At 34.6% G+C, this 119,899-nt stretch overlaps 3 protein-coding genes and 1 long non-coding RNA gene across 8 annotated transcripts; 2 read left to right on the forward strand and 2 right to left on the reverse strand.

The window, feature by feature from the left end:
* The first annotated feature begins 2,921 nt into the window (after nucleotides 1-2,921).
* LOC136030548 (transmembrane protein 62-like) lies at nucleotides 2,922-103,810 on the forward strand. The gene is made up of 15 exons (XM_065709599.1): nucleotides 2,922-2,970; nucleotides 7,347-7,572; nucleotides 15,397-15,508; nucleotides 19,308-19,442; nucleotides 22,482-22,781; nucleotides 36,969-37,110; nucleotides 41,439-41,594; nucleotides 47,308-47,455; nucleotides 52,432-52,554; nucleotides 68,146-68,227; nucleotides 73,047-73,175; nucleotides 74,988-75,106; nucleotides 77,931-78,086; nucleotides 95,922-96,046; nucleotides 98,279-103,810. Exons 2-15 carry the CDS (start codon nucleotides 7,408-7,410, stop codon nucleotides 98,352-98,354), a joined length of 1,968 nt encoding a protein of 655 aa, XP_065565671.1. The 5' UTR covers nucleotides 2,922-2,970; nucleotides 7,347-7,407; the 3' UTR covers nucleotides 98,355-103,810.
* On the reverse strand, nucleotides 80,146-91,860 carry LOC136030549 (vacuolar protein sorting-associated protein 45-like). Of its 4 annotated transcripts, none has more exons than XM_065709603.1 (2): nucleotides 91,797-91,860; nucleotides 80,146-81,972 (listed from the first exon to the last, which is right to left on the reverse strand). In XM_065709603.1, exon 2 carries the CDS (start codon nucleotides 81,969-81,971, stop codon nucleotides 80,277-80,279), a length of 1,695 nt encoding a protein of 564 aa, XP_065565675.1. In that variant the 5' UTR covers nucleotide 81,972; nucleotides 91,797-91,860; the 3' UTR covers nucleotides 80,146-80,276. The 4 variants fall into 4 exon arrangements, with proteins under 4 accessions (XP_065565675.1, XP_065565672.1, XP_065565674.1 ...); XM_065709600.1 differs by having other exon boundaries at nucleotides 91,723-91,854; XM_065709602.1 differs by having other exon boundaries at nucleotides 91,701-91,847.
* Nucleotides 103,811-110,951: 7,141 nt separating the features above from the next.
* Nucleotides 110,952-113,887, reverse strand: LOC136030550 (uncharacterized). 2 transcript variants are annotated; one of them, XR_010618339.1, is made up of 2 exons: nucleotides 113,792-113,887; nucleotides 110,952-111,224 (listed from the first exon to the last, which is right to left on the reverse strand). It is a non-coding gene; the product is annotated as an uncharacterized LOC136030550 (long non-coding RNA). The 2 variants fall into 2 exon arrangements; XR_010618338.1 differs by lacking the exon at nucleotides 113,792-113,887 and adding an exon at nucleotides 112,033-112,117.
* A 1,764-nt stretch (nucleotides 113,888-115,651) lies between these two features.
* Nucleotides 115,652-119,197, forward strand: LOC136030714 (serine/threonine-protein phosphatase 6 regulatory ankyrin repeat subunit A-like). Its single transcript, XM_065709786.1, has 2 exons — nucleotides 115,652-115,667; nucleotides 117,939-119,197. The coding sequence occupies exons 1-2, from the start codon at nucleotides 115,652-115,654 to the stop codon at nucleotides 119,195-119,197; spliced, it is 1,275 nt and encodes a 424-aa protein (XP_065565858.1).
* The last annotated feature ends 702 nt before the right edge of the window (nucleotides 119,198-119,899 follow it).

Below are 119,899 nucleotides of genomic sequence, written 5' to 3' on the forward strand. Positions count from 1 at the left end.
CTCTCCCAAAAAAGTTCTTAGTCACCTTAGATCTTGTAATGATTATTAAAAGTTTTAAGGTAATTGAAAAAAATATTTTCGCACCCCATTTCGAGGCCCCATATTAGAAGGGTCTGTGGCCAACTAAAAGCAAACTTTGGTCTATTATCGCGGGAACCAGTTCCTATTTTTCAATTTTCCTTCTGCACCAGGTTCCAATAGCCCAAGGACTTCAAGATATAAGTTTCAAGCCCTTTATTTAAAAAATGCCCTTTTTGTGGCCCGTGTTCCCAAACTAAAATTGGTTTTCATTTGACCCCGGTACTTACGGCTGTAAGGTTCAAACTGATCAGGGACAACAAATTTTTTTACCCAATTCATATTCATCATTCACCCTACTCCATACAAGCCAAATTGTGTGGCCCTCTTTGTCCAGGCTGCGGCCCTTAAAAGTTTTAAGCCAATAATCAAAATGGCATTTTTTAGTCCGCAATTTTGAGGGGGCGTAAACCAAGTTTTTTCTTATAGGCTACATTAAGGTCTATGTGGTCCAAGAATTCATGGCCTTAAATCTCAAGCTATCCAGAAGAAAAAAAATGGCCTTTTTTTGCTCGTTTTTTGGGTCCTGTGCCCCGAATATAAAATTGGTTTGTATTGTAGGGTCCCCTTTGTTGAGGCACTAACGGTTTTAAGGTTCAAGTAACTCAGAAACAGAAGTTTTTAGTTTTTTTTCTATTTTTGTCACCTTGACCAAAGGCTTAAATATATAGGTTTTGAGTTTATTAAAAAATAGTTTATTGGACCTTTATCGACACAAATACGAAGGGGTTGTGCTTCCCCAGACATTTTTTTTAACATAGTTTTTTTGGGGGCCAGTGATTTATGGTTATATATATTTCAAACTAATCAGGTGACCAAGGACCAAGTTTCTCTTGGTCCAAGGAATAATTCAAAAAAATTTTGAGTCTGTTGGAAATTCAAAATCAAGTATAGTCCCTTTTTGATCCTACAACGTACCTGTAATCAATTGCCGATTTGCAAAATTTATAGCCTTGCCCTAGGAGCTGTGGTGACCTTGTTAGAGGCACACGGTGTTAGACCTTTCGTCGATTACGAGCAAAATGGCTTACTCACAGTTCATATCCGACAAGGGTGGGGATGGGGGGGGATAACAAAAAGGGAATGTGAGGGGGTGAATGCACACCAATTACGTTGACCCTTAAAAACGCACTGGAACTTTCAATTTTCGACGAATTAAGCTGTTCCAAGATTTCTTGACTACACTTTTGATATAAAGTGGCCGGGAAAAAAGGAATCCTACATTGAAGGCTCATAGCTCTCTACTAAAAGCAATGCTAGTAAGTTGCCTCTTTTTACGTAAAGGAATAACAATAGACCTGTCGAAACTACTATTAAATGCACTCAATAGCAATTGGTTGGGCTTCGGGTGACAGGGAAATAAAATCAAGTTCAAAAATTCTATCAGAATTAAGAATCAGATTACGTAAAAGGTAATAAGCGTGCTCTCTGCTACATCCCATTTTGAAACCAACTCGGATATCACTAAGAAAACAAAGGCACTGTAATTGATAGGTTCGATGACAAGCAATTCTAAAATCACAGGCAGTGCAATAGTGCTGCCAAAGTAAGAGCGATGTGGGCACAATGTATTATTTGCTTAAGCCAGGGGACTTCGTATCAAAGGAGTTGTCGTAGAAACTTCGAAAAGGGCTAATTCGATTGGAAATTGAAAGGAAATTAATTCGATTGCCCTTTTTATCAGTCGAAAGGGATTGGAGGGCGATTAACCCCTCCCACGTCCACAATTTCCACAAGCACATTCAATCAAAATTTTGAGATAGTCGTTTTGTTCAACGTAACTGAAAGGACCAGAAATAATGTCATTGAGGATGACAACCCCCCCCCCCCTCAGCCCTCAGGACAAGTCTTGGGGCGTATATATAGAAATGGTGATCGTATAAACTTCGGAGGGAGGGTCTTTGGACTGGTAATCAGAATTTCCATTGCCCTTTTTAAAATTCAGAGTGATTGGAGGGCTGATACACCCCAAACCTCGAACTTTACCGTAATGCATCTGATAGAAATCTCGAGATGGCCATTTGTTGTCGCAGAAACTTCGAAAAGGGCTCATTCAATTGGTAATTAGAAGGGCTTGTACCCATTTATTAGTAAAAATAATTGGAAGGCAACAAGCCCCCCCCCAACAGGCCCATCATTACCAAAACACATCTAATCAAAATTTTAAGACTAAAACACAATTTGCGCTTTGCTGAAAACTAGATACTTTTGAATTGTTTTCACCTTTTTACTTTCATAAATGGAAAATTATCAAAATCTTAACACAAAATTATCAGTATATGTCAATTTTAACTGAAAATCGACGGTCATTTGTCTGTTGTTGTTTTTTTCTCAGTAAAGCCCAAATTGTGTTCTGGTCTCGAGAATGCATGAGGGTTATCAGCCCCACTATTATTAATTTTTGCTGGTCTTGAATTTGACTCGGCTATTTATTGTAATTTCTGTTCGGTTTAAGTTTCATTTATTTATTGATAGTGATTTATGGTAGTTTTACGCTTGGAAGATTATTTGACTTTATTTTTGCTAATTCTAGCGTTAATAGAGTTCTTTACTTTTCTTGTGGAAAAAGTTTTTTATATTAATCTTACAGAGAACAGGTATTCATGGTATGAGATACACTCTAAGGGAGCTTTGGTTTTGTATCCTTTTTTTAGTACAAGAGTAATGATGCCTACACAAAGCGTATCAGGCTCTAATTTACTCAGAAATATTATTTTTTGAGAAATAAAAGCAATAAATAAAAGTAAAATACAATATTAAACAAAATACAATACCTATTCTTTTTATAGCGAGAGCAGTACTAACTATAAATTCTTAAAATGATCCTACCTGTATAGAAATATTTTAATTATCAAAATCTGTAGGGAAATAAACCAAAAAATCTGGAATTAGGTAATTCTCTGAATAAACTTTTTGACAGCAATGAAAGTGAATTCATTGCACAAAAATTTATTTTTCAAATTTTGAAAAAATCTTAACCAATATAAAAAGAGAATTGGGATGAAGTTTAATTAAATAATCTGATATAGTAATTTTCTAAATAGGCTAGGCTAATGGGTGGATGTATACATATTTAAATAATTTAACTAGGAAGAAAGTGAACAGATTGAGGGCTAATACTTTCCCAGAATTATTCCCTACTGTTGGTGGCAACTCAAGAACTAGAGGTCATCAGCTGAAACTTGTCAAGCAGTCTACAATATCTAGAGTCTGCACTCAAAGCTTTTCATTATGTAATAACAAAAGTTGGAACAAACTATCTAATGAAATGGTGGTAAAATTTTTGTTGAGTGACTTCTTGCCATCTCAGAGAGGGGTTAGGTTAGGGAAATGAAGCTTTCAGGGATGGGTCTACAAGCTAAAGTATATCCTGGGAAGGTATTTTCAAGTACCCACTTCTACTCCTTCTCCTTCTAGAGGGCCCTGACCTCTGGTGACATCTAAAAATATTTGTGTTATAAAAGTGAAACCTTGCTAAATAGATCTTCTGCTTAATTGAAGTACAACAAAATTGTTTTCAGCTTCATAACTTTGCTCAATTCCATTTTATAAGGTTTTAAAGATATACAAATACATTTCCTAAATTTTGAAAAAAAACATTGATATGACTTAAAATTATACTCAAATAACAGGAATTGCATTTTCAGAACTAAAGGCAGAGAAAACACAGCTAGTAACTAAAAATTAAAGTAAAATGTTGTTTTGTCAAAATTTTAATAGGTATAGACCTATCATGTAGGCAAATTTTAGAGTCCTCTAGAGGGAGAAGGAGTGGAGGTGGGTACTTTAAAATACCTTCCCAGTACATACTTTAGCCTGTAGACCCATCTCTGAAAGTTTCATTTTCCTAACCTAAACCCTTTCCAAGATAGCAAGAAGTAAATTAACTAGAATTTTACCAATTTCACTTTTATAACAGACATATTTTTGAAGGTCATCAAAGGTCAAGGCCTCCTAGAGGAAGAAGGAGTAGAAGTGGGTACTTCAAAATACCTTCCCCAGGACATACTTCAGCCTGTAGACCCATCCCTGGAAGTTCCATTTTCCTAACCTAAACCCTTTCTGAGATAGCAAGAAGTCAATCAACTAGAATTTTACCAAAATAGCTACTGCTGAATCTGTTGATGTTTTCAAGCAAAGGCTAGATGTTTGTTGGTCCTCCAGAGAGTGTAAACTCAGTTACAATGCTACAGAACATGGTCACTAATGAACTTTATAACTCAAGTCTCCATTCTGGAGCTTGACAAAAAATAATTAGATTGCTTATAGCTGCACTTTAAGATAGCCTAATAACTTGAGGTGCTGTATGTTGTAACTTGAGTAACTTGCTGTACCTTGAGGTGCTGAGGTTTCATGTTGGCTTCTTACCAAATTCAGTAGTTGCTTCTTAGAGAAAATATATTCTGAGCTGTCAAAGGGCTTGAAACAGCCCTCAGTAGCCTAACCAGAAGTCAAAGAATGTGTTTTCAAAGAAAATATTTTCCAAATAAACTGTCTAATGATAAAAATATTGGTAAATTTTCAGTTTTCAACATAATTTGGCTAGGATTTAAGTGGGCACATCACTTGATGCCTTTTATTTATGCTCTTGCATGATTTAATGACTGCTTCTAGGGTTAAATTACATTTTGAGCCCATAATAAGGCCCTAAAAGTTAAAACTTTTCATTGTAACCAAGGGTTTAAGACATTTTTTTTAATGTCTAGTGAGAAAAATTGCCATTTGTAGATGATTCAGGAATGGTAAATATCATTTTTCTTAGTCTTAATAGTCACAAGTTATTCTGAAATCAAACTTGCTGGAGTTTTTAAAATAGCCCAAAACTCCTCAAAGATTAAATCACATCAAAAGTCATGTATTTTTGAAAATTTCTGCAAATTTGTTTTTATAATAATATTTTACTATTAAGACTAATGGAAATGAAGATTACCATACTGGATCAGCTACAAATAAAAAATTTTTCTCACTAGCCAGTTTTTTTATTTGAATTTTGTTTCTAAACTTTTGGCTATTATAGGCTGTAATGAGTCATTTTATTGCTTTATGGGTTTGAAATGTAATTTCCACCATAAGAAATTAATAAAATATAGAAGGATATAAAAAAGCATCTAGTGGTGCATTCACTTTCATTTTAGCTAAATTGTGTTGAAAACTATGTATTTTCAAGATTGTAATGGTAAAAGCCCTTTTCACCATTGTTAACTACAATTTTTCTGTATATTATGAAGTAAGAATTACAAAGTAAGGAATTGTCTCCTGTATAAAGCCCTTTCAATTTGATTAATTCTCCAAGACAGTAAGGCATAGTAAGAAGTTGTCTTAGAAGAGGGCTGATACCAGAGCCTGCAACCACTTCCTCTCCAAGAGAGCTATTTCCTATTGGAACAATCTTCTTGATACTGCTGTCATTCCTCCCTCTACTTATGTCTTTAAGATTGTTATTGACAACATTGGTCCATTAAACCATGGAAGACAGAATGGGATGCAATTGAGTCATTGGCTCCCCATCAACTCTACAAGATTTTTTCTTATTTTTCTAAGGTTAATTCTAGGCTAAGCCTAGAATTGAGGCTGTTGAGAAGGAAACATGTTAAGAAAATAATTTCTACTTTGTAATATACAGAAAAATTGTGTTTACAAATTTTGAAAGTAAGGTGAAAGCCAGTCATGATTGAGCCAAGGTGTGAGGCATAATACACATTCTTCATACCTCGTTTGTGTACAAGATCTATTTCTTAAGGTTACATGCCATTAGATCTATTTCTTGAGGTTACACTCTTGTAACATAAAGATTGCCAAAGGTGATTGCCCTTTTGAGAGGGAAAGGGAGGAGATATATACTCAAGAATGTCTTCTTAGGACATCATTGAGGCTCTGGATATGAACATGAAAGTTTCTTTGAGCTAACTCAACTAATTTCCAAGATAGACAAAAGCCCCTCATCGAGAATTTTACACTTCAGCCCCTCTAATAGGGCTGGACATAGTCTTAGGCTATATTGAAGTTATTTTTTGATTTTATGGGTTTGCATTACCTTTTATGCTTATCTCTGAACAATAATTGGTTTACAATGCTGAATTAAGTCAACTAAAAAAGTCATAAATTCAGCTAACTTTGTTCAAAGTTGTTTTTTTTTACTCCTGTTAGGGGCCTAGGAGGCCTTGCTCATTATAGAAATGGTACATCAAGTGATTAGACTCATAATATAGCTAGGAAATTAATTTAAACGTGGATAAATTTACTAAATAAACAAGCCTCTTGCCTAAATCTGTGTCTGATTCATTAGTTTTTTTTTATGGTAACACTCTTGTGCATGACATATTCTTAACTAAACATGATCAAACAGTTTGTGGTAACAATCTGTAAGCAAGGAGCAGCCTGGCTCAATAGCAGCCAAAACTCTAAAAAACGGTGTTTTGATACCAGTAGATATATCAAAGAATTGGCTTATTATACTGATTTAAAATATATAAGTTTCATTAAGTTTAGTTCTACCAATTAAGGGCTACTTGCCAGTTTTTTTTAGAAAAAGGGGAAACACTCCCTAAAAGTATCAGAACCTTGGCAAAAATTACACCATCAGATTCAGTATATCAGAATACCCTACTGTAGTAGTTTCAAGCTCCTATCTGCAAAAATATGGAATTTTTTATTTTTTTTGCCAGAAGAAAGATCACAAATGTGTGTTTATTTGTTTGTTGTTTTTTTTTCCTCAGAAGCGATTGTATCAACCCAGTGGTCCTAGAATATTGTGAAGGACTCATTCAAATAGAAATTAAAAGTTCTAGTACCCTTTCCGTTTTTTTTAGAGCTTTTTAGACATCAATTTACCAAATTCTTGGGGGAGGGGGATTTTTTTTTAATGAAGGTCCACAAAATTGTACTTTCAGTGAAAATACCTAAATTATATTTTACCAAATGGACTTTCTTGATTCTAAGAAATTAAGTGACATATTTGTTGCTCACTAATCTTTTTGTAGCCTATATTTGAAATACTCTAGGTAAAAAAGACTAAAATATGCAAGTAAAAATCCTTTTATTTTTTTTAGAAATTTCATTAATATTGCTAAACAATTTTCATGATTAGCAGGAAGCTGATAATTTGCATTCTTGTGTCTCCTCCTTTTTTTGGAGCCAATTTAATCAACTTGAATGTTGTTCCATGTATAAATACTCTATGATTTTTTTGTCCACGTTTTTGTAGGACCTAGTATTGGGTCCAATCCCTATTAGACACTATTTAGCTAAACCGTTATTTTTGTTTTCAGGAAAATAATAATTCAGATTGCTCAATTTAAGTAATTTCTCAAGAAAGGAGTCTCTGCAGATATGCAACTGCAGGTAGCATTTTGCTGCCTGTTAGCCATAGTTGGTATTCTTCTGGCCAGAATTATAGCTGCTTTGAAGGTTCACACTAATCCAATCCATGATAGAGAAGTCAAAGATGGTGAAATTCTGGGAAATAGAAAAGGGTCACTCTTTTACTTTGTTCAGGTAAACTTATCTGGAATTGGTATGTAACACTCTAGGTACACCCAGAAATCCACTTTAAGTATAGGCCAATGTCCGAAATACTTTCAATGTTACATTTTGCTGGCTCACGGATTATTCTAATGATAAAACTAATGTGTTTTTAGACCTCTTCCCCTAAGGCCAATATTTTGGGTATCGTTCTCTACAAATTGGATTTTCAAGGGCATTCATAGTGCTGTTAGTTAATATGGGTAATTTAATATGGTATTTTGCTGGCTTATGGATTTTTTCAAGTGCATTCATAGTGCTGTTAGTTAATATGGGTAATGGGTAATTTAATATGGTATTTTGCTGGCTTATGGATTTTTTCAAGTGCATTCATAGTGCTGTTAGTTAATATGGGTAATGGGTAATTTAATATGGTATTTTGCTGGCTTATGGATTTTTTCAAGTGCATTCATAGTGCTGTTAGTTAATATGGGTAATGGGTAATTTAATATGGTATTTTGCTGGCTTATGGATTTTTTCAAGTGCATTCATAGTGCTGTTAGTTAATATGGGTAATGGGTAATTTAATATGGTATTTTGCTGGCTTATGGATTTTTTCAAGTGCATTCATAGTGCTGTTAGTTAATATGGGTAATGGGTAATTTAATATGGTATTTTGCTGGCTTATGGATTTTTTCAAGTGCATTCATAGTGCTGTTAGTTAATATGGGTAATGGGTAATTTAATATGGTATTTTGCTGGCTTATGGATTTTTTCAAGTGCATTCATAGTGCTGTTAGTTAATATGGGTAATGGGTAATTTAATATGGTATTTTGCTGGCTTATGGATTTTTTCAAGTGCATTCATAGTGCTGTTAGTTAATATGGGTAATGGGTAATTTAATATGGTATTTTGCTGGCTTATGGATTTTTTCAAGTGCATTTTGCTGGCTTATGGATTTTTTCAAGTGCATTCATAGTGCTGTTAGTTAATATGGGTAATGGGTAATTTAATATGGTATTTTGCTGGCTTATGGATTTTTTCAAGTGCATTCATAGTGCTGTTAGTTAATATGGGTAATGGGTAATTTAATATGGTATTTTGCTGGCTTATGGATTTTTTCAAGTGCATTCATAGTGCTGTTAGTTAATATGGGTAATGGGTAATTTAATATGGTATTTTGCTGGCTTATGGATTTTTTCAAGTGTATTCATAGTGCTGTTAGTTAATATGGGTAATGGGTAATTTAATATGGTATTTTGCTGGCTTATGGATTTTTTCAAGTGCATTCATAGTGCTGTTAGTTAATATGGGTAATGGGTAATTTAATATGGTATTTTGCTGGCTTATGGATTTTTTCAAGTGCATTCATAGTGCTGTTAGTTAATATGGGTAATGGGTAATTTAATATGGTATTTTGCTGGCTTATGGATTTTTTCAAGTGCATTCATAGTGCTGTTAGTTAATATGGGTAATGGGTAATTTAATATGGTATTTTGCTGGCTTATGGATTTTTTCAAGTGCATTCATAGTGCTGTTAGTTAATATGGGTAATGGGTAATTTAATATGGTATTTTGCTGGCTTATGGATTTTTTCAAGTGCATTCATAGTGCTGTTAGTTAATATGGGTAATGGGTAATTTAATATGGTATTTTGCTGGCTTATGGATTTTTTCAAGTGCATTCATAGTGCTGTTAGTTAATATGGGTAATGGGTAATTTAATATGGTATTTTGCTGGCTTATGGATTTTTTCAAGTGCATTCATAGTGCTGTTAGTTAATATGGGTAATGGGTAATTTAATATGGTATTTTGCTGGCTTATGGATTTTTTCAAGTGCATTTTGCTGGCTTATGGATTTTTTCAAGTGCATTCATAGTGCTGTTAGTTAATATGGGTAATGGGTAATTTAATATGGTATTTTGCTGGCTTATGGATTTTTTCAAGTGCATTCATAGTGCTGTTAGTTAATATGGGTAATGGGTAATTTAATATGGTATTTTGCTGGCTTATGGATTTTTTCAAGTGCATTCATAGTGCTGTTAGTTAATATGGGTAATGGGTAATTTAATATGGTATTTTGCTGGCTTATGGATTTTTTCAAGTGTATTCATAGTGCTGTTAGTTAATATGGGTAATGGGTAATTTAATATGGTATTTTGCTGGCTTATGGATTTTTTCAAGTGCATTCATAGTGCTGTTAGTTAATATGGGTAATGGGTAATTTAATATGGTATTTTGCTGGCTTATGGATTTTTTCAAGGGTGAAAGTTATGTGCTCCTTGACCCCTTCCCCAAAGCTGAGATTTCTGGTACTATTCTCTCCCTAACTAGGTTTTCAAGTGCACCCATGATGCTGTGAGCTGATTTCAAAGCAATTGTAAAATCTTTCATATTGCCTAGGTGGCTTTTTTTTGTGTAAACTAGTCTTTAAAAGTCTCCAAATATTAACTAAAACCTATCTTGGTGTCAGTTTATCATCTTCTGAGCGGTGATCCTTACGTATGGTGTGATCAATTTAAAAAAAAATGGAAGGAGGAGGGTCAGCATGAGGTTTTGCAGGGCTGGGAATTAGGACGGGAGTAACAAGGAGTATTAGGGTTTTAAATGAAGGCAAACGGATATATAATCAGATGACTTGTAAATCGTCTGGCATTATGTCATTCGTATTTGACAATATTCCAGTAATTTTAAGATTGAATTTGTGTCTTTTAATTCAAATTTTTTGACTAACGGTTTAGGTGTTTAGCTTTTTGTTCACAAATCTTCTAGCCTATTTTATGAAGTCTATATGGATGTCATATTACAACCCATCAAATTGCACGATTTGTAGTGGACCATTCATTGTTGTTGTTGTCGTTTGAGGTTTGACGCGTTGGACCAGAGGATCACATGCGTTTGTATCACTGTATCTATAAGAGCTTTATATAAGTATCTATCTGAGCTTATATAAGTATAGATAAAAGTGTAAGTCGTGTGATCTATTAGTGCGAAGAGTTGAATGAATTGCGAAATAAAATGTATGGAGAGTGTAGATTCGGTAACAGATGCCCAATGAATATAATGAGTAATGGGTTTTTTGCCAACTTGGGACAATTTTTCAGACTGACAATGGAACCCAAAAGTAGGTTTTTGTGCTTTGCGTTTTTCTTTGCTTATGTAATATCAATTATTTAGAAGTGAATTTTATTTTTGTTTTTTATTGTCATAGCTCTTGGGCTCTCTCTGCAAGAAAACTTATTATCATTATAATCACTTGAGGACCGTTTAATTCTGAACTATGTCAGTATTCAACGTTACCACAACGTCTGAAAAGCATTATAAGGTTAAAGTCCACTGAATAAAAATAAAATTGTTTCGGTTTTGTGTTTTGCCTACAAAACCAGCAGAAAACAGCTAAGACAGGTAGCATTTTTATTTAGGATATTTTTATTTCTCTATTTGGCTTTTAGAAACAGAAAAGCAGAAAATAGCAAAGACACAAACAGATAACCTTTTTTTCATTTTTTTTGTGTTTGGTTTTTGAAAAACAGGAGCTTGAGAAAATAGCTCAGACACAAACAGATAACCTTTTTTTATTTATGCTTTTATGACACTTGGTAGGGTTGAATCGGAAAATTAGAAAAAAGGAGGTATTTTTAACTTACGAACAGGTGATCGGATCTTAATGAATTTGATGTTTGGAAGGACATCGTGTCTCAGAGCTCTTATTTTAAATCCCGACCGGATCAGGTGACATTAAGGGAAGTATGTTATGCTGTAGTCCAAAGCGCTAGTAACTTTCGTTCCTCACTAGAAACGTAAAAATATTGCACTATGGGTTACAAAGAAAAATAAACAACAAAAATAGCCTGTATATACACAACGACCCACAAAATTGTATTTAATACACGGTGATTCGGATCCAGAAACTCACGAAAAGGTATCAACCGTACGAATGTACGGAGACTGTTCAGGTAGTTCGATTACGGTATTCGTATTACGGTATTCGATTACGGTATTCGTAATCTATAAGTTCGCTTACGACTCCAAATTTGAATTCCTTGCAAAAACTTCTAGTACGTGTAAAAAAAACTACGAGTAATTTTATCTTTCTCTATAAACAGCCTCCAAAAAGGCAATGTGTGAAACCAAAAGCGTTATAAAGGCGACACGGCTATAGATGTTCCATACGGGCTTCTAATCGTGGAAATAAAAGATTTAAGAAGCGCTGCGTGAGCACTTTTTAATTCTGAGGATATCTGAGTACCTAAAAAACGATTAATAGGTACAGAATGATTAAATTATCACGTAGCACTAGACTTAGTGACCGATGATCAAATATTGCTGTAAAACTTTACCACTTCTTATGACTTCAGGCCTATACAGGCACATTTTTAACTCAAAAGTTTATAATTCTCTTCAATTTGAGGTAGCGACCTACTGAAATTTAGATCTTCCGCATAATTGAATAACGTGTGTCCTATATTTAATTAAATATAAAAAAATAAGTTTTTTTAACGGAAAGTAAGGAGCGACATTAAACCTTAAAACGAACAGAAATTACTTCGTATATGAAAGGGGCTGCTTCCTCATCAACGCCCCGGTCTTTACGCTAAAGTTTGACTCTTTCTCTTAACTCTACTTTTTAAAACAGTAAAAAACCTTAAAAGAGTACAAAACAGAAAAAAAGGAGCGGGGGAGGAGGCATAGTTGCCCTTCGATTTTTTGGTTACTTAAAAAGGCAATTATAACTTTTAATTTTTTACGAATGTTTTTTATTAGTAAAAGATATACGTAACTTACAAATTAGCTTACGTAACGAACTTCTGTATTCTCATGTTTTTATTACGTATATGAAGGGGTTTACCCCTATGCTCTTTACACTAAAGCGTAAATTTTGTCCCAATTTCTTAAGAATGACCCCTGAATCACAAAAACCGTAGAATAAATAGTTTAAATTACTAAGAATACTTTAGCGTAAAGAGCGAGGTATTAGGAGGAGGTGAGCCCATCATATGCGTAATAATTTCTGTTCTTTTTAAGTTTTAATGCTTCTCTTCACTTTGAGTTGAAAAAATCTTTTTCATATTTATTTTTTCATTTTTTTTTTTTTTAATAGTGCTAGAAGATCCTCCGCTCCCTTCATGAAAATTTTCTTCCCCTATGATAAATTCTTCCAAGGAAAGTTCCCCTAACATATCCCCCTCTTATCACCCCCCCACAACCTAAAAATCCCCCTGAAAACGTCTGTACACTTCCAAATAACCATCACTATATGTAAGCACTGGTCAAAGTTTGTAACTTGTGGCCCCTCGGGCTGTGAGGGAGTAAGTCGTCCCCAAAGACATAGTTATAAGGTTTTTTGACTACGCTGAATAAAATGGCTATCTCAGAATTTTGATTTGGTAACTTTGGGAAAATAATTAGCGTGGGAGGGGGCCTAGGTGCCCTCCAATTTTTTTGGTCACTTAAAAAGGGCACTAGAACTTTTCATTTCCGTTAGAATGAGCCCTCTTGCAAGATTCTAGGACCACTGGCTCGATACGATCACCCCTGGGAAAAAAAAAACAAAAAAAACAAACAAATAAACACGCATCCGTGATCTGCCTTCTGACAAAAAATACAAAATTCCTCATTTTTGTAGATAGGAGCTTGAAACTTCTTCAATTAGGTTCTCTGATACGTTGAATCTCATGGTGTGATTTTCGTCAAGATTCTGTGACTTTTAGGGGTTGTTTTCCCCTATTTTCTAAAATAAGGCAAATTTTTTCAGGCTCGTAACTTTTGATGGGTAAGACTAAACTTGATGAAACTTATATATTTGAAATCAGCATTAAAATGCGATTCTTTTGAGCCGGGTCGCTCCTTACTACAGTTCGTTACCACGAACTGTTTGATAACAATAACGATAATGTGTAACAGTATTATTTTAACAGTTGAATCCTATTTCTATTTCTTGTATAATACATACGAATTGGGTTTCTTTCCATTGTCACCTACGATTTCTGTTGATGGCTTTCCATTAATAGGTACTTAAAGAGTCTAAGTTCAATCTAATCCCGAATTTTCTAGTTTTGAGCTGGTTTTAGTTCAGAGATGAAGAAAGCTTTAGTTTTTGTTTAGTTGTATCAAATTATAATTTAGTACGATGTAGTAGCAAGGAGGATTACAAGACCACTTGTAAACTTACAATTACAGGATAACCATTATTCAGGATAATACCTTCGCACAAAAAATTCAAAATTGTTATATTCCCCAGCTCAACTTATTAAAAGTTACAAATTTAGAGGATAGTTTTTTCAGTTAAAAAAGCATTTTTCGAAGGCAGAAAAAATGGTGAAGATGGACAACGATAAGGAAGATCCTCAAATTCGAAAACCGGCGAAAACATCGAGCGGGTCAAAACCCTTGTGACATCAGACCGTCGTTTAACATTAAGAATGTTGAGTGAACAATTAAATTTGATTATAATCACAGTTCATCAAATTTCACCAATTCACCAACATAAAAATCTGTTGGAAAATGTTGACTGTTGAAAAAAATCATTTCATAAAAATGAATTGACATTTATTGCGGATAGATGATGTAATGTGCTAGTTTTTCAACCATTTGACAGCAAAATTAGACCTTGTTGCTATACTTCCTTTTTTGGTAGCTTGTCTTCGTTGGAAACAAAACTATATTGATATATATACAAATAAATTATCCCTGTATACAAGGTAAAACATAACATCACAAAAAAGCTGAGAGTAAACAAAAAAATTCTTAAACGCCATATAGATCACATATTTTTTTTTTATCCGTGCCTTTGAAATTAAACCAACGTGCATAGAATTATTTTAGCTCAAATGTTGAAGGGAGAACAGTTAAAACGAAAAAATAGTGCTAAAATTCAATACAGGCTAATGAGGGAGAAAAACCTAAAACCTAACCACTTTGGATTTACTTTAAAACAACAAATAGTTATATAAAGAATAACGAAAATCAGGAGGAAAGTAATAGATCATTTAATATCGGGGAGGGGGGGATTGATTTGATATTCGATTTGATCATTCGTGCTTTCTTTGGTCGAGGGGAGTTTGGAGTGTGCCACACCTTACTTTGTGTCATGGTCTCAGGGATGTATTCCAAAATCCATGTTACATCACCTGTGATCACACGATTAAAAAAAATCTTGCTCATTAGTTATTTTGTCCATAAGATCAAGACACATGCTTTTCACATGTCCTTCTGCCCAATTGAGAGGTTTTTTCGCAACATGTTGGCACATTATTTTTGCATATGCAAACGTTCACTCAAAATTTGATGAACTGTGAATATGTTCCAATTTAATTGTTTACTCAATACTCTTAATGTTAAACGACGGTCTGATGTCACAAGGGTTTTGACCCGTTCGATGTTTTCGCCGGTTATCGAATTTGAGGACCTTCCTTATCGTTGTTCATCTTCACAATTTATTCTACATTCGAAAAATGCTTTGTGTCAGTGAAAACTTGAGCTCGGGATAAAGGATTTTCCTCACAGTCCTGTTTTAACTTCTCAAACGTCACATTTACCGATTCTGCAAGCTTAATACAAACTTCTTTGGTACAAAATTACTCCAGTGTTAGATCTTGTGTGATGCATATCAGAAGTACAACTTCACTAACCATAGTCTCAATAATCATGTAGCTAACGGACGGAGTAGAAAATCGAACTGATTGGGTTCTGATACTCGTGTTCTCTCAAGGATAATATCACAGGGTTTTCAGTATATATATATATATATATATATATATATATATATATATATATATATATATATATATATATATATATATATATATATATATATGTGTGTATATACATTTATTATAACTCTACATTTTTTCTAGATAACTGACATTCACATTAGTATCTTCAGAGACCCAAATCGGATACCAGACCTGTGGACATTTTGCGATGAAAATTTGAAAGTTATTAAACCCCCTGTTGTTATAGCGTCTGGTAAGTTTAACTGCTTTTGGTAGTTTTTTTTTTTTTATTATTAAATCCAGAGTGGTTAGGCTGTAGGTTTTTCTCCCTCATTAACATATATTAAATTTTAGCCTATGTTTAAGAATTAGTAGAATGTTTTAGCTACTGTTTTTCTTTTTCTCCATCAAAGAAAATTTTACCACTTAGAATCCTCTTGGGTATCCACTTTTGAAAACGATAAGGGTATTGAAATTTGGCCGAAATATGTAAATAATTACCTTTTTGGAGCATTTTCAGTTGATTTTAAGCTTCTTTTTTCATTTGGAGTTAAATGTTTGAAGTGATAGGCAAATCAACCTATAGAAGCTCAAGAAAAATGTTTTTTCAATCAAAATCATTTTGCTAGCACTCTCATTGGCTAATTTGCTTCCTGCCTTGTTTGTAAAAGGTCAAGTGAAAACAAGGCTTTCTATGTAATCATTTCGTCTTAAAGTACCAAGAAAATCAAAACAAAATATTTTTTCTTCTTGAAGGGGCTTGAATTAGCGGGACGGGGGGCATTTTACCCTTCGATTCTGGCATATACATTTTTTTCTGTATTCTTTTTTAGAAATGCCCTTTTTGATGTTTTATTGAAGAAATTGAAATAAAAAAAAGAAGTAAGAAAATCACCCATCCTCGTAGATTCCGAAAAATACGTCTTGTTGTTCGTTGTCATGTTGTCATATATGTTTAGTTTGTTTTTGATGTTTTTTCATCCATATTTTTTTTCAATCCAGTGCCCGCCACTATTAGGAACTGCATATGGAGGTCTTTTTCATTAAAAATTGTATCCTTGTTTTTCCAAGTTTTTATTTTTAATACATATGAGCAATTCAGATAATCAGATTTCATTCTCTTTGTCCTTGGTGGTTTAAGATTCCACTAAACCCAGAAATACTGGCACTCAAGCCCCATCTGATGTCTTAGAAATCCCCGAAATTGTTTCAAACCAGTGAAGACAGGTATTATTACGCTAAAAAAAAAAAAAATCAGCAGCAGAGTGGAATGTTTAATCTATCAGAAATTCTGTCTAAATACTTGAAGAGGGTTTCCCGTTACAGTGAGTCATTAATTAAGTATAGATTAAGCATTGATAGATGATTTACTATTTAAGTCTAAAATTGATGATCAATTTCTGTGAGAATGTTTGCTGTTAGAAGCATTAAGGGATAGTTGATAATCAAAACTACCAAGACGCAATCTTTTTAATGTGTGATAGATGTATTAGTTCATCCAGTATACATACAGCTCTATTGCCCAATCTAGTGCTGCCAGTTCTACAAATTTAGGGGGAAGGGGCTAAAATGTATCAATTTTGTTGTTTTTTCATTCTATTTTCAATTAAAACACAAAGAGACATTTTCACATGTAAATACCAAAAACATATTTTTCAAAATCTAGGGGAAGGGGATAACCCCCCATCGAATTGACGTCAATGATGCAATCTTTAAATATATGAAAGGAAAAAACGTTTCTTGAAAAAAAAAAGATATATTGTCAAATATATTGAATCGTTCAATAAATCTTGGTGAAATATTTAAATTGAATTGGATTTCTCTTGGTTGACCCAATATGTTAAGAACTGCAATGGCTGGCTTTGACCTGATTTGACCTTACTTTGACCTGATTTTTACTATCTCCGTTGTTATCATTTAAATAAAGACTAGCACTGTCAGGTGTGTGTCAGGTATAATGTTGGGAGAGGGGACGGACAAAAATGTATTTTTTAAAATTTATGGGATAATTTCGGTGTTTTTTCAATTTTTTTTTGAAAATACAAAAAAAAACGTTTTCAATGAAAATACTAAATTTGTAAAAAATCTGTGGGAAAGGAAATAGTAATAAAATCTGATTATTTCAGATTCTCAACTGGCATATACGTTTCGTCGACGAAAGAGAATCGAAACTTTATTACACTAATGTTTTTCCCTATATTTTCATCATTGTTAAAGGTTTTCTTGACGTGAGGCCGAATTATTCGGATTTTTGTTATTAATTGTACAAAAAAGTACAAGAACTATTTTTCAAAGTTCAATAGCAAAAAAAAAAAACTGTGACCATCAATTTTTTTTTCAAATTGATAAAGGTCTCCTGATATGAGACCAAATTATTTGGGTTTTTATTATTATTTGCACAAGAAAGATTTTTTTGTTCAAAGTTCACTGTCTTTTTAAAGGTTTCGTCCGTTTTTCAATATTTTCATTTTATTTCGATTATGAAAACGTAAGAAACCCTGATCCTATATTATAGGCTATCAATAACAAAAACATCTGTAACCATCACTTTTTTTTCTTATTTTTTCTTCATTGTTAAAGTTTTTTTGATGTGACACCGATTTATTCGGGTTTTTATTATTATCTTTACCAGAAAGTTTTTTTTTGGTTCTAAGTTCACTGTCTTATTAAAAATTTCGTTGTTTGTAATATTTTCTTTTTATTTCGATTATGAAAACGTAAGAAACCCTCATTACAGGCTGTTTATAATAAAAAAAGCTATGACCATCATTCTTAGCATCCAAAGCTAGTTGAAAAGACCACATACTTTATTTCCTAATTATCATTGGAATTAAATTATAGTAATAATTGATTTAGTGAAATTTATTTTTTGTTCATTCCTACTTTCAACTTCAGGGTAATAAGGCATGCATCAAATATAAGTCAGGAACCCAAACATGATTGTCTCTTTCGGTGATTAATTATTGTATTATGTGGCACACAACAAGCCAAACTTCTCGGGTCTGTTAACTTTTCAGATTTCCTTTAGTGTTTTAGCATGAACAAAGTGATTGATTGGTTGGCTTAGTATTATTTTAGGAGTAGAAACATTAATTAGAAATATTTTAGAATTAAATTAATAGCTGCAAAACTAATTTCGGAACGGAATTGTTGTAATTCGTTTGATGATTTGATTTCCAAAGTATGTGATGTGTAAAAAAAATAAAGGCTGTTCAATGTTCTTAGATGTTAATGAGTTTCCTAATTCAGTGTCAAAGAATATTTCTTCGGAAATTATTCTCCATATTGATCTGAAGAACCTCCGCTTTAGATGAGGTTTCCGCATTGGAAACCTCCGCTTTAGAGTTCTCAGACTGGTTGATTTTGATTGAGGTATTTTTTTCAAAATCGTCCTTTTCGGTATTGTTTCCGCTCTTTTTTCTTACTGCGCAAAAATAGTAATCTTAATGAATTTCGCATGTTTGAAATTCATTTCTTTTTTTTATCCAGAATACTATTTTTAAAGTTGATTTAATTTAGTATGTAATGTGTACAAAAAAACTAAGCCTTTTCAATATCCTTAGATATAGATGGGTTTTCTAGTTCAGTGTCAAAGAGCATTTCTCCTGAAATTTCTCCCCATGTTGTTCTGAAGGACCTCGCCTGAAAACCTCCGCTATAAGAATCTCAGACATGTTAAATTTGATGGAAGTAATTCTTATCAAAATCGTCCTGGTAGTGTTTCCATTTTTTTCTATTTGTGCACATTTGTCTTGCTAAAAATTTTGAAGGGTAACTTTGATGTCAATAAATTTTGTATGTTTAGAATTGCTTCTTATCATGGACTTTTTTAAATCCAGAATATGATTTTTACATTTTTAATCTTCTGTTGGAAAGAGTCGCTGTGTACTCTTTTCTGATGGAATGATAATACCATCAATTACCATGAACGGTGTGAAAAAGGGAAAAGTTTTTTCTATACATGTTGGCATTATATGCTTATAACATTATGTTGTTGGAAGTGAACGTTTGATTTAAGTTTAACTTAATATTTAATAAGATTTTTCTTAAAGGTGATTTGACCGATGCAACAAGAGAACAACCGATGGGGTCCCAACAATATGAAGAAGAATGGCGCCAATATTCAAATAGTGTCAGAAAGTGTAAAAACCATACAAAAGCTTGGCTTGATATTAGAGGAAATCATGGTAAGTTTAATAGTATTTTTAACTTTGATATTGTTGACTGGTATGCGCATAGAACATGTAAATTCTGCTGTGTGTGGCCAAAATTAGATATTTTAATTTGTGAATTTTATTATTCTTTATTTATTTTATTTATTAATTAAAAGTTACATTGTTTATTTTATTTACTAATTATATAGACTAAATGTGTGTATAAATTATACAAAGCAGATAAAGCATGTAAAGCACATTTAAAAAGTATATAAAGCATCAAATAATTTTTTTTAAAGAATAAATTCCATTATTATTTATTTTTACATTAGCTCTGCTAGACTTAGACCTGATGAATAAATCAAAGCCCTGAAAGACAGTGAATGTGGTGAATATGTAAAAATTATAATAGCTGAGATGCAGGGCGTTTTTCTACAATTGAAAAAAGTTTGGAAGGATAGGAAGATAAGTTTCAAAGCTACGAGTCTATTTTCTTTTTACATTTTCATCCCATCCACAATGTTTATTAATAATACTACCCATAATTTATCTTCTTCTTGCCTAACAAGGTAACTTTAAGGAAATATACACATCCACCATCTTCATTAATAATACTACCCAGAATTGATCTTCTTATTGCCTAACAAGGTAACATTAAGGAAGTATACATAATCGGGAAATATTATTTCCCGATTATTTCCCGATTTTCGATTATTTTCCGGATATTACAAATCGGGAGAAAAGGGTGTTGTTTTCCAGTTTCTTCAACTAAAACATTAATAAAGTATTTCTTCACACAAATCTATAAAAAACCACTTAATGATATCTGGGGGGGGGGGTGAATATAATTTGATCGATTTTCTCATTACGTATATTACCTCTTCATCCCGATTTATTCCTAGCAACTTGGTCTTATCAACATCCGACTTTAAAGCACCCGAAATTCTCAAGACTTTGTTCTTTCGTTTTTGAATTTATTCATTTTTGTTCTTTCAATTCATTTATTTATTTGTTCACTTAATCAATGATTTTTGAAACACCCATATCTCAGAGCCATAATTGGCCGCTGTCATTATCGTGGCTTTTAATCTCAAAGACCAAGCTTTGCACCTTCAGAAAGGAACAGTGTCTTGTTAGAATAAAATGTAATTATCAATAATATTAATAATAAAAAATAAAATAATAAAAATATCAATAATGATATTTATTGGAACGTTCATTTACGTTATTTCTCTCATCATTACTGTAAGGTTGAAAATTAAAGGTTAAGTCAGGTTGCATCATGTGAGTCGATAGCAAGAATTATACCTAAGTGTCATCTTAGCTGAATGTATTGTGCTGTGAAATTATTTGTGCATTTCTGAAATTTTAAGGTATTTCTAACGTTAAGTGATGGTCTATCAAGTTAATCTATAGCTAGGTATCATCCTAGCTCATTGTGTTCTTCTGAAAAATCTAACTATGAAAAGATGACTGTGACAATAGAGAGAAATAGTGATTTTTTAGAATAGTATATAATTAGGATATTTATTGGAGTGTTCTTTTGTGTTAATTCTCTTATTACGTTAGCGTTGAAAAATCATTATTACAACGATTTTAAAGAAAATCATCATTACATTAACGTTGTTAAGTGATGGTTTATAAGTGAATTGATAGCAAGGCTAATGGCAAAAGGAATAAATACTTGCAAATACAAACATCTGAAATACGACCAAGGAACGAACTATATCTGCAAAACTTACTAGTTCGGAGTGTAAAGCTTTAAATATATTGGGGTTGAAGAGGAGCGTGCGCAGCTGTGATGGCCTCAGACAGCTTAATTTTCATGTGAGCTGTTAGTAGCTATCTGTTTTTACCATCGTCTTAAAATGGCTAATATCTGCGATTTAACTACTTATATGCTCGTAATAACGAAAAGAGGGTACCATTTTAGTTCTTTCTGCACTTGTAATACAAAAACTTGGCAAATTTTGTATTATGGGGTATTTTGGAACGCAAATAATAAATACTAATTAATCATAATTGACCATAATTGTATTCTGGAACTACGCTAGAGCTTGAACTAGACATAGCTGTGGCTTTAAAAGGGCAGCAAATATTTGTAGGACTAATTTGTAATAAAACCTTTACAAAATCAAATAAGTAAGTAATGCTAAGTGCAGTATAGATCAAAATGTGAATGCTAAGTCAAATAAGTACTTGATAATAACTCATTAGAAATCATGAACATGGAAAACTTTTTACCAGAACCTCCCTGAAGTATCTGTTTTTACCATCCACTACTTACATGCTCGTAATAACGAAAAGAGGGTACTATTTTAGTTCTTTCTGCACTTGTAATACAAAAAATTGGCAAATTTTGTATTATGGGGTATTTTGGAACGCAAATAATAAATACTAATTAATCATAATTGACCATAACTGTATTCTGGAACTACGCTAGAGCTTGAATTAGACATAGCTGTGGCTTTAAAAGGGCAGCAAATATCTGTAGGACTAATTTGCAATAAAACCTTTACAAAATCAAATAAGTGCAGTATAGATCAAAATGTGAATGCTAAGTCAAATAAGTACTAGATTGATTAGAAGTCAAATAAGTCAAATAAGTACTAGACTCATTAGAAATCATGAACATGGAAAACTTTTTACCAGAACCTCCCTGAAATAAATGCCTGGTGGACAAAAGAAGAATAAATTATCAGAATATGTGCAGTTGCCTGGTCAATTCCAACGGTAATGGACGGTAACGGTAAAAGTGTAAAACGGTAACGGTAAAACGGTAACGGTAAAAGTGTGAAAGGACAGCTCAGTATCTGTTTTCCTTCAAAATCAAGTAAGTATGTATTGCATATTCGGTATGCGCTACCTAAAAGCAGTTAAAAGTGACCATTCTTAAATGCAAAAGTTGTCATTTTTCTGACCAGTAAGTTAATTGATATCAGAAGTTGCGTAACCTTTATATTATGCATTCATCGTCCATTTTGTCAATCTTGTCTTCATCGCGTTGTTTAATTTATTTTATTAGCTATTCTAAATTTTTAACTACATTTCACTATTTTTCTTTGCTTTTAGATACATTCAATGTTCCAAGTAGCAACAGCTCCATCAACTACTTTCGTAACTACTCTGCTCAGGGGCGCCTCCACAGTTATTCATATATGTATACGACAAAAGAACAAGGTTATACTGTCAATTTCATTGCCGTAGATGGAACCACCGAACCTGGAACTATTAAGCCATACAATTTCTTTGGTATTATTAGTCCAGAAGGATTCGCTGTTTTAGAGAAGATGAAGAGGGATGCTGCAATTGGCAATGCTACATTTTGGTTTGGACACTACCCGACATCTACTTTACTATCTCCTAGTCCAGGTAAAAGGGATATAGGAAGCTGAAAAATAGACAAAGAATTAAAAATCAGTTCCCAATTGAACATTGTGTTACTTAGTATTAGTATTACTGAAAGAGGTAAAGGTAAAGGAAGCATTACTGAAAGTAATACTTTCAGTAATTACTGAAAAAGCAAAGAAACGACAAAACTCATCATTTCCCATAACTTCTCGAGCCTATTTTTCTGTTGTTAATATTAATACAATACCGGGGGACCGAATATCGCAAGGAGAAAAGATAGATAGTTTTTTTTTATTTCTTTCGTAAAATAACTTTTTTTTGAATTGAAGCTAGGGACCCCCCCCCCCCGAAATTTTTGTCCGACTCGTAAAAACGCAACAAAAATAAATGAAAAAAATTTTTGGATGCGTGTTTTAATTCTTTGTACCCCCTCCCCCCGAAAAAATCCTGGATATGGCCCTGTCTCTTGTATATAAATTATTGATGTAGTTTCTGCCGTAATAATGATGTAGTGTTTAATGTGAAGTAACTAACAATCCGAGACTCGTAAAAACGCAACAAAAATAAATATAAAAAATTTTTGGATGCGTGTTTTAATTCTTTGTACCCCCTCTCCCCGAAAAAATCTTGGATATGGCCCTGTCCCTTGTATATAAATTATTGATGTAGTTTCTGCCGTAATAATGATGTATTGTTTAATGTGAAGTAACTAACAATCCGAGACTCACTTCATTGGTGTCAAAGGAGAATGTCCTTCTCTAAAACCTCGACATTAACTGATTTTTCAACCTACAAATTGAGGTTTGAAATTTCCCCTACTTACGCTCAAGGCTTTAAACCTTCAGGGGCCTATAATTCCAATCAGTAGACGATTTGTGAAAAATATCAAGGGGCTGAGAACGGAAACCGAGTTTTCTCTAAATTGGGACCTACCTAGGTTAGAACGGTTGAAGTTATAAAATACTCATTTGAAAACTACCAAAGTTCAAAATAAATTTTTTTTGGTTAAAAAGTAAAAAAAAAACTAACCAAAGACTCTACCATCTTGCTTCTAATGAAATGATATCTCTCAATGTTTTATTATTATTGTTATTATTACTTTTCTAAAGGGTTCTTCATTGTCGGTTAGTGAGACTGGCCCTTATGTCAGATGTAACGCTTTAGAGTTGCCTTAGTAAAGAGCTATGTGCTCTTTGCTCTATATTAGGACTTTAATGTACAAGACAAAATAAAAATAGTAGTTTTTCCTAAAACTGGGCCAAAAAACTTTTAGCTGAATGGTTTAAAACTTATTGACTACATGTAACTTGAAACTTATGCTTGAAACTTATACGTTGTTGGTGGGAGGGGGAGTTTGTTAAAGGGCCCTGAAACGGGCCAAAACATTTGTTTTCTTTCATCAGTGTCAACCTTACGGCCGCTAGTCGTTGACCCAATTGGAACCAAAGGCCTTTTTTTGTGGAGATGGATTTGGAAATATACAGATTGGTGTTTTTCGCTCGGCTTTAAAGCTAAATGTAGACAGGTCCAGAAAACCTTAATGAAGATGAAAATCCTTTAAAAAAATTAGGTTGTATCGATTCAGAATGTATGAAAATAGATGCAATATTTTTCTGTGTCTCTCCCATGGTCTTTCACTCGACATAGAATATCAGAATGGTCAAATGTAACTGGTTTTTAAATATGTTTTTTGTTAACTTTGGTTAAATGAGGACATACAGTTCTTCGTCGGGGGAAAAAATAACTTTTTAATTCTAATTAATTAATTCATTTAATTCATTTAACGATGCGATGAATTTTTAATTCATTAACGATGCAAAGCTGAAATTATTCCTGACTGTCCAAAGTCTTAATTAATTATTCAAGTCTTATTAATTATTCAAATATTTTAAAAAATAATCATTATTCAATAGTGATTATATTTCAATAATGAAATATAAAATATTTTAATAAAAAAATCAGTAATATTTTAAAAATAATAACTATTCAATTATTTAAAAATAATCATTAATTAATTATTCAAAGTCTTAATTAATTAATTTGCAAGTAATTTTAATTCATTAACGATGCAAAGCTGAAATTATTCCTGACTATCCAAAGTCTTCACCAAAGTCTTAATTAATTATTCAAGTCTTATTAATTATTAAAATATTTTTAAAAATAATCATTATCCAATAGTGATTATATTTCAATAATGAAATATAAAATATTTTAATAAAATAAAATATTCAGTAATATTTTAAAAATAATAACTATTCAATTATTTAAAAATAATCATTAATTAATTATTCAAAGTCTTAATTAATTAATTTTCAAGTAATTTCAATTCACTAACGATGCAAAGCTGAAATTATTCCTGACTGCCCAAAGTCTTCACCAAGTCTTCATCAAAAAAGCTATGCAGTAAGTATTTGGGACAGAAGCCCGCAAGAGTTTATGAACTGGATGGTATTTGAAGATAATTTTGTATGATGATATGCTCGCTAGTTTAAGTAAGATAATAGGTAAATTATAATCCCATGATTGTCTGGTTATCAGTATTCCTAATTGCCGTTAGTTTTGCTATTTATATGCGTAAGTCGACTATATCTATTCTTGTATTACTGTACTATTCCATAAACCCTTCTTTAATTCATCGGGGATAGAATTCGATCGACAATTGTTCTATCGGGGATAGAACTATAGGGTAAAATTTTTAATGTGAGAATGGCTTATTGTCAGCTTCATCTTTTCATAATATAACAACTTTTGCCCTTTTTTTCCAGATTAGGGGTTCTTTCATTTAATTCTAAACTTATAGTTATTTTCATAGAGAGGAAAAAGTTTTTGCTGTTTATTTAAGGAAAGCAAATATAATTTATGAAGACATAAATTCGAGACTTCTTTTTTCTGTCTCGGTTCAGTATTTTCATTTGACCTCTAAAAATCTCATTTTTGATCATTATCTTTCTTTATGAGAATTTTTAATGAGAGCGTTGCTTATTGTCGGCTTCATCTTTCGGTAGTAAAGAAACTTCTTACCCCTTTTTTCCAGATTAGGGGGTTCTTTCATTTAATTCGAAACTTATAGTTATTTTCATAGAGAGGAAAAAGTTTTTGCTGTTTATTTAAGGAAAGCAAATATAATTTATGAAGACATAAATTCGAGACTTTTTTTCTGTCTCGGTTCAGTATTTTCCTTTGTCCTATAAAAATCTCATTTTTGATCGTTTTCTTTCTTTATGAGAATTTTTAATGAGAGCGTTGCTTATTGTCGGCTTCATCTTTCGGTAGTAAAGAAACTTCTTACCCCTTTTTCCAGATTAGGGGGTTCTTTCATTTAATTCGAAACTTATAGTTATTTTAATAGAGAGGAAAAAGTTTTTGCTGTTTATTTAAGGAAAGCAAATATGATTTATGAAGACATAAATTCGAGACTTTTTTTTTCTGTCTCGGTTCAGTATTTTCATTTGACCTCTAAAAATCTCATTTTTGATCGTTATCTTTCTTTATGAGAATTTTTAATGAGAGCGTTGCTTACTGTCGGCTTCATCTTTCGGTAGTAAAGAAACTTCTTACCCCTTTTTTCCAGATTAGGGGGTTCTTTCATTTAGTTCGAAACTTATAGTTATTTTCATAGAGAGGAAAAAGTTTTTGCTGTTTATTTAAGGAAAGCAAATATAATTTATGAAGACATAAATTCGAGACTATTTTTTTTTTCTATCTCGATTCAGTATTTTCATTTGACATCTAAAAATCTCATTGTTGATCGTTTTCTGTCTTTATGAGAATTTTTAATGAGAGCGTTGCTTATTGTCGGCTTCATCTTTCGGTAGTAAAGAAACTTCTTACCCCTTTTTTCCAGATCAGGGGGTTCTTTCATTTAATTCGAAACTTATAATTATTTTCATAGAGAGGAAAAAGTTTTTGCTGTTTATTTAAGGAAAGCAAATATAATTTATGAAGACATAAATTTGAGACTTTTTTTTTCTGTCTCGATTCAGTATTTTCATTTGACCTCTAAAAATCTCGTTTTTGATCGTTTTCTTTCTTTAAGAGAATTTTTAATGAGAGCGTTGCTTATTGTCGGCTTCATCTTTCGGTAGTAAAGAAACTTCTTACCCTTTTTTCCAGATTAGGGGGTTCTTTCATTTAATTCGAAACTTATAATTATTTTCATAGAGAGGAAAAAGTTTTTGCTGTTTATTTAAGGAAAGCAAATATAATTTGTGAAGACATAAATTTGAGACTTTTTTTTCTGTCTCGATTCAGTATTTTCATTTGATCTCTAAAAATCTCATTTTTGATCGTTTTCTTTCTTTATGAGAATTTTTAATGAGAGCGTTGCTTATTGTCGGCTTCATCTTTCGGTAGTAAAGAAACTTCTTACCCCTTTTTTCCAGATTAGGGGGTTCTTTCATTTAATTCGAAACTTATAGTTATTTTCATAGAGAGGAAAAAGTTTTTGTTGTTTATTTAAGGAAAGCAAATATAATTTATGAAGACATAAATTCGAGACTATTTTTTTTTCTGTCTCGGTTCAGTATTTTCATTTGACCTCTAAAAATCTCATTTTTGATCGTTTTCTTTCTTTATGAGAATTTTTAATGAGAGCGTTGCTTATTGTCGGCTTCATCTTTTTATTTAAGGAAAGCAAATATAATTTATGAAGACATAAATTTGAGACTTTTTTTTCTGTCTCGATTCAGTATTTTCATTTGACCTCTAAAAATCTCATTTTTGATCGTTTTCTTTCTTTATGAGAATTTTTAATGAGAGCGTTGCTTATTGTCGGCTTCATCTTTCGGTAGTAAAGAAACTTCTTACCCCTTTTTTCCAGATTAGGGGGGTTCTTTCATTTAATTCGAAACTTATAATTATTTTCATAGAGAGGAAAAAGTTTTTGCTGTTTATTTAAGGAAAGTAAATATAATTTATGAAGACATAAATTTGAGACTTTTTTTTCTGTCTCGATTCAGTATTTTCATTTGACCTCTAAAAATCTCATTTTTGATCGTTTTCTTTCTTTATGAGAATTTTTAATGAGAGATTTGCTTATTGTCGGCTTCATCTTTCGTTAGTAAAGAAACTTCTTACCCCTTTTTTCCGGATTAGGGGGTTCTTTCATTTAATTCGAAACTTATATTTATTATCATACAGAGGAAAAATCTTTTGCTGTTTATTTAAGGAAAGCAAATGTAATTTATGAAGATATAAATTTGAGACTATTTTTTCTGTCTCAGTTCTTAACGCAGGAAAATAGGCCCTGTTTAGTCTCTGTTAGGGATGAAGACTGGTGCGGGTAGGTTCCAATGAAGTCGAAACATTTGTAAAGTTTGTTTGTGTCGATATGTATTAACTGTAACCAGACCAAAAATTGTCGTTTAGGGTTGGCCTAAACAAATAAACCCAACTTAGAAACAATAGCGAAATTTACCCTATTGTTTCTAAGTTGTGTTTGCTTGTTATGGAAAGGCAGCATGGTCTTCGTCGCTATTTACGTTTGACTAAATGTACTGAGCATGTAGACAGGGATAAGGGTACCTTAATGAAGACAAAACCGTTGGAAGGAATTCGTTGTATTAATTTCTAACGCCCATGTCCTTTGTTTTCGATCGGCTTATAAATTAATGAGCATACACACTGGAAAAAGGAACCTAAGAGTACAAAATACTTTGAAAAAGCTGTATTGATACTAGACACCCCAAACTGGGCCAGAAATGGGTCTCCTCCATTCATTACGAAACATCCAGTGTAAGTAGAGTGGACCCACCGGGCCTTACTGAGGACATCATATTTTGGAACAAAAATTTCACAAATTCTGGTTGGCCCAATTCTTAGCGTAATTTTTTTTTCTTTTCTTGTAGATCTGCCTGAAAATTCAGGACATGTAGAAAGGGTCAAGGGAAGCTTTATTAAGACAAAAAAGTAAATAAATAAAGAAACAAATGGCATTGCAATGACTCTTGATGTCATATTCTTTTTTTAAGACAACTATACAGAAATCTTTTGTTTAAATGATATTGACTTGTATTTAATTAAACAAACAGTTAAGACAAAATAGAACATAAACGGATTATTTTACTGAAATGGTGGATTAAGGTGACGTATATACTCAAGGGTGTCTAAAAAATGGGGACAGAATGGCTTCGGCCGCAAATAAGATAAAATATTACTCAGATTGACGCTTACTAATGATAATTACAACCATAAATTACACTCTTTTCAAGTAGGATGCTTCAGAATCAAATAATCGGTTGGGTTTTAGACCCTTTTAAATTTTCATTTGTGCCAATTCTTGTAAAAATTTGTAGTTTCAAAACCGTTTTGTATTTCTGAGGGAAAATAATAAAAGAGAGACATATCTAATATGTAATACGTGTCTCACAGGGCTGGTAGGCAGAACTAGTTGGACTTATAAACGCATAAAACGGATAAACGCATTATAAACGCATAAAACGGTAAGCAATTTCATTATCAAACGCCTCAGACAAACTTGCCGACCAGCGGCAGTTCTTGTCATAATAAAATCGAGGCACTAAACATATCAAAATCACAACCATAGCCGTCGTCATTCAAATCTATAAGTTGATTCGAAATATTACGGAGTAAAATTAAAACCTAAAAATTAAAAACCTAATAATTAAATATCCAACTATCTGTAAAAAAAAACAACAACAAAAACTCCAAGTTCAAATTAAAAAAAAACTTTAAAAAGCAAAACGAATAAAAAAAATGAAATAAAGCAAATAAATACGTACAGTCATTGACGAGTGAGTGCATTATTAAAAATATTGACGAACGAGGGGGCAAAACTGCTTTCCTAACGCATATACCGGCTGAATTTTTGGCACCAGTTAAGCTACTTGTCACGAGAGCCGTTGGCACGAAGGGAGATACTCTTGGGGGTGGGGTTCATGAAGTCGCGGATTTACCAAAATACCGAGCCAACATTTGAAATCACGGCATGTCGGAAGAGTTGTAGGGGAAAATTGTTTTGACTTAGTTTCGAAATTAAGAGGAGCTTACTCTTAGAACCCTCCTCTTAAATTTAGTCTCATATTTCACGCTTTGTTTTTTTTTCTTTTTATGGCACTTGGTATTAACCAAGTGACATATAGCGATCGCAAATTCTGTCGGTCTCTCTGTCCCGGTTTTGCTACTAGGCACTTCCAGGTAAGCTAGGACGCTGAAATTTGGCAGGCGTATCAGGAACTAAACCAGATTAAATTAGAAATTGTCTTTTCCCCGATTCGACCTTCTGGGGGGGGGAGGGACTGTTAAATCGGAAAAATTAGAAAAAAGGAGGTATTTTTAACTTACGAACGGGTGACCGGATCTTAATGAAATTTGATGTTGGGAAGGAAATCGTGTCTCAGAGCTCTTATTTTAAATCCCGACCGGATTAGGTGACATTGAAGGGAGTTGGGGTGGGGAAACATAAAATCTTGAAAAATGCTTAGAGCCGAGGTATCGGGATGAAACTTGGCGGGAAAAATAATCACAAGCCCTAGATACGTGATTCACGTAACCAGAGTGAATCCGCTCTCTTTGAGGGAGTTGGGAGGGAGGTTAATTCTGAAAAATTAGAAAAAATGAGGTATTTTCAACTTAGACTTACTTAGACTTAGGTCCTCCCACGCCTGAGGGCACATAAGGCAGCAACAGTGGTTCGCCACGAACGACCTGTCCCGAGCCTTCGACCAAAGCTCCTCCATCGAAGACCTTGCCAGCTTCGCCTCCTTCTCTAACATCCTGCCAACGGTCATTTTGGGTCTCCCTGACTTGCGGAGGCCAGGGGGTATTCAACACCATATGTCATGAGGTAGCCTTCCATCACCCATTCGCACCATGTGCCCTCAATACATCCATCGTCGCTTTCTAATGGCATCAAGGATGGGGGTATGATTTGTCATGGTATAAATCTCATCATTTCTTATTCTCTCAGTCCAATGTATATTCAAAATATATCTTAGGCAGTTATTATCGAATGCCCATAGTCGTTTTCCTAGTTGCGCAGTGATACTCCAGGTTTCACTACCATATGTAAGGACGGAGAGGACATTGCTATTATAAATTCTGAGTTTTAGCTTCTGGGAATATTTGCCATTTCTCCAAACATTTCTGAGACAATTGAAGGCAGAGCCAGCCAATGCTATTCGGCACAAAATTTCTCTTTCAGGATTGGCATCTTGCGTAAGAATGCTGCCTAGATATTTGAACTCTCTCACTACTTCAATTTCCTCATTGTTGACCAAAAGTCCCTCAGCTAAGTCAGGAATGACTGTATTTGACATTGGTTTAGTCTTGTTAGCGTTTATGGAGAGTCCAACAGCATTTGCCACACGCTCAAGTTCATTTATATTATGTTGTATATCTTCTGATTCGTGAGCGAAGAGTGCAATATCGTCCGCAAAAACACCATCATGAAGGGTTCTTAGTGGGTTTAATTGTAGACCCCCTCTGAAGCTACATCCACGAAGCACAAAATCTATGACTATGGCAAATAATAGTGGCGATAGAATGCAGTCCTGCCTTACACCCGACTGAACGGTAAACCAGTCCGTTAGGCCACCCTCGGTTGTTACTGCACACATAATATCGAGGTATAGCGCTTTAATTATATTTACAATTTTACTCGGGATCCCGTAATGTATTAAAATTTTCCACATGGTCTCGCGGTGTATCGAGTCGAAGGCCTTGAGAAAGTCAATAAATACTGTGAGTAGTTGAACCTGCCATTCGTTAGATTCTTCGAGCAGGATTCTCAGGCTAAATATTAGGTCACAACACGATCTGTTTTGGCGGAATCCATGTTGTTCATCTCTCAGAACTTTCTCCACTTTACTTTGAATTCTACTGAGAATAATTTGGCACAAAACCTTGCTGCCAACTGATTGTAAAGCGATGCCTCTCCAATTATCACATTTAGTCTTTTGTCCTTTTTTGAAGAGTTTTACAATTACTGCCTTTGACCATTCACTCGGGACTTTTTCATCATCCCAAACACGTGACAAAAGTTTAAACATGGGCACTGCTAGGGCGCTTCTACCATATTTCGACATCGTGTCTCAGAGCTCTTATTTTGAATCCAGACTGGATCCGGTGACATTGGGTGGAGTTGGGGGGGGGGACCTAAAATTTTGGAAAACGCTTAGAGTGGAGGGATCGGGATGACACTTTGTGGAGAAAATAAGCACAAGTCCTAGATGCGTGACTGACATAACTGGAACGGATCCGCTCTCTTTGGGGGAGTTGGGGGGAGGGTTAATTCTAAAACATTAAAAAAATGAGGTATTTTTAACTTACGAAGAAATTTTCGGATCTTTATGAAATTTCATGTTTAGAATGATCTCGTAACTCAGATCTCTTATTTTAAATCTCGGCCGGATCCAGTGTCACGGGGGGGGGGGCGGAAATCTTGGAAAATGCTTAAAGCAGAGAGATCAGGAAAAACTTGGTGGGAAGAATAAGCACAAGTCCAAGATAAGTGACTGGCATAACCGGGCCATATCCGTTCTCTTTGGCTGAGTTGGAGCGGGGGGGGGGGGGGTAATTCGGAAAAATTAGAAAAAATGAGGTATTTGTAGCTTACCAACTGGTGATCACATATTAATGAAATTTGATATTTAGAAGGATATTGTGCTTTAAAGCTCTCATTTTAAATCCCGACCAGGTCCGGTGACATTGGGGAGAGTTTGAGGGGAAAACTGAAAATCTCAGAAAATGTGAAAATTGAGGTATCTTTATCGTACGAGTGGGTGATCGGATCTTAGTGAAACATGATATATAGAAAGATCTTATGTCTCAGATGCTCCATGTTCAATTAAAATTGGATCCAGGGACATAGGGGGTTGGAGGGGGGAAACAGAAATCTTGGAAAACGCTTAGAGTGGAGAGATCGGGATGAAACTCTATGGGAAGAATAAGCAAAGTTATTAATACGTAATTGACATAATTGGAACGGATCCGTTCTCTTTGGAGGAGCTGCGGGTTGTAAATTTAGAAAAATTAAGGTAATTTTAACTTAAGAACGGGTGACTGGATCTTAATGAAATTTGATATTTAGAAGGAACTCATATCTCAGAGCTCTTATTTCAAATCCCGACCAGATCTGTTGAGATTGGAGGGAGTTGGAGGGGAAAACCCGAAATCTTGAAAAATGCTTATAAATGTCGTAGATTCGTGATTGACGTAACCGGACTGGATTCGCTCTCTTTGCGTGAGTTAAGGAGTGGGATTCAGTGCTTTGGCGAGTTTGGTGCTTCTGGACGTGCTAGGACGATGAAAATTGGTAGGTGTGTCAGGGAGCTGCACAAATTGACTTTATAATACAGTTTTCCCTGATTCGACCACCTGGGGGGCTGAAGGGAGAGGAAAAATTAGAAAAATTGAGGTATTTTTAACTTACGAGTGGGTGATCGGATCTTAATGGATTTTGACATTTAGAAGGACCCCGTGACTCAGAGTCCTTATTTTTAAACCCGACCGGCATTAAGCCTCTGAATTTCCTTTTAAAGCAATCTACTGATTCTTAAAATTTTGCCAGAGCTCATGCCATAGGAGCTCTTGGCTCTTCCGACCTCGTCACAAGTGCCATATGAGCTCTTAGCTCTTGTTTTTCAGTTTTAAAAGGGATAAAAAAGATGACTTGGGTTTCTATATTTATGAAGAATAGCGTGCAACGACAAGGCAAGCCTCCAATGTTTGTGTGTGTGTAAAGGGTAGGGGGCTTCCATGGGCAGCCTTGGAAGCTGCTTTTATGTAAGTGCAATGTCCCTGTTACCTTATGCTTTGACGAGAATGTCCCCCTCCATCTCCATGCTGAGAGGCTTCTTTCCCGTTGAATCGAAAAAATTCTAATTTTGAATGGTTTTTAGTGAAAAACTTTTGCTTCTGGGCAGTGTTATTTTTATGGTACACTTCTAACACACTTGTCTTGAATTTAGTCTCATATTTCACGCTTTTTTTGTTTTGTTTTTTCAGCATTAAAAGGGATATAAAAGATAACTTGGGTTTCTATATTTATGAAGAATGTTATGCAGCGACAAGGTAAGCTTCCAGTGTGTGTGTGTGTGTAAGGGGTAGGGGGCTTCCATGGGTAGCCTTGAATCCTCAATATTCGTTATATGAGCTCCTTTCATGTAAATGCAATGTCCCTCTTACCTTATGCTTTAACGAACATTACCCCCTCCATCTCCATGCTGAGAGGCTTCTTTCCTGTTGAATCGAAAAATTTCTACTTTTGATTGGTTTTTAATGCAAAAGTTTTGCTTCTCGGCAATGTTATTTTTATGGACATTTTCACATTGTTTTTGACAATCTATATTGATAGTACTACATTGTAGAGTCTCAAATATGTTTCTATCAATTAATTATTCTGACTTTATTAAAAGCCATTTATTTGAATAAAAACCATTTAAGTTTAGTAAAAGTTGTTTATTTTGATAAGGCGATTTATTTCAGTAAAAGCAATTATTTGATTAAAAAGCCATTCTTTTTAGTAAAAGCCAATTATATCAGTAAAAGCAATTCATTTTGACAAAAGCCATTCATTTTTTATAAAGACCTTTTATCGCTCTATTTTATGAAGGCGATGTATTTTAATGAAAGTCATTGATCTTACCTGGCACTATTTATTTAAATAAAATCCATTTATAGCGATAAATATCATTAATTCAAACAAAAACTTCAATGTTAATGAATGTATCAATATGTTAGCAAGATTATGAAATCTTGATTACTACTATTTTCTCCAAGGTCAGCGATACCTATTTTTTGAAATGTAGATGGCACTCGAAAGAAGTTATTATCTTACTTGCATCTTCTTCCGGCACAACTTAAGGGCAATTTGCAATGGACTGAGGTAATGTTATGATGTAAGTCTAACAGAGTTTTAAATAACATTTAATATGCCACAAACAGAAATATCAAAGGAAATTCTAAAATTAAAAAAACATTTGAGTGTTAGTTCCATAATTCTGGTACATTTTCAGGTAAAACTGCGATTAAGATGGAAAATGCAAAGTTTGGAACTAAAAAGAATTCCAACAATTTTGTTTTAATTGAAAGCAAAGATGCTATTTTGCGAAGGCCGAAGGCCTAGTCTGCTTGTGGTTTAGCCGGACTAAAGCAATGGCTATCAAAATACCTACGGAGGGAACTTTTGGTAGACAGAGAGCCCGCCAAGCGGGCTCTTTTATCTATTTACATTATACATTTGTTGGGTGTCGTACTTGAATGTATAATAGGGTAAATGTGGCCGGAATCTTCCCCCCTGAGGCGAAATATTTATACAGCATGCAAAACCTCTATCAAATTATTTGTTTTCTTTCGTTTTTTGACATTTCTAAGAAAAATACTGTCTCCGCCCAGTACCCATAAAGTCGAAGTGTCTTGTTTTTTTTTCTATTTTGCAGATCCTATATTTTGGTACCATACTAGTATGTTTGAGGAATTTATTTTGGGGAGGGGCAAAGTTTGTCAAAGCCAGGAAATTATGTAAAATTAAAGGGACTTCACAAATCGTAGAAAGAAAGTTGTAGATTTTTCTTGCTTTTCCTCCAAGAATAATGCTTCTTCAGCCTTTCCTTATTAATTTCTTATTTCCCTTCCTTCTTAACCTTAGGCTTTTTCCGCTGTTTTTTTTATAACAAATAATCGTTCAAATGGGGATAAGTCCATTTATTAGACAATGAAAACAGGTACAAAAATCTGGATATTTTGACCACATATACAGCGATCGTAATCAGTAGAAACACTAAAGCATTGAAATTAAAACCAATTGAAACTAAAAATAAAACCGGAAGTATTTGTTTTGTTCAGTATAAAAAGTTTTAATATTAATTAAGGCCTGTTTTTTTACCTACATCTATCAATCATCTATCACCCATCGGAAAAACGACACCTATCCACATTAAGCTTTCTTTTGTTATCACACAATAAAGGGCGACCGAACCATTCTTCATATTTAGCTTAATGTTTAATTTACGTTGAGTTGAAAGAGTACCTAAAATTATCCTCAGACAATTCGTTAGGAAAATATTTAGCACATATTCCTCAACCTTTCGAAGTGCCAGCTATTCATAGCCATATTCGACCATCCTTACTCGATCACCCGCTGCTGTTGCCATGGCTTTCAGTTTTAGCTCGCAGAATTGTCTTCCTGTTCTTCCAAACTCTTTTCAACTAAAAAAAAATTGTCCTTTGATCATTTTATTTTTACATCTTGTCTTATCCATTTGATCAATATTCAAGTTGCCAAAAGTCACCCCTTCACCCTCGTTTGCTGATTGAGCAGATTAAAGAAGGTAAATTCTTTCTTGACTTTGGTGCTGAAAGTGACTTAGCTTTCTTGTAAATCGCCTGACAAATATTTCATGCCAACTCTCCCAAGATAATGCCTTAGTGCCAGCTTTGGCGGAAATAAACCTCATTTGGGGAAATATACATCTTTTATCTTAAAATTTATGACAGTTCATTCACATACATAACTATTTTACTAGTTGGTTATATGATTAATAGTTAGTTATTTTAGACAAGTCTCCAAAGCAATCCCTGAATGACCACAAGAGGTTTATATTCAAATTGTAGGATAGGTGTTGTCAGAGGTCAAATGGACACAAATGATCCAACCTCGTTTACTCCAACCATTTTATCATTGAGTTTCAGACCTGTTTTTGCTCCAAAAACCTCCGAAAAAAAATTATTTTGCTAACATTTTTATATAATGTATTGGGGTCATCTGCGTAATTCAAGCCTAGAGAGTTTACCCTCGTATTTTATTCTACAATGTCCTTTAGTTTTTCCTGGTTCCTCAGGACGAAGTCCGTCAAATAATCGATATAAACATGTATAGGGTATAACCCCCTCAGTCGCTCATGGTGCTAGTTTATGTATATAATAATCTAGTTTGTCTTGTTTCTTTTCGTTTTGTTTTCACGTTGCTTTTCCAAGTGTTTGTATTGCGTGTAACAATAAATTATCTTAATAAATATCAAATAAGTTTTATAAAATATTAATTATAAATTATTGATTTTTAATTATAATTATATAAAATATATCATCTTGATTATCGTATACATGTATGTATGTTTACATATACATGTATATATATATATATATATATATATATATATATATATATATATATATATATATATATATATATATATATATATATATATATATATATATATATAAATTTCTTATCCTTTGGTATTCTTATAGGAATGAGAGAACTAATGAATGATGGAATGGCTTACTTAAATGGGCATCTTCATACCTTTTTTATGATGGTTCCCAAGATGCATACCCTTCACCATTCTGGTCTTATCGAGCTTGAACTTGGAGACTGGAAAGATCATAGAATGTATGTTCTTGCTTCTTTTGAGACTTAGCAGTAACTTACTTTAAACCCTTTTGGAGCTAATTATGTGGAAAGCAAAAACTATAGATTAACATTGTATGGTGACTGATAAGATAAGAAACTTTCCATTATTTGACTGACTTAATATTTCACACAAAAGAACCCATCAGGCTTTAAAAAGGGAGTTCTCACCACTACAGGAATCTTGTTCTCGCTGCTGTTGCTGGTGCTGTGCCAGGGTACCTCACTTGAATCCATAAAGGGGAGAGGGGGAGGTTAAGGTAGACATAACCAAGCTACGTTTGTAAACTTAGGGAAAATGAATTGAAATTGAAATTAATTTATATATATATATATATATATATATATATATATATATATATATATATATATATATATATATATATATATATATATATATATATATATATATATATATATATATATATATATATATATATATATATATGCGCCTACGTAACTGAGTACGGTCATGTTTATTCATAGTGAAAAAATAATGTTACTACTGTTGGTTTTTCAACCAATGATAGACACCAACTTTTAAGGGGAATATTTGACTCCATTTTTGACAGAGGGGATTTAAGTAGGTGTGACGAAGCAGAATGTTAAGCCTTTGGAAGAATGCCCCTCCTGGTCTCCAGTACAGAAAATTTTAAATTGAAGAACTAAAAAATCCCTCAACTACCATCACTGTTGTCTCTCCTAAAACCGCTAGATACCAAAGGTTGAAGTTATGGACCCACTTTTGGCAGCCGTATTGAAGGAAGACTTCAAGTATGGGAAACCGAGTGGAAGTTGTCCCTGGGGGGGGGATTCTCCCCTCATCTCAAATTTGGATTCTTTGGTTACGAGGTCCTGCTAAATTTGAGGTTTCATGAAGATCCGAGCACTCTTTCGTAAGTTAAAAATAAGTCATTTTTTTCTAATTTTTCAGAATTAAACCTCCCCCCTCCCAGTTCCCCCAAATAGAGTGGATCTGTTCCAATTATGTCAATAATGTATCTAAGACTCTTGCTTTTTTTTCCCGATCTTCCACAAGTTTCATCCCGATCTCCCACTCTAAGCGTTTTCCATGATTTTAGGCCCCCCCAAACTCCCCCCAATGTCACCAGATCCGATCGGGACTTAAAATAAGAGCTTTGAGACACGATATCCTTCTAAATATCAAATTTCATTGAGATCCGATAACCCATTTGTAAGTTAAATATACCTCATTTTTTCTAATTATTCAGAATTATTTCCCTGCTGAAGAATATCAAGCCTTAAGTGGTAATTTCCCTTCAAAACAGACCGGTTGCTTATTTAAAGTATCTCTTCCCTATAAGCCCGAGCAACAACATTCAGACACGTATATTGAAAGACTTACATTTGATTTGTGACTACATTGTATAACAGTTAAGGGAGAACTCATTGAGCAGGAATTTAATGTGCTAATGTGAAAGCGTATTCGATACCCATTCGACACTCTTATCAATTTGTGAGCCTCAGCGTCGGCTGATAACCTCAAATGCGCAATTAATAAATTTTCCAGATTTTAAATCTGAATATTTCTATCTGCGGCACAAAACAGGAAAAGTTAAATGGTTTTTCTAAGATTTCCATAAAAGTAGGTGTCGGATTTTAGTTTTCTGTCATTTTTTGGGGTCTCTTATTGTTGCTCTGTATTAGTTAAACGATTTGTAAAAAGAGAGGGTATTTATCTCCCCGGAAACAAGGAAGAGTGTGATTGGAAAGCGAAAATACCTCACTGAAGTAAAGCAAGGCATATTTTTACCATAGAAATATTGGGCAGTAGCCTTGAAATTAGGGGCTAGGGGGGAAAAGAGAAAGGGTGCAAAGCAGAAGCCATGTATTAATGTCAAAGAGAAAAAGAAATATTGCTACCATTTACTTCCATGTCAAAAAGTGTACATTAATTCTATTTTTTTTGTGACGTATATTGTCACATTTTTTCTAGCAAATCATGTTATTCCTTAAGTGTGTATCTAGAATACACTTAAAAAATTTTAGCACTAGTCATCAACTCCAAGTCACAGCTGTTCATGGCTCTAAACACGCCTGTGGGTGAAGCTGCCAAGACATGACTATCCATTAACTGGAGAAAGAGGAAAGTTATGGTAGTGCAGCCAAAGTCAGACGCCGATAATTCTAATTACTTGGTCTCCGTAAATCTAATCGAAGTGGTTGACCACTTCACTTGTTTTGGTTCTCATCGACCATGAAGCTGCTGCTCGTGCAGCCAAGACCTCTGCCACCTTCGCCAGACTGAACCATATTTGGAAGAAGCAATGATCAAACGAGCCACCAAAATGAAGATCCTTGGGGGGGTCAGTCTATTCGATCCTGCTATACAGGGCTGAAACTTGGCCTACAAATGTAGCTGTCCAGCGCCGTGTCAACACTATTCATTTAAGTGGCTTCGGACAATTGAGAGAATCTGATTGTCACACATGGTTGGCGAGCGGACACTTCGTTGGTTTGGACATTTTTTGCGATTGCCTATTGACACTCCGGCTCAGATTCTTTACGACTTTAAACCAACTAGTAGTGGCTGGAAGTGTCCAAGAGGAAGACCCAAGTTCCGGTGGAGTCATAGTCTTGGAATATCCTAGACCAAGCTGGAATTTTGCTGTGTGATACAGAGGTTCTTGCTGCAGACCACCCCACGTGGAGAAGGCTGACAACGCTCTCAACGTCACACCAGCATGAGGATTAAGTAAGTAAAGCAAGTATGTCTTGAATGGAAACCAAGAAGCCACGCGTTTTTACCCCTTATGTTTTCAGCCAGAGTATTTTTTACCACTTTTTGAGCCGGTAAATAGAATTCGAAACCTGATTTTTGTATGAAATCTTAAACAATTAAAAAGACAGAGAGTTTGTGAGTTACAACATTTTTTACAGTTAAGCTCTTTCTTTCTCTGTGTTTATTTTGCAAGGTTACTATCAAGGCCTGTCATATATATATATATATATATATATATATATATATATATATATATATATATATATATATATATATATATATATATATATATATATATATATATATATATATATATATATATATATATATATATATATATATATATATATATATATATATATATATTGTTTCACCAGTTGACAGTAAGACCTAACTTAAATTGGCGTACTCCGTTTAGCGGGAACGCTAAGAACTGCATTTCTGGGAATTTTTTTCGGCGTTTTTCTTTCCCACCGTTTCGCGCGGGATTCAGCGTATTTAGAATCAGTATAAAAGACGGACTCATTAAGGATGAGTTGTTATCAAAAACTTTCTTTTTTTTAGAATTTTGATTTCTATTGACAAATGTCATTCTTGCCTTACCTACCGTTCCAGTTTGACTTTACCTTTCCCACCATAACCAGCATGACTTTAGATATAGAACGACGTATTCTGATGAAGTTGTGTCTTTTTGAACGTCTTTATTTGTAAACTTGTTCGAAAAAAATCTTATTCTGAATGCTTAAGGTATATGCTCCTCTCTGAAACAAGCAATGTCGTGACATCGCAATGTCGCGACAATGTCGCGTTATAGCCTGCTGCTATAAATTTCACCAAAAGGAGAAGATACTTTTATTATTTCACTGGATTCATTAGTCTCAAATCTATCCATTCGTCTAGGCAGAATTGCTATATTATTTCATCATTTTGTTAAAGAAGATTCTAAAGAAGTTCCAAATCTAGGGGGGCGATAGGGGGCAAGCACCCCGGGGGGGGGGGGTAAACAAGCTTAAATAGTAATATATTTGGGCAAACACTGTAATATTTGCAATATTGATGGTGCGGCAGGGGGCTGCAAAGTCTAAATTTGCCCCCTTCCCCTCCTGAGAAAAAACCTAACTCTGGCTCTGTTCTAAAATGGCTAATAAAATAAATAAAGCTTCAAATGGGGATAAGTCCTTTTATTAGACAGTGAAAAAAGATACGAAAAAATCTGAAAAAAAGAATAGAATTTTCTACTTTTCAACGATCTTCAGTCAATTTTAAACTTACTTTTTTATACAACCCTCTACACCAAAACGGTGCACACCGAGTCTCAAAATTTAATTTGGTAGATGGATAAAATCTCGGCAATGGAGTGATTGTTACAATATCGTATTTTAATGATCAATGAAAACTGCAGGAGAGCAGAAAATTTTAATACTGACACTTGCACAGATGTTATAAACATAGCAGTTCTTTTTAAAAATTTGCTCTTGAATATTTTTTCTCTTTTTGTTTATCTGTGAAATTATGCTTTTTAAATATTATTAGTTGTTCTAAACATGGGTCTTATTTTAAATTTTAGCTATAGAATTCTGGCAATAGACAATGGTCTGTTCAGTTTTGTTGATCTCCGGGTACATGATTGGCCAGCTATATTGATCACCAATCCCAAGGATTCAATGTATATGCAGCCAACAAAAGAACCCCTTTGGAAGATGGCCAAATCAACCCATATACGGTAAGCTGTTATTATAATCGTCCACAGCATCCCAATTTCTCTATTTGTCTAGAATTAATAACTCGAAAGCATGTTTCTTGTGCCACTTTAAGTTGCAGTGTCATTTTGATATTTCAACTTGATCTACTTGCTGTCTTAGGAAAATTGATTACTTTCTGGGATTTTTAGATTTGTTTGTAAAGATGAAATTGCATTCCATAATAATATTAACACTACTGCTACTCATTGTTCCAAGCTACGGAAGGCCGAAAAAGCAGCGCATGCCACCCCAGTATGTACAGAGCTTCACTCTTTAGTTTTTCCTATGAAGTACTATTCGAAAATGACTAGCTAATATGGATGGCAAAAGAGCGGGACCTTTGGCAATCTGGCTTACTTCATCCGTGGAATTCTACCTAGCCATCTTAGCATTTCTTTCATTATTGTAATAGGAATCAGGATAAACCACATATTTTGTACAGCATATCCCTGAAATGGGTTGGAGGGAGTTGTAAAGAAGAATTTAAGAGAAATTTGAACCTCTTGAGGGGGTGTAAAGAAGGATGCTTTGAATACATTGGGATTGAGGAGGAGCGTATTTATGCTATCCTCAGGCTTGGTGCTGCAGTGAGATGTTAATAGTAGTAGTTATGATTTGAAATATTTTAAATGCTTTGTATATTTAAATGCTTTCCAATATTTTAAGTAGTATTTTAATGTGAAATGCACTTTAAAATATTGATTGCTGTGCTTTTTTTTGTGTGTTTGTTCGCAAAGTTTCCATTGCGACATATTATGTTTTTTTCTTTTCTTTTTCTTGGTTTGACATTTTCGTGACGGTGATCCCTTTGAATAGTTTAATGTTTTATTCTTAGTATTGACAAGTCAAGGTCGAGGAAAAAATCTTGGGTCAATCGTCCCTATCAGCTTATGTATGTACAGGTATGTAGCATGTTTGACAAATAATGTCAAACAAGCAAATACATCATTATCCTTTTTTAAACTTCTGATTAAACTTAAACAAATGCATCACTAAACTTAAGCAAATGCATCACTATACCTGTTTTGAGCTTGAGCGAATGCATCACTATCCCGTGTTAAGCTTCCGAATAAGCTTAAGCCAATGCATCACAAAACTTAAGCAAATGCATCACTATGTTTTGAGCTTGAGCAAATGCATCACTATCCTGTTTTAAGCTTCTGAATGAGCTTAAGAAAATGTAACACTACCCTGTTTTAAGATTCCAGATACATTCCCTACATTTTTCGTCGGTGCAGAAGCGTCTGCTCAGGATCATTTACGAAGAGAGTAAAATCCTATAGGGTACTCCTTAATGGCGAACGCCTTCTTCAACTTCAAAGCTTCAACTAAGCTTTTAAACCAAATGCAGGCATGTCCATGTCTCCAAGTAAACTCAGGATCTGTGGCTGTTTTCAGAACTTTGGCGCTTCTATATGAAACATCTATAAACTATTGAAAATAATAAAATTCAACATAGTTTACACACTTCCACACTTGTCTATTCGCTTCTATACAAAGTCTCAAAATAGCGTTCATATCCATGTACAGGGTTTCAAATGTTCTGCATGAAGATAAAACAGCAATTTATCAAGGAGAAAAAATAGTTTTGAGACTAAAGGGTTCCTACTTTGTTCCCTACCAGAGAGAGGGAGGATGGTTAAGGTAGATACACCCAAACAGGAGTTAAGATCTAGGAGAAAATGCCACTCCAATTTCCAATATGAACAAAGCCCCATACTTATCCCTATTGGAGGGAGTCAAACTATAGAAATAAATGTACCAGCTGTAGAAGTGAGTAAACCAGGGCACATGAGAATACCGGCCTTACAGCATCTGTTCCTAAATGTATTAAGGAAAAAGGAATGGGGGAATAGGTTTATCTACTACCATGCTACCCTAAAGGGGTGTAATGTATCTAACAGAGTTGTTTTTCCCTTAAAAGCAAGCCCACTTTAACCTTTGGCCACAGTTAAACGGGTCTATTAATTTGTTATGCAGGCAACCTGCTATATGTGGATAATTAGACTTGAGAAAGAACATAACAGAGGCTGTTGTCCTATGCATCCGTGTCAAAAAGGTGTGGTTTAGCTCTAATGGTTTATTCTTGTGACGTATTTTCGAAAGTTCTGTTTTGAGAACCCGTGGATTTCTTTCCCAACTGATGTATCTCTCTCCTATTCTTTTTAAAATTGTTTTTCAGGAATCTTCTTAACTTTTAAAGTCCTAGTTTATTTTTCTTTTTTTTTCTGATGTTCTAGTATCAACTTCGTCTTTCTTGTTTCTCTATTTTCTTGGTTTCTACTTATTTCTGTTATTATAAATACTACCAGTTTTTTTTTTATTTTTCTTCATTTTTTTTTGTACTGTATGCTAGTGTTTATTCTCTTTCATCTTTATTTCATACCTATTGTTTGATTTAGGGTATTATTTATGCTTCTTTTAATGCTCTATTATTGTGTTGTATGGCCCTTAACAAGCAAAGCTTCGTGGGCCGAATAACTTTTTATGGCACTTGGTATATACCAAGTGAAATATAGCAATCGCAAATTCTGTCGGTCTGTCTGTCCCGGTTTTGCTACTTTAGGCACTTCCAGGTAAGCTAGGACGATGAAATTTGGCAGGCGTATCAGGAACAAGACCAGATTAAATTAGGAATTGTCGTTTTCCCAGTTCGACCATTTGGGGGGGGAGTTGGGGGAAGGTTAAATTGGAAAAAAAGAAAAAATGAGGTATTTTTAACTTACGAACGGGTGATTTAATCTTAATGAAATTTGATGTTTGGAAGGATATTGTGTCCCAGAGCTCTTATTTTAAATCCCGACCGGATCCGGTGACATTGGGGGGAGTTGGGAAAATCTTGAAAAACGCTTAGAGTGGAGGGAGTGGGATTAAAATTGGTAGGAAAAATAAGCACAAGTCCTAGATACGTGATTGACATAACCGGAACAGATCCGCTCTCTTTGGGGGAGTTGGGGGGAGAGTGTTAATTCTGAAAAATTAAAAAAAATTAGATATTCTTAACTTACGAAGGAGTGATCGGATCTTAATAAAATTTGATATCTGGAAGGATATCGTGTCTTAGAGTTCTTATTTTAAACCCCGACCGGATCCGGTGACATTGGGGGAGTTGGGGGGGGGGTTATTCTGAAAATTCGAAAAAATTAGGTATTTGTAACTTACGAAGGAGTGATCGTATCTTAATGAATTTCATATTTAGAAGGACCTCGTAACTCAGATCCCCCATTTCGAATCCCGACCGGATCCAGTGTCATGGGGGAGGATCCTGGAAAACGATTAAAGCAGAGAGATCAGGATGAAACTTAGTGGGAAGAATAAGCACAAGTCCAAGATACGTGACAGACATAACCGGACGGGATCCGCTCTCTTTGGCGGAGGTGGGGGGGGATACGGAAAAATTAGAAAAAGTGAGGTATTTGTAACTTACGAACGGGTGATCAGATCTTAATGAAATTTCGTATTTAGAAGGATCTTGTGCTTTAGAGTTCTCATTTTAAATCTAGACCAGATCCGGTGAAATTGGGGGAGTTGGAGGGGGAAACCGGAATTTTTGGAAAACGTGAACATGGAGGTATCTTTATCTTAAACACCAAAAACAAGAAGAACGATAGGAAATTTCTCAAGACAGTGGGAAACAAATTATAATGAATATTTTGGCTCTATGTCCAAGGGCTGTCCTCAGCAATACAAATAAGAAAAAAACAGCTTATAAGAGGATAATATCAATAGAACTAAAATTTGTGATGGAAAGGTAGTGTGGTCTTCGTCGTTATTTATATCTTTGTCTTATGAATGGGTGATCGGATCTTAATGAAACTTGATATATAGAAGAGTCTTATGTCTCAGATTCTCCATTTTCAATTCGATCTGGGGCTATAGGGGGTTGGAGGGGGGAAACAAAAATATTGGAAACCGAAAATCTTGGAAAACGCTTAGAGTGGAGAGATCAATGTGAAACTTGATGGGAAGAATAAGCAAAAGTTAGAGATACGCGATTTACATAATTGGAACGGATCCATTCTCTTTGGGGGAGTTGGAGGAGGGGGGGATGTTAATTCGGAAAAATTAGAAAAATTGAGGTATTTTTAAATTAAGAACGGGTGACCGTATCTTAATGAAAATTGATATTTAGAAGGAACCTCATGTCTCAGAGCTCTTATTTCAAATCCCGACCAGATCCTTGATATTGAGGGGAAATGGAGGGGGAAACTGGAAATCTTGGAAAACGCTTAGAGTGGAGAAATTGGGATGAAACTTGGTGGGTACAGTAAACAAATGTCGTAGATCCGTGATTGACGTAACCGTACTGGATCTACTCTCTGTGAGGGGGGGGGGGGTTAGGGGATGGGGTTCAGTGCTTTGGCAAGTTTGGTGCTTCTGGACGTGCTACTACGATGAAAATCGGTATATGTGTCAGGGAGCTGCACAAATTGACTTGATAAAGTCATTTTTCCTGATTCGACCGTCTGGGGGGCTGAAGGGAGAGGAAAAATAAGAAAAAATGAGGTAAGTATAACTTACGAGTGGGTGATCGGATCTCTCTCTCTCTCTCTCTCTCTCTCTCTCTCTCTCTCTCTCTCTGATTTAAATCAATCTATTGATTCTTAGAATTTTGCTAGAGCTCATACCATATGAGCTATTGGCTCTTGGCTCTATTGGCCTCGTCACAAGGGCCATATGAGCTCTTAGCTCTTGTTTACGTTTGTAATAGTGTTTTAGTATTAATAAAATGATTGGTTGGTGATTGATGAGAGACAAAGAGATTTTTATTTAAAAAAAGACAAAAAAATACTGCTAAAAAGCCTTATGACTTGTGCGGCCATTCTCGAAACTACAAAACAAATCACTTGTCAATGGGCTCCCCTAAAAAGCAAAAAACAAAACAAAAACAAGCAAAAACAAAGTCACCACTTGAGACCCTGTACTATACTAACCTAATATAACAACACTATTATGCACTATTTTCCTACTTCATCTATATATATATATATATATATATATATATATATATATATATATATAAAATCATAAATCATAAATACCGAAACAATGGTCCCTAAGCAACCCACGAAATGTTGGCCTATCAGTCTCTTGAACTGTATCATAAGGAAGGGACTCCCATATAGAAGGAAGAACATGGCGAGTCGAAAATGCAGACTTTGTAGACCTTTTAATCGGTTTTCTAATTGCTGACGAATTCCTTGTCTCATATTCAGGCTCATCTCTCTCAAATCTCTCCTAAACTGATTAATCACATTCATCCCTTAGCGTATGCCAAAAAGGGATGCCAATCAAATCCGCCTCTTTAGCGTTATTTTTGTATTTGCATGTTATTACCGCGCACAACTTTGAGCCAGTAGAGAGAACGCAAAACCTGATTGCTACATTGTATCAGTTTTTAAGCCAATGAGCAGAAGAAAAAGCTTCTGAATCACAACAATTTTCACAAGTAAATTCCCTGCTACTCAGTGGTTTCATTTTCAATCTTTTATACCTGATAGATTTCACGTGACGATGGTGAACGCGTTAGTTACGTTGGCCGTTTTGTTTGACCTACTTTACCTTCTTGTGTCAAAACTTAACTGATTTATTCCACAAAATAACTGAAAGCACTGAAAACACAAAATATCTGAATAAATATGTTGTTCTGATATTAAGTTTGTGTTTTGATAATATGCCAAATTTGCTTTATAGGATCCTTATTTTTTCAAAGTCTGCTATCCGTCACTGCCAAGTGAAAATTGATGACGCAGATGTTGGACAGTGCCTTCAGTCTGATGGTCCTCTTTTTGTTTTACCATGGAATCCTCAGGACTATTCGAAAGGGCTTCATAAGCTAGAGGTAATTTTGGCTTTATAAATAATTTTAAATATAGACAGTTGAAAGATACAAAATATGATTTTGGGATAAATGACCTACCTACGCCCGGAGACATTTCTCTGACTCATTAATTGGTCAGAAAATGTAAATAAAAACACCATTTCTCCTAAAAAAAAACTACAGAAAAAATTCTCCCGACTCGTAAATTGATCGCAAAAATGCAAATAAAAAAAATATTTTTTTTTAGACAGTAAGATAAAATCAGTGGGAGGCAAATCCCTTCTTCACACTTTTGGTACCCTCTCCCCCTCTCTCAACTGATTTTTTTTTGGGAGGAAAGACCTGGTAGAGGAGAATTATTTTTATTCTCAGTAGGCCAATATGGTTTCGAACGCAGCACGCAGAACGCAACAAAGTTCATATGAACGCGGCACGCTTAAATGCTGAAACTCTTTATAAAAAGGCTAGAGAAAATGATTTTTGATTTTGAATTGGCTACTTAAAAGCTTGCACAACCATATATCTATTAAAAAATAAAGAAAAAATTATCCTTCAGTTTTTAATAAAAAATTCTCCATATGCAGTTAAGGGGTTTTCCGCTTCTGACGAGCATCCAATTAAGGCTTTATCTATATATATATATATATATATATATATATATATATATATATATATATATATATATATATATATATATATATATATATATATATATATATATATATATATAAAGATTGAGACTTTTACATATTAAGACTTTTACATATATATATATATATATATATATATATATATATATATATATATATATATATATATATATATATATATATATATATATATATATATATTTATATATTTATATATATATATATATATATATAAAGAAAAAAAATCATAAATCATAAATACCAAACAATGGTCTTTAAGCAATCCATGAAAATTCTCATGAAAGTAAGGAGCGACATTAAAACTTAAAACGAACAGAAATTACTCCGTATATGAAATGGGTTGTCCCCTCCGCAGTCCCACTCTCTTTACGCTAAAGTTTGACTCTTTGCCACAATTCTACTTTTTAAAACAATTAAAAACTTTAGCGTAAAGAGCGTGGGACTGCGGAGGGGACAACCCATTTCATATACGGAGTAATTTCTGTTCGTTTTAAGTTTTAATGTCGCTCCTTACTTTCAGTTAAAAAAACTAGTTTTTTTTTATTTAATTTCTGAACGTTTTTGAATTAATGCATGTTTGATTTTGGCTCTCCGCACATAAATTATTGAAATGAAATTAGTATATTAATTTTTTTTTTTGGCTAAATGGCTTTCTCTTAGTTTTGATCAGACGATTTTGAGAAATAAGGGGTGGGGAAGGAGGCCTAGCTGCCCTCCAATTTTTCGGTTACTTAAAAAGGCTACTAGAACTTTTAATATTCAACGAACGTTTTTATTAGTAAAAAATTTACGTAACTTAAGAATTAACTTACGTAACAAACTTTTATATTCTTATATTTTTATTATGTGTACGAGGGGGTTTGTACCCTCGTTAATACCTCGCTCTTTACACTAAATCGTAAGTTTTGTCCCAATTCTTTAAGAATGACTCCTGAATCAAAAAGGCCGTAGAATAAATAGTTGAAATCACTAAAAATATTTTAGCATAAAGAGCGAGGTATTTATCTCCCCCTAAATACCTCGCTCTTTATGCTAAAGTATTTTTAGAACCCCTCATATGCGTAATAATCTCTGGTCGTTTTAAATTTCAATGCTATTCCTTACTTTCATTTGAAAAAACGTTTTCATGTTTATTTTTTCATTGTTTTTTTATAGTAATGCTAGAAAATCCTGCGCCCTTTTCATTGAATTTTTCTTCCACCATGACATATTCCTCAAAGGAAAGATCCTCCCACAAAGCCCTCTCCCATCAACCCCACCCCCCAAACCAAAAAATCCCCATGAAAACGTCTGTACACTTCCCAATAACCATTACTATATGTAAACACTGGTCAAAGTTTGTAACTTGCAGCCCCTCCCTCAGGGATTGTGGGGGAGTAAGTCATTCCCAAAGACATAGTTATTATGGTTTTCGACTATGCTGAACAAAATGGCTATCTTAAAATTTTAATCTGTTGACTTTTGGAAAAAAATGAGCATGGGAGGGGGCCTATTTGCCTTCCAATTTTTTTGGTCACTTAAAAAGGGCAGTAGAACTTTTCATTTCCGTTAGAATGAGCCCTCTCGCGACATTCTAGGACCACTTGGTCGATAAGATGACCCCTGGAAAAAAAAACAAAAAAACAAAAAAAAAACAAACAAACAAATAAACACGCACCCATGATTTGTCTTCTAGCAAAAAATACAAAATTCCACATTTTTTAGATAGGAGCTTGAAATTTTTGCTATAGAGTTCTCTGATATACCGAATGCGATAGTGTGATTTTCGTTAAGATTCTATGACTTTTAGGGGATTCCCCCTTTTTTCCAAAATAGGGCAAATTTTCTCAGGCTCGTAACTTTTGATGACAAAGACTAAATTAATTGAAACTTATATATTTAGAATCAGCGTAAAAATTCGATTCTTTTGATGTATCTTTTAGCTTCAAAATTCCGTTTTTTAGAGTTTCGTTTACTATTGAGCCGGGTCGCCCCTTACTACAGTTCATTACCACGAACTGTTTGAAAAGAAAATAATTCGGTATTTCGGGGCTTCTGACATTACTCCTTTGCGGAAGTTAGGCTCAAAATTGAAAAAGGATTATATTTTTTCTCTGGGCCCCTTCCACCTCTTAGTTCGTTTATTTTCCCGTGAGTTTTCACCTGTTCTCGCTTTATAGTTGTGTTATCTCTTAGCAGTTCTTTCGTTAGTTGAGTTATGGTTGTGGTATATATGTTTTATCGCTCGTATAGTTGTGTTATTTTCAAATTATACTCCATAATAGAGAGGCTCCGAACACCCAGCATTGTATATTAAGCTCTTAATTTGACGTTTTTTTCTAACGTGACCAGATTCGTCCTGCGCCCTTTTCATTGAATTTTTTTCCCCCATGGCATATTTCTCCAAGGAAAGATCCTCCCACATAGCCCCCTCCCTCAACCCTACCCCCAAAACCAAAAAAATCCCCCTGAAAACGTCTGTACACTTCCCAATAACCATTATTATATGTAAACACTGGTTGAAGTTTGTAACTTGCAACCCCTCCCCCAGGGACTGTGGGGGAGTAAGTCATCCCCAAAAACATAGTTATTATGATTTTCGACTATGCTAAACAAAGTGGCTATCTCAAAATTTTGATCCGTTGACTTTGGGAAAAAAATGAGCGTGGGAGGGGGCCTAGATGCCCTCCAATTTTTTGGTCACTTAAAAAGGGCACTAGAACTTTTCATTTCCGTTAGAATGAGCCCTCTTGCGACATTCTAGGACCACTTGGTCGATACGATGACCCCTGGAAAAAAAACAAAAAAAAAAACAAACAAATAAACACGCACCCGTGATTTGTCTTCTGGCAAAAAATGCAAAATTCCACATTTTTGTAGATAGGAGCTTGAAACTTCTACAGTAGGGTTCTCTGATACGCTGAATCTGATGGTGCCATTGTGTTGCGGAGCAACACTACTGCTTTCGTAGTTTTTTTTTTTTTTTTTTTTTTCACCGTGATCAGCGACCTGTAGCTCCGAAGTGGTAAGAGTTAAAAATTTGAGATTTTTCAGAGGGAAGGGAAACGTGAAACAGAGTAAAAAAGTTCCAGAGAAGTTCCTAAAATTTCTAACAGTTTTCCATAAAAAAAAATAAAACGGTTTTTTTCTTAGAAACTGTGCGTTCGATGTTTGGCGTCAAGTTAAGACGACCCTAGCTTTGGAAATAAACTTGTTAGAAATACAGTTATGCTGAACTCATGTAGAACTTTCATTTGTCTCTTCGAGAACCGGAGCACAAAATTCCGTAGCTCTTACAGATTTCCCGGAAATAATTCCGGAAAAGTCCATCTCGTTCCGATTTTTTTTGGAATTTTCTCAAATTTTCGATTTTGATGTTTCTTATATTTTTATCGAGTAGTGCTATGAAAAGTATGCAAGAAGAAGTGAAGTGTTCTATATACCAAGTTGCTTCGTTCTCTAAGAAATAATTTCCGAAGTTTCGACGTTCTAGAGGTAACTTCTGTTCTGGACCAGCTAGAATTTTTTTTTCCAACGCGGTTCGACAGGTCTCGATCTCCTAACAACTGGAGCTTACAATAGTTTCTCCGAAATAAAATTCCTTCTTTGGTTTTTTCTCTTTGGAAGTTTTGTCATGCCTTCGGGGCAATTTAAATTTTTTGGTGAATTTGGTTTGTTTTATATTTTCCTAGTTTAGACCATCAAAAGTTAAGCAGAAAACTATAAGACGTTATTTCCGTATCTCTTTCAGATTTCCCGGAAATAGCAACTGTGTCCCGTAGGGCACAGTTGCACGTGTTGCTCTGCAACTGTGCCCTAAGGAACAGGGCACAGTTGCTGCAACACTTCCCGTTGCACAGGCAACGGAGGTCTAGTTTTCGTTAAGATCCTACGACTTTTAGGGGGTGTTTCCCCCTATTTTCCTAAATAAGGCAAATTTTCTCAGGCTCGTAACTTCTGATGGCTAAGACTAAACTTGATGAAACTTTTATATTTAAAATCAGCATTAAAATGCGATTCTTTTGATGTAGCTATTGATATCAAAATTCAATTTTTTAGAGTTTTGGTTACTATTGAGCCGGATCGCTCCTTGCTACAGTTCGTTACCACGAACTGTTTGACAAGGAATGAAACAATAATTTTTTCGCTTGATGGTTCAAGAGAGCCTTTTCCATTTGGAGATGTCATTTAACTATTTAACATAAACATTTCTTTTTGAGGCGTCAGTGATGAATTCTAATCTTCAGACAAGGAATGAAACAATGATTTTTTCGCTTGGTGGTTCAAGAGAGCATTTTACATTTGGAGGTGTCATTTAACCATTTAACATAAACATTTCTTTTTGAGGTGTCAGCGATGGATTCTGATCTTCAGACAAGAAACGAAACAATAATTTTTTCGCTTGATGGTTCAAGAGAGCCTTTTCCGTTTGGAGGTCGGTTTGCCCTCATGAGTGATGCAGTTACAACAGTAAGCAAATTTATATTTTCTTAATGTAATTACTCAGACAAAAGTTAGGTGCTTGTGACTTTTTTTTTTATTTGAAAATTTTTGCAATAAAAATAATGCAGATAAACATCAAAAGTGTCACTTTAAGTTGTTTGACTTTCATGCTAGTTATTGTGTGAAGTTATCTTTGACTTAAAAAAATGGTACACTGAAGAATATGAAAAATGTTAATAAAAAAAAAATTCTTACTTCATAATATACATAAAACTTGTAGTTAAGAGATTTTCTGGGTCGCTTCTACTTTCATTTACATTTTTCCGTATTTTTCCTTTTTCTTGTTATAAATACATCATCTTCCTTTGTTCTTTTTATCTCATGCGTTTGTATTTGAAATATTTTACATTTTCATGTCGTGAAGGTGGTGTTCAAAGAGAGTTTCAGTATATTATTTATATGTTTTAGGTAGTGGTATATTTGAAAGACCTGTAGAATGTTATAGAGGCGTTTTGCACTGACAAAACCGATTCTTAAACAAGATTGACAACGAGGCTCTTAAACTGGATTGTTGGATCGTAACCTATGGAATAACGAAGTTTATAAACTCAAATCTAGACTGGTCTAAATCCAAATCCACAATCTTCGTTTAGAGCGTAGTTTTCAAATTAACTATCTAGATTTTGTACTTACAATCCTGATTGCCAGTGGAACAGAATTATCATAATGTGGAGTATCAGTGGAACGCAAACTTGAAAATAAAGATTTTTATTTTTCAATCAAATTTCAGTGGAAACTGATCTTAGATATCATTTTTGGAAATAAAATTTTCTAAAAATTTTAAAATGGTCGCTTGCTAACATTAGCATATAGATGGCGTTTTATCGTCAGTATTTGATAACACGTAATACAAGTAAAATCGTATATCTATAAGAAAAAGTGGATAAAATTAAAGCAGTAGCGACCCAGAAAATCTGTTGTCTGCAAGTATTTTGCTCATTATGAAATGTCGATTTTTTTTGTCAACTTGTTATTTTCTGAACATGCCATCCAATAAATATTTACCCATTTGCGATCCATCTTTTGTTTCTTACAGGTTTCAATTTTAAGTTACAAGTTTAAATACTTCAGATTCAAATTCAGTGTAATTAAAAAAACTAGATATTATTTTGAATTCAATTGAAGTAGTTTGTTAATTTGTCTTGAGTTTGCGGTATGCTAATGTTGGATGTGTCGACCAAATTTTCTCTCTTAGGCTAATAATTGAGAAGTACTTGAGCTATCAAACACATTTGGTTCATATTAGGTGATAGAGAATTTATATACTCCGGCAGGAAGTTTGGGGTACATAGGCAGGGAGTAGGGCTCATGATGAATATGGAAGCTGCTAAGTCTTGTTTAGGCTCGGAAGGTATTAATGATAGAATACTAATTGCTAATTTTATGAATAAAAAGTTCAGGGTATCAGTTATAGTAGTATATATTATTTCCAGTTGCAGGAGCAAATAGACATGGCCCCAGGTAGAAATATGGCATTTTTATTTGGAGACTTTAACACTCAGGTCAGTAAACATAGGGATAGATGCTCTCCTAGTCTCGATAAATTTGGTATAGGAAATAAAAATAGTAATGACTGCAGACGGCTGTAATTTTATAGGTATAAATTTTATAATATAGGTATAAATGTATAAATAAAGGTGTAAAAGGTATAATAAAGGTATAAATGTATAATATAGGTATATAGGTATAAATGTAGTGGTTATAATCTAATTATAAATAACCAATACAGTGTTTGGTAATAAAACGGCCCATATAGTTAACATGGTATTCATGTGATAAAAACCACTTTGTATACAGCATCTCTCAATCTGAAAAGCATCATATTACAAAATGAACAAGTCTGTGATACCTTGGAGGTGAAGGAATGTTTTCTTTTTAAGAAGAATTAGCGACACTCCTAAAAGGATTAAAACATAATAAAACTCCAGGTACTGATACTATGGTAAATGAGTTTCTTAAATGTTGTGGCCCTGAAGTTAGAAATAAGCTATGGAAGATTGTGGGTATGATTTTTGAAAAAGGGGAAGTACCTAGCGATTTTAGGAAACCTCTAATTGAACCACTGTATAAGAAAGGTGATAAGAGTAAGTGTGGTACGAGGCATTGACCTGGTCTCTGTAGGTAGGAAATTACTCAGTAATATGATACTTTCTAGATTGAAAGATGTTGTAGACAAAGTGATAAGAGAAGATCAGTGCAGTTTTAGAAAGGCTAGAGGATGTGTTGACCAAATTTTCACTCTTTGGTTAGTAATTGAGAAGTGCCTGAGTTATTAAACACCTTTGGTCCTCAGTTTTATAGATTGTGAACAAGCGTTGGATTCTGTTTATAGAAGAGCTTTAGTGAAGGTTTTCTCCTTGTATGGTACACCAGACAAATGCGTTGAAGTGATTAGTGATATGTACGATAATAACACTGCTGCGGTTAAGGTAGGAAATAAGGTTAACAACTGGTTTCGTATCGAATCAGGAGTTAAGCAGGGTTGTGCTCTATCCCCCTTTACATAGATCATTTTATAGACATTATCTTAAGGAGCACAGGGAAGGCAATGGGAGAACACTGAATTAAATGGGGAGGAAAAACTTTCTTGGACTTAGATTATGCTGATGATTTAAGCATTCTAGATGAAAGTGTGAGCAAAATGAATGAACTTCTAGTGGTTTTATGAGTTCATGGTGCTAGAATAGGTTAACAAATTAATATTAGGAAGACTAATTCGCTAAGGCTAGGAATTAGTGAAGGTGAAAAGATTACGTTGGGTAACGAAAAGATTGATCAGGTGGACAGCTTCAACTACCTTGGTAGTATTATTAGTAAAATAGCTAAGGTTTAGGATGTTTTTTCACAGTTGGAAAAAGTTTAAAAAAATAGGATGATAGGTCTGCAAACCAAGATTAGAATGTTGGAAGCTACAGTAATGACGGTGGTCTAATACGGTTCTTATACATGGGTGCTCCGAAAAGCGGATGAAGTTTTGCTAGATTTTTTCCAGAGAAGTTGCCTACGGATTGTTCTGGGTACCTGGCTCGCTGACAGTATATCAAACAGCTGTACGATTAGTGCGCTCCTATCCTATCTAGGGCTATAATAAGAGAAAGCTTGAGATTGTTGGGGTACGTTCTGTGGATGAAAGATGACAGATTGCTGAAGATTGTCTCTTTTGGCCAACCGTCAAGGGCTAAGCGGAAAGTAGGGCTTCTGTTGTTGGGGTGGGAGGATAAAGAAAGATTTAAGGGAAATGAGAACCTCTTGGAAGCGTGTATAGAAGGAGGCTTTGAATAGATTGGGAAGGAGGAGGAGCGTGCGTAGCTGTGTTGGCTTCAGACGGCTCGGTGCTGCGATGAGTTGTTAGTAGTAGTTAGCCTAATAGACTAGTACATAACGCTATATTAAATTTTGCCGTGCGGGCGAAATCAAAAGGTAATGCAAATGCCGATATTATCAAAACTGGTTGCGATTTTTTCGCCGACGATTTGGTGAGCGAAGCGAAGAAAACAATTTGGTCTGTGGCGAATTATGCTACTCGACCAAGTGAAAGGCTGAAAGTTGCTGATACATTTGCAGACATTTTGAAAGTTTTAGACTACTGTGATAAGAATTCAGTGGAACTGCTGAAGTTTGTTATATACGAACCGGACGAAGTCCCCACAATTCCTGGCGAGGCAAGCGCTACGTTAACCCGCAAGGTAAATGATTTATGTCTAAAATTTAAGAATTTTGTGTCTATGGCTAAAGCACAGAGCCTTTGTTGCCCTTCAGCGAGTAGTGTCCCAGGCCCCGCCAATCCTGTAACAGTCAATCCCCAGACACCCTATGCCGTTGTTCTTAAAATGCCAAAGTTTCTTGATAATCCCATTGCTCGCAAGCAGTTTTTGGATACCATCTGCCCCAACTCAGCCGAAATAAGTGAGCTAAAAAAGGTGAGACAGGACTGGAAATTATTCGTCAAGTCCAAATCTTCTGCTGAAAAGATCGTTGAGAAAATGAAAGTTAGTAAGCCTGAGGTCTCTGCCATGCTCAAAGAGAAAATGTTTATTGCTGTTTTGAAAAAGGTTCCACCTAGTATGACCCAGACTGATATAGAATCCCTTGTTCCATGTGCATTAAAAGCAATAGAAATCGGTAGCTTTGAGCGCTCCAAAGTGTTCAAGCTGTATTTCGGGACCAGTAAGGATCTCGAAGACTTTCTTGCAGTCTCAGTCCGAATCGGTTATGAGAAGCTGCCTGCTGAAGAATTCAAATTTCTCCCAGAAAGATGTTATTCGTGCCATAGAGTTGGTCACTTAGCGACTAATTGCGTATTCACGCCTATATGTGGTCGTTGTGGTGCTTCTGATCACACATCCACGAAGGATAATTTGTGCACTAAAGATATGTACTGCATTATATGCAAAAAGAAAGGCCATACATGCTATAACATAAGATGTCCGGCTAATAAAGCGATAATCAATATGAATTCCCTACCAAAATGAATCTAGAACCCGCTTGTGCTAAGCATGCAGTTGCAACGTGGAATTTAAATGGAAATATCCTTAACCGGTCTATTTTTATCGAGGACCTTCTTTCAAGATATGATATTGTGTGTTTGCAGGAACATTTTGCAACCCCTCTCAGCCTTCCGTTATTGAACCTGTCACCAAACCATCAAGTTTTTACAGTTGCAGCCAAACGCTCTCGCACTCATTGCCGGCCATCTGGTGGCCTTGCGACTTACGTTAGATCCTCTCTATCAACTTCTATGTTTGACTCGGCATTAGACTTTCTCGCTATCAAAATGCATGATATTGTTATAGTGAATGTTTACCTCCCTACGGACTATCGTGATGATCGATCAGATAGACAGTTTGCCATAAGTATTGCAAGGCTATCCAAATGTATTGATAAAATAAAAAAGCATGGACTTTCGTGTCTGATAACAGGTGACTTTAACTGTGATCTTGAAAACCCGAGCGGCAACAACAGTTCAAGTTCTAATCGTGCTAATATGTTACTCGGTATGTTAGGTGATGAATTTATACTCGCGTCTAAGAATAAGAATTTTTCATATATTCATAATTCGGGAAGTATGTCAATCTAGATCATGTTATGCACACTCAATCACTTACACCGAGTGAGGTTCTTGTTTCTGATTCAAATTTTACATCTGACCATTTTCCATTGTTTTTCAATATTGATTTAAATAGTAGTGTTCCGCCTCCTCCTGGAAGGCTCCAGAAGCGTCCTTATTTTGTTTGTGATTGGAAACGTGCGTCTATGAGTTCATTTCAGTCGACTTGTGATGAACTTGTTTCAAAAATCCGCGTTCCTTTTGATCTGCTGATGGTTAGTTCTAAGAACCATCCGGCGGAATCACGAATTCGGTTGTTTATTTATTGTGGTGAGCTTGTGCACGCATTACGTCTCGCTGAACAGTCAGCTGTACCATTTAGACGGGTGTGGCCTGGTACCGAAGTACCAGGCTGGTCTGCAAATGTTAATCTTCAAAACGCGTGTAGTTCGGCAAAATTCTGGCTTTCGGTTTGGCGTGAGGCTGGATGTCCTCGAGACGGGTGGGTAAATTCGCGAAAGAACTTTCACTACACCGTAGTGCAATTATTCGTTCTTCATCTCAGGCTATCCTTACCCACCCAAATAAACTTTGGTCTTCATTGTTTAAAGAAAGATCTCATGTAACAATGACCTCAGTATCTCGAGATAATTGGGTTCAGCATTATAGAAATGAATTTTCGGCTCCTGATATCAAGCTACAAAAAAGCTTCGGTGTGAAACTGGATGATTTCTTCTCACGAAAGCGAGAAGAAAACAGTCCGGGTGTTAAAATTACGAGGTGTTCTATCCGTTCTGCTATTAGAAAACTAAAAAAAAAGAAATCGCGCGGTTGTGATGGTATATCAATTCAGCACCTGCTGTTTTGCAGCGAGCTGTTCCTTGAGCACCTTGCCCTGCTTTTTCAAATAATTTTTAACCTGGGTATAGTGCCTGATTCTTTTTCAATAGGAATATTAACACCTGTGCCTAAAAAGGGAAAGCCACTTAGCCAGTGCTCGTCTTTCCGACCTATAACTGTGGCTACAGTTTTTTGTAAGTTATTTGAGGCACTTATTGTCGATGAACTGCGGTCGAAATGCACAGTCCCAGACCATCAATTCGGTTTTCAGCCTAGTCTTGGTAGTGGTCACGTTCTTTCTGCTCTTGTTTCGGCTTTGATAGATGCTGAGAAAAGCGGTGAGAGCATAGCTCTCGCTGCACACGATGTCAGAAGGGCCTTTGATTCACTAATTCATGAGCAGATTATTTTAGATATGGGCCTAGTAGGTGTTGATCCAAGTATGTTAAACCCTTTATATGATATGTATAAAAATTTAAAAGCTAGGCTTAAGCTACCAATAACACCAAACCTGACAAATAACCCGGTACTCCCCGTTGAAAAAGGTGTAAGGCAGGGTGCATTGACATCACCTACCGCATTTAATAACATCATCGTTAAACCACAATCTAAGTCAAATCTGACATACATTCTGAGAGGAATTGATCTATCGTTAATAAGCTATGCAGACGATGTACTTAATTTGAGCCGCCTCCTTCACGGTTTAGAGGAGAATTTTATCCAGCTTCAAGTAGAATATGGAAAAATAGGCCTTCAGTTTAACGAAAAGAAATCTGATGTGTTGTTATTTAATGCTAAGCAAGGGTCTGCTGTTGATGTTAGGCTGGGTGGTGCTACTGTTCGGCTTGCCGAACACATAGTTTATTTGGGGATCCCTATTGGTTGGTCTATGCTTGAAACACGTCATCTTTTGCAGAGTCATCTGCAGAAGCGGATCTCTTTAGCGTATAGCCGTGTTGTAGTTTATAAGCGTCAGTTTGATCGGCGGATTTTGGCCCATCTATATAATGCAATGGCACTACCTCATTATCTGTATCTAAGTCCCTTTTGGAGGATTTTCCAAAAGGAAGATAAGAAAAAATTGCGGTCTACATATTATAAATATGCAAAGTACCTCTTACGGCTTCCACCATGGACAAGTAACCGTATTGTGACAAGTCGGTATGGGATCATCAACCCTAATGAAGCAATATTAGCCCAGATCGCCAGATATAACTCTAATATTGTTACTCATCCTTGGCCAATTATTTTGAGGCAATAGGTTTTTTATTTTTTGTAGTTAGATACTCATGTGTTCTTTATTTTTCTTGTGTGTTGTGTATTCTTTTGTAGTGAGTTTTTTTTTTTTTTTTTTTTTTTTTTTTTTTTTTTTTTTTTTTTTTGATGGGAATTAAATATGCATGTATGTATGTATGTATTCCTGTACAGTGATATTTAAAGTTGTATGTATGCAAAAGCGGTTCAGTGCTTCATCGAATGTTCTTTATAAATTATTCCATTGTTGTGATGTTTTTTTTTTGTTTTTTTGTTGTTTTTTTTCTTTTTTTTCTCATATTCCTTTTTTTTGTCGTTTTGTCTGTATACTCCGTCTCTGTTTACTTTGTATTGTATGACGGGTTAGAAATAAAATAAATAAATAAATAAATATTCGCGGAAAAAGTTATTACTGGGAATTCTGGGGAAATCCCAGAATATGGCCGAAGATCTATAATTCTTATAGGTTCCGAGAAATAAAAAATAACAGAATTTGACGTTTAAATTGAAGGACTTTGATTTGTATATTTAGCTATTTCAAATTCAAACTTTATGTGATCTAAAAAAAGGTTATGCTAAATCTTAAATTTTAAATTAATTGAATCTCTTTGTTTTTCGTTGTAGTTTATTTGGAATTCAATCTATATTCCAAGAACAGACATTTTGTCGGTATGTGGCTTTTCGTACAAAATTTTTTTGATATTAGATAACAAGAGTCAGAAGTGAAAGTACGGCCCCAGGCCACTTTGAATATGGTCAGTGGAATGAGATCTAAAAAGGACCCATCAATGCAAAATGACACTAATTTTAAACTTGGATATATTTAAAAGGCAATCAAATTACCCTTTTGTATTAAGTAATGCGATATGCTAATTAATATTCAGTAAAACAGTAATTTGATTAATATTCAGTATTTTTGCTTTGAATTATGTTTTTGGTTCGTGAGTATTTTAATGATAGTGAAAAAATTTTTTTCTAGGGTTTCATATCATTTTGTCAAATGAGGATTTTAATAGAATTTTATTAAATGAGGGTTTTAGTATCATTTTGTCAAATGGGGTTTTAGTATCATTTTGTCAAATGAGGGTTTTAGTATCATTTTATGTTAAATATTTTTTGCCCATTGCCGAAAATATCATTGCAAAAAGTTTCGCTGTTTTTTTTTTTTATTGTTTTTTTGTTTTTCTGTTGTTGGACACAGTTGATTTGTATGTCGTTGTCATAAAAAGTGTCGTCAATTTCCTCTTTCTTCGTGAGCCCACTAGCGAGCAATAATTTTGTCCGAATTTTTGAATATTTTCTTGTTTGAATTTTGGAGCTTGAATATTTTCTCTCTTCGCAAAAAGTGAGCTCATTGTCTAATAAGGCCTATTTTTTGGACAACGTATCAATGTTTTTATTTCCTGTAAAACTGTTACAGCTTTTTTGTGCTTTTCAGAGAAAGTATTGTTCTTACTGAATCAAACAAGACATGAAAAGTATAGAAAGTAAAACATTAGGAAGCAGAAATAGAAAGTAGAAAAATAATTTTCCGCCCGTGTCACTTCCTCGAAATAGATACTCCAATTTTAATGAAATACGATCGTAAACTGAGACAAATTATTGAATTTAGAATGCTTCATTTAAAAGCTTATTCAGCTTCATTTAGAAGCTTGTTCAGCTTCATTCAGAAGCTTAATATCCTGTCTCCACCTTATAAATTTTTGTGACTTTAGCGTTGTAGCAGTTAGCTGAATCTTAGCAGCTGAATCAAGACAAGGCAACTTAATAATAAAAAAGCCTTCATTAAGCTAATCTGACGAATTCAATACTAAAACATGCTAAACAAGGCCTAAAATAAGGCAATTGAACATTAAAAAGGTTTAATTAAGCTGGTTTGTCTCTTTCCATACTGAAATATGCTAAATAAAGCCATAAACAAGACCATGGAATATTTGAAAAATGTTATCAAGCTAATCTGTCTAACTTCATACTAAAATAAACTGAACAACTGCATTGAATAGTACAAAGATTTTATTTGGCAAGTTTGGCTATTTCCATACTGAAATGTGTTAAATAAGGCCATTGATTGGGGTCACCACAATCACGAGCTCTGTCTCTCCGTGGTGACCCAGTGTATTTTATTTGTTATGCGTATTATATTAATAAATTCAAGTTGAACTTGAATATTTGAAAATTTTTAGTAAGCTAATCCGACTGACTCCATACTAAAATATACTGAACAAGGCCCAGTGTTGCGATATTGATTTTTTGAATTGTACTAGACATAGGTCTAAAAATGTACTTCCCGGGAAAAAATGTACCAGACGCAAAAAATTTTTTTTCGCGTGTTGCGCTTCGCGCAACACGCGATCTTCTTTCGCGCTACTGTACGAATCTATACAATATCGTTCTTTTCGCTTATTTTTCTCTCTCTTCCCGATGGCTCCCATTTTCTTTTCTAACCTTATTTTTCCGCACCTTCGTGTTTTCTGGAATAGAGCTTGGCTCTAGAGCGTGCTCAGTAGCCAAAGAGCCAAAATGTGCCTATTGAGGTAAATTAGTTCTGCCAAATGAAGGTAACTCAGAGCTGGAAAGTCATGCAAAATCTGCCACAAAGGAAAAGCAGTTGAGTCGCGAAGAAATTCCACTGGATCCACGAACCACGGACCCAGAGATGTCTCTTCCGAAAATCCCTTATTCGTCTTATTCAACCAATTTGAACAACGCTTACGGAAAGCGGCAGTAGCCTAACCTAAGTGATAACCAAAAGGATAGCAATTTTAAGCAGAGTGAAGCGGAAGAAACCGCAGATAACCAAAACAAAAACTCCAAATATGCTTTGTCCATGGAGGACATATGTTATGTCTATGGGCCTGGTTCTAATCGAGAAAGGGGTTGTTGAGTTGTGGAGCTCGGAATGAGCTCAAATTAAAATTACGGCCCATTTTACGGCGTTATTTATCTTTCTTTATGTTAGATCATCGGATACAAAAGTAGGAATGAACAGAAAAACAAGATATTCACTTCTTTTAAAAACTAAAACTTCTTAGGAATTATCACGAGATCATCACGTCTTCAATATCTCTTAGCAGAGACTCAATTTCCTCCTGTTGATCATCTTCTACTTCAACAATTGCCTGTTCTTCAGACCCTTTCTTTTTTTCCTGAGGGTTCCAGGAGACACAAGTACCATGGTCGCGAATATGCTCCCTTGTCCGAATCAAGGAGTAAATGGTGTCAACTGCAAGGCGGTTTCGAGACTTCGTTTTAACCACCGACACTGCACTGAAAATACGTTCGACACAGGCCGATGAGTGTGGAAGGGACATGACAGAAAACATGAATGTACAAAGCTCTGCATACTTTGAAGAGCCAAGACCATTTTTAAGCTCGTTCAGTTTCCCCCAGAACACCTCTGGACTTTTCAAGTATTGGGGTGGCAAATGCTTTGATTCAGCAGGGATTGATCGCCACTGAGAGCTCAATTCTTCTAGAGATTGTCGGTTGACTAAGTTAGGAAACATGACTAGTACTGGTACTAAATCCTCTCGGCCAGAGGCAGCCACAACCGGGTCGATCACTTTCATTTTCTGCAGAACCTTAAAGGTTGAGTTGCAGTAAAAGCGGACATAAAACTCCTTTGCCAACTTCACATAAAACTTCAGACACACTAGTTTGAACGCATGCACTGTTGGGGCAGTAATATTTTTCTCGATAACCTCAGCTTCCACGTTTGCTCCCACATAGATTCGTTTGAGAGGCAAGAAATACTCTCGGTTGGACGGATCATAGGTCCCTAACGGCTTGTTTTCAACTACTTCCGGACGTAGGAAGTTCCTTAGGATAGTCCCAAATACCGTAGAGACCTCGTTGCAAAGGCAGTGCAGCCTAACCCCCTCAGCTTGAAACAATATGGTCAGCTTGTTGACTTGCAGCAAAATGAAGCCCAGGAACTGCAAGTACAGTTTCGTGTACACATTTTCCATCATTTTCAGGACCTTTTCAGCAGAGGCCGACTTGATGGCCTTGAATTCCTCGTAAAAGTACACTTTCAGAGCTCTCCACTGTTCTAAAATTAGCATAACTACGGACTCGAGAGACAGCCAACGGACGTCACAGACTTTCAGCAGTCTATGGTTTTTCGTATCTGTTATCCCCTGAAACTCTGCATATGCTGCAATACGCTTTGGTGAATGCTGTATATAGTTATATACATCACGGACAAACTCATCAAATTCTAGTTGGATCTCTTTGGAGGCGTTAGACGCGCATAGTGCAAGGCTATGGCACACACAGCCTACAACAATAACATACGGATTGTCAATTTTCACAAGAGCCTTCAGCCCCTGTACCTCCCCCATGTTCACAGAGGCATTATCCCATCCGAAACCTATGCAGTTCTCTTTTGGGATATTTCTGACGCTGAGTAGCTTATCTACTTCTCCCTTCATTATCTGAGCTGTTGCTGATGGCACCTCGACAAGTCCTAATAAGCGATCGCAAACACGTTTTAACTGAGGACACCAGAAGCGAGCAACAACAGCCATAGATTTAACAACAGATTTGTATTTCCATTCATCCAACAAGATTGAAAACTTGCATTTCTGCAATTTCTCTGAGAGAGCCTGGTCTGCATCAGGTGCCAACTTTTTCACAATGATATTTCGGGTTTTGTCACGGCCGCACGTAATCTTACCTGCGATCACGGAATCAGGGACACACATTTTTTAGGAGCCCTGGCAGATGTTCCATAACCCTAAATGGCAGGTTGTGTTCAGCAATAAAGCCGCTGAGCTTCAGCTCTGCATTCTCAACACTCTTCTGCAACATCACACTTTTCTTAAATTCAACGTTACTGGAGCACAAGTTTGCTAGATCAGTTGTATGCTGCTTTGCCTCAGAGTTCTTTACATGGAATTTATTTTTGGAATGTCGAAGAGCATGGGTTTTTCCTCCAATGTAACTTTTGTTGCAAACCAGGCACATAAATCTCGTACTGTCCTTCTCATCCTTCCGAATCCATTTCTGCAGGTCTTTGTCAGAAAGCCAGTCACTGTTAAATTTGTGCTTGTAATGTGTCTTTTTCTTTTTTGGCTTTGCCTTGACATTCATTCTCTCATCAACACATTCGTCATCAGAGTCAGACTCTTCAGATTCACTAGATTCAGTACTGCTGCCGCTTTCTTCACCTAGTGATATCATATCCTGGTCACAGTTTTTGCTGTTCTTATCACTGCCCAAGTTTGCTTGGCTATCAGGGTTTATTCCAGTCTGTACTTCTGTCACCTCATGCAATTCTTCAGTGGGTTTGTTCGGATTTTCTTGTCTCTTATCTGTCTCATCTGGAGGTCCTGGCTTTTTGAAAAACTGTTGAAGTTTTGATTGCTTCATTTTGTCCTTAAAAACGATATATAGCATATAATTTCATGTATCTACTAGCTACTCTCTACTACGTATGGTAAATCAAAAAAGAGGATTAAAACTAGCTTTTTTCACGGTAAGAATGACAAGCATACTAGGCTAGATAGTAATTTTACTTTGGGATTTTTTTTGTTAGCTTTACCCTTGATCAGGTAAACAGATGCTGACAAAAAACCAGAGATTCCCTTCTACAATCACACAACACAGAAGTACGGATTTCCTAAAGAGATTTCCCTGAAAAACTGTGTTATGTGATAGCAGTAAATAATGCATGGGTGATCGAAATATGTACTGATATTCCAATAAACACGGTGACAAAGACAGTGAAAACTCTGATCACAAAGATGTGTGCGCCTGTCATCTCTTTAAGAAGAGTAACCATCTGGTAAGCTACTACAAAATTACCCATGGCCATGATAGATATAAAGGAACGCTTATCCTCCACAGAATTTCAGGCTGTGGGATACTTGTCACTGACTTTGTCAGGTACTACCCATGTCAGTAATTATCCTGATTTTGGTAGAGTAGCCTACAGGTTAAAAAAAAATACAATAAAGGTTCCTGCTTTTTTTATTCCAAAACTAGCAATGGTACAGTAGAGGTATGCTTATTTAAACAGTTACCATACTTAAATATAAACAGTGCAGTTTTGGGCTAAATGGTAGAATGAAGATCCAAAATACCTATTCAGGTAGACTATTTTCAGAGGCCCCTAATTGCCTACTTTGGCTAATTGTTAGTTAACTTCAGTCACAGCAAGTGCATGAAAATGGCAAAGTTCAAAGTCAACAAACATTCAAATAAGTATACCTCTACCCAAGTATGCTGCACATGAAAGGTTCATGAAGGTAGATTTCACCATGGCATATGTCTAGCCGATATGCTCTCCACTACACTCCTAGTCACTCCTACTCTAAGCCTCTTCTATCTGCTTTTCCACAAGTGATCAGCTTAAGAAACATGGGGGCTAATCGCATACAGGTATGGCTCACATAAAACCTATTGTCATTCATACTATAACTGATAGATATTTTGAACAGTCTGAACTTGTAGGTTTGAATGTGCATTTTGTTAGATCACTAAGCTAGTGATCGAGCCTGTAGCAATGTGGGTTGCAAGAAGGACTTGTTGCACAAATACCGTACATAACAATCATCTGAATAAGCCACTACACTACATACTTAGCGTTGCTGACATGGCAAATCTGAAGAAGACTTCAGCAGGCTTACCTCACAACTGGAGTTAAGATGATAGCATTTTTAGTTTTTGAAAATCCGCGGCAACTTTCCGTTTTCCGTAACGACTCCAAATTTACCATAGAGTTAACCTCTAAATAAAAGCAGACAGACAAGTCGCGAGAGTATTTGCCATAGCAATGAATGGTAAAGGTTCCGTTTACAAGTAAAAATCGTTCTTTTTTTTAGTTTTGGAGAAAATGTACTGAATTTGTACCAGTTCGACGTAAATGTACTTATTTTCTGACTTAAAAAAAAAGTTGTACAGATGTACAGGTCAGAGAAAAAAGTACTGAATCTGGTACAATTGTACCACCCATCGCAACACTGACAAGGCCATTGAATATTAAAAAGTTTTTTTTGCCAGTTGGACTGTTTCAATACGGAAATACGGTCATAAATAAGGTCATTGAATATTTGAGATTTTTTATTGAACTAATCTGACTAACTGTATGCTAAAATATACTGAACAAGACCATCGAATATTAAAAAGATTTTATTTGGCCAGTTTGGCTGTTTCCATACTAAGTGGGGTAAACAAGGGCATTGAATATTAAAAGAATGTTATTAAGCTAATATGACTAATTCCATGCTACACTATGCTAAACAAGGCCAATGAATATTAAAAAGAATTTTTTAAGCCAATTTAACTGTTTCAATACCGAAATTTTCTAAACAAGGCCGTTGTTTTAAGCAGAAAGTTAAAACATATCTCATGTTTGAACTAATTTTTTTGGTCCTGGAAATTACTTTTTTTCTTGTCCTGGGAACGGTCTAATCCTGGTTTCTTTTTGGTCCTGGAAATTGTGCTATTTGAGCTACAGGCTAGTAAAAAAAGTTTATAGTTTTTTTTTGGAATTTCTAATTTTGCGAAAATGGGGGCTATTCCCCCAATTTTCTGGTTGACATCGGATATCCAGTAAAACTAAAGTCTAAGCTACAAAACAAGAAAGTGATGCATAAAAAACAGGCTTGATTCCTTGAAAATGGTAAAAATTACATTAAAATACCTTTTTTTTGATGGCTTAATGACTTAAACTGATCTTTGTCATACTTGAACAACAGACAAAATGGTTTAATTTCCTTCAGCACTTCCTTTTCTTTTATTTAATTATCTCTGAAATATTTTTATTTAACCAAATAATGCATTTCGTAAATTCTTGTTAGTGGGTGTTTTAGAAAATAAGTAATAATTTTAGAACATCAAAAAAAAATTTAGTGGTAAAGATTCGAATAGATTTTATGAAATTTGGCAAACGTTAAGTCGGTCATTTCCTGTTCCATTTCCTGAGTATATAAAATCAGAAGATAATCTTTTGCATAATTTTCTTTCTTTTAATTTAGATTTAGAAAATAATTTTGTATAATCTTTTGCATAATTTTCTTGCTTTTTAAATTAAATTAAAAAATGGACACTTCCCGCTTTTTGAAGGTTATCGTCAAATATCAGAAATTTTAGCAAGAATTATTTCCAGCTTATGACATAAAAAATGGTCCAAAAGAAAATTATATAAGAAAAAAAGTTATTAAAACAATATAACAATGCTAAAAATAAGAAAATATAATAATAATAAATAATAATATATAATAAATAAGAATAAAATAAGAATTTAAATTTTTTGAGGTTTGGTGGCTAAAAAAGACCGTGTCTTAGTTGAGGGAACTACAAAATGTCTTTTCAATGTTTCGAAATTTAAACTTTTTCCTTTGTCTATGTTCTATTAATTTTTCTCTACTCAAGTTATTTATTTCTCGATTGATATTTATGTTCTTATTTAGGCTCAGTGTTTATTTGGCTTCCTTTTTGCTGCCTGGATTCTTCCTCTTTGTATTTTAAGAATTTGCCATTATCGAATATTGGGTAAGTTTTATCCTTTTCAGTATTGTCCTTTTATATCCTTTAATCCTTTTTATATCCTTTAAGTTTTATCCTTTTCAAATAGATCTAATAAATAAAATGAAATAATGGTTGGTATTACCAATCATTATTACCAACAGTAGGTTTTATTATAAAAACTTATTACCAACTTGGTAATAGTTTTTTTCTACCAGTAAAGAAACATGTCAAGATATACCATGCGCTTCCGCGCTGAGCATTCGGTATTTCCTTCTATAATTACTTCTTTTACCTTAATGGTTACCCCAATAGTTATATGCTTACCCCCCGATTTCGGTATTTCACTTCTTTTACCCCGATGGTTATATGCTTAATATGTGCTTAGTTGAAAGCTCCTCTATGTGCTTCATAAAAACTAGGTCAAATAATACCTATTTGAAAATAGAAATCGCATATTTCTGAAATCGCCAATAATATAATAATAATAGAACAATAATAATAGAAATCGCCAATAATACCTATTTTTGAAAATAGATCGCATTAGCAATTCTTATATCTGAATTTAATTGAAAGAAACAAGTTTTTTCTAAAGAAAATAAGGAGCAACACTAAAACTTAAAAGGAACAGGAATTATTCCATATATGAAGGGGTTGCCCGCTCCTCATTACCCCTCTCTTGACGTTATAATGATGATAGAAGGTAATAAGCTTACCTAAGCTATGGATGTCAGGTGATTGATTTTTCTTCTAACGATAATTTCGACAGGATCTGTGCCTGTCATCATTAGGTTAATTCAAATTTCTTGCCAGAAAGTAAAATCACTAAATAAATAAAACTAAAAACACTGAACAACACTAATGATGAGCCGAACCTGGAGTTATTGTTGTGCCATGGCCCGAATTTTGGTAGAGGCGTTGATGGCTGCTGTCCTAGTGGATCTTAAAGAGGCTGGGCCTTTAGGAAAGGGGTGGAGTTTTTTGTGAGTTTTCAATTTATGGGTGATTGGTTCCCAAGTTTTGCTAATATGAAACTCACCATTGTCTTTATTGATGGCTGGTTTATTTTTAGTAATTTCCAAAGCTTCTCTGATTTTCTGCTTTAAGAGTTGTGGGACAATAGCAATAAGTTGGGCTTGGTCAAACTTAATGGAGTGGGAAGGGTTTTCAAAGATATGATGGGCCAATGCAGAGAAATTATCTTCCTCCTTTAGCTTTGTCTTTTTAAGGCAGGCATCAATGGAATCAGCATGTTCTTTTAATCGGTGATGTAGAGGTCTCATGGTACGACCTATATAGGTATCACCACAACTGCAAGGAATCTCATATACCCCTGGTGGATCTGAAGTAATCTTATCCTTGCCTTTGTTCAAGAAGGAGGAAATAGTCCTTCCAGAGGGAAAAAGCACCTTAAAGCCAAGTTTAGTGAATTTGGAGCTTAAAATGTCAGTAATGCCCTTGATAAAAGGTAATGACAAAAAGGGTTTATCATCTTCAATATTAGACCTAAAGAACTTTTTTAAAAAGGTTCTGATTCTAGTTACATGACGTTGTGTTTTAGAAATCGTTCTTAAAGAATTAAGGCAAAAGATCGAAGTTTAGCGTCAATAGTGGGGTATTGAGAAGGGGGCAGCCCCCCTCATGTACGGAATAATTTTTGAGCGTTCGAAGTTTTAATGTTGCTTCTTGCTTTCAATAGGAAAAAACTTGTTTTTTTTGCTTAACTGCTAATGACTTTTCAAATAATCTTGGTAAATCCTCCCCTCCCTCCGTGGAAAATCTCCCCCGTAATTTTTTTTTTACAGAAACTCTCCCATGTAAAATTTATCCGTCGGGATATTGCCCCCGGATATTTCCATCCTCGCTGCGAATCCCTCCACCAGAAAATTTCTTCCTTACAATTCCACCTGAAAATATTCCTTAGCGTGCTTTCATTTGAATAAAATACTTGTTTTTATTTAATTTCTGATTCTTTTCAAAGTCATGTAGGAATCCTCCCTGTTTGGAAAATATTTCTGGGAAATACCCCCTCCCCCACGGAAAATTTCTCCTGCAGAAAATTTATCCATGGAGAATTTCTCCTGGTGACATTTCCCCCATGGAGAATTTGTCCTGTTAGATCTCCCCCCAATGTAAAAATCCCCCAGAGGATTCTAATTCCGCTGAAAATTTTCCCCGGACAACTCTCCCAAATTATCTCTACATGTAAAATGGGGTCACCAACGAGAAAGTAAGACAAATAAAACGGATTTCGGATTCGAATTCTGGTGAGTTTTCACCATGTAAAATTTCTCATGGAAATTTCACCCCCGGAAACTTCCATCTCAATGGGAAATTCTCCCTGTAGAAAATCCATCCCCTGAAAATGTCGGTACACATCCCTGTAAGAAAAGGCTAAATATAAACAGTGGGCAAATTTCATAACTTGCGGCCCTTCCTCCAGAGGTTCTGGGGGGTTGTGTCATTTCAAAGGAATAGTTATTTTACTTTTCAACTACACTGAAGAAAATGGCTATCTCAAAATTTTGATATGACTACTTCTGGGAAAAAAGGAAGCTTAGGAATTTCTACCTGGGGCCAAATAGTTGAATTTTTTTGTGTGCCCAACTGTCCTAGCTTGTAATTGCATGTTTACTTGCATAACATTCGAGGCAGATAGAAGGCCCTAGTAGGCTTTGGACCTCTTATTCCCCTTTGTCATTTCAGTCAACTTGTTGTTCAACTAAACATTCAATTAAATTTTTATTAGTCTAGCAAATGTCAAAGTTTATAAATTGAATCAATGGCCCCTCATTGCAGAATGGCCCCATTTTGACTTTAGACGCTTTTTTGCCTCTCATTCTAGGCAAATTAACGGTCCTGTGTCAATTCTAAATTCTTGCTTTCAACCTGCCTTAGAACATAAGTAGACGTCGCTTGTTTACCACTCATTTTCAGGTAATCTAATGGTCCTATGTCAACTTTAAATTTTTGGCCAACCTGCCTGAGACTCTAGGCAGGCCTGACTTGCTAAAAGATAACAAACCATGTATTGGTACAATAGGAGAGGCACCCGCATAGGCAAATAAATAATAGGCAAACGAATAATAAAAACACTGTAAATAATAATATTCCTAGGCTCACAAACATCTAGATGGGGTGCGGACGTATGTACAAGCATAAAACACATTTAAATCCATTTTTCAGTATAAGTCCAATTTTCTAATATATTTGCCACTCTCCCGACGTACTATTCAATATATTTCCCATCTATCAACTATATTGGAAAATTTTCCATTATAATGGAAATTTTTCATTATAATGGAAGAGCTGAGCGTGCTGAACCTGAAAGAACCTAAACAGAACTGTTCCATTTTAATTAAAAAATCAAGGGATATTTCCCTCCAATATTTTTTTTTTCACTTATAAAGGGCACTAGAACTTTAAATATCGTTTCGAATGATCCTTCTCCCAATATTCTAGGAGAACTGGTTCGATACGATCACCCATGAAAAAAAAATAATAATAAGATAAATACGCATCCGTGATCTTTCGTCTGGCAAAACATAAAAAAAAATTCATATTGTTTCAGATAGGAGCTTGAACCCTCTACAGCGTGGTTCTCTGATACGCTGAATCTGATAGTGTGATTTATTGATATACTTTTCGTTTGAAGCTTGATTTAGTATATAACAACCCGAGAGGCGCTTAACAAAGCCTCACATCATGTTCCCGCAGGCAACCATTGGTTTCCTATATATTATAAACGAATATCTAAAAAATAAGAAGTTATAAAAGAAATTGGGACTCAAAACCCCGATATTTCTTTTAAGCCTTTATTTCTTCCATACAACTTCCTGAATAGTGAAAAGTTTGTTCCTAACGTGATTACTTGTTCGGCTCAATCCCAAATTATCCGATCTCTTAGGCACTAATTCAGCCAAGTTCGCTTCTATTATATAGGAACAAGAAATAGCTGAGGATTAATCTAGGTCTGCATATCCTGTTAGCGGAGAAATGGCAATGATATTTAAATTTTACTTATCATGTTTTAGTGCACTCATTATTTGCTGACTGGAGGATAATAGTACTTCCAGTGGCTAGTTTCTTTGATGAAGTAGTCAAAGAGGTGAAAGGACTCAATGATAGTCTATATACCTCTATAATTTTTGGCACTGAAACTGTTGTTTTGAAGTTGGAGTCTATTAAAGTAAATTACAAATAAATATTAGCTAATGAGCTAATAACACAAATGGAACAAAATTGAACTTGAGTGGAATCTATTGTAACTAATGCCATTGCCTTTTAGTATCTTGTTGGGGAAAAAACTACTAATACTAGGTCGTGGATGTATCCGGGGGGCATGGGGGCTTGTTCCCTCCAAAATCCTACATTTTCTAGAACTTCAGTGTGCTTCTTATTTAAAATTTTACATAGAACTGGTTTTTATTAGTTAGTCCCCCCCCCTCCCGAAAAGTTTCTTGGTATGTGTCTGTACTAGGCGGCAATATAAAGGTGCCACAGCCAAGCTTGATCAACAATTCGGCATAACTCTGCTTCTTAGGAAATCGTGTCTTCACTGTGTGCCGAAAAATATGATGTATATATTTGTAATATGTATTATATATCGATTTGCAATATTTTTGTTGGATCTTACTCTATGATCTCCCGATACTGAGATCTCTTTTAAATATAATCGGTCCATCAACGAAGGTGAAAGAGACATGACCGATGGTCATATTTAGCATGTCATAGCTAACCGCAAGAGGTGCTAAACTAAGCTATATTTACTTTAGCCATATGACTTTGGAAATTTCCAATACTCTTCTTTTCTACGTTTATGATGTTTTCTTATATTTTTTTTTAGGTGGTGCGTTTGTTAAGCCAAGACTATCTAACGATTTTTTTGGACGTTTGGCCCGAAATTTTTGGATTGCAGCAGCAACCGATCGTATTTTCATATTTATTATGTTGGGCATGGTTTATCTGCTAATCGGTAAGGCAAATTCTGTATTATTTACCTATAATCAACATTTATGTGTTTGAAATAGTGTTTCAGTGCGTGGAATAGAATAATTGACATTTAACTTTCATAAAGTACCGACTGGAAGATTTGAAAAGGAGAGCTACTTTACTTAACTTTATTTATAGGTTTACAGAGACACCTAACATATTTATTTTTGCTGTAGGATAGACCAGCCATGATGAAGATTAAATACTTTCAGTTTAAAGCCTATCCACCTCAACTTTACGTAACCTTTGGCAAAATCATGCCACATATTCAGTTAAACGCCTTAATTTTACAGTTTTTTTAACCTCATCTAGTCCCTGAACAAATTTATTGAGGCAAAAATATGCCTCACTGGCATTCCATCCTGGTCTTGGGCATCTTAGTTTAATTCATTCCGAGACCCTAGCATTCATATTATCATAGAAAAAATATCTTCTATTTTTAGTCCATTTTTAAAACGACTTTTTTTTTGTATTTTATTTTTTGTCTAAACATCTTTGTAGTGATAATGGCGCAGATCTCGTTGTAACGAGAACGGTTAACGTTTTATATAACGGTTCAGTTTTATATTTGAATTTGCCGGTAAAAACTAGGCTACATAAACTTTTTACTGATGTAATTACAGAAAAAATAAGATGTGTGTAGCAATAGCGCAAATAATACTTTTTCTGAAAATGTTATATTATGTTTACTGACAAGTCCTTTGTGTACTCATAGTAATCAAAAAGAAGAAATGTCTATAAAGTTATTTCGGTTCCTGTATATGTAGTCTGCAAGATTCATTAAAAAACTTTGAATCAGAAGCAAGTTAAAAAGTGTTCCAATCAGAAGTGAAAGCATACAGTTATAGAAGCAAGTGTCGAGCAAAATGTTTGACGCATTTTGCCTTTTATACCCCTTCCAATGTTGTTGAACCTCGAAATGTGTCTTGTGTCCATGTCACATTATAGTAACAGGTGTCCATAAAATTAAACTAACGCACGACCGCTAGGCTATGTATTCCGTATTTTTCGAGTTGATTGTTCAGCTTTCAAGCATAAAATTTGTGATTGACCAGTGTCTAGAGTTATTTAAAAAAAACTTTGAATCAGAAGCAAGCTAAAAAGCGTTCCAATCAGAAGTGAAAGCATACAGTTATAGAAGCAAGTGTCGAGCAAAATGTTTGACGCATTTTGCCTTTTACACCCCTTCCGCTTTTGTTGCATCTCGAAATGGGTCTTGTGTCCAGGTCATATTATAGTCACAGGTGTCGAAAAAGTTAAACTCGTGCACGACTGCTAGGCTACATATACTGTTCATAATTTCTCGAGTTGATTATTGTTCAGCTTTCAAGCATAAAATTTGTGATTGACCAGAGTCTAGAGCTATTAAAAAATTTGAATCTGAAGCAAGCTAAAAAGTGTTCCAATCAGAAATGAAAGCATATTCCTATGGAAGTAAGTGTGGAGCAAAATGTTTGACGCATTTTGCCTCTTATACCCCTTCCGCTTTTGTTGCATCTCGAAATGTGTCTTGTGTCCAAGTCATATTATAGTCACAGGTGTCGATAAAGTTAAACTCATGCACGACTGCTAGGCTATGTATACCGTTCATAATTTCTCGAGTTGATTATTGTTCTGCTTTCAAGCATAAAATTTGTGATTGACCAGAGTCCTGGCAGTGCTGGAGTCATCCTATTTCTGATTACTTGTGTTTTTGTATGTTTACTGACTTGGCAGCCTAAATTGATAATTTTTCATAAAAATTTCTTAAATCAGGCAAAATTTGTGAATTTCCTAAAAAAAAATCTTTTTTCAGGTCCATGGTTTGTTGGCGAATTGGCAGACGGTCTCTATGGTGTCATTTTCTTGTGGGGAACTTTTGTCGGCAACGTATATCAACCTGGTTCCTTGTCATATTTCTATGGGGCCACACATGTAAGCTTTGAATATCATATAATTTTTCCTCGTCTTTTCTCTCTTCCTCTCGGGGAGTCCTTCAGACCAACCCTTTAGTCCCTACATTGAACGTGCAAGGCCAAGAGCGGGAGAGAGAGTCGTTTTTAGTCAAATGATAGCTATACTTGTATAAGAAAAAGACGGAATACGTAGTGAGCAAGAATTAAGAGTTTGTAGAGGAGAAAGAGTAAGCACCGCATAAAAAGAGACAAGGGATAGAAAACCGATTGAAAGACCTAACCTAAACTAAGGAGAAGCCACTCATCTTCCACAACAACGTGCTCTTTACGCTAAATTTTTTTAGTACTTAAAAAAAAAACTTCTTTTTGCTCTAATTAAACGAACATAGTATTTCTGGAGTCATTCTTAAAGGATTGGGATAGAATTCAAACTTTAGCGTAAAGAGCAAGGTATTAGGGAGGAGTAACACCCCTCATATACGCAATAATTTCTGTTCGTTTTAAGTCTTAATGTTGCCCCTTACTTTCAGTTGAAAAAAAACTTTTTTTTTATTTAATTTCTGATCGTTTTTTAAATATTGCCAGGAAATATGGATACTGCTCCACGGAATAATTCCTCCTCCCCAAGGATTTATTCTCTAGACAATTCAATCCTGGTGAAAATCTAAGCCGGACAATTATCCTTAACATCTCCACGCGTAAAATTGAATTGGAATAGAGAAAGCAAGACAAAAGAAGAATTTCGTATAAGAATTCTGAGAAATTCCCCCAGTAAATGAAAAATTCACCCTCTGGAAAATTATCTCCGTGGAAAATACCACCAGCAGAAAATCCCCCCAAACAAAATGTGTGCATACTTCCCAATAACAAATACTATGCGCAAACAATAGGCAAATGTTGTAAATTAAAGAAATTTCCTCAGAGGCTGTGGGAGGTTCATGATATCCCCAAAGGCATAGTTATTCAGCCTTTCAACTATGCTGAACAAAATGGCTATATCAAAATTTTGATCGGACGATTTTGAGGAAAATAGGCGTGGGAGGGTGTATTGTTGCCCTCCAATTTTTGGGTTTCTTTAAAAGAGCACTAGAACTTTTAATTTCCTTTCAAATGACCCCTCTCACGATAGTCTAGGACCACTGGGTCGATACGATCCCCCCTGGAAAAAAATAAACACGCATCCGTGATCTTTTTTCTGGCAGAAAATAAAAAATTTCAAATTTTTTCAGGTAGGTGCTTGAAACTTCTAGGGTTATTTTTATGCTGAATCTGATTTTGTGATTTGCATTAAGATTCTATCACTTTTTATTTAGGGAGTGTTTCCCCCTTTTTTCAAAAGCCAAGCAAATTTTCTCAGGCTCGTAACCTTTGACGGGTAACTTGTTGAAACTTATATATTTGAAATCAGCATAAAACTCCGATTCTTTTGATATATTTATTGCTATCAAAATTCCACTTTTTAGAGTTTCGGTTACAATTGAGCCTGATCGCTCCTTACTTACAGTTCGTTACCACGAACTGTTTGACACGATAGAGTCATGCCGAAAACGAACCAATGAATGCTGATCGTGTTGACGGGAGCCCAGGTTCAACACGTTCAGTCTGTTCTAGAAGATTGACTTTGACTCAGTCCAGGATGAAATCTAGAATCTCAAATTTTTTTTGTTACACTTGTTAAACATTTTTTTTCGTTAAACTTGAATAATTTCAAACGAATTCTCTTTACCTTCAAAAGGGTTCGTAAATAATTTCTAAACTTGGTTTAAACCTTAAAACGTTTTTTTTTTACTTTTACTTACACAGGATATCCATGTTGCCACCCTTACAAAACACGCTGATCTATTTCTTATTCTACTCTTAGGCTTCTTTCAAAATGTGTTTGCCTAAGAATCATACGAAAGTTCTTAAGCCGAACTGGCCAGCCATGACAACAAACAACAAAGAGCGATAAAACTCAACAACAACAACAAAAATATCAAACGAGACTGCGGCCAGTAAAGACAAAAGAGATGAAAGATTAAAATAACGCGGGTATTTCGCCTGTATCTTAACTAGGCGTCCTCAGCACAATATAAAAAGAAAAAACACTAAACTAAAAACAAATAAAACCCACCACTAAAAATAATAAATACAATTGTCACTACTGATCCACGTAGGGAAAAGAAGTTATAAGAGTTACTTCAATGAGAACATCAAAGCAGTTGCTTTGATGTTTTTGAGTTCATTTGATGTTTATTTGTTTTTAGTTTGGTGTTTTTCTTTTTATCTAGCCGCAGTCTCGTTTGATTTTTTTTTCGTAATCATATCCTTCACAGTTACACATCTTTAATTTGGCCTCTATTGGAACATATGTATCTTGTTTAGTTTTGTGGCATAACTGATGAAATTAAACATAGGATTCGCATATCTATAATTGCTCCCTCTCAATATTTCGAAAAATACCTTTTTTGGTAGCTGTATAGAAAAATAACTTTTCTTGGTATTTTTGTTGAACAAAAAGTTGCCCCCTCCCTATGTTTTGTAAAGTAAACCCCTCCCCTCCACCGTATTTTCTTGAATTCACACCACTGAAATTGAGGAGTGCTTACCTACACCGAACAGAACAAAGGCTGGATGTTTTCCAGACTGTCCCGACTTTGGAGTAAAAAAAAAAAAAAAACAACAAAAAACTGTTGGAAGTCAAAAAATAAATGTTCTTGAAATTAATATACTTCCATAAGTTTTTTTTGTGCAAAAATCAAAGCCCGAAAAAGGGTCGAACAACTCTTCCCTCCTATGTTTAGAAAACACTTTTTATGCTACAATTTTCTACTTGTAAGATTCTTTCTTTATTTTCTTTGTAGATTTTATTCTTTGCAACACCGCTCCATTTTATTGCAATTCATCGAACAGGACAGAGGCTGGATGTTTTAGATAGTGAAGTTAAAAGACCGGGTCTTTTTTGGACGGCTCTTCAAAACTTACCTGTCGTTATTCTAGTCGCATTCCAAATCATGCAGGTATGAGATTCTACCCTTTTCTTGAGAAATTTTGATATTGGATTGGCACCTAGTTCATTGCTGATTTCAATGTTATAAAGGCCATGGATATGTTTCAAAATTGCAAGGATACTACATGGACAAATTTATGTAAATAATCAGACAAGCGTTTTAAATAGCAAGGAACAAGGTTTGGGAAAATTGTGACTGACTTGGCATTTGAGAACTAATACGAGTTGGGGCTATTTGAGCTTGCTGTTCCATTATAGAGCTATTCTGCGCTGGACTATGCTGGATCATTTGCGGAATGAATTTTTGCAAAAATGAAAGATTTTTTTGCAAAATATGCTATTACTTAGTTGCTGACGTTATGATACATAACATGATCCCAATCACCTCTAAAGAAAACGTCTTTGTCAGATTATCTTTAGTTTCTGGATTTTCAGCATTATGCTTAGACAAGAAAAGGCCCTTTCATTGCCTACCTCCCTAAAAATGAAATTCATATATATGGTACATTTATACTTTGCTGGTCATTTAAAGCTAAAATAGCTTTAATGTCTAAATTGAAGTATTTAAGCTGCATGTTATCGTTCTTAATTTTTATGGCACTTGGTATTTACCAAGTGGGACATAGCGATCGCAAATTCTGTCGGTCCCGGTTTTGCTAGTTTAGGCACTTTCAGATAAGCTAGTACGGTGAAATTTGGCTGGCGCATTAGGGACCAGACCAGATTAAATTAGAAATAGTTTTTTTCCCGATTCGACCACCTGGGGGAGAGGGAAGTGGGGGGACGGTTAATTTGAAAAAATTTGAAAAATGAGGTATTTTTAACTTACGAACGGGTGATCGGATCTTAATGAAATTTGATATTTAGAAGGATATTGTGTCTCAGAGCTCTTATTTTAAATCCCGACCGGATCCGGTGACATTGGGGGAAGTTGGAAGGGGAAACCTAAAATCTTGGAAAACGCTTAGAGTGGAGAGATCGGGATGAAACTTGGTCGAAAAAATAAGCACAAGTGCTAGATATGTGACTGACATAACCAGGCCGGATCTTTGTCTTACGAATGGGTGACCGGATCTGGATGAAACTTGATATATAGAAGGATCTTATGTCTCAGATACTCAATTTTCAATTTGAACCGGATTCGGGGACATGGGGGGTTTGAGGGGGGAAATAGAAATCTTGAAAAACGCTTAGAGTGGAAAGATTGGGATGAAACCCTATGTCCGAGGGCCATCCTCACCAATACAAAAATATATAAGAAGAAAAAACTTACAACAGGATAAAATCAATAAAACAGTTCTAGCATCCTTACCTCAGCGAAGTTCAACCAGGAATTCCCATGATTAATGATTCATTAATGATATGAATTATTTTTAATTACGAGATCAGCAGCCAAAGAAGCAAGGCTAGCATTAAAAACGTGTTTTCTAAATGATTCTCTTTCATTTCAATGAATTGCCTCGTTTCTTCACAATTTATTTATCAGTCCTGGTTGAACTTCGCTGAGGTAAGGATGCTGAGACTGTTTTGAAAAAAATTAATTTTAGTTTTATTGATTTTATCCTGTTGAAAGTTTTTTCTTCATTCTAATTTGTTTCCCACTGTCTTGAGAAATTCTCTTTTGTTCTTCTTGTTTTTGGTGTTTGCAAAATCATGATTCGGACTCGGCGAATGTATAGAGCTACTAATCCAGTGATTTAAGTATCTTGCCCATTTGGTGTAAGTTACATTAGTAGGCTTGTTTCAGAGGGAACTTATGCTGTAACACAAGATAAATTTGAATTTATTTTATTATTGAAATCCAGAAACGCATAAAATTATGATAATTTAATTAAAGTTTGACTTTTCATAATAGCTGAAGCAGTTGACTATTAATATTATAAAGAAATAAGTTTATCTCCAAGTTCAAGTTATGTGTACAAATGGAAAGCTACGATATACTGTAATTTTCTTTCATTTTGAAAACAAACTTGAGAGTAGAATCGCCAATTTGACGAAAATCCCTATTTTTCTATTCCGACCCAAATAAATATTGCTAATGACCAATAATATCTTCAAACTACTAAATATAATAGCGATAACTTTACTGAGAAACAAAAATTTCTAGGAACAAATATTTTTAGCTAAGCACAAATCCTGAAAATACATTTATGACTAGTTACAACAACTCAAGCGGAATGTTTAGAATAAAGAAAACGATTTAAATATTTCGAGCTCCACTTCTACCTCTCTTGCTTCTATTAACTCCTCTCATTGCTGTTTGAAGATCAGCAAGGAAATTCTCAGTGTTATGTACAGTAGTGCCACCAATGACAACCCTAGTTCCTGGGTATGTTTTATTCATTTGATAAGCAACAAGAGATTCTTCGTAAGTTACTCCTCCTATTATAAAGACAATGATATCTTGAGGTCTCACACCAAAGGGATATTCAGTTTTCAAATAGGCGTAATTCTCTTCAGGACGACCTTTGATTATATTCTCTAAGCTTTCTTTAAGTACTGGACTATGTTGAGTGAATACATTTTCAACACCCTTGAGCCCTCTGAAAAATCTTTCAGTCATTTTAACTACGTCTTTGGTTTGAAAGGCGTGACCTCGTGTAAGACTGGCATATTCAAGCATTAGGGAAACGAGACCAGGGTAATGATCAGGAACTCCTTGATGCCGGAGAGTTTCAACCAATCCAGATACATCATTGCTTGGGTGACGTTCATACCGGAGAGCGTATAACAACACGAGTCTTAATGCGTCAATGTGACGCAATTTGTCGTTGGTAATCAATCGTCGAACTCTATTCAAAGCTGAAGAATGCCCGTCCTGAGCTGCTAAATCTTGTTCGAGTTCTGAAACTTCAAGAAGGTTGTGCTGTGCGACCAAACGAGATAATTCACCAACGACGGTGACGTGTTTGGAAACAGTCCCTGAAAGTTTTTTAAACTGTGGGTAATTTTCGACAAATGCTTTCATATCACCAATACTCTCAACTTTCTGATGACTTTTAGCCTTTTCTTGGAAATCATCCATTAAGTTCTTAATATCTTGTCCTATCTGACCGAAATTGGCATACATTTTGTTGCAGTAAAACTCATCATAAACTGGTGACATTATCACTTCTTGCTGTTCTTTCGAAACGCCAGGACAGTTAACAAGACTAACTCGGTTGTTTTTGATGGCCAACAATTCATGAACCATTGCTTGGTAAGTCCACTGATTTAAAAGAGGAGTTACAGGATCACTTCGTCTGTCAACAATCAGAAGAAGTGGCAGATCTGACTGTTTAAAATCAAACAGCTGATGCTCTCTTACTATATAGTCGCTAATGTTTTCCGCAAGTTTTCGAGCCAGGTTTGATGAGCCTTGATAACGAATTACTGGATTCTTCTTTGTTGCTAAAAGGAAGCTAATAATTCCTGAAATGGTTCTTTGTAGCGTCAATTGACCCCACTCCAACCCAAGAATAGGTTCATTCAGATTCAAAGAAAAGAGGACGTTATCAATGGGGTAAAAATCTGCATAGATTTCTTGAACTTCTTTGACTAACTCTTGCTCATCACATTCAGCCAGTAGTTTTAGCCATGCTTTTGGCAGTACATTACTAAAATAGATATAATAGCTTCCAAATCTTGGGCTTCTCAGTTCATTGCAGAGTAGGTCAACATATTCTTTTAAAGGTCTGAGGAAAACAATACATTTCAAATATTTTGCTGGTTCTTTACCAGAGTTGCCACTAATTTGCTCAAATAGGTAGACTTCCTTTTGAAGCATGTCTGACTGTGAGAAAGAGAGACTTACTATTCCAATAGTTTCTTTGTCCATTAATAAGACCTTCATACCTGGTCCAGCCTCCGTCAAAATTGTTTTGAAATAGAGACGACATGCTTCTACGGGATCCATCCTTAAAGACAAAAGAAAAATTAGTGGTTGAAGATAAAAGAAATAATAGAATACAAGATAAGACAACTATGGCGTACAAACAAAAAGCCACGTTGCTAGGATGTAAGACACTAAGCAAAATTTAGTTCCATGTAATTATTACCTATATTTTGTTTCATACCTGAGCACAGGGAGGAGCTTATTTTCTGAACTAGTGAGCAAGATAATGCCCCGGGAAAAATTGTCAATTTTGGGCTTGAACAGCAAATTTCCCGGCCAACCCCTGAAATTCTTGTTGTATATAATGAAGTTTAAATGAGCTGTCCTGAAATAAGCAAGACTCAAACAAAAACTTTTTCAAGACATACAAGATAAAACCAGCTTTCTGGATTAACAAGAGGGTTACTGTATTATCAAAAAGCACAGATTTCATATTTTTGACAATAAAATTTGTTTTTTGGCAAAAGTTTCGAAATATTATCCAAATAAGTTCCTGCATCCAATTTGGAAGACTAATGAAATTCTCCAAGATTGACGATGGTCAACGTAGCTTTTTTTGTTTAGTCACTTCTGATCTTAAAATTATGCTACCCTACATTAGTTCTTGATGTAAAGAGTAGTTTCTAAAATGAATAATTGGGGGGGGGGGAAATCAAATGCCATTCCCAAAATATATGTCCTGAATTTTTTGGGCAAAGGGCTAAACCTAGAGTACAATACGTGCAAGCACAGTCCAAATCTTACAAAGAATTCGTGAGTATTCTGAGGAGCTCTAATAATAAAAAACATGGCTAAATGCAGTTTTAATAAGGGTGGGTTCTTTAGTTAAAACCAATAACAAGCACTGTGTAAAAGGGAGGGGCTTGAACCAGGCCACCCAAAATCCCATGGTTTCCCCCTTTTGTTGACTATGTTTGCCATATTTTTATCCAGTTTTTCATATTTGCCCCCACCCCCTTTGGAACAAATTTTTCTGTATGCACCAGCTCAAGGGTCAACCTCTACCTTCGATATATTTTATAAAAATTCATTTGAATACAGAACAATATTTTGGAGCTAAAAAAGGCAATTAAATTAGGTGTCGGAACACCCTTCCCTCTACCCTGAAAAAAAAATCTTCAACCGAGGAAACTCAGAAGTTCATATTTTATGCAAATTTTTGCACATAGTTCAAGGTTGGCCTCATTTCCTCCGTACAACCTTGTTATGAAGGCAAAGCTCACTGTCACCGTTTTGGGTGAAATAACAAAACCTCCCAATCTTGAAAAAAAAAATGCATTGAAAAGTAAGTTCTTAAACTGTCTCTATTCCAGGGGACGGCTTTGCGGAACAACACTGCAGCTCTAATTGATCATTTTTTTTTTAACACCAGTCTGTTGTGCAGAAATAGTAAAAGATTAAAATTCTTAACTTTTTCGATACGGCGATTGTGAAACGGAAAATAATAGTTCCACTGAAGTTCAAAGAATTTCCAGTGCTTTTCCAAAAGCAGAAATTGATGTAGTAAAATAATTCTAAAATGAAACAAAATAAAACCATTTCAGCTCCAACAAAAGAAAACAGTTGAAGCTCCCGAAATAAACTTCTTATGTTGTGTTGGATCAGTGTGAAATTTAAAAATTAGCCCTTTGAGAAAAGAAAAATCTGTTTCTACTTCTAGATTTTTCAGGAAACAGTTTTGGAAAAGTCAATTTCAAAATCCCAAAATTCCAATTTTTCACCTTTTTGTGGAATCTTTTGTTTGCGTCAAACTTTATGAAAAGCAATCTTGAATATCAAGCCTTGGACCCAAAACTAGACCGAATCAAGTGCAGAACTAGATAATAACAAATTGCAAAAAGAGTTGCTGGATCTATGCCAAACTTGATAAAAAGTGAAAACTAGTTTACTATTGACGCCTTTGGCTATTTAGACACAATCCTACCATTACATGGATCATCAGAAAATCTACTTGAATGGGTTGTCGGATCTCACCTAAACTTGATAGAAATCTAAGCCTAATGTCTTACTTATGGCTCTTAAAAATCATGACCAGAATCAGCCTGTGTAGGGGAAGGGAAGGCAGGGGGTCCCGAAACCATAGTCATCAGTTTATCTAGTAAAAGACATTGTTGGATCTCTACCAAACTATTTTGAGAAATAAAAGTATAGCGTTCTAGCTATACCTCTTGATGAGTCTGTTCCCAATCCTACCTCTGTGATGGTCCCAAATTCTTGTCATCACAGCATTACCAGATACACTGTCAACGCTCAATCAACCTTGGTGAGAAGTAAAATCTAGTATTGCTGCATCAGGATTGGAACCAGATCATACCCATATGAGAAATATGATGGGAGGACTTGAGGAGCTTGACTTGTTGTAATCAGGGCATTTGGCAGAAAAGGTTATTTATTTTAATAGAACTTGTTGTAAATTGGGAGCTAATTTCCGAGTGTACCTTTTTGGTACAAACCCATAAACTCCTGTAATCAGTATTTCTATCAGAAGAGGATATTGTATTTCTACCGAAGTTGATAAGACATTACAGTTAGTATCCCACGAGTTCCTTTGAGGTGTCTGGAACTAAAATGACCTCTGTGAACAGGGACATGTGTCCTTAGATTATAGTCATCAGAATGTATTATCTGCAAAACCTACACAATGTAAATATTGACAAATTCGTTTAAATTAGCTGTACTTCTCAATGCAGCAACACAAATATGGAAATTTTCTGATTACCATAAAATGCAAATTGATGCACATACAAACAAAAACATTGATTTTACATATGATATTCGGAATAGCCTTCCCTCAACCATAAATAAGTATAAGAATATACAGTACTTTAAGAACAAATTCGTTTTATCAGTGCTTGGTGTAAGAGATAAATGCAACGAAATATGCTATGTCAATAAATTTATTCTGCATCAGTTATCAGCTGGAGGCTGTTTACTTCAAGTTATTAAAAAGGAGATTTCAAAATCTATGGGGGGGGATTTTTTCTCAATTTACCAATAAAAACGCAAAAACAGCATTTTTTCAATGGGAACATCCCCCAAAAATGTATTTTTCAAATCAAGAGGGGGGTAAAAAATCTAGAAGGCAAATTCCTCCTATGCAAATGCAAACTATGTCCAAGGATAGCGAAAGGCATCTGCATACGAAGGAAAAACTGAACAATAGCATACATGTATTTAGAAAACCAAAAGGCTGAATAAAAGAATAAAATTTGTGTATCCCTCAAGTTTTAACTTTAGGTAATGTTTTAACTTAAATCTACACACATACAGATCCAGGCCTTGGGAAGGGGGGAGGGTGGTGTTAAATAATGTATTCAGGCGTAGAACCAGGTTCCTCTATGCAGTGATGTATTGAAAAATACTAATTTCTACAAATTATTAAAACTCCCAAATGTAGTTGATACTTCTAGCCGTAATTTAAGTCAGATGTCATTCCTGCACAAAGACAAAATGAGATGGTAGGATTCCCCATGAATAATGGGATATACTCATGGATAGCAGTATATAACCATGAATTCCCCAAGTAGCCATATGTGCTATTTTCCTAGCCACCGAAACAAATTAATAGGCTAGTGTAACTTGTTGATCCTAAAAAATCAAAAGAAAGCCAATATTATTTTCTTTACCTTTGTATTCTAATAGTGTATTTATTTACTAAATTTTTTGTCATGTTAAAGGTGCAGTTCAGAATCATTTGATAACTTGAGCAGTTACATTTCCATATAAGATTTTAATGAATGAAACATTCAGGAATGACTAGTTAGCATAGATCAGGGCTCAGAGTGTGTTCCAGAGGGCCAAGAGTGTCCAAATTCCTCTCCCGTCCCTTCCCTTTTTATAAAAATAAAACAATTCCCTGAAGATTGGTGTTAAATAAAAAAAAAATGTATATTCAACTTTGGCTTCGAGTCTGCTTCTCCCCAACGTGGACCCTAGAATGGTGGCTCTCTTGACTTCAGCTGGATTCTCATCAAACCTTTGATTGTTTTTCAAAGATAGCACCTAGCTTACTAGAATCTTTCAAGGCCCAAAAGTAAGGACAGAGTTTTAAGCCCTTCCAGAATTGGTTCAGGTTGTAGGTCTATTCCAAGCATGGAGGAGAGGATTTTTTTAAATGCTGAACATTTGAAGGCAAATGAATATTCGTATAACTAAATCATAAAACGGAAGTAGATTACAGTACATTTCTTTTACTAGCTTCAACCAACCATGAATAAAACTTCCATGAACTGTTTTACAACCCATATTAGGAGAAGAGAAGGTGTTTTCAAGCTCCTATCCACGCTCCTTAGCAGGATTTTGGAAAAGTAGGTCCCAACTTAAACTAAAATTATAATAGCTAAGGACATGACATACCAAAGTTTATAGTCCTAAAAAAACAGGCGGAGTCAAGCTTGATTTTCGGTTTCAAAGTTCAGATAAGTAATGGACATGTCATTATAAAATCTTTATGCTCTTACAAGTATGGAAGAGGTGGTTGCAGGAGCTTGAAGGTGCCTTTGGTGCCCTAATATGCATTGTAGATACATTTTTGCAGCACACCAACAATTGGAACTAGCTTCTAGTCCCAATTCTGCTCCTTCATCTCAGTTCTAATACAACTCCCAATTCTTGATGTATTTATATGGCTTATGCTGTGAAAATATTGCTTGTGAAATGTAATATGTCTCAAAATAATGAAGACGGCCAAAGCCTTACCCCTCTTCTACTTGCCATATAACTGGGTATAATCCCAGTGTTCAAATAATTCCTATCAGCTCTTCGATTATACATTTTCCCACCTATTAGGCTGTCACCATAAAATTGTCTGGTATATGCCTTCAAATTTGTCTGAATGTCAAAGTAATCAATTAACTTTGCCTATTTGCATGTTCTGGATCATGATGAGTTTGGGAGTGGTGTGCAGATTGTCCCTGGGGAAATCTTGGGTCATATTTCCTTGAATTCAAGTGCTTGTATGCATTCAATATAGAAGTGACGTTCTGAAAAACAATCTGCTGTTTGAACTATAGATACATTCTGTATCTTCAATCCAGAGTCCATAGTTTTACGATTTTTCCTACAAATTTTCACTGTTTTGCTCTTTCATCAAACATTGGGGCCACCCCAAAATAAATTCCGTACATGCAAGCATGTACTAGCCTAGTTTTAAAGAAGATTATTTTTTTTCATGTAGTTTCACTCTTTTTTGTTGTTATTCTTCTAGAGATAATAAAATAAGAAATTTTAAAATACTATTATGGAATGAAAGGAATGACCTACATAGGAATGACCTTGGGACAAAAAAAAAAAATAGAGAAAGCAAGTAATATAACATATTAGAGGGGATAACCACCCCAGTCCTGCTGTTAATGATTTACTGACACTTGTTTTTACTCAAAACACTGTTTATTCTAAACCCAAGTACAAAATTCTTCAAGATGTTAATTGGTTCAAATCTATAAATATGAAAAAACTGGCCTGACCAAATAACTATAAATGCTTCATTTGTATTATTGATCAAATATGATTTTTACAGTCCAAGATTAGTGTGGGTTTTCTTTTCTACATGACTGCATGAGATGAAATCCCAGTCTGAAAATACAATTTGTAAGTGTCAGGTTACCCCTACAGAACAATTCCAACTGACCTCCTTAAAGCTTACCAGGCACTTTTGCAACAGTTGCATAATTTCGTCAAAGTCCAGGGGGAGGGTGCAAAGAGCCTATTTTCTCAAGTTAAGTGAAAATGACACTGAGGAATTAAAATAAAATGAGCCATATGATACCACGAAGGCAAAGGTATACTAAAGTAAATTAGACTGATTTGTTTCTATGGATGCATGATTTTTGTAAGCCTATTTTAGTTTTGACGGAATTTTTGAAAACGTGAAATTTCCATTGGGGTGGGGAGGGGGGCAGTTGCCCTCCTCCCTGCCTTATAGCAAATTTCGCCCGTGTTTTGTAGTCCTGCATGCAAGTCTAGAACCACTAAGTTCTATAATATGTTTTAAAACAAAACAAGCCCAGTTTCCAAGGAAAATGGTGAATTCAAGGTAGGCAATTTGATGAAACTAAATAGTTTTCTCATAATAGCAATGTTTCTCTGTAGCACAATATGGTGGTACACTTGTTATGGCAATAAGAAATAAATTTTCGCTTGAATGAGTTTCCCCCCCCCTCTTTATAACCATTGTTATTGGACGTGAATTATTATAACCTACAAATTTAAAGTATGCTAACTGTAGATCAAGGTTCATCACATCAACTTCTGGAAAGTAATAATATTATTTTTAATTCTGTGACTACCTGCAAAAGCCAAATTTTCCTTAAGCTGAATTTTTCTATTGACTTGTTTATAGCTTAGAATATAACATCTATTTTAAATTCTGAGCCTTGTTAAGTTGGTCAAATGGTAAAAAAAAACTAAGACATTTTAAAGTGTGGTATATCAATTTTTTCCTAAAAATTGTACCTTAGTGCAAGTTTGTTTCTCTTAGACTACAGGCATTGGCCTGGCAGTTCCATGGATTTGAGCCATATTTAAATAAAACTTGATTTTTTTTTTATCTTTTGAACTTTATAAGTAAGAAAGGAGTAAAAGTATGAAGTTTAAACACATTCTTAGCCATGTATTTGGGCTATAGGTGAATTGTCACTTTTTGAACACATTCTATTACAAGTGAAATCAGCACTTATTGCTCTGGCTAAAATCAGCAAAAATAAGGTGGATACATTTTGTACAATTGTACAATTTATAGTGATTTAGTCAGGTTAATTATGCAGTTTCACTACTTTCCTAGGAGAAATTGACATGATAACCTTAGTTTTGTCTTGTAACTGTAACTTCATTAAATGTTTATAAGTTAACTTTATGCCCAACATCTGCTGACTTTCTATTTCTGCTTGGCAAGTGTTGTTCCATAGGTAATATTACATTTTGATTAACAAAATCCATGGTAAGTTATACCTTTTTAAAGGTAAAATTGTCTCTTAGCTAAAAGACAAATCTTATCATTTGATGTGCCTTTCAATGATCTTTCTAAGCATCATTTCTGTCATTAAAAATTCTGTTTTTAAACTTCAAAGTTTTTGGTGGCACATGGTTCTAGGTGATTTTGAAGGAAGAATTGCAATAAACAGACTATACAATTCAAAAATCAATGCTGTTTTGATATTTGTCCCCTATGCCAAATACATGCTTATATTACATTTGAATTTGATAAACTTCATAATTTAATTCCAAAATTCAATCTTCTCTGCCCTTCTTCTTTGTGCTATTTTGAACTTCTTAATTGTGCTTTTTGAATTATTGGAAACACTGAAATATGAGGATAGAAAGGATAACAAATGATAGTAATATCAGAATACTTTCAAATCCATGCATTTGGAATAGATGGCTGGATAGAAGCAATCTCCAGGTGTTAGATATGGCAAAAAAGGTTGATATAAACCAATCTAATTTCAAAATTTTTATGTTATTGGGGAAAGTACACATAATGCATTTTAGAAATGGGAAAAACTTCTAAATATCTTAGGAACCCAACAGTCAGCAAAAATGGAATGAATCAACAGAAATTGGTTTCCTGAAGGAATAGACTATAAATATTTCAAATTACAATAAGTAACCTAGGGACCTTGAGTAATCCTTTAAGCTTTTCAATTATACTCAATTGTTATAAAATTTATTTAAATGTTTAAATTTGTCTCAGTGACACTATTCTGTCAATGGTGATGGTCATTTTTAATAAGACCCACGCTAAACTTCAGAGATCTGACTTTTTAGTTTTCCATGTTCATTTTGCTTGAATACTAATAAAACATCTTTGAACAAATCAATCCTGTAAAACAACTTATCAGCTGTATCTATTAACAACAGGGATGTTTAGAGTTGTTATTTCTTTCATAGTTCCACTTGCTACTGGCAAAAAAAAAATGAACACAGTATCATTTTAAGGATCCAAAATGGAACTTTTTAATGGTAGAATTTAATATACTTGGCGAGAAAGGCATATGGCTGGTCTGTTTATTTTATGTTTAGCAAATTCTTTATAAAAAAAAACCTCAAATCCATCTAAACTTTAATCTCAATCCCAGTTTTAATGGTTTTCTGGGTACCATTTCCCCCCCCCCCCCAAAAAAAAAACCTAAGTTTAGTGCATAATTTGCTAAAAAGCAGTGCAAAAAATTAATTTTGAAACTAATTTGGACCAACTAAACAACCAGATTCAAAGGGCTTTCAGAGCAGCAATAAAAAAAGTTGGATTATCCATGTGTAGTACAACTAATTTATCAACTTTCCCATTCTATTTCTTTCTATATGAGTTTGATATTTCAAAAAAAATATCACTCTTATTATCACATTCTTATCTTATCACTCTTAATATCACATTCTTATTTTATAATATGTATTAAGTTTCAGTTAACAACATTTTTCTTGTTTTACACTTTCATCCATGCTTTGAAACTTATTTTTGATAATAGAATTTAATCTGATTTCATACACATCTGCTTTATCAGATCTGAAAAATGATGCTATTTGTAATGAAATTGTTATTTATGTTTACAAAGATAAATTTAAGCAACTATAGTTTTCATGCAATATTTGAAAAATTGTGGACATCAACAATATTTCTCAGGCATTTGTAAATATATATAGCCTAGGACTTTATCATGAGGGTTGCAATGACATAACTGCAACTATAAATATCACAAAGAGCATAAAATTAGAAATCAAATGGGACTACTCTTTTTGTATTCTAGTGTTTCTTCAGAGGAGTCATGACTATAAAGTAGTACCAAAACTAAATACAACATAAGATTCACTATTCAAGGATTTTTCTAAATTCAGAAAAATTGCTGTAATCTGATGATGCTACAACTGGCCCTAATAGGGCCAGATGTTGCCTAGATTATAAAAAAGTTTGCTGTTTTTTTAGATTGTTTTTATGGAGTAACATGGTTAACTCTTATTTATTGATTGAACTCTCTACAAGGAAACACAATTCTGGAAACTACTTTAAAACATTTTAAAGTGCTTACTTATTATTCCTAGAAACATATTACTTTTCTTTACATTTACCCTTTCCCCTTTCTAATGGACAAATATACAGCCTTAACTACCTATATAGGCCAATACTCTTACTCTTTTGTCCCTGCTGCTTTTTAACTATTAAATTAAAAAAGAAAGGAGTTGCACCATTGGAAATATCAAGAGTGGGCCTATATATTTATTCCTTAGGGGGGAAGGGAGGGGTATGTTAAAATGATGTGCTTTTAGAAATAATAGGTGTATAGCCTCAGTAAATATTATAGAATGTTCTAAAGTAACTTCATGAATTTTATAATGTTTCTTTATGTAGAGTTTAATCACTAGGCAAAATATTTACCCTAACTTTGGAGGAACAATAGGCATAAACATAAAATGATATAGGCTAGACTAGAACACAAAGAATAAGGAAGCTTTTGGAGACTATATAGCCTAGGGCTATATCTGGTATAACTATTCAAGACTGAGATGCAAATGCAACAATATTAATTATCTAATTTGACAAGAGCACTGGACAGAGAATTGTAGCCAAGGCTATATTTATTTTTTCCAATCTGATTTCTACCCTATAGACTGCTCTACAGTTACCCACAAAATATGTCCAAGGTGATTGAAATATTAGTGCTTAAGAGGGAAAGGTGCTTGAAGACACCTGTTTTTGCCTTTTTTCGGCTGCAGGTTAATCTATTTTTTGGGGGTTGGTAAAATGCTGCTAAAGTATACTTTTGCCCATTCACCAACTAACATTAAGCAGAGATTCGTTTAACAACTTAATGTATCAAGGATGCAAAATGTAAAGGACATAGGCTAATTATTCACAGGAGCTTTGAAATGTACAATTCATCGATTTCTTTTAAGAATAGATAATATTGTTGACTTTTGCATAGATGGCGGAGGCACTTACCTACTGTTCACAAAGACAGGTTCGTAGCAGAAAACAATGCGGCGCATATTCCGCAACCGCATCGCCGTAGCGATGAAACCGCAGACTCCGTTCACATCAAAAGTCGAATTTCCTAGCTATTTCACTATGTTCCTACATTACATATATCCTAGAATCTTTGCAGTTGATCACTTTCTCTGCATCTGCGTCACTCAATTTACTTTTTTAAACAAGTTTGCCCTGGACGACCCCTAATAGGATATTGCATCTTCCCCGTGAGTAAGGCTCAGCTAAAACTCATATTATAGATCTACATAGATCTAGCCATCAGAGCAAAATTACAAAATCAACAGTTGCATTTATCAAGAAAAGGGTAGGAACACAAAATAGTAAAACAGATGTCTACCCACATTCCTTTCAGTGGATTGTTAGCTTTGGTCATAATTTTGTGGTTAGCTTGCTATTAAAACAGTTCATTGTACTATGCACCACATCCTATTTGGCAAATTTGTCTCTCTCGTGAGCTCCTCCCAAGCTTTCTGAACTAAATAGGATCTTTTATGCTTTGGATGACTTTTGTCATATATTAATTTATGAAACTTAAAAGCTAAAAGGAGCCTTTCAATGGCCTCTATCTTCTTTTTTTCCACAGTCCGCAAGCGTTCTAACTGCATGCTTTGGATTTTTCAGCACATGCGTCTTCCGAAAAACCGCATGGATTAGCAGCAAGAGACGCATGCATTCCTCAACAAAACGCAATTCGGAGAGGTTTTCCACAGGTCCGTACTCTGTGTGTATAGAGGGTTAGTCTATTAAATTTGTAGATGACCATGGAACACTGTAAATGTTGTAAGCCTTTTACATTGCTATATTAGAACTTATGCCATAGAGCTTAAGTACGTAAATTGTTCTCAGTCACTAAAAATTGCCGGTATTATTCTACATTTATGCCCACTCAAAAGGGAACACTATAAAATCCTGAAAAATTTTAAGAACACCTACTTACGTAATTCCTAAAAGCACTTAACTTCATTCACCCCCTCCCACACTCCTGATGCGCAAATTCATAAACTTAACTAAAATCTCTCGATTTGGTGCCCTCGGCCGGGGGTGTGATGTGTGGTTGGGGGAAAACCGTCAGACTCTTCCTGTGTTTTCCCTCCAGATTTCTCTTGGTACCCATTTAGGGCTGGGTCCACTCTAAGTGAGCTTAGAGAGTCACACTATTGATTCCCGTTCCAAACCAAATAGCCCGTGACACCAGGTCTTGAACCATTGACATCAGGATTTCATTTTTCCGCAAATGTATAGCCCCAATTATATGTTTTTCATGCTTGTTCTGTTTCTTGATCGCATCCCGTTTTTCAAAAAGACTTCAGTGCAAAGAAGCAAAGTCGATGAAAATCAATCCCTTTTTGAGTGAGTCCCCAGCATATACAAACCAGTTTCCTGATTCATTTCTCTCATTTAGAAGTCTTTTAAGCTCAGCTGTAAGCTCTGTGCTTTCATTTCTTAGCTTTGAAGTATTTCATTTGTTCTATTAGCATTCCTAAGTTTTCCCGAATTTCCGGACACTTTGCATTCAAATTATCAAATAAAATGTGTTTTTTTACTCCCCCCCTCTCTCCTGAAAAGCTCCTGCATACAAGTCTAATTGCGATTTCTATGCATACATGTCTAATAGAAGAAAGAGAGAGAAATTTAATACGTTATAATATAACATGATTATATAATATAACACAAGAATATAAAATGATCCCTTCAGATGAGATGCTAAACTGCGATGCTACCGCAGGCCTATCCTCATGTTTACCAGATGCTTGCTTATGTAAAAAAGAGTGATAGGCCCTCTGAGCCAACATGGAAATACCATTCCGCTGAAATGCAAATTAGCCACTGGTCGCTACTTTTATGAGGATGGCTAGCCATAGGACTTAAGTGACTAACTGGCGATTTTTTTCGACTTTTACTGGTTGTGATCAAGATTCTGGTAGAATCACTGTAAATTTGTAGAAGAGGGGTATTTAACGCCAGAGATTTATAAAGTCATGTTTCTAGCGACCGCCCAAACACAACTGGCTCCTCTTTATCCCCAGTTCCTTGTATGAGGCTTCTCACAGAACCTAAAGTCGATGCCCTCACCCTTTTCACTCGATTAGGTAACCAACCGTAAATATTTGTGAGATATTCACTATCTTAAGGCTGACTGGCCTCTCATTTTTCTTACATGAGTTTTGCTTCGAGAAAAACATGATCGTACCATCAGGCTATTTCTACTACATCGTATGATAACTCTGTGCCATGATAGTCAAGTGTGATAGTCTTCTAAAGGGTCCGCTATATGGATTGTTAAAAATATCATGTCTGACAGGAATTGATGCATAAGCAAGCCTTAAGACTAAGTGACGTCGCCATATGATTTCTGGCTAGAATGTCTGATAACAAGCAAAATTCTCTAAGATTTTCCTATAAATTTCTCAAGAAGAAACTTTTAAAAATCGATCTGTAAAAAAACACGAATACTATGTTCTTTTGGGATTGTATATTTCCGTTCTTCTGGAAGCTTTTATTTATTTCAAGCAATATTCTACCAATTGGAATAGTGAATTTTTCAATTAAGGCGTGAAACAGAATCAAAACGAACATCCGTATATTTAAGCAAGTTCTAGACTACAAAATATACACAGTGTAGCGACAAGACCTACCAAACATTCATTCAAAGGAAGCCGAAAGGAGAAATAATTCTTTACTTTTTATTCATTTAACTGTGCAATACAAATTTACGCGTTGTAAACCTTCTGTTCCCCTCTTTAAACAATTTTCTTTGCGTATAGGGAACTTCTGGTACACCCTATGCATTGCAAACATAAAATTGCCATATCACAGAACCTAAGCCGCATAAGTTCCTTCTCTATATTTATCTCAAGATACAACCCTCCTCAGAGAAAAGGGCCAGCCAGGAGCAAAGTTTGGGCTGCGGTCCCGCTGATTTAATGAGGCTGCATGTTATTTGGAAAGAGGATTTTAGGATAAAAAGACAAAATAGTATGGACATATTAAAGTGATGATTTGCTTAATTTCAGGCCGTCATTCTCCTTCAGTTTATTTATTGTATCGGAGGACTTATTTTCAAAAAAGAATTTTTGACAAAATGTTGTACATTTTTCAAGATTTAATTGGTTGTTCCATCTTGGAGAGCTGAATTCCATAATTCAGTATCTCTTAAATTGAGGCATAGTTGGTATACGCCCAGTAGCTGCCATATTCAGCCCTAAATGCATCTACTGGAGTAAATATAACAAGTATTTTCTTATTGCCCTGCTCGTTCCTTATAATTATTTGACAAAACCTAGTAAATGAAAAACCAACCTTGATTAACTAAAGTATTGCTGACAAAAATTTCCTACTTCTTAAATAGTACTATAAGTACGACGAAACTATAGAAATTAACGTAGACATTGCCCAATATTGGAAAAAATTCTCAACATTGCCAAAAATCCATAAAAACAATTTATTTTACAAGCCAGAATCCATGAGGATCCATCAGTACATTTTTGACATGATATATATTTTTGAAATCTGAGTCGTGCTCTGTATCTTTAGTTGTATAATTAAAGGCACAAATGGAACCTTTGATCATGATATTGGTGGGGAGTTTTGTAGGTGATTTGGATTGGAGGTTTTGCGGTCTCTTTTAAACTTGGTAATAATATTCTGTGTTTTTCTTATTTCGGTGACAATCTATGAGGCTCCATGAATACATTTCGGATATAGTATATATTGTTAAATTATGAGTTTTGTAAGAACTTTCAGTTGTATGATTGAGGGTACAAACTGAACCCTTGATCACGAGGCTAGTGGGGAGTTTTGCAGGCTATTTAGGTGGGGGGGGGGCTTATTGTCTCCATTACGCTTGGTGATAATATTTTGTGTGTGTTTTTTGCATTTTGGATATCCAGATCGAGTTGACCTGGTCCCTAGTTGACCGTTGTCCCTAAACAATTTATGTTTATTTAGTGCCATCTCGTGATATTTCTTTATCCCCTTTAACTCTTTTTCAGACTGCTATTTTGTACACTGCTAACGGTTTTTGGGCTGCCATACTCAGTCCTTTCAGGTTTTGGAGTATCTTATATACTTTGGCGTTAATAATCACAGCCGAGAATCTCAAACCAATTCATTTACTGTAAGTTGATTTTATTTTTTTTGCGTTTGTTGCGTGTGCCTTTAACTTTGATTTGTCTATTAGAATGATTTCTCTTCAATTATGAAATATCACGCTTTATTGAACCATGCAGCCATCATGCAATGATTGCTGTGATTTGAATATGAAGCTTCAGTCTCGACTTGAGAATTTATTTACGAAATAGGAAAAGTGAGAGAAGTTAATTGGGAAGTAACATGACATAGTTTAACTATATTAGTTATTTAATGTAATTTAATTAATCTATATATATAAAAATAAGTTGTCTGTTTGTGTGTCTGTCGACTGACGTCGTGTTTGTCCGCATATGACGTCTGAATTATTTCATCATATACCAATTCAAAAACGAATGTATTCAAGCAAAAGTAGCTGAGTTGGTAAAGCGTTATGTTCCAGGTTCTAGGTTCGAGAGGTTCCAGGTTCGAACCTTGGCCGTAGCATTAATACAAAAGAAGAAGAAAAAAACTAAAAAAGGTAAAAACTACAAAAAAACTAAAAAGAAAAAAACTAAAAATTCTAAAAAACTAAAAAAAAAACTAAAAAAAGGTAAAAAACTAAAAACTAAAAAAGAAAAAAAAACTAAAAAAGGTAAAAACTAAAAAAAAAAATAAAAAGAAAAAAACACTAAAAACTAATAAAAAAAGCTAAAAAACTAAAGAAATAAAAAAAAAATAAAAAAAGGTAAAAAACTAAAAAAAAACTAAAAACTAAAAAAGAAGAAAACCTAAAAAAAGGAAAAAACTGAAAAATAAAGGAGAAAAAGAAAACAAAAAAATAACAAAATAAAAAAAAATAAAAAAAGGTAAAAACTACAAAAAAAACTAAAAAGAAAAAAAACTAAAAAAGCTAAAAAAAAGATAAAACCAAAAAAAAATAAAAAGAAAAAAAGGAAAAAAACAAAAAAATTATTTCATCATATACCAATTCAAAAACAAATGTATATACAGACCGGGACACTGGGACACAAATGACGACCGGGACACAGGGAATATAAATGACGACCGGGACACTCAAAGAGAAATTACAGACTGGGACACCGGGACACAAATGACGACTGGGACACAGGGAATATAAATGACGACCGGGACCTCAAGGGCAATCATTAGAATCATGAGGTATAGATCCGAATACGGATTGTTTTTCCCATGGACAATTATATGTTGCATGTTCAAAGAATGTTGTATATTTAACGATTAACGCATGCGGGGAGGCTTGGGGGGGCGCGAATCGCCCCCACCTAATAGGTGTTGGGGTGGTGCGAAGTGCCACCCCAACAGCTAGTATAATATCATAAACATAACTATATTAATAAGTTATATCAATTCCCCGAATTTTTTTGCAAGGAATACGCGAAACAGATAACCATTATTAGCAAAAGAAATTGCTCTTCTGCGCACAATTAAAACTGTAACTTGGATTTGATTTTCGCTTAATACCCCACCACCTGTCCTTGACATCGCACCTATCCATGAAATAACTGAGCTTATGAATGAACCGGATTCTACGTTGATTTTCACGTCACACTTTTACTACAGAAATAAAAATATTTGAATAGCAAGAACCTTGTTTGAAAATCTTTTATCGAGACTAATTTTTCCCGAGTGTTATGTGCTAATACTATCTCTTTGTATCTTTTCTTATATTCATCATAGAAATAGCAAAACAACTATCAACACGTTTTTTTTAATTTTAAACATCATGCCATAAATCTTCAGTCGGATTGGTCAATTTTAAAAATTACCCTTAAAAATTGCGTCATTTTCAGCTCACCAAGTTATGCATGGGATACATTATAAGTGCTGATGTTGTACACAGGTAGGTAAGCAGGGATTTTTTGGGGGAGGGGAAGGGGCAATAGAAAATTATTTGATAACTTGAATGGGAAGTGACCAGAAATTCTGCAAAATTTAGAACTTAGGAGGAGGGAGAGGGAGACCCCCGCTCTAATTACATCCCGGTTTTGGGCGTAATTTTGTGTTTATCGTTAAATGTTATTACAGTCTGGCTGAGAATGATACTACTGATTAATGAAATCGAATACCTCATGTCTAACAGGGGGAAGCCATCGTAAAAGTTTGTGTGATTCAGACTCTGTTTACGTTATAACTATTATTAAATCCTTGCAGCAAGTTTTGGTACGTTCGGTCAGTTTTGACCCGGCGTCCCTTCCACCGTTTCATGCATATGATTTTTCTAATAATCTCTTTTTCCCAGGAACGCTTCAAGAGTTTGGAGTCATCAACCGCAAAATGCCACGAACGCTATACTTGCTGAAGAAGTAGAAGAATGAAGTCACTAGCCACACTCCTCGTATTCAGAGTTCTTTTAATACGAAAAGCTTTACAGCACAGACAATTCAAAACAACAAAATTATTGACTCTAATGAATTTCGTAAACTGCCATCTAGCGTTTGCTTGCACATTTGCCAACTAATTATAATTAACTTTAATGAAGAATTGGGTAATTTATAACATCTTGAATAAGTATGAAGGAAAGATTGTCCTTGATATTTAATGCCGCAGTTTAACCTGACAATGCTAAATATCTGATAAACTAACTGGTGGAAATGGGATTCCTTTAAGGATGTTTACTTTGCTTAGAGGGGAGTACAACTGCGTATAATTCCCAGAGAATTGGCACCCCTTCAGAGGGGCCACATTTTTACGAACGCTCATTACGTTTAGATGGGAGTTTTAAAGGTCTAAGTTTAGGGGGTGTCGGCACCCCTGTAATGGGGTTACAGCAGCAAACAAGTGGCAACCTTGTAGGCTCATATTTTTGGCTTAAATGCATTCATCTGCACTAAATATCTGGAAAAAATGAATTTTATCGTGACAAATGCTTATCCGTCTCTAAAAGCTTAAAAAAAAAAAAAACATGATCAGTAAGGGGAGTTGAAGTCCTTTTCAGAGCAACCCAAGGAAGCTTTCAAAATTTTAAATATTAACCTCTTACAAATTTTATATTTTTAGATTCTGTATAAAAAATAAAACGTATTTTGTGGTTTAATTTTTTTTTAATGCTCAAATTAAAAGAAGTCAAATTTACAAGGAGGTTTAACAGGTAAAAACTACCAAAAATGATTAATTTTGCTGTAACTTTCAAATGCGTGTAGCTTTTGACGGGAGTGTCTTCGAAAAAAGGATTTTCTAATAAAATGTACTTCATGTTTTGTCTAAAAATTTAAAGATGAAAAGACAATTAGATGTTACCATTGAAAATATTAACTAATATCCTTTATGAAGACGCCCGGTATGCGACTCAACCCAAGCGTAATAAACATCTGTGAAAGGATCCTTATTCATCGCTCACCTTTTTGTATCAAGTCCTGTGAAGATAAGTGGGACATCGTGTGTATACAAAAGAGAAACTAAATTAATGGGGAATGTTGCCCATGAATAGGCCTACATGTTTAGGTACAAAATTACTTGTCTATAATATGTTAAGTCAGCCACTGAAGCATGGAATGGAACTCATGCCCTGCTTCTTGAATATATATAGATATTTTCTCCCAAAAATTGCGTTTGTTTGTGGATAATCAGCCAGTTTTTGTGTTTAATTTGATTTTCGAGTTCAGGTTCAACAATCAAAATCCTTTGTCTTCTAAAAGTCTTTCAGAAGACATATATTTTTTTGTAGTTTTTTTTTATAGTTACAATATGTACAAGGATACTACAGGAAATGGGGAGAGGGGAGATAACCCACCATAGAAGTATCCGTTAATCCATCACTGTAAAAAAAAACATGAAAAAGGACGTGAAATTCAAATAAATTTCATGAAAGCGTGGAATCGAATTTAAAATTTATGTTAAATTTGAATTTACTAAGAATTATTGAATTTAACTAATTTTAAATTATACGAAATTAATTTGTTTATTATTATAGTTATTATCACTATTTTATATTTATTATATTATCATTTATTATAATTATTATTTATAATTTATGTTAATCAGTGTTTATGATTTAATTTTATTTATTTATTTAATTAAATCACTTAAATTGAATAAAAATAAAAATCAAAAATAATTTATATTTAAAATAAATTAAAAAAAATAAATTAATTTAAGCCTGGTTACTGGAAACCTGGATACTCAAGCCTAAAAAGCATTGGTCCATTTTCTCTGTAAAAAAAAATATTGTGTTACGCAAAAACGTTAGATGGTTCTTTATTTTATTACCAATAGTTTAAATGTAGTGTTCAAAATGTTTAAAAGTTTAAAATGTTTAAAAGTTTTTAAATTTTTAAAGGTCAGCAATTTTATTGGTTTGGATTCACTGTGTTTCGTAGTATAGAACCTCCTCTGGCTTCATGTTGAGCACTAGTTTATAACATGTAGTTTTTTTTCTCTTCATGTGACTTGGTGTTTTTAAAATGAGATTGTCTTTACAATGCTTTCCAATGTATTTACAAATTTTCAAGACCCATTCCTTACAAACGACGTTATGAAAAGTTTGTAGGTTAGTTGTGTTAACTTTATTTTAGTTGTGATAATTTATAGTAATTTGCGTGTGACATTGAAACTATTTTTTAGAATTATTCAAACTTCATGTCTACTCTCACCTATGAATGAAAAAATATCGCCTTCCGGTCAGTTCAAATCACAAAGTGTTAATAGAATAGTTACGCACGGGTATTTTGCTTTCTCTGGGGGGAGGGGAATAATTTTAAAAATGCTAAAAAAATAATACGTGAATTATGTAGAAAATATAAAGAATTGTATGAAAAACTGTAAAAATTTTAAGATTTCGAATCAGATTGGGTCCGAATCCCACTTTCCTCTATACTTGCCGAATGTATAGGCATACATAAACACGTGTATTTGGAATCCTGTGGCTATATACGCAAAACAAACACGAAAATCAGAAAAAAGGTAATAAAATTCGACAAATTTATTCAAACTAGTCAAAATTCGGCACTTCCATGCCGTTCTTTATAAGACACCCTAACGGTATAATTAGGTCTCTCGAAGTGACGTAATATGCCTGGGAGTTATTATACCCAATATACCTAGGAGCTATTATACCTGAGAGCAGCGGTACATCCTTCCGAAAAAAAAGTATCCCTAAAATTTGCCAGCCTTTGGTGTTTAGACGAAAAATAGTCCAGCCTCATAACTAGTTTGGTTACTAGTTCTTCAGTGCCATTGTATATGCGGTAATACCTTTATTTTTTAGTTACAAACTACAGATTGTATACAGTTACAAGTATTGTACCTTTATCTTCAGAGCTATCGCATTATCACACAATCCTTTAAAAGCATGTTTATTATCGGTTGTTATTTTTAGCATTGGAGCTTAAAATTTCTCCAAAATAGTTGTTATTTTCTACTGAATAATTGAAAATATATTGAATATTTGCACTTTGTACCCCTCTCCCTCCTTCCTTAAAATAACCTATAGACAGGATAGCCCCCCGCCTCGTATCTGTATATAGGGATTTGTTTTGGGGTAATGACCCTAGCTTCGTTATCTGAAGCTGTCTACTCTTTATACCAACGTTAATCAGAAAATTACGTCAATAAATCATTTTTTGTGTGTTTCTAGTCTAGTTTATGCTTTTAACTTTGTAGTCTAAGCCACTTTTGCTGCTTGATTGCTAAGGCTCATTATTAATAAGTTCGTTGCCTGGTCCTTACCCTTCCATGCCACTTCAAAAATGACATAATGTCATAGGGAGGTGGCCAAAGCAATAGCATTGAGCTTGTTGAGATGGGAAAGGATTGTTTGCCATCATTTTTGCCTCATGTAAAAGACCAAAGATCAGCTTTAATCCTGCTTGTGATGATCATTAAGAACAAAAGAAAAACAACTTGCTAGTATTTACTTCCATTGTTAGGAGCTTAGCGAGATTTTTGATGATGTTATGTCAATAAATATTTGCCAATATTCATTTCTAGTAATGAATATTATTAAATGTTTATTAAGTATATTTAGCTAATAAATTCATGCATAAGCACCCTAAATTCTTCAGGTTTCAAAGTCACTATAATTTGTTACTTTTTCCGTTTAATTTGTCAGGCTTATATTCTGTTATTTTAAGTTTCTCTTTCATGATTTGATGTCTATTTATTTTCAACAACAAAAATAAGTATGCTATATGCTTGTCTCCTTATATATTTTGGTGCGCATTCAGATAATTAAACAGAAAACTACTGAAAGCAAAACTTCTAACTTACGGTTTAACTTAAATTCCTTGGACAGATGAGTCAGGTATGTACACTGGCTTTTGTTCTTGGAAGAGGTCAGCATTTCAGTACCGAAAGATCAACCTTAACAATAGTGCAAATAATAGGAAAATTGAAGTGAAAATATAGACAAGGCTGTTAAAATCCTTCTTTTTTTTGGGGGGGGGGGTCAGAAAACTGCGTATCGGCTAGATTTAAGCTGTAAGTTCAGTATATTTGTTCCGCTTTTAATGCAAATCTGTTCTTAGAAGATTGTCTATGCTACCACTACGGAGATTGATCTCTCGACCCTTAACTGAAATGGCTGACTTAACTGGCACTTGACTTGTAAATTGACTTAACTTGTAACTTAACTGGGATAGTCTCTCATGAACTATCCTGGGGCAGGTGGCGGCATATCTCAGTACAGGGAGCTCAGTCTCAATAACAGTGTAAATTCAAATGTAAGCAAACCTGTTAAAATCCTTTTTTGAGAGGGGGGAGGGGGCTTCAAGCAATGCTTACTGGCTGGGTTTGAGCTGTAAGTTAAGTACTTTCGTTTCGCTTTTCATGCAGGTGTGTTATTAGGAGTCCTTATCTGTGCTACCACTTCGTAGTTCGATCTCTCAGCCCTTAATATGAACTGTCCTGCGGCAGCTAGATGGGAATCACTTCTTCTGTTTATTTAGTTGTTGAGGCGTCACCAAAGTTTATAATTGCGTGTCTTTCTCATCAGTGTATCCATGTCTGTTTTAATTCGCATAGCTAGGTTTTGAAAAAAATATAATGGCTGTAACTGTATATAGTTAGAACTTGAAATATGTATGTATTAGATTATTCAAAGTAAGATCTTTTGTGTGTTCCAAAACTTGTCATTAATGATCATTAATTACTTGTTCCTATCTCTAAATGCTAGAAAACAAATTTAGTCACTTAAAATCTTATAAAATATAAAAGAGTTTAACATTATGGTCCGGCCTGCAGTTATAGTTGTTCAATTTTACATGTATATGTTTTGCCCTGACAACAAAATTAGCCTGAAATAGCCCCTGGAATACTTATAATAGATAAAAATAGATAACATTGTAGTCCGCTCTGCGAATATAGTTCTACATGTTTTTTGCCCCTGACAACAAATAACCCTGATAAGTTGCCCTTAATAGCAAATTTAGCCCCTGATGCTGATGATTTATGAAAGGGCATAACATTGTAGTCTGTTCTGGTTATACAAACTACCTATAATTTTTTGTTATTCATTGTCTTGGACCGCAAAATAATAACTCATTATCAGTTACAGTTAATGATGGTAGAGTTCTGGAACACTCCTTGCCTCTTGTTATAACAAGAACGTATCCAGGATTTTTTTTTAGTTACAAAAAAAAACTTTAAAAACGCATCAAAAATTTGTTTATATTAATTTTTATTATGTTTTTACGAGCTGGGCCAACATCTCGGGGAGAGGGGTCTCAAGCCCCCCCCTTCCCCTGGATACGGCCTTGGTTCATAACATGTCTCCTCATGTACTATTAACGAATGCTTAAATTATTTTAGTCATGGCTAATAAATGTTATATGATATACCATATTCTTCAGAGTTCAAAGTTCGTATAAACAATAAATTTACAACAAAACAAATTCTCCTATAAGGCCCTACGGCCAGAAAGGTACAGGAAAAAAAAAATATACCTTTTTTTCTTTTTTTTATGGCACTTGGTATTTATCAAGTGACATACAGCGATCGCGATATTTATCAAGTGACATACAGCTGTCTGTCGGTCTGTCTGTCTGTCAGTCTGACTCTCATTCCCGGTTTTACTAGTTTGGGCACTTCCAGTCAAGCTACGACGACGAAATTTGACAGTTGTATCAGGGACCAGACCAGATTAAATTAGAAACAGTCGTTTCCCCGATTCGACCATCTGGGGGGGGGGGGGGCAGGGGACGGTTAATTAGGAAAAATAGAAAAATGAAGTATTTTTAGCTTACGAACGGGTGATCGGACCTTAATGAAATTTGATGTCACAGATCTCTTATTTTAAATCCTGACCGAATGCGGTGAAATTGGGGGGAGTTGGAGGGGGAAACTTGAAATCTTGGAAAACGCTTAGAGTGGAGAGATCGGGATAAAACTTGGTGGGAAGAATAAGCATAAGTCCTAGATACGTAATTGACATAACAGGACCGAATCCACTCTCTTGGGGGAATTAGGGGGGGGGTTAATGCGGTTGATCTGGAACAACTCGAAAAAATTAGGCATTTTTAACTTACGAACGAGTGATCGGATCTTAATGAAATTTGGTATTTAGAAGGACCTCGTTACTCAAACCTCTTATCCGACCGGATCATAATTCATAATTGGACATAATTCGGAAAAATTAGAAAAAAATGAGGTATTTTTAACTTACAAATGGGTGATTGGATCTTAATGAAATTTGATATATAGAAAGATCTTATGTCTCAGATGCTCCATTTTCAACTCGAACTGTATCCGGAGACATAGGGGTTGGAGGGGGGAAGTAGAAATCTTGGAAACCGGAGAAATCTTGGAAAACGCTTAGAGTGGAGAGATCGGGATGAAACCTGATGGGAAGAATAGGTTCAAGCTCTAGATACGTGATTGAACTAATTGGAATGGATCCGGTCTCTTTGGGGGAGTTGGGGGTATTTCCAGTGCTTTGGCGAACTCGGTGCTTTTGGACGTGCTAGGACGATGAAAATTGGTAGGCGTGTCAGGGACCTGCACAAATTGACTTGATAACAGTCGTTTCCCGATTCGACCATCTTGGGGGGGGGGCTGGAGGGAGAGAAAACATTGAAAAAATGAGGTATTTCTAACTTACGAATGTGTGATCGGATCTTAATAAAATATTATATTTAGAAGGGCCTCGTGTCTCAGAGCTCTTATTTTAAATCCTGACCGGATCTGGTGACATTGGGGGGAGTTGTAGGGGGAAACGGGAAATCTTGAAAAATGCTTAGAGTGGAGAGATCGTGATGATAATTGGTGGGAAGAATAAGCACAAGTCCTAGATACATGATTGGCATAATCAGATTGGATTTGCTCTCTTTGGGGGAGGGGGGGGGGTGGGGTAATTCGGAAAAATTAGAAAAAATGAGGCATTTTTAACTTACGAACGGGTGATCAGATTTTATTGATATTTAATATTTAGAAAGACCTCGTGTCTCTGAGCTCTTATTTTTTAATCTGGACCGGATCCGGTGACATTTCGGGGAGTTGGAGGGGGAAACCGGAAATCTTGGAAAATGCTTAGAGTGGAGACATCGGGTTTCAACCTGATGGGAAGAACAACTTCAAGTTCTAGATACGTGATTGACATAATTGGAACGGATCCGCTCTGACATTGCGGGGAGTTGGAGGGGGAAACCGGAAATCTTGGAAAATGCTTAGAGTGGAGAGATCAGGTTTCAACCAGATGGGAAGAATAAGTTCAAGTTCTAGATACGTGATTGACATAATTGGAACGGATCCGCTCTCTTTGGGGGAGCTGGGGGGATTTCCAGTGCTTTGGCGAGTTCGGTGCTTCTGGACGTGCTAGGACGATGAAAATTGGTAGGCGTGTCAGGCACCTGCACAAATTGACTTGATAACGTCGTTTCCCGATTCGAACATCTTAGGGGGGGCTGGAGGGAGAGGAAAAATTGAAAAAATGAGGTATTTCTAACTTACAAATGGGTGATCGGATCTTATTAAAATTTGATATTCAGAAGGGCCTCGTGTCTCAGAGCTCCTATTTTAAATCCTGACCGGATCCGGTGACATTGGGTTGGAAGAGGAAGAGTTGGAAGAGGAAGAGTTGGAAGAGGAAACCGGAAATCTTGGAAAACGCTTAGAGTGGAGAGATCATGATGCGAATATACAACATTCTTCGCTGTCCCATTGTCTGTGCATATAAATAGATTGTCAGGTTTACCAACATATAATTGTCCATGGGAAAAACAATCCGTATTCAGATCTATACCTCATGATTCTAATGATTGCCCTTGAGCTTTATTGATGGTGATTGCTAATCGAACATTCTCTGTGTCCTCGTCGTCATTTATATATCCCCCTGTGCCCCCCGGCGTCCCCGTTATAGTTGTATCCCTGTGTCCCGGTTATTTATATTCCCTGTGTCCCGGTCGTCATTTGTGTCCCGGTGTCCCAGTCTGTAATTTCTCTTTGAGTGTCCCGGTCGTCATTTATATTCCCTGTGTCCCGGTGTGCCGGTCGTCATTTGTGTCCCGGTGTCCCGGTCTGTATATACATTCGTTTTTGAATTGATATATGATGAAATAAATTTTTGTTTTTTTTTCCTTTTTTTCTTTTTATTTTTTTTTGTTTTTACCTTTTTTTTTAGCTTTTTTAGTTTTTTCTTTTTAGTTTTTTTTGTAGTTTTTACCTTTTTTTATTTTTTTTTTATTTTTTCTTTTTCTCCTTTATTTTTCAGTTTTTTTTCTTTTTTAGTTTTGAAATAATTTTTTTGTTTTTTCCTTTTTTTCTTTAAAGTTTTTTTGTTTTTTACCTTTTTTTAGCTTTTTTTGTTTTTTTCTTTTTTCTTTTTAGTTTTTTTTGTAGTTTTTACCTTTTTTAGTTTTTTTTATTTTTATTTTTATTTTATTTTTTGTTTTATTTTTCTGTTTTATTTTTCAGTCTTTTTCTTTTTTAGTTTTTAGTTTTTTAGTTTTTTACCTTTTTTTATTGTTTTTATTTTTTTAGTTTTTTAGCCTATTTTAGTTTTTTTATTGGTTTTTAGTTTTTTTCTTTTTTAGTTTTTTTTTAGTTTTTTCTTTTTTAGTTTTTTTTTCTTTTTTAGTTTTTAGTTTTTTACCTTTTTTTAGCTTTTTTAGTTTTTTTAGTTTTTTTTCTTTTTAGTTTTTTTTTGTAGTTTTTACCTTTTTTAGTTTTTTTCTTCTTTTGTATTAATGATTTGAACCTGGAACCTCTCGAAACTAGAACCTGGAACATAACGCTTTACCAAATCAGCTACATCGGCTTGAATACATTCGTTTTTGAATTGGTATATGATGAAATAATTCAGACGTCATATGCGGACAAATAAAGGAGAAAAAGAAAACTAAAAAAAATAAAAATAAAAAAAAGCTAAAAAAAGGTAAAAACCAAAAAAACTAAAAAGAAAAAAGGAAAAAAACAATACAATTATTTCATCATATACCAATTCAAAAACGAATGTATATGCAGACCGGGACACAAATGACAACCGGGACACAGGGAATATAAATGACGACCGGGACATTAAAAAGAGAAATTACAGACTGGGACACCGGGACACGAATGACGACCGGGACACAGGGAATATAAATGACGACAGGGACACAACTACAACGGGGACGCCGGGGGGCACAGGGGGATATCTATATATATAAAAATAAGTTGTTTGTGTGTCTGTCGACTGACGTCATGTTTGTGTTTCGACTGACGTCATGTTTGTCGACTGACGTCATTATAAGGATTGAGCTGTATGTTGTCATGAAGTTGTTTGTCGTCTGACGTCATGTTTGTCGACTGACGAAATTACAGACCGGGACACAAATGACGACCGGGACACAGGCAATATAAATGACGACCGGGACACTCAAAGAGAAATTACAGACTGTCTGTCTGTCGAGTGACGTCATTATATGACGTCTACATTATTTCATCATATACCAATTCAAAAACGAATGTATTCAAGCCGAAGTAGCTGAGTTGGTAAAGCGTTATGTTCCAGGTTCCAGGTTCGAACCTTGGCTTTAGCATTAATACAAAAGAAGAAAAAAAAAACTAAAAAAGGTAAAAACTACAAAAAAACTAAAAAGAGAATACTAAAAAAACTAACAAAGCTAAAAAACTAAAAAAAGGTAAAAACTAAAAAAGAAAAAAACTAAAAAAAACTAGAAAAAAGGTAAAAACTACAAAAAAAACAAAAAAGAAAAGAAAAACAAAAACTAATAAAAAAACTAAAAAAACTAAAAATTGAAAAAGAAAAAAAAAACTGAAAAAAAGGAAAAAAAACTGAAAAATAAAGGAGAAAAAGAAAACTAAAAACCGGGACACAGGGAATATAACTGACGACCGGGACACTCAAAGAAAAATTACAGACTGGGACACAAATAACGACCGGGAGATATAAATGACGACCGGGACACAGGGACACAACTACAAGGGGGATGCCGGGGGCACAGGGGGATATATAAGTGACGACCGGGACACTCAAAGATAAATTACAGACCGGGACACAAATGACGACCGGGACACAGGGAATATAAATGACGACTGGGACGCTCAAAGAGAAATTACAGACTGGGACACTGGGGACACAAATGACGACCGGGATACTGGGAATATAAATGACGACCCGGACACAGGGACACAACTACAACAGGGACGCCGGGGGGCACAGGGGGATATATAAATGACGACGGCAACAAAGGAAATGGTCGATTAGCAATCACCATCAACAAAGCTCAAGGGCAATCAATAGAATCATGAGGTATAGATCTGAATACGGATTGTTTTCCCATGGACCATTATGCGTTGCATGTTCAAGAGTCGGTAAACCTGACAATCTATTTATATGCACAGACGATGGGACAGCAAAGAATGTTGTATATTCGCAAGTTTTACGTAGTTAAAAACATATATATATATATATATATATATATATATATAATATATATATATATTATATATATATATATATTATCCGATGAAGATGCTCAAAGAGTCTATGCCAAAAAACTTGCTGCTGATAGAGAAAGTCAGAAAAGAAAGCGTGCCGAGGAATCAAAAGAACAGCAAGGAAACAGGCTTGAGGCTAAAGAACGCAAAACCGCGCAGTTAGATGAAGATCCACCTGGACAGCGAGAGTCAAAACATATCAAAACTGAAAATGATAGCGATGATGATTGGGTTTGGGATCTTGACTTGGATAAGGTCATCAATGCCTACCAGATTTTAGTTAAAAAAACAAAGGTTCGGCGATATGTATTTCATAGTGAAGCTGAAAAATAAAGAAGAAAAAGAAAACTGAAAAAAGAAAAAATGTAAAAAACTAAAAAATACTAAAAAGAAAAAACACTCAAAGAGAAATTACAGACCGGGACACAAATGACGACCGGGACAGAGGGAATATAAATAACGACCGGGACACTCAAGGAGAAATTACAGACTGGGATACCGGGACACAAATGACGACCGGGACACAGGCAATATAAATGACGAACAGGACACAGGTATTTAAGAATATCGTTCAAAGACAAATTTTTAATTGTAAGAAGACCGTTGAAAGAGAAATTTCTAATTGTAAAATGACTGAAGAACTACAATGGCAACACCCGAGGAAGCTGCTCAAAACGAATGTATTCACGCCGAAGTAGCTGAGTTGGTAAAGCGTTATGTTTCAGGTTCTAGGTCCGAGAGGCTCCAGGTTTTGAACCTTGGCTTTAGCATTAATACAAAAGAAGAAAAAAAACTAAAAAAGGTAAGAACTACAAAAAAACTAAAAAGAAAAAATATATATATATTTATATATATCATCTTTTCCACAAAAATAATAATTTAGTGCTTCTGCTTAAAAACAGCAATCGAATTGATGCCTCCTGATACGCAACTATCAACAAAGTGGCAATCGTTGTGGTCGGTGATCAGTTCTTACCTCGAGATAATATTATTTATAGGCGAAACAACCAGTTGACAAGAATTGCTTAAACTCATCGATGCTACGATGCCCTACAATATCCTGACGAATATAAATGACGCCCGGGACACTCAAATAGAAATCACAGACTGGGACACCGGGACACAAATGACGACGGGGACACAGGGAATATAAAAGACGACCCGGACACAGGGACACAACTACAACGGGGGCACAGGGGGATATATAAATGACGACGGCAACAAAGGAAATGGTCGATTAGCAATCACCATCAACAAAGCTCAAGGGCAATCAATAGAATCATGAGGTATAGATCTGAATACGGATTGTTTTCCCATGGACCATTATGCGTTGCATGTTCAAGAGTCGGTAAACCTGACAATCTATTTATATGCACAGACGATGGGACAGCAAAGAATGTTGTATATTCGCAAGTTTTACATAGTTAAAAAACATACATATATATATATATATATATATATATATACTAGCTGTTGGGGTGGCGCTTCGCGCCACCCCAACACCTAGTTGGTGGGGGCGCTTCGCGCCCCCCCCCAAGCCCCCCCGCGCGCGTAAGTCGTTACGCGCCATAATAGTTACGCGCCATTGTAGTTGTGTCCCTATGTCCCACCTGTGAATATAGATATATATATATATATGGTTTTAACTACGTAAAAACTTGCGAATATACAACATTCTTTGCTGTCCCATTGTCTTTGCATATAAATAGATTGTCAGGTTATCCCCCTGTTTCCCCCGGTGTCCCCGTTGTAGTTGTGTCCCTGTGTCCCGGTCGTCATTTATATTCCCTGTGTCCCGGGTCCCGGTCATCATTTGTATCCGGTGTCCCGGTCTGTATATACATTCGTTTTTTAGTTTTGTTTTTCTCCTTTATTTTTTTCCTTTTTTTTTCTTTTTTAGCTTATTTAGATTTTTAGATTTTTTAGTTTTTTTTATTAGTTTTTAGTTTTTATTTCTTTTAGTTTTTTTGTCCCGGTCGTCATTTATATCCCCCTGTTTCCCCCGGTGTCCCCGTTGTAGTTGTGTCCCTGTGTCCCGGTCGTTATTTATTTTTTAGTTTTTTACCTTTTTTTAGTTTTTTTAGTTTTTTTAGCTTTTTTATTTTTTTTTATTAGTTTTTAGTTTTTTTTTGTAGTTTTTGCCTTTTTTTTAGTTTTTTTAGTTTTTTAGCTTTTTTATTAGTTTTTAGTTTTTTTTTGTAGTTTTTGCCTTTTTTTAGTTTTTTTAGTTTTTTTAGCTTTTTTATTTTTTTTATTAGTTTTTAGTTTTTTTTGTAGTTTTTGCCTTTTTTTAGTTTTTTCAGTTTTGACGTCACCTGATCCAGTTTTTATCAGGTGACGTCACCTGATCCACGATCCACAGATCCACAAACAACTTATTTTTATATATATAGATAGTTTTTTTTTTTTTACTTATGTCCTGGTCGTCATTTATACTCCCTGTGTCCCGGTGCTTTGTTGATTGCTAATCGAACATTCCTTTTGTCCTGGTCGCTTTCTCTTTGAGTGTCGTCATTTATTAGTTTTTCCTTTTTTTTTAGTTTTTTATTGGTTTTTACCTTTATTTTAGCTTATTTTTCAGTTTTTTCCTTTTTTTTTAGTTTTTTTTTTATTTTTTATTTTTTTTAGTTTTTATATATATAGATAGTTTTTTTTTTTTTTACTTATGTCCTGGTCGTCATTTATACTCCCTGTGTCCCGGTGCTTTGTTGATTGCTAATCGAACATTCCTTTTGTCCTGGTCGCTTTCTCTTTGGAGTCGTCATTTATTAGTTTTTTCCTTTTTTTTTTTAGTTTTTTATTGGTTTTTTACCTTTATTTTAGCTTATTTTTCAGTTTTTTCCTTTTTTTTTAGTTTTTTTTTATTTTTTATTTTTTTTAGTTTTTTACCTTTTTTTAGTTTTTTTAGTTTTTTAGCTTTTTATACTTTTTTTATTAGTTTTTAGTTTTTTTTTTGTAGTTTTTGCCTTTTTTTTAGTTTTTTCAGTTTTTTTTTTAGTTTTTTTATTGGTTTTTTACCTTTATAGTTTTTTTAGTTTTTTAGCTTTTTTATTTTTTTTATTAGTTTTTAGTTTTTTTTTGTAGTTTTTGCCTTTTTTTAGTTTTTTTCAGTTTTGACGTCACCTAATCCAGTTTTTTCAGGTGACGTCACCTGACACATCCATCCACACATCCACAGACAGACAGACAACTTATTTTTATATATATAGATAGAAGATAGATAGATATATATATATTCACAGGTGGGACATAGGGACACAACTACAATGGCGCGTAACGACTTACGCGCGCGGGGGGGGCTTGGGGGGGGCGCGAAGCGCCCCCACCAACTAGGTGTTGGGGTGGCGCGAAGCGCCACCCCAACAGCTAGTATATATATATATATATACTAGCTGTTGGGGTGGCGCTTCGCGCCACCCCAACACCTAGTTGGTGGGGGCGCTTCGCGCCCCCCCCAAGCCCCCCCGCGCGCGTAAGTCGTTACGCGCCATAATAGTTACGCGCCATTGTAGTTGTGTCCCTATGTCCCACCTGTGAATATAGATATATATATATATATATGGTTTTAACTACGTAAAACTTGCGAATATACAACATTCTTTGCTGTCCCATTGTCTTTGCATATAAATAGATTGTCAGGTTATCCCCCTGTTTCCCCCGGTGTCCCCGTTGTAGTTGTGTCCCTGTGTCCCGGTCGTCATTTATATTCCCTGTGTCCCGGGTCCCGGTCATCATTTGTATCCCGGTGTCCCGGTCTGTATATACATTCGTTTTTTAGTTTTGTTTTTCTCCTTTATTTTTTTCCTTTTTTTTTCTTTTTTTAGCTTATTTAGATTTTTAGATTTTTTAGTTTTTTTTATTAGTTTTTAGTTTTTATTTCTTTTTTAGTTTTTTTGTCCCGGTCGTCATTTATATCCCCCTGTTTCCCCCGGTGTCCCCGTTGTAGTTGTGTCCCTGTGTCCCGGTCGTTATTTATATTCCCTGTGTCCTGGTCGTCATTTGTATCCCGGTGTACCGGTCTGTATATACATTCGTTTTTTAGTTTTGTTTTTCTCCTTTATTTTTTTCCTTTTTTTTTCTTTTTTTAGTTTATTTAGATTTTTAGATTTTTTAGTTTTTTTATTAGTTTTTTAGTTTTTTTTTCTTTTTAGTTTTTTTGTAGTTTTTACCTTCTTTTTAGTTTTGTTAATTTTTTTTTTTACTTGTGTCCTGGTCGTCATTTATACTCCCTGTGTCCCGGTGCTTTGTTGATTGCTAATCGAAACATTCCTTTTGTCCTGGTCGCTTTCTCTTTGAGTGTCGTCATTTATTTTTTTCTTTTTTAGTTCTTTTAGTTTTTACCTTTTTTAGTTTTTTTTTAGTTTTTAGTTTTTTTAGTTTTTTACCTTTTTTTAGTTTTTTTAGTTTTTTAGCTTTTTTATTTTTTTTATTAGTTTTTAGTTTTTTTGTAGTTTTTGCCTTTTTTTTTTAGTTTTTTGTCCTGGTCGCTTTCTCTTTGAGTGTCGTCATTTATTAGTTTTTTCTTTCTTTTTTTTTTTAGTTTTTTATTGGTTTTTACCTTTATTTTAGCTTATTTTTCAGTTTTTTTCCTTTTTTTTAGTTTTTTTTTTATTTTTTATTTTTTTTAGTTTTTTACCTTTTTTTTAGTTTTTTTAATTTTTTTAGTTTTTTAGCTTTTTTTACTTTTTTTTATTAGTTTTTAGTTTTTTTTTTTGTAGTTTTTGCCTTTTTTTAGTTTTTTCAGTTTTTTTTTTTAGTTTTTTATTGGTTTTTACCTTTATAGTTTTTTTTAGTTTTTTAGCTTTTTTATTTTTTTTATTAGTTTTTAGTTTTTTTTTTGTAGTTTTTGCCTTTTTTTTAGTTTTTTCAGTTTTGACGTCACCTAATCCAGTTTTTTCAGGTGACGTCACCTGACACATCCATCCACACATCCATCCACACATCCACAGACAGACAACTTATTTTTATATATATAGAAGATTTTGTTTTTCTCCTTTATTTTTTTCCTTTTTTTTTTCTTTTTTAGTTTATTTAGATTTTTAGATTTTTTAGTTTTTTTTATTAGTTTTTAGTTTTTTTTTTCTTTTTAGTTTTTTTGTAGTTTTTACCTTCTTTTAGTTTTGTTAATTTTTTTTTTTTACTTGTGTCCTGGTCGTCATTTATACTCCCTGTGTCCCGGTGCTTTTGTTGATTGCTAATCGAACATTCCTTTTGTCCTGGTCGCTTTCTCTTTGAGTGTCGTCATTTATTTTTTTCTTTTTTAGTTCTTTTAGTTTTTACCTTTTTTAGTTTTTTTTTAGTTTTTAGTTTTTTTAGTTTTTTACCTTTTTTTAGTTTTTTTAGTTTTTTAGCTTTTTTTATTTTTTTTTATTAGTTTTTAGTTTTTTTTGTAGTTTTTGCCTTTTTTTTTAGTTTTTTGTCCTGGTCGCTTTCTCTTTGAGTGTCGTCATTTATTAGTTTTTTTCCTTTTTTTTTTTAGTTTTTTATTGGTTTTTACCTTTATTTTAGCTTATTTTTCAGTTTTTTCCTTTTTTTTAGTTTTTTTTTATTTTTTATTTTTTTTTAGTTTTTTTACCTTTTTTTAGTTTTTTTAGTTTTTTTAGTTTTTTAGCTTTTTTACTTTTTTTATTAGTTTTTAGTTTTTTTTTTGTAGTTTTTGCCTTTTTTTAGTTTTTTCAGTTTTTTTTTTAGTTTTTTATTGGTTTTTACCTTTATAGTTTTTTTAGTTTTTTAGCTTTTTTATTTTTTTTTATTAGTTTTTAGTTTTTTTTGTAGTTTTTGCCTTTTTTTTAGTTTTTTCAGTTTTGACGTCGCCTAATCCAGTTTTTTCAGGTGACGTCACCTGACACATCCATCCACACATCCATCCACACATCCATCTCACAGACAACTTATTTTTATATATATAGATATATATATATATATATATATATATATATATATATATATTATATATATATATATATATATATATATATATATATATATATATATATATATATATATATATATATATATATATATATATATATATATATATATATATATATTATATATATATATATATATATATTATATGTTTTTAACTACGTAAAACTTGCGAATATACAACATTCTTCGCTGTCCCATTGTCTGTGCATATAAATAGATTGTCAGGTTTACCGACTCTTGAACATGCAGCATATAATTGTCCATTGGAAAAACAATCTGTATTCAGATCTATACCTCATTATTCTAATGATTGCCCTTGAGTTTTGTTGATGGTGATTGATAATCGAACATTCCCTTGGTCCCTGTCGCCATTTATATATCCCCCTGTGCCCCCCGGCGTCCCCGTTGTAGTTGTGTCCCAGTCTGTAATTTCTCTTTGAGTGTCCTCGTCGTCATTTATATTCCCTGTGTCCCGGTCGTCATTTTTGTCCCGGTTTCCAGGTCTGTATATACATTAGTTTTTGAATTGGTATATGATGAAATAATTTTTTTGTTTTTTTCCTTTTTTTCTTTTTTGTTTCTTTTTCGGTTTTTACCTTTTTTTTTAGCTTTTTTTTATTTTTATTTTTTTAAGTTTTCTTTTTCTCCTTTATTTTTCAGTTTTTTTCCTTTTTTTTAGTTTTTTTCTTTTTTAGTTTTTAGTTTATATCTTAAAATAAGTTGTCTGTCTGTCTGTCTGTCTATCGAGTGACGTCATGTTTGTCCGCATATGATGTCTGAATTATTTCATCATATACCAATTCAAAAACGAATGTATTCAAGCCGATGTAGCTGAGTTGGTAACGCGTTATGTTCTAGGTTCTAGGCTCGAGAGGTTCCAGGTTCGAACCATTAATACAAAAGAAGAAAAAAACTAAAAAAATACAAAAAGGTAAAAAACTAAAAAAGAAAAAAAACTAAAAAAGGAAAAAGACTGAAAAATGAAGGAGAAAAAGAAAACTAAAAAAAAACTAGAAAAAAGACTTTTTTTTATGTAGACTTTTTATTATGTAGACTTTTTTAGTCTACATAATAGCTTTGGCGATTCTGAACTGAATTAAAAAAACTATTTCAACTTTTTTTCATGCCTTAAAAATAAATTGCTCATTCTTATATGACAAGAAATTCGGTAAAGATGTTTTTCTAACAACGATTTCTACTAAGCTCCAATCTATTGGTTTTATTTCTTAAGGTTTTTGAATTGTTGTAATCTCTTGTTAAAATTTATACAAATATTTTTGCAGGTGCCAGTTTTTTTTTGCTCTTTACGCAATTTGTTATCTTTTCTTTCTGATATCTATTCGCATATGTTTATCTAAATATATGCAATATTAATATTAATTGCCAGTTCTATGCTCTTTAAGCAATTTCATAAGAACTTCCTCATACATGAAAATCTTCAATTTTTCCACACGAGTTTGACAACTTCATCGTAATTCTTATATGTATAAATAATATGAAAAAAACTTCGTTTTCTTAAAGAGTTAAAGAGGCTGCGTCCCAAAGTCGAACCTTAAAACGTACAGGAATTAGAAGAGGCAGTTGGGGGGCTGCCGCCCCCCAAACCCCCCCACTTTTAAAGACTATTTTGTACAGGTTTTTTTTTTTTTGCTAACCCCCCGCTCTTGGCTTCGGAAAGGCCCTCTTTTAATTAACAAAAAATTGAAATGAATGAATAATGGAATAACTTCGAAAAATGTTAAACACAAGAGGACAGGAGAACCATTGCGCCGAAACTAGTAATTAGTAACAATGAAGTTCCCCCACAAAAAAAACCTGTACAAAAGAGTCTGTAAAAGCGGGGTGGGTTTTGGGGGCGGCAGCCCCCCAACTGCCTCTTCTAATTTCCTGTACGTTTTTAAGGTTCGACTTTGGGACGCAGCCTCTTTAACTCTTTAAGAAAACGAAGTTTTTTTTCATATTATTTCTGTACGTTTTTCTACAATCCATGGTGGATGTAATTTAATAATTCCTGTACTGCTCGATACAGGAATTAGGAGAGGAAGTTGGGTGGCTGCCGCCCCCCAACCCCCCCCCCCCCCCCGCTTTTAAATCATTGTATAAAATAGAAAAAAAAATAGATAGAATGACCGAAATGTTTCTTTTGCTCATAAGAAGCTAATATTCTGTTATCTCTCAAATGATAAGCTGTCCAGGTGTTATCAAAATTATACACTTTTATTTGATGTTGTGAAAAAAACACCCGTAAGGGACTTGAACCCTTGACCCGAGGATTAAAAGTCCCACGCTCTACCGACTGAGCTAATCACTTGCATGTGTGTAAATATAACTTCTAAATAACTTTTAAAAATTTCAAATTAACATGGACTCTTATGGAGAAATGCGTTAATTAAGTAGCTAATGCGTGGTTTCTGGAAAACAGGGAAGGAGTTATCGGATCGAGCTGAAATTTCGCGGATAAGCTCCTGGGCCCTAGGGGACCTTAACTTGTGAAATTCAGCCCGATCGGACAACTTTAAAGGGGGGCTGGGGTTGACGGGTCGAAACTTTCGGCCAGATTTTCCCATGAAGGAAAAGTTGGAGGGGGATGAAATTTGGCAAGTTTCTTAGTTGGAGCTCGGGCTACGAAATGCATCCCTCCCCATCCCTCTGCGACCACTGGAACCGAAGATCGCTTAACATTGTCGTGGTTCGCCTCTTTATAGAGGCACGAGTGTGCCTCCTTGATAAAAAGAATGTCTCTCATATAAATATTTTTTCCAACTTAACGAATTTTCTCAAGTTATTGACCTATTTAGATCTTTTTTTAGCCAGAATATACAAGGATGCCAATTTTCTCTGAGAGATATTAACTTTTTTCGATAAAAAATAAGTAAATGCATTAATAAGTGCTTAAATAACTGTTGTGTAAAATGAAGTACTTTTTCTCAAGTTTTAAAACAAATGTGATTTTGTGAATTGAAACTACAATAATTCCTGAAAGTTTTCCAAAAGATAATTTTATTTGAGTAAGAGATCACGGCCATACTATGCTGAGAAAGAAAAATTACATTTGTATAAGCTGCTGATTTCAAATAGGACTAATATATATTTTCCAGATTTACTTGGCGACACACCCTTACACTGTGGAGCCAAAGGAAAATTAGGCGTTTGTAAGCTGTTGATTTCAAATGGTGCCAACGTAAATGCATTAAACAAATTCAATCAAACCCCGTTACATTATGCTGCTGAGCTAGGAAAAGTAGCTACTTGTAAGTTTTTGATTTCAAAAGGTGCCAATATAAATGCCTTCGATCGTTGGAATAACACAGCCTTACATTTTTCTGCTCAGCAAGGAAAGGTTGATGTTTGTAGGCTGCTAATTTCACATGGTTGCAGAATAAATTGTGCAAATCTTCATAAGGTCACACCTTTACATGCGGCAGTTCATACAAAATGTAGATATGAATTATCCGAGGTTCGACGGATGCATCAGCTACCAGTCAAAACACTACAGATGTATAAATCTTGGCTACCAAAGTCAGATGATGCTAAAAAAGGACAATTATCTGTTTGCAAGCTGCTGATTTCAAACGGTGCCAACGTAAATGCCTTAAACATTTTCAACGAAACCCCGTTAGACCGTGCTGCATTGCTAGGCAAAGTAGATATTTGTAAGCTGCTTATTTCACATGGTACCGATGTAAAGGGCTCGAACAATGTTAAACGATGGAATCCACCACCGTTAAACTATGCTGCCAAGGAAGGATACATAGCTATTTGTCAGCTGCTGATATCAAATGGTGCCAATATAAATTTACTCGATGGTTGTGATGAAACACCGTTACACTACGCTGCTTCTGAAGGAAAAGTAGCTGTTTGTAAGCTACTGATTTCAAAAGGTGCAAATATAAATGCCCTGGATAAAAATAATGAGACACCATTAGATAAAACTATATCTCGACATGAAGCCCTCAGAACCGAAACTAAATACGGATTGGATAGAAATGATCCTATCTGGTCAGGAACTGTTGATGTTTTCAAGTTGCTGGTTGAAAATGGCGCCAATATAAATAATTCTTGTTTTCTGAATCGTGATACGCCATTACACTTTGCTGTTAGACACGAACTACTTTCTGTTTGTAAGCTAATTATTTCAAGGGGTGGAGATGTAAATTGTTTAAACTCTGAAAATGAGACGCCCTTAATGCTATCTTTTTCAAAAAAATATGTTAAAATAACAAAATATCTTCTTGAAAACGAAGCATCTTGTGGTCTTTACGGAAGAGACCATGAAAGGGATATATATTCTTCAATGCTTACTTGGCTAGTAAAAGAGGTTAGTTTAGAAAGGGCACTAACTAAGAAGTGGTTTTAGAGACTATCTAACCTTATCTTTAAAACCGATGACTTCAGCTCACCGATGACTCTGAAATCAATTTCCCAGAAAAGGATTAGAGAAGATGAAGCTCATATTAAAATAGGTAATTATTTAAAAGTTGTTGATATTCGAAAAAAATTGCAAGAACACTTAATATACAAACAGGAACTTACAGATTTGTTTAAGAGAAATATCTGTGCAGAAATCTTATCTGAATTTCAAGATTTGTTTGAAGAATATATATCTGGAGAAACCTCATCTCCTAGGAACAAAAAACGAAAAACGATGAATAATTATGAACAAGTGAACAGTGAACAAGTGAAGGATGAGTGAAGGATGGTCTTAAGTGAACAAATGATTATCTGAATTTCGTCTCTTATTGTTCCAAACAAGAAAATGTCATAGGTTTTTTCTTGTTTGGGGCAAAACAAATTCTTTTCTGTTAAAACAATACAAATTCTTGTTCAACAGTACAAATTCTAGTTTGTGGCACGCCAGCAACAAGTGGGGTGTCGGTATTTTTTTTTCACATCACTACGTGGCCCAATAACACGTATGCAAGGTGCTAACTTTTAGCTGCCTAAAACTTGCGGACTTGCATTTTTCGCTATCTCATTGTCTGTGCATATAAATAGATTGTCAGGTGTTGTCCATAGGAAAAACAATCCGTATTCAGATCTATGCCGCATTTTTCTAGCG

The sequence above is a fragment of the Artemia franciscana genome, chromosome 8, assembly GCF_032884065.1.
Source record: "Artemia franciscana chromosome 8, ASM3288406v1, whole genome shotgun sequence".
Taxonomy (NCBI): domain Eukaryota; kingdom Metazoa; phylum Arthropoda; class Branchiopoda; order Anostraca; family Artemiidae; genus Artemia; species Artemia franciscana.

Coding starts and splice junctions, on each gene's coding strand:
- LOC136030548 (XM_065709599.1), top strand. CDS start 7,408: ATGCAACTGCAGGTAGCATTTTGCTGCCTGTTAGCCATAGTTGGTATT. Junction 52,555..68,145: donor TGAGTGATGCAGTTACAACA/GTAAGCAAATTT, acceptor GTTCTTATTTAG/GCTCAGTGTTTATTTGGCTT. Junction 73,176..74,987: donor CATGGTTTATCTGCTAATCG/GTAAGGCAAATT, acceptor ATCTTTTTTCAG/GTCCATGGTTTGTTGGCGAA.